General features: G+C 44.0%; 4 protein-coding genes, 2 long non-coding RNA genes and 1 pseudogene across 10 annotated transcripts in view; 4 read left to right on the forward strand and 3 right to left on the reverse strand.

Moving 5' to 3' along the window:
• Positions 1-6,727, forward strand: part of DCTN6 (dynactin subunit 6) — a 7,772-nt gene extending 1,045 nt beyond the window's left edge. Inside the window, exons 2-7 of the mRNA XM_081177053.1 lie at positions 131-195; positions 1,472-1,577; positions 3,109-3,197; positions 4,495-4,542; positions 5,329-5,471; positions 6,486-6,727. Coding sequence (XP_081033179.1) covers positions 131-195; positions 1,472-1,577; positions 3,109-3,197; positions 4,495-4,542; positions 5,329-5,471; positions 6,486-6,584 — 550 coding nt within the window. The 3' untranslated portion in view covers positions 6,585-6,727. The remainder of the gene's footprint in view (positions 1-130; positions 196-1,471; positions 1,578-3,108; positions 3,198-4,494; positions 4,543-5,328; positions 5,472-6,485) is intronic.
• A 6,653-nt stretch (positions 6,728-13,380) lies between these two features.
• Positions 13,381-14,900, reverse strand: LOC308577204 (STING ER exit protein pseudogene; annotated as a pseudogene). Its single transcript has one exon. The product of its transcript is annotated as an STING ER exit protein pseudogene (transcript).
• Positions 14,901-15,441: 541 nt separating this feature from the next.
• On the forward strand, positions 15,442-18,009 carry LOC308577066. Its single transcript, XR_014003405.1, has 2 exons — positions 15,442-16,335; positions 16,499-18,009. It is a non-coding gene; the product is annotated as an uncharacterized lncRNA (long non-coding RNA).
• Positions 18,010-25,038: 7,029 nt separating this feature from the next.
• LOC308577111 lies at positions 25,039-25,486 on the reverse strand. Its single transcript, XR_014003450.1, has 2 exons — positions 25,334-25,486; positions 25,039-25,105 (listed from the first exon to the last, which is right to left on the reverse strand). It is a non-coding gene; the product is annotated as an uncharacterized lncRNA (long non-coding RNA).
• Positions 25,487-30,012: 4,526 nt separating this feature from the next.
• RBPMS (RNA binding protein, mRNA processing factor) lies at positions 30,013-109,524 on the forward strand. The gene is given in 10 exon segments (XM_081176969.1): positions 30,013-30,415; positions 30,417-30,527; positions 65,911-65,988; positions 69,661-69,699; positions 70,257-70,319; positions 79,804-79,957; positions 85,920-86,050; positions 99,671-99,740; positions 105,039-105,145; positions 107,072-109,524. Coding segments are annotated over 8 exon segments (786 nt in total). The 5' UTR covers positions 30,013-30,268; the 3' UTR covers positions 99,734-99,740; positions 105,039-105,145; positions 107,072-109,524.
• A 4,619-nt stretch (positions 109,525-114,143) lies between these two features.
• GTF2E2 (general transcription factor IIE subunit 2) overlaps positions 114,144-144,179 on the reverse strand; it is a 31,114-nt gene continuing 1,078 nt past the window's right edge. For all 4 annotated transcript variants that reach the window (XM_081176869.1, XM_081176868.1, XM_081176870.1 and 1 more), the window contains 7 exons: positions 142,815-142,978; positions 126,349-126,440; positions 124,686-124,793; positions 122,932-123,114; positions 121,067-121,160; positions 115,740-115,855; positions 114,144-114,667 (listed from right to left, as the gene is read on the reverse strand). In XM_081176869.1, coding sequence (XP_081032995.1) covers positions 114,551-114,667; positions 115,740-115,855; positions 121,067-121,160; positions 122,932-123,114; positions 124,686-124,793; positions 126,349-126,440; positions 142,815-142,974 — 870 coding nt within the window. In that variant the 5' untranslated portion in view covers positions 142,975-142,978 and the 3' untranslated portion in view covers positions 114,144-114,550. The remainder of the gene's footprint in view (positions 114,668-115,739; positions 115,856-121,066; positions 121,161-122,931; positions 123,115-124,685; positions 124,794-126,348; positions 126,441-142,814; positions 142,979-144,179) is intronic.
• On the forward strand, positions 128,878-140,089 carry SMIM18 (small integral membrane protein 18). Its single transcript, XM_081177085.1, has 2 exons — positions 128,878-131,423; positions 139,467-140,089. The coding sequence occupies exons 1-2, from the start codon at positions 131,264-131,266 to the stop codon at positions 139,796-139,798; spliced, it is 492 nt and encodes a 163-aa protein (XP_081033211.1). The 5' UTR covers positions 128,878-131,263; the 3' UTR covers positions 139,799-140,089.

The raw sequence follows: 144,179 nt of genomic DNA on the forward strand, positions 1-144,179 counted from the left end.
ATCTGGAATTAAAAGCCACTGAGTGGGTCTCAGCTTGCTTGAAATATTCTGGATATATTTTCATATACATGTGCTTTCAAGGGAGATGCAAAACATTGTTGTTGTTTTTTGTTGATGTTCTCTTTTCCAGTGTAAAGATTGCTCCTGGAGCTGTTGTCTGTGTCGAGAGTGAAATCAAGGGTGATGTGACAATTGGTAAGAGAAAGTAATTTGTGTGGTTACTGTAGTTGTCAGAATCTCCAGAGTTAATTTGAATTATTGTCAGATTAAAGATACCAGTCTACAAATAGTCTCTTAATTCTCACATATTGCTTAATGTTGTGAAGCAGCATTGCCTTCAGTACGAGACAATCCCTTGACTGTGCAGGGGAAGATAATACAAACAAGATCAATGTTTGTTTACAGTGTGGGTGGGGAACCTGCTGTGGAAATTGTTGGACTCCCAACTACTATTAGCCCCAACCCAAATTTGAGGGATCCTGGGAGTTGTAGTCAAATAATATGTGGAGGGCCACAGGTTTTCCACTCATAGTTTGCAACGATGAACGGTGAGTACAACTAGTGAGCCGATCAGAAGTACAGGTGCTCATGAGGGCAAATAGTTTGTGATCTGAAATACCCCTTCCATATCTATGTGGTGTTCTTGCTGAGAATGTAAAAAGCTTGTGGGCGTGATGGCCTGCGATTCGGATTCGGATGCTGAACCTGAGGAATCCCAGCCTGCACAGGATTCCCCGCCTCCAGAACCAGCTGAGCTGGGGCTGGGGCTTGAGCCTGAAGGGTCCTCACCTGTGCTGGATCCTCAGGTGCAGACACCAGCTGAGTCTGCTCAAGCTCCTGAGGGGGTGGAGGACCCATTGCCTGCAGGTGCTCCACTCTCAGCCCCATCAGGGGAAGCTGAGGTTGCCTCTGGGTCCGGTAACCCTCCAGCTTCTCCTGAGCTGCAGGGGATCAGGGCAGAGAGGCGGAGGGAACTAAGTTCCCACAGGAGGAGTGCTTGCCTCCAGGCCAGGAGAGGCGAGTCACCTGAGGATCGGGGCCGCCCTGTGCCTCGGGGCAGATAAAAGCCAGTCAGCCCAGTCCCAGGTTGCAGGAGCAACTTTGTTGGTTGTCAGTTCCTGCCTGAACCCTGTCCTGCTATCCTGCCGAAGCTCCTGACCTCACCCGACTACCTGCCCTGCATCCAGCTTCAACGGACTGCCTCCATACTGCACCTTCGACCTCAGACTGGACTCGGACCTCACCTCTCGGTTAGCCCACGGGACCAGCACAGTGGTGTTCCAATAGTCCCTTCCACTGTTTGAGAATATAGTTGGTGGTTGAGATTTCTTATTGGTTCCATGTACATCCATGGTAACCATGTATTGAGACAAATTGATACTGCTGCCCCATACGCTCTGTTTTCTCATGAAGTAGTTGGAGAAATATCTAACCGCTATGCCAGGAGTAAACTTTTGAGTATTTCCTACAGGGCCTAGGACCGTGATTCACCCCAAAGCACGGATCATTGCAGAAGCTGGACCAATAGTAATTGGGGAAGGTAACCTCATAGAAGAGCAGGCAATTATCATAAATGGGTATGTATGATATGTTGAACTCTTCTTGGGCCAAAATGGTGTGCCTTGGGAAGGCCTTAGCGAATGCAGCCAAAAGCCAGCTTAATTTTAAAAATGTAAATGCAAGCATAATATTATGCAGTCTACCCTACACTAATAATAATAATAATAATAATAATAATAATAATAATAATAATAATAATAATTTTATTATTTATATGCTGCTCACCTAGCTGGGTTTTCCCAGCCGCTCTGGGCAGCTTACGAAGCATACATATCATAGCTTTCTGTCCCCTGCAGCTTCTTTCAGTGCTGGACTACATGTTATGTGTGCAGAAGATCCTACCCTTATCACCTTGGTTATGCCAGTGATAAAGGTCTTGGCAACTCCTTGCTTGAGTTCTTGGAAAGCTGCTGTCAGACTGAGCAGATAGTACTGAGCTAAATGGACCATTGGTCTTATTCAACATAGGAAGCTGCCTGGTACTACCCAAAGCCACTAAAACTTAAATTTCCCAGGCCACCTTCCTTGCTCTTGTTTTCTTGGCCTCTTCCTAAGCAGCCTCTTCTCATTGGCTCAGTTTTGCAGGGACAGTGCAAGGTCAGTGTTAAAATGGGAAGAAATGCAAAGCTGTTTCATGAATGCAGTGTTGCAGACAGGTAGTGAATCTCCATGTCGAATCCTTGTGCTTTCTTTTATGTTCCACTGTGGAGGGGATATGCCACTAAAGAAAGCATGTGTAAGAAATCTAAGATAAAGAACAAAGCTTCCTATAATCCTTGCATGCCTTCAGTAGTTCACTGTTATACACATTTAATTTGATCACACAGTATTTTTAAATTCCCCTTACCCCACTACTTTGATATGCATTTTGTGGTGTTCTCTTAGTGCAGAGAAATTAAATGGGAAATAGTTTGATCTCCTGAATTCTCCAGTTGCACAGCACTACTGGTGCCTTCTTTAGCCCGACAGAGCATATTGCTCTACTGTGCCAACAGTCATCTGTCCTCATTGGCTCTGCAGTCTGAACAATCAGCTTTCTAACTCCTAGAAAAAGGTGAATCCAAGGAACTTTCTATACTGAAGGACTTTTCCTCATCTGTATCCATTTTTCAAAGCTAAATGTTTTGGGAAGCTGCCCATAATTTAGTTTATAATAATAATAATAATTTATTATTTATACCCCGCCCATCTGGCTGGGCCTCCCCAGCCACTCTGGGCGGCTTCCATAAAAACCAAAAATACAGTAAAATATCACATGTTAAAAACTTCCCTGAACAGATATATTTAAATTGCTATGTAGATGCAAAGGTGGATGCCCAGCAACCTCCTTTCAAATTCACACCTGTTCTGGTATTCCAGAAGAAACAGACTTGCCTTTGGGACATAGGGTAGAGTGGGGAATCAAAGCAGCAGCCCAATGCCATTGCGAAAGTTTTAACTGTCCAAACCTTATAGCTACCAAAGATAAAGACAGTTCTCAATCTTTCAACAAAGACATGGTTTTTTTGTGATGTAGAAATGTTAGTGCATGTTTCAATCCTTTTACAGCTATCCTGAAAACATTACCCCTGATACAGAGGAGGTGGGAGCCAAACCAATGATCATTGGCACCAACAACGTCTTTGAAGTTGGCTGTTGTATCCTTCAAAAGATCAGTGTTTTTTAAAGTGAGATAGTGTATGTTTGCACAGGACAGTGCTACTTTAGCAATGAAAACACCAGTTCTGTGATGGAGTGATTTATTACTTACACACACACACACACACACACACACACACACACACACACACCCTTTTCACAAGGCAGAATTGTCTGAGTTTAATGACCTATCTCAGATTCCACAGGTGTTGTGGAAGTTCCCAGTAACTTACACCCATGGGCATTTTGTTCATGTTCAGGGCAAGAGCTTCCTGATAATGATGGGGTGTGGGTGTGTTTGTAGTAAACCTCAATGATATTTTAATACAAGAACTGCGTGCATTTATTTCACTACACAAATGTGCTGCATGGGCTCGCTGTGCCTTTCATTTCACAGGGAACGTGTGGCAAAATAGATGTGTCTGCTCAGCATGTTGCAGCATTCACAACAAACATGGTAAACACATGCTAGTTTCCCTAATGTGAAAAAAGCAACTCTGCATTGTGAGCAGTGACCTCTCTCTTGGGACAAAAGGCCTCAAAGTTCTGTTTTGTTTTGTCTAAAGGGATCAACCATTGCAGCTGGTGTTCCAAACTCAAATGCGCAATCTTAAATAAATGCAATCCAAAGGACCAGGTAACAAAAGCAACCCTCCTACAAGGCAAGCAAAGCAATGCAAAACATCACATTTAATATCATTACGATTTCCCTTGTTCTTTCCTTACCTGTAATATTCTCCGTGTTGGCTGTGTTTTAAACTTAGTTGACAGCCTTCTAGTACAACAAGCTGTGAGTTTCGTTTAATCTCCTGTCTATCTTCGCCTTCCTTTTCTGCCTAACACAGCTTATAACTGTTGAAGCCACAGAACAGTGGTAGGAGCACCTTTGCTGTAACAAGAGGGTCGTTCACAATCATAACAGCTAATTGGTTGCTCACAAAGAACTTCCCACTGATCTTTTGCTTGTTCAGCAGAGAGAATTCCACTCACTGTGCATTCCTTCTCTGTGGCAGTTTGTAAGAGCCTAGCAGAAGAACCTAGGACCACAGAGCTGGCTGCTCTGAGCATTGAGGAAAGCCTTTGAGCACACACTCAAAGGTCCATAGGCAGCTTTTGATTCAACTAAAGGCCACTGGTCCAGGAGCTTGCAAATCACACTTTACTGAAGCAGGCCACTTGTCCTGAACACCTTTTCAAAACATGGGGATTCTTCAAAGAGGACTGTGTTAGGAGGAATCCAGGATAAGGGAGCGTGCAAACTAAATATCTAAGTACTCTTCTTAACTGTGAACTTAGATTCCCAGGCAATGAAAATAGGAGACAACAATGTAATTGAGTCCAAAGGTATGTATGTTGATTAAGTGGGAAATCAATAACGGGGGGGGGGGGTATTTTTTTGTTTCCAGTTTTTGTGTTGTATTACTTTATTCTCTATGCTTCTGAGGACCACTCTGACATCTGAAAATACTGGAACGGTTTATGCGAAAAACCAATTTTGATAAATATATTGCAAGTCCGTAGTAACATGCTTAAAAAAAAAAAAGTTTGACTAAGACAGTAGTTTTGGAAACAGCACACAAACACACACACACACCATCCATTTGCAAACCTTCTTAATTTTGAGTTTCCCCATGTTCTCCTAGAGCAGTCATGGGTAACCAAAGGCCCTCTAGATGTTGCTGGATTAAAACTCCCATGAGCCCTAGCCGGCATGGTCAGGGATGATGGGAGATGTAGTCCAGCATCATCCGCAAGGTCACTGGTTCCTCATCCCTATGCTTGATGGTACAGACTGCGGCAATTTAAGACCAGAGTGTAGTTGCACATCCCTGGGTTGTGTACACTTGGAAATAAGCAGTGGAACTGGTGGTACTCAGAAGTGAGACTGCACATGATTGCAGCCGAAATCTGATATCAGCTGATATCTCAAACAAGTTGAGTTCTAGAAACAAGACAAAAAAATTGGGATGTTGCGGAGGAGTAGCAGAGGAGACTTATGTTGATGATACTCTCTGTTTCTAGCGGTGAGATGCTGGGCCAAAGAACAGACCACTGATTAGACTTCATGACATTGCTCATTCCAGGTGGGTTGTTTGCCATTTCATAATGTGAGATTTTTTGTCTCTGCAGCATTTGTGGGTAGGAACGTGATCTTGACGAGCGGCTGCATCATTGGAGCCTGCTGCAATGTCAACACCTACGAAGTCATCCCTGAAAACACGGTCATCTATGGAGCTGACTGTCTTCGGCGAGTGCAGACTGAGCGGCCCCAGGTAGGTGCACGACAGGAGGTCAACCTTTGCTAATGTGCCACCAGTTGTTCCTCCTTTTCCAACAGCATGACTTTTCCAACCCAGTCTGGTCTATCAGGACGGATAGCCACTTGCTTCCTTTTCTTTCCCATCAACTCAGCACTCCCGTGTCTATGGTGCAAAGGCCAGTGGCGGTGGAGCAACTGATTTGTCAATGAGAATGTCATACGAAACCTGGCACAAACCTAAACACACTTTTTAATCCTCTCTGAGTGGGCCACTTGTCCTTGATAAGCCACAGTTTGCACTCCATTTCTAATTCTGCTTTTCTAGCTGATTGCAAACTGGCTTATCAAGGTCCAGGCATCATGGACTCTTACAGGTGACCCACTCAGACAGGATTAAAAGCCTGTTGTCTTTCTCAGCTTGGCTGGGGGGTAGGAGAGACTCCCAGGATGGGGGCGGATAGGAAATAGAAATGAAGTTTCTGGTTAATTGATCATTTGCTTTCTCCTATGTTGTCTTTGAGGGATGCGGGTGGCACTGTGGGTTAAACCACAGAGCTTAGGACTTGCTGATCAGAAGGTCGGCGGTTCGAATCCCCACCACGGGGTGAGCTCCCGTTGCTCAGTCCCAGCTCCTGCCAACCTAGCAGTTCAAAAGCACATCAAAGTGCATGTAGATAAGTAGGTACCACTCTGGTGGGAAGGTAAACGGCGTTTCCGTGTGCTGCTCTGGTTCGCCAGAAGCGGCTTAGTCATGCTGGCCACATGACCCGGAAGCTGTACGCTGGCTCCCTCGGCCAATAAAGCGAGATGAGCATCGTAACCCCAGAGTCGGCCACGACTGGACCTAATGGTCAGGGGTCCCTTTACCTTTACCTTTATGTTGTCTTTAAGGATGCTTAGGTTCTTTATCCCATGAATTATTTTCCCTGGTAGAGCAGAACATAAGCAAATGAATTCAGACTGTCAGTATTATCACCTGTCTGGTGCTCCCCCCCCCCTAATTTTTTCACACTGCTGTTCTTTTTAGCCACAAACATTGCAGCTGGACTTCCTAATGAAAATCCTGCCAAATTATCACCATCTTAAAAAAGCCATGAAACCAACTTCTACACCTGTGAAGAGCTGAAGACACCCTTCTCCCAGCATGCTTACCAGAACTGCAGTGCTTTCAGGACTCTTGTGTCCGCAAGAGCTAACTCACTTAACTTACATGCTCGTTCATTCCATTGTGCATCATAATGTTATTTATTAAAATGTTGAAAAATGAAATGTGTGTGATGTATTCCCCTCAGTGGGTTGTCTTCTTCTTAGCTGATAAAAACTTGCGTTTCAGTGGAGGAGTGAAATGTTTTAGCATTACAGGAGGTATAATTTTCAGTGGAATTGGGGCACGTTAAATGCCATAGACACAATTCAGGCAAAGCAATGCACTTTTTTAAAGTCCCACTTTTTTAAAGCCCCACTGCAGTCAGTGGGAGATGCTTAATGCTCACACTGAAACTTACAAATTCATAACTACCTTCTCAGAGGTGGGGAACCTGTGGCCACTCTTCAGATGTTGCTGGATTTGAACTCCCAACATCCCTAACTATTGGCCAATCTGTGGCTGAAGTTCAACAATGTCTGGAGGGAAGCCACAGGTTCCTCACTCCTGGCCTGGATTGCACCTCAAGTGTATTAGAGCTCCTCATCATTTCTCTTAGATGTGTCTCTCTTCAGACAAAAATGGTGCAAGAGTGAGTCCCTAAGTGCTGTGCTGGCAGGAACTAATGGGAGTTGGGAATCCAGAACATCTGAAGGACACCGGATTGGCAAAGGCTGCCCTGAGTAATCCAGCTGTGACTGGTTATCGCCTCCCTTTGGCTTTATAATACACTCTCACACTCCATCCACAGAGCCATTTGTGTGCACTCTAGACAGTGTGAGAGAGTATCTGTACCTTACTGAGCAATCCTACACCTAAGTGTGAAATTCTAAACACCCTTAGGAGTAAGGCTCCTTGAAAAGAGTGGGATTTTCTTATGACTAACCTGTTCAGGTGTGCTCTGTGACCCTAATCAGCTTAAGTCATAGCCCCCAATAAATCTGTTATCTTTTCCCCCAGTTGCTCAAAACGTGCAATCCAGGGGAAGTTATGCATCCTTAAAACTTGTAAAGGAACTTGTAAAGGAACTAAGCCCTTAATTGTGTCTGGACAAGGCCCTCTGATTTCAACTGAACTTAAGTATTCTTACATTTATCTGGATTGTACCTTCCCTTTGGTTTTTTCCCTAGGGTGAGAGTTGTCTAATACAGCAATACCTAATTTCTGTATTCACTGGAGGTTTTTAAACAGATGTTGGATGGCCCCCTGTCAGGGATTATTTAGCTGTGATTCCTGCGTTGCAGGGAGTTGGACTAGATTACCCTCTGGGATCCCTTCCAACTTTACAATTCTCTGGCGCTACTCTATTAGTCCAGAGGCCATCAGCGTAACACAAACTAATAATCCCAGAAGTTGCCAGGTTCTGCCATAATTAGGGTGTCAGGAAGCAAGATGGGTTTTCCGATTATGGAAAACTTTCTCACAGGCATATATGAGGCATGGCAAAACAACAAAAACCCTGCGATATTCCTGAGCTGTTTCTCCCTCCGGAATGGAAGCTCCTCATGGAGAACCATTTGCTGAAGATCTCAGTAAGTAGATAGACTCTCAGATTGAAAATGCTTTGTAAACAAAAATATTCTGCGACTGATGGTAACTTCATTAGCATCCTCTAAACATAGCTGTCCCAATCTGTGCAAAGGCTTGCTTCCAGTGGTGGGTGCGAGTGCTTGTTCCGGCTCCTTGGACTTCCCTAGATGTCAGTGTGGTGTAGTGTAGAGCAGTAGACCCGTAATCTGGTGAACCGGGTTCGCGTCTCCGCTCCTCCACGTGCAGCTGCTGGGTGACTTTGGGCTAGTCACACTTCTTTGAAGTCTCTCAGCCTCACTCACCTCACAGAGTGTTTGTTGTGGTGGAGGAAGGGAAAGGAGAATGTTAGCCGCTTTGGGACTCCTTCGGGTAGTGATAAAGCGGGATATCAAATCCAAACTCTTCTGTGATACGATACACGACTGCATCTAGGGCTGCTAGCAGTCGCATGCACAGAGAGCTGAACTGGGAACCAAGATCTCAAGAACACCTCAAGTGTGTGAACTTCTGCCATCCTCATGCTGCCCCTAAGGCTCATTAAATAGAGTTGCAAATTGAGAACATGCTTCTCTGTATACACAAGGGGCTGAAGCCTTGACTTCCCTTACTATTTTCTAATCCAAATCTCTCTTGCCCCTGTGATTAATTCTCCCTTAGAAACAACCTTGACATGCCTCCACAAACGTTAGGACTTTTTAAACATACAAAATATGCACTCTGCCCTTGGGGAGTTCCAAAAGTACATATTATTCTTACGCAAGGGTGGTTGCTGGAGAGTGTGACCTAGTGGGTAGACTTGATGGATTTGGGATGAAGAGTTCCGTAACACACACTGGGTGACATTGAGCAAGTTTCTGTCTCGGCCTAGTGTTGCTGTGAGGATAACCGGGAGAACTGAAGGAGATGACCTTCAGTGAAGATGTGATCAATCATGCCATGTGTGCTGTAAGCTGAGTTCCATGAACAGAAAACAATGTTTCAGGATAAACGTCTGCCATGGAGCTGGTGGAAGAGGACATCATTTTGCTTCCCCAAAGAAACCATCCAGCGATCCAGCATAAAAAAGCAGCATATTGTACTAGCTCATGCTTCCTTTGACTTAAAGCTTCTAGTGCTTCCCAGATAGCTCAGTTCGTTAAAGCCTGGTGCTGATAATGCCAAGGTTGCAGGTTCAATCCTTGGTGGGATCAGCTGCCCTTATGATCTCTGCCCAAAGCAGGGCTTGCTGCCCCTAGGCAATGGTCTGAATGTGATTCAGCAGTCCTCTTCTGTGATGCAGAAGGCTGTTGGTGGAGCAATACAATCTGAAACACACATGCCCATTGTGTGCTTGTATGTACAGAACAAGTTGTGTGGTTCTTTGTGTCCTCGTCACTTTCTTTGAGGACATAGCCAAATATATCTACCAAAACAGCAATAGCCAGCCATTCCCTCCTCCGTGTTGTTTCCATATCTTTCTCATAACACACACGCCTGCTAATTGTGAGGATTTCTTAAGGAGATGTTAAAGCTCGATGCTTCAAAGATATCAGATGAATGCAGAGCAACATCTCCCTCCCCACATTCCAATGGTGAAAAGTCATTAGAGGAAAGGCTAATGAGTTAACATTGCTGTGATAAGGAAGCTGGAATAGCTTGACCTCCAAGAGGCCCCAGAGTTGAGGGAAAAATGGGTAAATACTCTAAACAATGCTGAGGAAAGCACAGGAAATTGGACTGCCAGGGAGTAGGCCCGTCAAACCAAACAGTACAAATGGTCCAGAGGAACTAAAAGTCTCTTAGGTTTTTCTAATTCTGCCTGACTCAGAATAAAATGCTTTTGTGTATCTGCATCAAACCCAGGGCATTTACATCAGTGGTGCAGTATATGGTGAAGAGAGAAGGGAACACTTTGTGTATGTGTGTGTGTGTGCGTGTGAGAGAAAATGTGTAGAAAATGGGCACAAAGTCGCTGAACTACAACTCCCATATTCCATGGCCATTGCCATGCTTTCTAGATCTGACAGGAGTTCAGCAAAATATGGAAGGCCAAAGGTTTTCATAAATGAGGCACACTGTGTATTCTACTCGTTTGTCCCCGGCATTGAGCAAACTTCCTCTATGCATGGAGGGTCCATTCAGCTCTCATGGCAAATACCCACTGAGATTTATTTGTCTATTCCAGTTTTGAAGCTCTCAAAGTATCTTATCACCAGCAGGCAGGAACATGGGATTGGCTCTCCAGGATCACTTGATTCAAGTTCAAAGCACACACTTTCCCTCAAAGAATTCTGGATATGATAGTTTAATTTCCAGCAAACCTAAACAGAATTCCTTTTGAGGGAAAGAAGGCGCATCGCGTGTGCTTTAAATCATCTATACCAGGGGTCGGCAAACTAAGGCCTGGGGGTTGGATGCGGCCCCCCAGGCTCGTAAATCTGGCCCACAGACCCTGCCGCCACTGGGTCAGCCCCCACCCGCTGCGGATGCCTTGCTGTGCGGGGACTGACTTCCACGATGCTGGCACGGCTTCTGGGCGGGCGGCGACACTGGCGCAGCTTCGGATTGGCTGCAGGAAGTTCCCGCAGCCAATCTGAAGCCTCGCCACCTGCGCGCTGAGGTAAACCCGGCACAGCCATGGACGGAGAGGCTGGCAGGCGGGTCTGGACTGTGATGGGCGCTCCGCATGCGTGGCCTGCCCGCCGACCTGGCCTCGGGCGACGACCCGCAGTGCATGTTGTGCACCGCCTGGGAGTTCTGTGAGGACAGGCCAATGGAGTGGCTGCTTCTTGTCAACAATGCCAGTGAGTGGACACCGCCTAGACACGCTCCTGAGCGCGTGCAGAGTGCGTTCCTCCTCCAGGTCTGGAAGCAGCTGCGGGACCGGCTTGCAGGGTATTTATATTTTTCAAAATATAGTCTGCCCCACCCCAAGGTCTGAGGGACAGTGGACCAGCCCCCTGATGAAAAAGTTTGCTGACCCCTGATCTATACACAGCTTAGTAGCCTGGCTTGGATGGCCGGCAGTTTTCTCTTCTGTCCAGCAGTTTAAGGAGAGATCGACAGTAGGCCTCATTTGACCCCAAAACACTCCCTGATTATTGCTCTGTAGCACCCGGCGCAGGAACGCCCAAAAGCTGCCCAGTTTTCTTTTGGTAGATAGGTAGCCGTGTTGGTCTGCCATAGTCAAAATAAAAAAATTCCTTCCAGTAGCACCTTAAAGACCAACTAAGTTAGTTCTTGGTATGAGCTTTCGTGTGCATGCACACTTCTTCAGATATCTGAAGAATATCTGGTATCTGAAGAAGTGTGCATGCACACGAAAGCTCATACCAAGAACTAACTTAGTTGGTCTTTAAGGTGCTACTGGAAGGAATTTTTTCAGTTTTCTTTTGTAAAGGAAAGCAATCCCATAAGTAGAACGCCTAGATGTCCTAAATCAAAGTGGGGGGAATTCACCAGACAGCACAGGGATCAAAAGCCTAATTGGCAGGCCGACAAGCCGTCCATGTGATGCGAAACACACCAGAGCTCTGGCAGCCGGCTGGTAAAAGTCAAGATAACTGATGGGGGAACAGCAAGTAATATCAGCAAATAGACAGCTGGACACAGCTACAGACCAGTGGCAACACCCCAGAGATGTTTCTTTGAAGGGGAACCAAAATATTTAGGCAGCCGCTGAGCTTGTGTATACACAATACTCTTTTAAGGTGGTACGGTGGTAGATCCAGGGTTCCCTGCCTTGCACACATTGTAGTCCCCACCCTCCATGGCTGCTGTTCAGACCTACAGAATCTGCTTGACCAGCTAGAATGTGGAAGAGAAAACTTGAGGCTGCAATCTCAGAGTTCAGGGATTGCTCACCTTTTAGGCCTGTGGACCCATCTGGGGTTTTTAAGAGAGTGCTGTGTGGATGCAACCACCTCTGGTCATTTATGGCTCCTTCCCCTCCCAATAGAGACAGAAAAAACTGCAGCACAGAGATTTCGCTTTTTCCAAAGGATCTGTATAAAATCCAGCTGTATTAATCTCAGCCTTGGAAAGCACACAGAAGTGAAAGGAGAAATGGGAAAGAACATCACTCTTCCAACTTCTTCCTTTAGCTCTATGTACTATTAATGGGGGGGGGGGGGAAAGGTAGCCACTCTCATCATTACATGGGGGTGGGGCGGGGAGGGGGCAAAACTCAGAAGCTTCATGGTGCATCCATAGGCTTGAGATGTCAATATGCATTGGCTCATACACAGATTTTACAGTGGGTTTACTTTATAACCTGTAAAGTTTTTTTAAAGAATGATTTTCTAAACCAGAAAATCCATCTTTCCATGCAGGAAATTATATGGAGGTGAATTACAGCAATCTTACGAATTTCCAACATTCATGTATTCAGTGTGGCAGCAACATACATGAACTTTTCGTAATGATCATGCACATCACTGGAAAAAATATAGGCAAATAATTACAGTGGTGCCTCGCAAGACGAAAAGAATCCGTTCTGTGATTCTCTTCGTCTAGCGGTTTTTTCGTCTTGCGAAGCAAGCCCATTGACGGATTAGCGGATTAGCGCTATTAGCGGCTTATCTGCTGATCAGATCAGCTGATAAGCAGCTTAGCGGCTTAGAAAAGGGGGGGGGACCAGCAGGAACTCGCAAGACATTGTCGTCTTGCGAAGCAAGCCCATAGGAAATTCGTTTTGCGAAGCACCTCCAAAACGGAAAACTCTTTCGCCTAGTGAGTTTTCCGTCTTGCGAGGCATTCATCTTGCGAGGCACCACTGTAGAATGATTAATGGCTATCTAAACCTTATAAACTAGTATCCACTTAAAAAATAAACTAGTATCCACATGTATAAGGGAATGCTCATTAAAAATTGCACCTATATAGCATTGCACAGCAGTGGAGAATTCTGGAACAACACCGATCTTATGGGGAAGATCCCCAACATATGTAAAAGTGATATTGTAGTGACCCACCCAAACTTACTTTGTTAAATCTCTGGGGTGGTTATGTGTGCAATTTGTGTACTTTTTGGACCTTTTGAACTGCTGTACAATATTCTCTACCATTGAGGAAAATCCAGTTGTCTTGATGGATCCTTTTTTCTGAATACTCTATGAATTAGATGCAACTTACTTTTATATACCACTCCTTCAATCACTTTTTATTTTATTTGGATGAAGAGGGGTTGCCCTGTCCCAGGGCCCATGAGCAAATATCACTTGAAGAAAAGGTGAGATCCCCTCACCATTAATTTTTTAAAACCTGTATGTAAGATGCTGAGTCACATTTAACGCCACCTGTAGTTAGGCTTTTAGTATCTCGATGGAATACTGCTTTGTAGCCCCACAATAACCCTCTCCCATCTTCCAAAGCAAATGTGGGGCGCACGTGTAACCAAGAAATTTAACTTCTTGCCAAAGGCGATGGGGATGGGCTGGAAACGACACACCACATAAAAATAACTTATTAAAGATCTATTTTTCTGTACATTTTGCTTCTAACTCCATCAATACAAACTTGACATATTGCCAGTAACGCGGTAATTTCTATATACACCTGAAGATACAAAAACGTAACTCAAGACAACAGAGGCAGACTAACACCTCTCTGCTCGCTCTTGGGAGAAGGTTGCTTTGCTTTTGCTAGGAAATTAAGGCTGCGGTGCTTCCTAGAAATGCAAATGCAAATAATAATAATAATAATAATTATAATAATAATAATAATTCTGGGAAATGTTTCAGAAGGCACATGGTGAACACAACCCTCCCCAGAGTGAAAGGCAACATCCCTAAGAGGATTTGAATAATAAGGACACAGGGGTGGGGTCCATGATTTTTGTGGGGGGGGGGGCAGAACCTCAGACTTGTATTGATTTACGGCCCCCCTCGGCTACGTCCATGGTGGTGTGTGCCCCCCACCCTTTCCCCCCTAAGAAACGACGCATCCCTCTCTCTGGACGTTTCTTATTTGAACTGCTTGTCGATCAGCGTGCCTTTCCCTTTGGCCTTCTTGCTTCCCAGCTCGGCCTCTTCCTGCAGCCGCCTCTTGCAAGCGCCCTCCCTGCGCAGCTGCTTCTGGATCACGCGCGCGTTCTGCGCGTACGACTCGGCCACTTCCTTGGCTTGGATCTCCTCCTCCTCCTCGTCGACGGTGGAGACGGTGACCGAGCCGCACTTGCCCATGTCCTTCGTCCGACGGGTCACCATCACTTTCTCGGGAGGAGGAGGAGGCGGCTGCTGTTGCAGCAGCTTCTGGGCCCAGCCCTGGCCGAACGGGACCAGGGCGCCGTCGACCACGAAGGTGGCGGGCGCGCCGTCGGGATGGTGGCGGTAGAAGAGGAGCAGCCCGCACCGCGCGCACTTCTTCCGGCACTGCCGCTCGACGCCGCCTCCGTCGCGGCGGAGATAGGCGCCCTCGGGCTCGTCCTCGGTGTTGCAGAGCTTGTGAACGTGCTTGGCGGCGTCTATCACGCGCGCGCGGTCCCGGGGCCTCAGGGGCAGCTTCTCCAGCGCGCAGTCCAGAACCAGCACCATCTGCCCGCACAGGCAGTAATAGACGTGCAGGGGCTTCTCGCCCTCGCCGTACTCCTCGCGGTCGCGCGTATCCGAGCAAGCCAAGGAGCGGGACACCACTTTGGGCATGGCGGGCGGAAAGAGGGGCAGGCCGGCCAGGAAGGAAGAAGCCCCTCCTTCTCGGATATATACGGAGAAATGCAAAATACCGCCGCGCTTTGCACTTCCGACGGAGCTGCGCGGATGCGCAGATGCGTCGCTTGCAGCAAGGCGCGCGCTGGCGCAGAGCTAGGAGGCGCTTCGCGCAGCGGTTTAGCAAACAGCTGGATGGAGCGCCTCCCTCTCCTTTAAAAGGGGTGGGGCCCAGTGGCGTAGCGTGGGGGTGCAGGGGGGGCCGGCCGCACCGGGCGCAACATCTGGGGGTTAGGGTTAGGGGGCGCAAATCCACGGGTTAGGGGGCGCAAATTACTTGCCTTGCCCCGGGTGCTGACAACCCACGCTACGCCACTGGTGGGGCCATGCTGTTTTCTGTTAATTTAACTTCACATATTTAACCAAGTAATCATTAAATTTAATCCAATCTTCCTGATACTCATTAAATATGTTATGTTAAATTACGGTAACTGAAAACAGCTTGCAGATACTTAATTGGTTTAGGATTTTATTTAAGTGATGAATTAATATGTTTAATTTCATAACGTGAAGATCTAAGGATGTTAATGTTTAAGTTAAATTTTATAAGAACTGTGGTTTGGAAAACCGTTAAAAGGATATGCGATGAAATTCAACCAAGGGGAAGCGAGGAAGTCACTTAATAATAATAATAATAATAATAATAATAATAATAATAAATTTTATTTATATCCTGCCTTCCCCAGCCGAAGCCGGGCTCAGAGCGGCTAACAACAGTAAAACGATAAAACATTCTAAAATCATTTCATTATAAAATTAATTCCAATCAAATTAATGGCAACCATTGGGCTAGAGTTCTATGAGGATTACCAAAGGAGGGGGTCAGACTGTGCTTTGGCCAAAGACCTGGTGGAACAGCTCTGTCTTGCAGGCCCTGCGGAAAGATGTCAAGTCCCGCAGGGCCCTAGTCTCTTGTGACAGAGCGGTCCACCAGATTGGAGCCACAGCCGAAAAAGCCCTGGCTCTGGTTGAGGCCACCCTAACCTCTCTGTGGCCTGGGACCTTCAGGATGTTTTTATTTGAAGACCTTAAGTTCCTCTGTGGGACATACCAGGAGAGGCGGTCCCGTAGGTACGAGGGTCCTAGGCCGTATAGGGCTTTGAAGGTTAAAACCAGCACCTTAAACCTGATCCTATACTCCACCGGGAGCCAGTGCAGCTGGTATAGCACCGGGTGAATGTGATCTCGCAGTGAAGACCCCATAAGGAGTCTCACCGCAGCATTCTGCACCTGCTGGAGTTTCTGGGTGGTTTTGTCAGTCCCCTGTTATGTTTATGGTGTATAACCTTTATGTAAAATAATAAAAATTTATAATAAAAAATAGATATTGGCAGAAAGTGATATTGTTAATGGCCATCTGATTGTGCCAAGCTCTGCCTCCATTTTATAACTGGCTCCACCATTTTGTAACGGATGAGCCTCAGTAATTTTCAGCCATCTCAAGGAAGCCCCTGTGCTAAAGGAATACACACTCTGCAAATATAACCAGGCTTAATAGGAGTTCCTATTAATATAACTAGGTTTAATAGGTAGCCGTGTTGGTCTGCCATAGTCAAAATAAAGTGTATCTTCAGATACACTTCTTCAGTGTATCTGAAGAAGTGTGCATGCACACGAAAGCTCATACCAAGAACTAACTTAGTTGGTCTTTAAGGTGCTACTGGAAGGAATTTCTTTATTTAGGTTTAATAGGAGTATTCTCAAATAGAGAATGCTCAGCTTCTCACTTATATATCATTCCCAGGATATATATAATGTTAGGTTGTAAATGGGCCTGAAAATCTAGAGGTTATGCTGAAACTGGTCCCCAAAGGCCTGTGGCGGAGTGGCTACTGTCTGCTGGATCAGAGGAAGCAAATGCTTCAGTCAACAGAAGTGAATATGCTTGCTTATGCCTGCCAATTTGTGAAATTGTGGATTAAGGCAACACTGGGCTTAAATCCAGGGAGCACGAGGACAGCCAATAGAGCAGGGCCATTCAAAAGGAGAAGGGTTGCTCTTGAACAAGATGCCTGTAGAGACAAAAGTCCCAGGGGCCAAAGTAAAATGACACCTCGAGCCTCAAGGCAGCTTCTGCTAGTTGGAGCACTTTTTAAGGGTGTCCCTTCGGCCTTAACCAGAGGAGTCCCCAGGGCCCCTCACTTTTGAGAAAGGAATTTGTTCAGCAGAAGCGTCAAAACTCCTCAGGAATCCTCAAACAATAGAGGGACTGTTCTCCAACCACAGAGGAAGAGAAACCTGTTTATCTATTTTCGTTAGAGAGCATCAGGGGATTTTTGAGGCACTGTTTCTGATGCGTCATATAAGATACAGGTTAATAACATTGGAAAAACCATCTTGATCTGGTGTTCTGTTGCAGAGCCCGTGCTCTTTCCCTGCCCACATAAAATTTAAAAAAACAAAGTGAAAAAAGGTAGTAAGTTATTTATTTAGTAACTGCAGTGTTTCACAGCATTGTTGATGAAAGCTTGCTCGCTATTTTGTCACATTTTGGTTTGTCTTAAAGCTGTTGATTTTGGCTTTTTCTCCTTATGTAATGGCATAACTTCCTCTGTGTGTGTTTGTGTGCACGCTTTATTAAGTGAAATATGGATTGTACAAAGACATATTTTCTCATGTCAAGTCCAAATGCACTGCTAATCTTCAGTTCTATATAAATGGGGAGACATTGTCTACATTCCCCATACTAGCCATAGTTTAATAAAGTTCTATCATGTCCACAAATTTTAGCATTTTTTCCTACTCCAAATGATTCCAAAGACTTTAACTAATTAACTAACTAACTAACTAACTAACTAACTAAAATCCCACCTTCTACGCTGATAGAACCCAAGGCGGCTTACAGATAAAAAGAAGAACCGCTAAAAACATAGAAAAAGCAACTATTAAAATACAATGAAACATTGACAGGGTGAATATTCTTTTGCGGGATGTCCCAACCATGTCATAATTTCAGATGATTGTTGCTAAACTTCTTCTAGCTACATGATTATTATTTTTTTAAAGATGTGGTGAGCTGAAACTGGATAATTCTATCATTATAATTGTTATTATCACTCTGGTCAGTGACCGAAAAAAATCGATTCATTCATTCATAATTATTATTATTTCATTGCAATACAGTAAGATCACAACTTGGGCTCATTTAACGTGTGTATTCAGCTTTTACATGCATGGCAAATAAATAAATAAATGGGCAGCCTTCTGGGAAAAATGACATTCACAACCCCAAGCACCATTGAACCCAATGTATTTAGCCTATAGGCGATATTTGCTTTAGGCGCGATCCTTGGAACATAACCCCACCCCCACGTAAGTTGCAAGCTTACTGTATATCAAGGCTCACTAGTTAACTGGACTTAAGCACTCAAGTCAGAAAATGGAGCTTTTGCTTGGCAATAGTAATAGGAAAACAACAACAGGGAAAAAGGACTTCATTTGCTTTTGCAGTGACAAAACAACATCAATCATATGGAAACCAGCGCAGTGAAGGGTTACAAAGATAACTGATAATTTTTCTTTATTTTATTATTGCATTTGTATTTATGCCTTGACGAGTACCATATGTAATTTGATAGTGTATTTATTTACCTGGTTTCATGCTTAGAGTCATTGTGGTGTACTGTTAAGAGTGGGTGGTGACTATAGCCAGAATGAAATGTGTGAGGAGTTTGCAGGATTGCATCTTTGCATGTTCAGACCCAGAAATCTCCCCACTAAATAAATTCACACTTGACTCAAATTTTAGTTTTGGTTTTTCACATAATTTAAACCACAACTTTATTGATTACAGGAAGTGAATGTTTGCATAGGCTCTGGTTTGACTAGCTCCCTGCCGTGCAGGTAGCGCTGACCCAGGGTTCCAGCATAGGTCAGCCAAGGGTTAACAGCTGGATAAGAGGAAAGCCGGAACGGGCTAACTCCGCCACCCAAATGTCCCCCTGGACTCAGGCACGGGCACAACCCCCTCTCAGGGGTTGACCAAACCATCAAGTCCCTGGATTCCTTTAACGGAATACCCTTCACATAGGGATGGCGAGAGCGTTCTCCCATCCCTATCACCTGAACCAGAGCCTATCCGCAACTTTACAAGTTGTGACAATTTGCTACGTGGCAGGTGAAACCCAAATGGCAACAGCCAATCAGCCAAGTGGGGAAAATTCCTGCCGTGCCCCTGTCCCAACGACAGATGACACACAACGGCATAGTAAGGTCAATCGCAAAATGCCCTAAAAGTAGGGAGAGGTGGGCGGGTGTTCCGAATGCACGCGCCGAAAAAGGAAGCTCTGAGTCACGTGCATGGGCATAAATAGGTCCCTTGAACCCTTTGGACTGCATCCCATTGGCCAGATTGTACCCAGCTACGAGGGACCTACCAATCTGGTATTGTGGCTGACCAATTGTACCCACCCACAACACAGGGTTTCGGTTTCCAGCTCTCACCACAATACTCTTTAAGGGAGGACCCGATTTATCACCCTCCCTCTCTCTCTCTCTCTGCTTCCCCCTCCCTCCAAATCTCTCTGCGTTTTTTTGGAAGTGTGTCCTCCCCACCCCTCAATTACTGAATTGCTTGCAGAGGACCCAAAGTGATTCCTTGTACAGTAAGCCAATATAGGTGTCTGAAAAGATAATAAACTTCAGATTCTGCCAGGCTCCATTGGGCATAGTAGCCAGGATTTATTGGGGGGGGGGGAGCAGGCTTTATGTTAGGGAGGGTCAGAACCGAGTTATTTGCGATGCAATTGGTCAGTTACTTAAGCCTTTTTATTTATTTACTTGATTTATGGGGGAGGGGAAACTGCACCCTCTGGCTATGCCCATCCATTATGACTGGCAAATTCTGCCAGATTCAGCCCATATCTGTCATGGTTCTGTTCTGGCACCGCCCCTAAACCAGCATTCGACCCCCAGGATTCAGAAACTGAGGAAACCCTCAAGTTTCCCCCCCCCCCTGTTCTTTGCAGCTTTGCTCTTCAGATTCCAATGCTCCCAAGTTCTCACCCCAAGGTCTCTGTGCCTCAGAACTGCTTTGATTAACTGCTCAATTTCTCAATTGTTTATCTTCTATACATACCAGCGGGAGGCCCATTCTCCACTGGAAAGAGAACAGTACTACAGTAGCTAGAATAACAAGGGGGGGGGGGGAATTGCTGTCGTTCTCTCAAGGAAATGGACCGTTCTGCCAAATTAATGTTTTTCTACACAGTGTTGCGGTGGGGTGCAATAGTTCAGGTTTCTGTATGTCACAATCCAAGTTCCTATGCATGCACGCGTGCACACACACACACAGTCACAATACAATGAAAAACAACTATCCAAGGTTGGGGGGGGTGAACAGCTTGACACACACAGGGAACAAGTAATCTGGCCATCTATTTGATTATACTTGCTTCCTGGCTTTTGTGTGGTTGGATTAGTGCAGGCTCTCAAGCGTTTAGAACAGGGGTCAGCAACCTTTTTCAGCCGTGGGCCGGTCCACCGTCCCTCAGACCATGTGGGGGCCCGGACTATATTTTGGAAAAAAATATGAACAAATTCCTATGCCCCACAAATAACCCAGAGATGCATTTTAAATAAAATGATGCATTCTACTCATGTAAAAACACCAGGCAGGCCCCACAAATAACCCAGAGATGCATTTTAAATAAAAGGACACATTCTACTCATGTAAAAACACGCTGACAGTGGCGTAGCGTGGGGGGTGCAGGGGGGGCCGGCCGCACCGGGCGCAACATCTGGGGTTAGGGGGCGCAAATCCACGGGTTAGGGGGCGCAAATCCACAGGTTAGGGGGCGCAAATTACTTGCCTTGCCCCGGGTGCTGACAACCCACGCTACGCCACTGCACACTGATTCCTGGACCATCCGTGGGCCAGATTTAGAAGGTGATTGGGCCGCATCCGGCCCCCGGGCTTTAGGTTGCCTACCCCTGGTTTAGAAGATGGAAGTAGAGACATTCTTGGGCACTTATGAAACCCCTATTTTCCCATGCAGGATCACAGCCTGGGGAAATGCGTGCATCCCTAACACAGACATGTTCATCTTGCTGGCCTTTTCCTTCCAAACACAGGTTGCTGCAAAACACGGGAGTTGGGAGAGTGCTTTTGTGCTCATGTTCTGCTTACTGGTTTCCCACAGTTATCTGGTTGGCTACTGTGAGAACAAGATGCTGGACCAAATGGGACGTTGGCCTGATCCTGCAGGCTATTATTATGTTCCTCTCCTATGCTGAATTAGTTTCCTCTTCAAACATCTGTACTGCCCTGATTTGGAATACAGTGGTACCTCGGGTCACATACGCTTCGGGTTACATACGCTTCAGGTTACAGACTCCGCCAACCCAGAAATAGTACCTCGGGTTAAGAACTTTACCTCAGGATGAGAACAGAAATCGTGCTCTGGCGGCGCGGCGGCAGGTGGAGGCCCCATTAGCTAAAGTGGTGCTTCAGGTTAAGAACAGACCTCCGGAACGAATTAGGTACTTAACCCGAGGTACCACTGTACATGTTATAGAAGTTATGTATTTCTATATACTCTATACCTTGGCTCCCGAACACCTCCGTTTTTTAATGTTTCGGTTCCTGAACACTGAAAACCCGGAACTAAATGCTCCGGTTTCTGAAAGTTTTTTGGAAGCTGAACATCAAACTGCTTGAGTGCAGGACCTCCTGCAACCAATCAGAAGCTGTGCCTCAGTTGTTTAACATTTCGGAAGCCGAACGGGCTTCTGGAACGGATTATGTTCGACAACCGAGGTTTGTCTGTACCACCTCTAAGTAAGTGTGTACTATCCCAGGCTAAGTTGGGAGTAAACCCTAGGGGAAAATCTGTAACCCTTGTGGGACATCTTCAGAAGAAGAAAAGGCTAAGGGGTAAAACCTACACAAATCTGGAGCCGAGTCCCTAAGACCAGAGGTTTTCAATATTTTTGAGTCCACGGCTCCCATAACCAACTACATTCTTTCTGCGGCACCCCTGTGGGGCTCAGGAGCCCAGTTATGTCACCCCTTGACTGCAGAGCAGGCAGCCTCTTACCCCTTTTTTGAAGACCCTTCCTTGTGGAGTGTTCCCTCAGCCTCCTCTCCCCTCTCCTTGGGAGTCCTTTGGTCAGCAGCTGCTGCCGTCCCTGGTCTCTGAGCTGCCCCCAAAAGAGGTGCTTCCCAGAGGCACCATTTGCCTGCGGAGCTTGTAGCCAGGGCTGCTGCAATGAACAGCTGTGCAAGCCTTTGGGAGGCAGAGACGTGAGAGGGCATCAGAGGAGGGAGGGAAGGAAAGAGGGACAGAGGCCAGTGTTGCCCACAGCCCGCGGCACTCCTGACTATCGACACCCCAGGGTCTTGACATCTGAGCAGTCCAGGACCTCCATACACACTGCCCAGACTTGCGCCCTGGAGAGGTCACTTTGTTCCTGCTAATGCAGCAAAAACAATGCAGGAGGCAGCGGTTACGAGTTACTGGTCTCTGCAGCCACAGCAGGCGCTGTGATTCTCTACTCTAGCAGTTTGACTTCACCTCCAGAGTCAAACTCTGTTTTCTTTTGAAATGGACAGATGACAACAGCAGCAATCCCAGAGCAACTGTTAGTTGGAGCAGGAATGGTTTCTAGCAAAGTGAGGGGAAGTGGCAGTTCTTTATCTGTCCAATAGCTAAGGCTAGGCTGTTCTGCTCTTTGTGGCCCTTGTTCCTGCCACTGATGAAGGGGGAAAGAGTTCCTGTCTCCTGTACTTCCAGGATAACTTGCTTATACTCTAAGGTGCTACTGGATGGAATTTTTTTAATTTGCTTATACAGTACAGTATTTTATCTTATTATTGAAACCTATATACCTCTTGATTGAAACAGTTTACAAGAACTATTAAAAAATGTAAGTAAAGAAATTTTAAAACAATTCAAAATATTCTAAAATAATTAAAATTAAGCATAAAAGAAGTCATCAACATCTACCTGTCTAGATAGGCTTGCCTTCACAGAAATGTGTTAAGCAGACGATGAGAAGAGTGCAGGGATGTCTGCATAATGTTAATAGGCAGGAAACTCCAAAGTATAGGTGCTGCCATACTAAAAGGTTGATTCCTCACAACTGTGGAACAAGTGTCTTGTGGCACCTGCTACACTGCCAGTTCTGCATATCAAAGCAGTTGAGTGGGCATGTATTGGGGAAGGCAATCACACAATTATATATTAATTCTCCCTTACTGAATTTAATAAAAGCAAAAAAATGCAAATAAAAGTGATGGGAACATCGCTAGCAGGCGATAGGTATATTTATAGTGACATGAGTGCTGGCCAATCTGTGCTGCTCAGAGCCACCATTAGTTACAAACTTGCAGAATTCATTTTGTGCAACCTGATCCTGGAGGGGGGAAACGCCTGTATGGACTCAACAAACTGAAATCCCATACAGACCAGTTCCACTGCTCTGCAAATGTTACATCTTATGTAGGATAGGCTCTCTGGAGCACTTCAACAGTATAATCATACTGAACAGAAGTTTGGCCTGCTTAAACACATCCCCTCCCTCCTTCATCTGAAGTCTGAATATTTATTAAAACCAACAAACCGTGGTGTCCAGTGGGGCAGATACGGCAGAAGGCAAGGAGACCAGAATAGGCAGAACCAGAGGCAGAATCATAGAATCATAGAGTTGGAAGAGACCACAAGGGCCATCGAGTCCAACCCCCTGCCAAGCAGGAAACACCATCAGAGCACTCCTGACATATGGTTGTCAAGCCTCTGCTTAAAGACCTCCAAAGAAGGAGACTCCACCACACTCCTTGGCAGCAAATTCCACTGTCGAACAGCTCTTACTGTAGAGCTTACTTTAGAATCATGTCCTAAGTGGCTGTAACTCATAAGGCCGGCAGGTAGGGGCTGTCTAGGGCAGGCTGAGGTTGGTGGGGCAGTGTCCCATTTGCACCAGCCCCCACTGCTAAAAAGAAAACCCTTGCAAACTTAGAAGCCTTTCTAGTTCTCCATCACAGCTTGTCTGAATGCACTTGCTAGACAGCTAAAGTAGCTAGAAACCTGAAATTAGACTGCTTGTTCAAGAGCCCATCCATCATCACCAACTCATAGACACATAAGAAGACTGAAGATCCCCTTTCAAGTGATAATCCTTCTCAAAAAACCACAAAAACCCACCTTACTGTAACACAGAGACATTGCCAGAAGAGGCTGACTCACAGAATTTGTTGTTGTTGTTGTTGCTGCTGCTGTTGTTATATTTTTAAATATCCCACCTTTTCCCCAGACTGGGACTCACAAGGCAGCTTACAGATAAAAATACAAAAACACAGATAAAAGTCGTGAAAGCTAAAAACATAGAAAAGATTATAATTTAAAAGGAATAATCTTTTTTATGTTTTTTACGTTTGCTAGTTTTAATTCTACAGTGGTACCTCAGGTTAAGTACTTAATTAGTTCCGGAGGTAAGCTCTTAACCTGAAACTGTTCTTAACCTGAAGCACCACTTTAGCTAATGGGGCCTCCTGCTGCCGTCGCCCCCCCCCCCGCCGGAGCACGATTTCTGTTCTCATCCTGAAGCAAAGTTCTTAACCTGAAGCATTATTTCTGGGTTAGCGGAGTCTGCAACCTGAAGCTTATGTAACCTGAAGTGTCTGTAACCTGAGGTACCACTGTATTAGCATTAAAACTATGTATCTTATAATTCTATTAAAAATACAGGCAGCAGCAACAACAAAAATATCACAGCGCCAGCCCTTTCCTTAAAAACAGTCAGTTCCTAAAGACCTGCTGGAATAAAAGGTCTTCCTTCACCTGCCAGTGGAAGGACAACAAGGAGGGAATCAGTCTAACTTTCCCAAGAAGAGAGTTGCAAAGTACATTTTCATATGTCTTGGGAGGCCAGCCACAGTTATACCAACCGAGTAGCATTAACACCCCAAAAGGCTCTTGTTTCTCCCACAGCCACATCCTTGGAGTCAAGGAGAGATCCTGGAAGGCTCACTTTCCGCTTGCTGTTTTGCTTCTGGCTGATATCACTGCATTTCAGCTCCCAACTCAAGTTCTTTCCTTCTGACAATCTCTGAGTTCAGGGAGGTGTCCCACCTATCTGGCACAGAGCTCCCTTTCCTTTGTTCTCTTAATGCCCCATCTCCCAGGCGATCACCTCATTGGGCTTATGTTTTAACATTTGCTGGAACCAGGGGTTAGAAGGAACTCCCTCCCCCCACAAACTCATAAATATATGAAGTCCCACCATGCTGTCAACTTTGATTGAATTTTATTTTAAAATATCTGTGGTTTCACATATTTTCTAAGTTTCAACCTTAATACAGTGGTACCTCGGGTTACATACGCTTCAGGTTACAGACTCCGCTAACCCAGAAATAGTGCTTCAGGTTAAGAACTTTGCTTCAGGATAAGAACAGAAATCGGGCTCCGGCGGCGCGGCAGCAGCAGGAGGCCCCATTAGCTAAAGTGGTGCTTCAGGTTAAGAACAGTTTCAGGTTAAGAACGGACCTCCGGAACGAATTAAGTACTTAACCCGAGGTACCACTGTAACAGTATGTTGCTCTATGTACAGCTGTGATTTTGGGGAGACCTGGATAGAGAACCTACTCCAGCAGCTATCTGGGAGAGAGAAGGAAAGTAGATTGCAAGGAGATCTGTTCTGACAGAGCCTGGGAAGGATCCCAGCTCTTTTAAGGTAAATACCATAACTTACTGGACAAGTGTTTGGCAATTATATAAATACTGGCAAAAGTCAAGCAAAGCTAAAAAGAGACGCTGCCTTACAGCTGCTAAGGAAAACTCCAGTCGTTTTCTTGTTCTTGACTGCCATATATGGGCTATTCCATGGCATTTCTGTAATGCTTTGCAGTGTGGCACATCTCATCCCTGAAGAGAAATTTGTGTGCAGGTTGACAGGGGTTTCTGTTTGTATTTTTGTATTGTACTGTTTTTTGTGATGTTGCATTTTCTTTGTCTTTTTATGCTTTTTTATTGTGAAAACTTAATAAAATATTTAAAAAATAAAAATAAAAAAGACAGGGGTTTCTCTTAAAGAAAGGTAGAATCAGATGCCTTTCCCCCCCCTTCATGCTGTCTGGCACATTGTCCTTTATGCACTGTGCTCCAAGGATAGCCAGAAAAATAGGAACAGCAGGCCCTAAAGCCACCAAGCACAAACTGATAGACAGATGACTCCTTCAATCTTAGTGTTTCAGGTGACAGGGAGGAAACAAACACCACCCACTTCCACCTTATTCTGGGAAAAAATCACTGTCCCTGTGTGTTGTGCACTGAGAGTGATCTTGAGGTAAAAGGCTCTTCCCAATCCGTAATCTCAATGTTCAAAGATTGCGGCCCTCTTCTAATTATGAACAAATTGGTTCTTTGTCTCTCTCTCTCTACATCTTCACTTGGTTTTGGGGGGTTTGATGAGTCACTGTTTTTGTTGATTTGGAAATATTTTGGTTTTTATGATGTTGGCATTTTTCGGCGGCTTAATGTATCTTTGTGGATTTGGTTCTCTTGCATGTACAAGTTCATTGATGTAAGCTGTTTTGAAATTTTCTTCTCCAGGGGGAAAAAGTGGGAGCTATGTTAAAAAAAGAAAAGAAAAAAGCATATTCAGGGAAAGATGGGTGGTGGCGGTGGGCAAACTGTCTTTCAGCAAAATTCATCTGCCAGAAGTGGCCTAGGCGACAAAGACAAAGTTCTCTAAAGAAACCCAGGGTTCACTGGAACACAGATTGGAAACCACACCGTGTAGGACAGAGGTGGATAACCTGTGGCACTAGGTTGCACGAAGCTTTCGGCCTAATGTCAAAAGCCTTTTTGCAGGCTGTTTAGTTAAGACCTCTGGCTATCTGTCCCACCCCTGGCTGTCTGATGGGTAAGGGCAGAGGAGGGGTTGCAGAAAGAGATAGAAAGGAGGGTGGCAGAAAGCAAGAATTATGCCCTCCTTTCACTGTGGCCATTGGCAGAGTAAAAGCTGCACATCCTGGGTCTAAGGTACCAAATATTCCTAACTGATAGTACAGTGGTACCTTGGGTTACATACGCTTCAGGTTACATACGCTTCAGGTTACATATGCTTTAGGTTACAGAGTCCGCTAACCCAGAAATATTGCCTCAGCTTAAGAACTTTGCTTCAAGATGAGAACAGAAATCGTGCTCCGGCGGCATGGCAGCAGCAGGAGGCCCCATTAGCTAAAGTGGTGCTTCAGGTTAAGAACAGTTTCAGGTTAAGGACGGACATCCGGAACGAATTAAGTACAGTGGTTACCTCAGGTTAAGAACTTAATTCATTCTGGAGGTCTGTTCTTAACCTGAAACTGTTCTTAACCTGAGGTACCGCTTTAGCTAATTGGGCCTCCTGCTGCAGCCACATGATTTCTGTTCTCATCCTGAAGCAAAGTTCTTAACCCAAGGTACTATTTCTGGGTAAGCAGAGTCTGGAGTGTAACCTGAAGTGTATGTAACCTGAAGCGTATGTAACCCGAGGTACCACTGTACTTAACCTGAGATACCACTTTACTAGAAAATGAAGCATAGGTGATAGGTACTTTGTTACCTCTAGTACCCAAGAGCCACTCATGTCAAAAAGACATGATGTTGTCTTCTTACTTGGTCGGCCTAGCAGAAACAGTCTGTGGTGTGTTATTTGCTTAGTGTGTCTCCCTGTTCCTGCTATCTTACATTACCACAACTAGGATCCCCCCCCCGCTCTGAAACAGAGTCTAAACACCAAGCTGGATGTGATGCAAAAGTTCCGTGACTGGAATGCCCACGTTGTTTTTCCTTTCTGAAAGTCTGCCATGAAGGACCCTTATCTGAAATATGTACAAAGCACAGGACGGCAGGCCTGTAAGATTCCCCTCCTCTGCATAATTTCCTCGCATCTCTCCCCACCCCCAAACCCTATGCAGTGCTATTTTGCCCTTACTGAGAAAACTTGTGTTGCCCATATTTATTTTTGAAATAAGGGGGGGAAAGAACAGCTTGGGGTTTCAGTGGGAAAACAGTATGGAAGGAAAGGTTAAGAACTCTCCTCATTGCATAAGCCCAGGTCTGGATTGTGCCCTTCCCCTTGGCCGCGTTTTGCAAAAGAAAAAAAAAACATTGGAAATTCCTTTTATATCACTTCTAGTTTGACCCTAAAATATATTATTTTAGCACTCTTTTGGGTCCATAATGTCAAAATATTGTGGGGCATGTATGTGTGTTTGAAATTAACATAGATATTCTAGTGATTTTCTGGGATGTGGTTCTTTCAACTACTGTCATAAAAATAAAAGTCAAAGTCAAAGAATATGAAGACGCACACACACTGAATCAACAGATTGAAACGGCTTCAAAGGAGCCACTTGTGTGCTGTGCTGTACTGTCAGCAGCGAGCTGTGCCTTTAGAAATGTTAGAACCATTATAAATCCTTTCTGATCTTCAGACTTATTTTTAGTGACATGAGGCAGGTATCATGTTGATCAGCCTCAGCGTGAAGCCTTCCTAGATCTAATGACTTTTGGATTTGATGCAAACTGGTGGGCTGATTTATTTATCTGTGCTTGTAATGATAATTAATAGGGAAAATCATCTGCGTAAGAAGAACCTGCTGGATCACGCCAGTGGCCCATAAAGTCCGGCATCCTGTTCTCACAGTGGCCTCCCAGGTACCTGTGGGAAATGTACAAGCAGGATCCATGCCCAAGAGCCCTCGCTCCTCCGGCAGTTTCCAGGGACTGATTGTTGTTGTTGTTTAGTCATGTCCGACTCTTCGTGACCCCATGGACCAGAGCACGCCAGGCACTCCTGTCTTCCACTGCCTCCCGCAGTTTGGTCAAACTCATGCTGGTAGCTTCAAGAACACTGTCCAACCATCTCGTCCTCTGTCGTCCCCTTCTCCTTGTGCCCTCCATCTTTCCCAACATCAGGATCTTTTCCAGGGAGTCTTCTCTTCTCATGAGCTGGCCAAAGTATTGGAGCCTCAGCTTCACGATCTGTCCTTCCAGTGAGCACTCAGGGCTGATTTCCTTAAGAATGGATAGGTTTGATCTTCTTGCAGTCCATGGGACTCTCAAGAGTATCCTCCAGCACCAGAATTCAAAAGCATCAATTCTTTGGAGATCAGCTTTCTTTATGGTCCAGCTCTCACTTCCATACATCACTACTGGGAAAACCATAGCTTTTACTATACGTGGCTGGTAGCCATCAATAGCTTTTTTCTCCATGAATTCGTGTAATACTCTTAAAAGTCATCCATCACTGCCTCCTGTGGGAGAAACTTCCATAGTTTTAACGATGTGCTGCATGAAGTACTTTATTTTATCTGTCCCAAATCTTCCAAAATTCACCTTCCACAAGTTTCAGTGTTTTGAGAGAGGGTTAAAACCATTTTCTATCCACTTTCTCTCTCACATGCATGATTTTATAAACTTCTATCATGTCACCTCTCACTTGCTTTTTTCTATAAACCAGGAAGTCCCAAAGGCTGCCACTTTTTCTCATAGGGAGGGGGTGGGTTGCTCCACCCCATCGATCATTTTGGCTGCCCTTTTCTGAACCTTTCCCAAGCATACAAATACCCTTTTGGAGGTTAGGCAACCAGGACTGTATTCAGTACAGTGGTACCTCGGGTTACAGATGCTTCAGGTTACGCGATTTCGGGTTGCGCACTGCGCCAAACCCGGAAGTACCGGAATGGGTTACTTCTGGGTTTCGGCGCTCACACATGCGCAGAAACACCAAATCACGCTTTGCGCATGCGCAGAAGTGCCAAACCGCGACCCGCACGTGCACAGACGCAGAGCTGCGGGTTGCGAATGTGCCTCTCGAACGGATCACAATTGCAACTTGAGGTTCCACTGTATCCCAACTGTGGCCCCCTCAAACATTTTAGGGGGGTGGTGGTTTGAAGAGGCCTTGGCTCCTTCCAACTGTCTGACTTCACCCCCAAAGGCGCACACTTTTCCATTGTCGCCAGAGACAGACGGACGCCAACAACCTGGGTGAGCCCCACGAGGGGCGAAAGATTCCTGCGTCGCAGGGGGCTGGACTAGATGCCCCTCGTGGGTCCCCCGGCAAAGCAAGTTCACCCCACGTCCACTTGTCATTTGCCATTGGGTTTGGGAGTCACCACCCCGCCAAGCTCCTCCTTCCTTCCCCAAGCCTCGACGCCTTGCTTTCTGACCCGCCTCTCTTCACGTGCCAGAGGGTTGCCGAGGGGGCTTCCTCTCCTCTCCCTCGCGATTAGTCGACACCCCCAACACCCCCCTCCTCCTCCTCCGCTCCCTCCCACGTCGTCCCAGGGAGTGGGCGCCAGGCGCGCGAGCCACCTTCCCCGCCAACCAGAGCCAGGCGCGCAGGCGAGGAGCTCGCGGCTCTTCCCCTCACGACTTCCTTCCACGGAAAAGAAGCAGCCGCCGCCTCTTTCCCGCCCCTCACGCGGCTCGCTCGGGGTCTCTCTCGCCGCCGGGGAAGCCCTGCATGCTGCTGAAGCAGCTGTCGCTGCTGGTGGCCAGGGCGAGAGCCCCGCTGCTTCTTCGCCTCGCCTCGGCGCGCTCGCCTGCCCGGCAGCAGCAGCAGCACCTCAGCCCAGACGCGCCGCGGACGGGAGAGGCGAGGCAAGGAGGAAGGAGGCGGCGGCGGCGGGCCAGGGCGCTCCGGACCGGCGGAGGGAACCATGAACAGCGCCAAAGGCGAGCAGGAGCACAGCCCCGCCGAGCCCAACCTGCAGGAGGAAGAGGTACCTGCCGGAGGGGAGGCGGGCGGGCCAAAGGCGCTGCCTCCCGGGCTTTCGCTTCGGAGCGCAGGGGCGGCGTGCGTCATGGGCTTGTCCGGGGAGCCCTGGAAAAAGTTTTGGGGGAAGGGGGGGAGCGCTTCCAAGCAGGGCAGCCGTAGAGCTTTTCGGACACCCCCCATCCCTGCCACCCAACCATCCCGTCCCTTAAAACGCATTGACACCGAAGCTGTTCGCTCCGTCCGCTTTGGGGGCTTGGAGAGGTTGCGCAACGCTTGGAAAACGAAAGGCGCGCCGAAGGTTTTCCGAAGCAACTAAGTTTGACCTTAGTTTGAACGGGGAAAGTGGGATGGTTGGTGGTGGGAAAACATGGGAGGCGAACACTGTGTTTTCTCCTTTTCCCTCTTGTGGTCGTGCGCTTTCTCCCTGTAACCTAGTTGCCCCCCGACTCCCCACATTAAAAGCAGAGTACTCCTTTAAAGAAAAAAAGCAAGCCAGGCGCTCTGATTAATAGATAACGTATCGAGCGCATTCTTTCCCGATGAGTTAAGATGCAGAGAACTTGCACTTGGGCAAATCTTAATTCAGAGCCACCTTGGGGAAAGGTCGTAGTCAAAAAAAGCAAAGCGTGGCAAAACACGCAAATTAAGTTGGCGATGCGCTTTGGCAATATCGGTAAATGGTTGAACTCAATAATAAAGCAGTGCGAGTGATTTCCATCGTTAGAGATTGTTGTACAGTACTGTATTGTGTTGCCCATTTATGGTTCAACCCTATATGCTTACTCAGAAGCAAGCCCATACTGTTCAGTGGAAAACACTCCTAGGTAGGGTTGTATATCTCATAGGATTGTATATCTCATAACATAAGTAATTTCCTTGAAATACTTATGAGCTCTTGTAAGTTTGAGGTACTAAGCCATGCTTTATGTCTTAACCACCACATTCCACTTATAGACTGTCTACTCACTTTAAACCTCCCTGTGTGTGATTTGAATATTACAACCTTATAATGGATAGGTAGCCTGTGAATTTATAACGCCTACAGCATTTCTGTTCACAGTCTTTTTTGCAGGGTGATAAACAGTCAAAACTCAGTGTAGTAGGACCTTAGGCATTTTGTTGGAGGAAAGTTTGCTTTTCCTTGAAGTAGACTAGTCCACAAAACCTTGGTGCCGGAATGATATTGTTAATCTTTAAGGTTCCATAAGACTCTTCGGAGCTGTTGTTGTTTTGTTATACTGCTCTGAAATAAAGAAAGATGGTTACTCTTGAGCAGGGGTCAGCAAACATTTTCATCAGGCGTCTACTCTCCTTCAAACCTTGTGGAGGGCCGGACTATTTTTTTTTCCGGGGGGGGGGGATGAATTCCTATGCCCCACAAATAACCCAGAGATGCATTTTAAATAAAAGGACACACTCTACTAATGTAAAAACACGCTGATTCCCGGACCGTCCGTGGGCCAGATTTAGAAAGCGATTGGGCCAGATCCGGCCCCTGGGCCTTAGCTTGCCTACCCATGCTCTTGAGGCTAGGAACCTGTTTGGGAAAGAATTAAGGCAGTAAACTACCCAGATTAACACTTCAAGCCTATTATGAAGTGCTGCCGATTCACAGATCCTAGAAGGATGAATGGTGGTTGCATGGAACAAAACACATTTTCTTAAAAGAAAAACATTTCCTTGTATCATGTATTCATTCTGCCTATCTGTGGGAATTACCGTATATTTATAGGAACACGAATATGTAGGTTTCTTCATCTATTACAATATATAGGCTTCTAAGCATCAGTTCAGTTTGTTATAACGCGATAACTTGCCCATACTGTATAGGCAAGAATGAAAATTCTAATGTTTGCATTGTTTTTCAGGTTGCCGCCAAGTACTAACCAGATAGTGCTTGTGATCTGCAACATAAACCACTATGAAATATGTATATGTATGAACATTAATTACTATACTGATTAATTAATTTTAGGCATGGTTTGGACAAACTTTGAAAAATTTATATTAGTAGAGGTTCTCTTTTGGGAACTCCTACAATGTGCTTAAACTCGGCATAAGCTTGCCTTGTATTGCAGCCGTGATGTTTGTTAATGGGGTTGGTTGCTGAGACTCTTCATTGCATATCCCCTTAGTTGAAGGAAGAATTTTTAATGATTTAATAATCTTGTTAGCAGCGAAATCTGGTGGTGGCTCGGAAAACATTTATGGTGCAACCTGTTGTCTTGTGATGATGTGCAACGAGGTATTGTAACAACACATTCATACACGGCTTTGATGCTGTGTGTGTCCTTTTTGCTTCTGGTGTCAGCCTTGGGACGTCCTTGGCTCCTGAAGTCCCAATGGAGAGCATTTTCAGCGGGTTTGGGGGGAAAGAAGTTATTGGTGCTGCACTACCTAAGTATTTTCCTGGTCCCTGTCATTTCACCATTGGCAGCAAATAAGTAATGAATGGGAAGCTAAGGATGGAAGGGACATGGGAGTCCACAGTCACCTGTGTTGCATTCACCTACAACCTGTTTTTCATTTGTTTGGTGGTATTAGTTTTCTAAGGACCTTTTAATAGTATTGGGCTTGGGCAGAGGATTACATTAACTTCTGACCCTATTCCAACCTTACAGTTTATCGTTCCAAATATAAACGTGACTTAAATCTTGGCAACCTCACATCTCTTAGAGATCTGTGCTCCCATAGATAAACCATTTGGAGGTAGTGCTGACATCAGTGCCTCTTTACAGCAGAAGCCTCAAACAAAGAACAAGTCCCTGTCTCAAAGAGCTTTCAGCCTAAAGTTTGATGGCAACTGTGCAGCAGGTTAGCAGTGCTTCTGAAACAGATAACTGTTCAGTGTACTGTATCAGTTGTGGATTTTATACTTCTGTGTTTTAAATTCACTTGTACTTAACTTTGTATGTAGAGAAATAGCATTCTGATTTCAGACTGTGGTAAATGGGCAGTGTGGGAAAAGGAAGTCGGTGAAAGCGAAAATTGGACGTAGCGCTGATGAAGGACATTTTTTCCATTATCTCATCCTTCACTTGTACACACCAGCTTGTTTCATTCATATGTTTGCATTCTTCCATTATCCCACTGTTTCTGCGCAATAAGGTGCACACATTTTATTGATACATATTTTATGCAGAGTTTAATTAGTTTATTTCCTTGGGCTAGGGAAATGTAAAAGTCTGTGAGGTGGATTGCTGCTTCCACTGAATACAGGGAATGGAAGTGGAGGACCAAAGTATATGTTACATGGGAGGTCTGTGATTGGATATCCCAATATATTTTTCTTTACAGTGGTATCTCGGGTTACATACGCTTCAGGTTACATACGCTTCAGGTTACAGACTCCGCTAACCCAGAAATAGTACCTCAGGTTAAGAACTTTGCTTCAGGATGAGAACAGAAATCGTGCTCCGGTGGTGCGGCGGCAACAGGCGGCCCCATTAGCTAAAGTGGTGCTTCAGGTTAAGAACAGACCTCTGGAACAAATTAAGTACTTAACCCGAGGTACCACTGTACTTTGAAACTTCCAGGGTTCGTGTGTTCCTAGTGTGATCTGGGTAATGGTACTGGTAGTATTTAACCCTTCCCTAGTACCATTTTGTCAATGTAAACCCCATCGCTCAAACTATTAGCCAAATTGTAGGGGAAGACCTCTTGTCACTGCCCCCCCATAGGGTAATAGCATCTCTGTGTGGTTAAATTGAAGGGTTAAACACACCTTCCCTAGTGGTTCCCAACCTTTTTTTTTTTGCTATGCCCCACCTAAGCATGGGACGCGGGTGGCGCTGTGGGTTAAACCACAGAGCATAGGACTTCCTGATTAGAAGGTCAGTGGTTCGAATCCCTGCGACGGGGTGAGCTCCTGTCGCTCGGTCCCAGCTCCTGCCCACCTAGCAGTTTGAAAGCACGTCAAAGTGCAAGTAGATAAATAGGTACCGCTCCGGTGGGAAGGTAAACGGCGTTTCCGTGCACTCTTCTGGTTCGCCAGAAGCGGCTTAGTCATGCTGGCCACATGACCTGGAAGCTGTACGCCGGCTCCCTTGTCCAATGAAGTGAGATGAGCGCCGCAACCCCAGAGTCGGTCACGACTGGACCAAATAGTCAGGGGTCCCTTTACCTTTACCTTTTACCTAAGCATCTCTAAAATCCTGATTCCCCCCCTCCCCCGTGACATATAATTCTTATTACTCAAAAAGTGAACTCCTATTCATGTGGAGGAAGCCTAAAAGGCTATTAATTTGGCCTACACAAGCTTCCAAATCCGCCCCCTAAAAATCAAATTGCACCCCTACATTGGGAACCATGGCCCTGGAGCTGTTGCCCTGATCAAATGAAGAACCCTCCTCAATAAGGAGCGGCTGCTTTGAAGTAAACGAAAAGTATAGCAAATCTTCCTCATCTCTTCTACTTTGGCTCTGAGGTACATTTTTTTTAAAAACAAGGACAGCTCAGTAAGTTCATGGCTAAGATGTGAGTCCAGGTTTTGAACTCCAGATCCTACCTCTCTTTGCTGAGCCAAATGTCCCTCATAACCTCCAGCATCACATAACACACTGAGGAACCTTCAGGGCTGTTGTTGGTGTTATGTACTGAAGTTCTCACCCTGGGCCAGCAGGGGCATACTGTAGATAGTTTTCACTCAGGTCTGCATATGCAAATAAGGAATTGAAAGTGACGTTCAGTGATTGGATAGTTACAGAAAGTTGTTACTGTTGCCATGTAGTTGAGCTCCATATAAGCAGGTTGGCTGAACCGTCCAGCCCTGTTCTGTGCTGGCCTGTGAATAAACAAGAGCTGTCTGAAGAATTGCTGTGTCGTCTGATATGTTCACCCACAACTTAACAGTTGGCACCTGTCTTGTTAATTTCTTGCAGTTAGGCTGATAAACTGTGTGTAGAGTTGCTAGAACAGACATGCAGTCATAACAGTGCATGTTGAGGGGAGAATAGGGGATTGGCGCCATAAGAACCTTTCATCAAACATTATGATTTAAAATAGAGCAGAAGGCCCAGACCTGTAGTTATTCTAGCAGCTGAAAAACAGACTAGTCATTTCTAATAACTGTTCTAAGAAAGGGAGACATTGCCTGAAATGATGTTTTCTAACCACTGTGTAGCATATACCGTATTTTTCGCTCTATAAGACACACCAGACCATAAGACGCACCTAGTTTTTGGAGGAGGAAAACAAGAGAGAAAAAATTCTGAATCCCAGAAGCCAGAACAGCAAGAGGGATCGCTGCACAGCGAAAGCAATGATCCCTCTTGCTGTTCTGGCTTCTGGGATAGCTGTGCAGCCTGCATTCGCTCCATAAGACGCACACACATTTCTCCTTACTTTTTAGGAGGGAAAAAGTGCGTCTTATAGAGCGAAAAATATGGTAGTTGGTGCCTGAAACATCACTGTTAAGGACTGTTTCTCATGTCAGTGCAAACGGAACGCCCTTCTGATGGAAGGACCAGGTCTTGTTGTGATGACAGCTAGGTATGCTGAGTCAATACAGTAGTAATTTACCACCTAGTATGGTCTTTTTGTTTATTAAAAACGAGTTACCATCTGAATTACTGGTATAAGTTTTTTGCTACTCTGCGGTTGTCTGCCAGATGGTAAGGCTCTCTGCATGGTGAGCTGGTTGTTGCTGGATGTAGAGCAAAAATGACAGTGGCGTTCCCCTGAGCTGGGTGGCCAACATTCAAGTATATTCTTCTTCAGGTATTGTTAATCTTCCGTATCTTTTCTTGGTGGCATATCAATTTTTGTTATTTCCAAGTTCTGTTGCCGTTTGAAGTGACTTTACCTTTCTGAGTTGCAATTTGGAAGATTTTTGTGTGTCAGTGCCTGTGCTTAATTCCCCCCTCCCCCCAGATATCACTCTCGGTGTGTCTGAAGTTGTAATTTTAGCAAGTGTAGATAGGAGTGTCATAGGACAGATCTTTACTATACATTGTAAGTGCATCCGGCACACATAGTGCTTAGAATTGTAGATCTGTAGGGGGGGGACTAGAGTTCCCAGGATTCTTGGGGAGGGGGGGAGTCATGTGCCTTAAATGTGCATTTGATGTGCTTTAAAAATATTGTCTGTTCATATTTCATCTTACTATTTATATTGTTTAATAAACAGTGGTAGTTTTCAGTATTTGATTTAGCTTTGAAAAACTCTGCTATGGAGCTAGTTTACACATAGGCGTTAGCAATCTAATTGAATCCAAATTGTGAATGCAGTGGTACCTTGGTACTCGAACAGCTTGGGTCCCGAACAAATCGGCTCCCGAACGCCACAAACCCGGAAGTGAGTGTTCCAGTTTGCGAACATTTTTCGGAAGCTGAATGTCCGACGCGGCTTCCACGGCTTATGGCTCCTGCAGCCAATCAGAAGCTGTGCCTTGGTTTCCGAATGGTTTGGGGAGTCGAAAGGACTCCCAGAATGGATTATCGTAAGTTCGAGAACCAAGGTACCACTGTAATGTATGATTACACAGTGCGGTAAGGAACCTAGCTATGGAGACCCATATGCATATCTTCTTGGCTGGATCAGAAAGCTTTGGCATGAAGTGGGTGCACATTTCAGACAGCTAGTCTAGGTCAATGTAGGATTTGCATTCAGGACCTTCACATTGTCTGTAGGTGTTGTTGACTTTTTTTTCCAAAGTAGGAAATCCACTTTTTAAAAAAAAAGTCAACAAGACCTACAGAGTTCCAGATGTGGATTTCATAGCAAGCTAAAATGGTGATGATAATGCAATCATCCTATCTCTGCTGTGTTAATTAACACCTGTGCATGGGACGTGAAACCGTTGTCTTGAATCAAGCTTAAACAAAAAGAATCAAATCTCTTGATAAGTTCTGGATGATTTGTGTTTATTACCAGTTAATGCTGTTGTGAAAGGTCACGGTATTTACCTTCTGTATTTACAGTATATTACGTAGAATTATTGCAAGCTGTACTATTCACATTTCATAGCCATTTGACCTCCCTGTTTTTCTGTTTCTACCTCTGTAATGTATGCATGTATGTATACGCTCTCTCCCCTGGGTCATGGGAGGATTATCTTTCATGAATGGGATGAAATGAACTCTGTTCATGAGAGCTTGTTCTCAGACTCTTCCTCCCCTTTTAGATGCCTTTTTCTTCTTTTCAGCTCATTGCTCAACAACAGTATCTTCGTGAACATACATTTTCATATTTATTTAACTGCTGTAGTTATTAAAAAATATTTACAGTCTTCCATTCATCTATTCACATACCAGATGGGATACAAAACATAAAAAACACACAACAATAAAAACCCACCATTCAAAATACACAAAAGCAGTTAAAAGCAACAGATCAGGCTAAACAGCCATTAAAATGCCTGGGCAAATAATTGAGTTTAAAACTGGTGCTAGAATGATGTCAGCACTAATTGCACCTGTGAGTGAAAGGCATTCCACATTCCCGGTGCCACCACCAAAAAGGCTGTATTCCTCACCATGGGCTCACCCGCAGCAGTCAAATGCAGAGAAAAGCCTTTTAAGACATCATAGTTACAGGCAGCTTAGCATAAGGGAAAGGTGTTCCTTTGGGTATTTTCATCCCAAGCCTTTTCAGGCTTCAGATGCATGTTCCAGCACTTTAAATTAGATTTGGAAGAGAATAGAATCAGTGGGATAAGATTCCACCCAGCTACACCATTTGAACAGTTCCAGGTGGTCTTCAGTGGCAGCCCCATGTACCCTGCATTGCAGCAATTCTCTTGGGAGGTTACTAGAATGTGGGTCACTGTGAACAAACTGTTCACTGTCAAGGAGCAACTGCAGCTGGCAAAGCAGCCAACTCTGGGGAAAAGCACTCTGTGCCACTGAGGCCACCTGTGTTAATGGTGACAATGCTGGATCCAGGAATACCTGCACACGGTGTACCTTTTTCTTTAAGGTGAGTACAACCCTATCTGGAAAAAGCTGCCTGCCTGATTCCACAGACATGAGAACCACTTATTCCTTCTCATGATTCATCGTCAGTTTATTGGCTTTCATCCAGCCCATCACCAAATACAAGCCCTAGTTCAGAAACCACATAGCTTCACTTGACTGAGCTGACAGATGAAAATAGAGTTAGGTTCCATCTGCATCATTAGTGGTCTTGTTCAAGGCTCCAGAAGCCTTGCTTCTGGCAAGGGACACCTTGCCCCCCCTTTCCTGCTCTCCTGAAATCTTCCACAACTGTGCTGCTTGGTGCTAAACAGCTCAGGATTGGTGCTGGCTCACAGCCCCTGAATCCAAATGCTTTATTTTTGTTTTGTTTTTTTATAAAATATTTATTAGGATTTTACAATAAACATAGGTTTAAAGAATTAAGAAAATTAAACCGAAGATTAAACATAAACAGTAAAAGAAAAAAGATAACAAGAAAAATACCAAAAAAAGGACCAAAAAGAGAAAAAAGAAAATACAAAATACAAAAAACAGATGGCTAAAAAAAAGAGAGAGAAAAAGAATTAAAAAAAGAAAAAATCCATTTTCAATATCTTTAGGCTCATTTACTTATTTCCTTGACCTCCTCACACCTCCCCTTTTTGTATTCCCGTTTACAAAATCCTTTCAGCAAATCCTTACCCTCTTTCATTTATCTTTACTCTGTATCTTAACCTATTATAACTATATATTTTCATCCATATAACAATCTATATTTGCATATTCTTATTAACCTTATTACCAAAACCACTTATTTCCATTCCAACATCATTTTAACATTCATTAATTTTACAGTATTTCTGCAAATAGTCTTTAAATTTCTTTCAATCTTCTTCCACCGACTCTTCTCCCTGGTCACGGATTCTGCCAGTCATTTCCGCCAATTCCATATAGTCCATCACCTTCATCTGCCACTCTTCCAGGGTGGGTAAATCTTGTGTCTTCCAATACTTTGCAATAAGTATTCTTGCTGCTGTTGTTGCACAAATGCTTTATTTTTTAACAGTAGGGCAGGACTTCCCAAACTGTGGTCTTAAGGATCATAGCTTCACACAGGTGGCTTGCAGCATGTCTGTGAAGAACACTTACCATTTGACTTCTGTGGATTTCAAACTTCAGTACAATAAAATACATACAATGTAAGAAATCAAGGAAGCAATAAAAATGCGATTGAAAGTCACACAGCTTCTAGCACAGTACATTACAATCGCTGCAGCAGGCTCAAGAATCATTAAGAGGTCTGCTAAGACCATCAGCAATTTTCAGTAGCAGGAGAAGTATAGTATGGGGAAGAGAGGAGGTTTTTTTTTATTTTGGTACACACCATTCCCCTGACTCTTAATGCTCAACTTCTAGGATACTGTTATAGCAGGGGCAGGGGGCCTTTTTGACTCCATAGGACAAATTCTTATCAGGGTCTCCTTGTGGGCCAAATTTGACAGGTGTGTGTTTCCTGCTTGGCAGGGGGTTGGACTCGATGGCCCTTGTGGTCTCTTCCAACTCTATGATTCTATGAGAAGGACGATTCTGCTTAGTGTTGGGTTTGGTTGTGTGAGAGAACTCTCACATTCACCTGGATCAAGCAAATTCACTTTCTCTTCACATCAGCTGAGGCCCTGTGTACCTGAAGGAGTGTCTCCACCCACATTGTTCAGCCCAGACACGGAGGTCCAGTTCCGAGGGCCTTCTGGCAGTTTGCTCACTGTGAGAAATAAAGTTACAGAGAACCAGGAAAAGGGCCTTCTTGGTAGTTGTGCCCGCCCTGCGGAACACATTCCCGTCAGATGCCACCATTCCCTATAACAGTGCCTATCAACTTGGAAACAAAATGGAACATCTCCGAAACCAGGTAATGGTTTCTACTCCATTGATATTTTAAATACAAATCCCCAGTCATCTCAGAATCTTACCTGCTCTGGCTTTGGGACATTGAAATGAGATGTTAAAATTCATCAGAATGGCTGCTGGGTTTGAGAGTTAAGAGTCTAAGAATTTATAAAATAATAATATTAATAATAATATTAATAATAATAGTATGCAAAGCAGGGGGTGGGTTGAGTTATGTTCTGTTGCAGGGGCTGTTACAAAGATGAAGGGAGCAGGCAACATTATATCAACGTACTGGTCATCTGTTTAACTGAGGTATGTGTTTGTGTTTGTTGCCTGTACAATTTTGAAACTATTTATGTATATAAATCAGTTCATTTCTTCAATGGTGGTTATGCGTAAACATGACCTGCATGATTCCTGTATTCTTGAAGCTGAGAAATTATGTATGGAAATTCATCCATCTGAGTTTGAACTCTAAAAACAACAACAACCTCTTATAACTTCAGCACAGGCCTGTAAAATTGCTGCAGGCCTCTGGCAAGCTACAAGCCTCTCTGAATGGGAGAAAGTTTGATAAGTCAGACAAGTATCAGTCCTCCCTACCCCATCAATTAACATGCCCAAAATTGCCAACATAGATGGGGCGTGGGCAATTTGGGGAAGTGTTTTCTTTTTTTCAAAGCCTGGAAATATTGTATGCTGCTTCTTTTTTTGCCGTGTTGCACCAATCTGAAATATGTTCCAGATATGGATTATAGGGCACAAGGATATTAAAAGGAAGGAAAATTGCATTCCTACTCCACCAGACTTAATTGTTCATTTAAAGCATGGTTGTTGGCATTGTGGATTTTAGTGCCCCCCCCCCCCCGCAGTAGCACGTCTGGAGGTCAGTAGTGTTATTATTTTTTGTAAGACCTTTGGCTGTGATAAATATTGGTTGTGCCCACTTTTTGGTAAGGAAAATAGCATGGAGATCTTTTGAGTTAAGACTTTCAGACCCAAAATACTTCACTTTAGTGATGTTTTCATGATTCTGTATGTGTCTGTTGGGAAGCAAGCCCCACCGAGTTCAGCGGACTTTTACAGTGGTACCTCAGGTTACATACGCTTCAGGTTACACACTCCTCTAACCCAGAAATAGTGCTTCAGGTTAAGAACTTTGCTTCAGGATAAGAACAGAAATCGTGCTCCGGCGGCGGCAGGAGGCCCCATTAGCTAAAGTGGTGCTTCAGGTTAAGAACAGTTTCAGGTTAAGAACGGACCTCCGGAACGAATTAAGTACTTAACCCGAGGTACCACTGTACTCCCGAGGAAGTGACAATATGACAAACTACAGAACGGCTTGTCTGAGCTGTTCAGGGAGCAGGAGAGAGGCATTTTCATGATGGCACCATGGTTAAGATAGGCTGCTGTGACATGTGAATTAGGCAGCTTAATATGTACATTTGAATTGACTATGAGGGGTGTCATTGTACCTCCACATAAAGTGAAGTAACTGCCTTGGGTTTCAGGTCTTGGATACTTTTACAGAAGACAGGGTGGAAAATTGACGCAGCTGTCTAGTGAGATATGCTCCTCAAGGCGCATTGAAATGAATGGGAGCAGCTCAAAATCTAGCAAGAATGCTATTAGCTGCAAGATATAGCTTGGTGTGTATGTGCAGTGCTGAAAGCTCCAACTTAAAAGACCCAAGAGACTGCTTTATTTTTTATTACATAATAGAGCTATAATTTTAAAATATGGTTCTTAATGACTTTTTGGTTTTGGCAGAGCTACAGATCTGAATGTTCAAAGCTAGGAAGTAATAGAAGCATGTCAGTGACTTAAAACTCCGTAAGAATCTTCCGCTTGTCGAACCAATAAATCATAAAGAAACGTGTGTTTTATTGCAATGGTAATGTGTTAATCTTGTGACTGGATTTTTAATGACAGATCTAGGGTTGCCATGCGCCCAGAATTTCCTGGACATAGCTGGGATTTGACCATAAGAAACAATGTCTGGATTTTCACTTTTTGAAATATGGCAACCCTAGAGAAATTGGTGAATTCTAGGTCTTTAAGAGATAATTTCTGTGTAGTTGGGAAACTGTACGCTTTCATTTTTGTGGAACTCTATACCCAGCTAACTATTGGGAAAAACATATTTATTATGTTTGTAATTATTTTAATGCCTTAAAATTACCTTGATGGGCCATGCATTTTACATTTAAACCTTATGGGGTGCTATGGAAACACGATTCCACATGTGTGCTTTTCTTCTGCATCCATGTTCCAAAGAGTTGATGCTTTTCTTGGTCAAACCTGTAGATGGAAGGAGTTCATTTAATGGAAGGCCCATATAAGATCAGCGTACACAGTTGGGTCTGATGAGCATTTACTGTTCCCAACCCAAATCCTGCAGAAAGCCATCTAATTCAGATTTTATTTTTATCCTGACTTGTTTTTAAGAGGTGATTTAATTACTGTCTGATTTTATATCAATTTTTTTTTATGTTAGCCGCCCTGAGCCAGGTCTCGGCCGGGGAGGGTGGGATACAAATAAAAATTTAAAATAAAAAAAGTTCATTATTCAGTTCATTAAAAAAATGAACTGGCTTGGTTGGTAGTAATCTGGGCTCTAGATGGCATTAGATTACTTCTGTAGTTGGTATGTATTGCTGTTGAATGATAGGCTAATGCTGCAGGTTAACAAAATTCCAGAGATAAGACGTAAGCTTCCCCTCTGAACCCAAAGAAATCTGAAAGTTTGCTTTGCACTTGCCATGTGTATTGAAGCTTTCATTTACTTTGGATGGTTGTAGAGGAAACAGCCATTGACCAGGAATTCCAAATCAGAAGCATTTAATGGTTTACACAGGGTGACATTTTCAAGCTGCAGAACAGCAGATAGGAAGAAGAAGAAGAAGATGAAGAAGAAGAAGAAGTTGTTATTTATACCCCACCCATCTGGCTGGGTTTCCCCAGCCACTCTGGGTGGCTTCCAACAAAATATTAAAATACAATAGTCTATTAAACATTAAAAGCTTCCCTAAACAGGGCTGCCTTCAGATGTCTTCAGATAGTACTTTAGTAAGGACTTGTATCTTTTTTTGCCACGCAATAGTATTCAGAGTTACAAAACAAGAGTAAAAGAAAACTTCATTGTTGAAGTAATCTAATCTAAATCAGTTTCATTCTACCCAGTCTCTTTGGTAGACAAAAACCAGTTAAAAGATCCAAAACTACTTCAGTGGTAGTGCTGTATATGAAGTAGACTCCAACAGGATGTTCCTAACGGAAGGTGACCAGTAGGAGATCTGTCAGACCTCCTCATCCTTTTTCTGCTCTAAAACGAGGCTGTTTCGCCATTGAGCATTTAACTTTTGGGTTAGTGATAGATATAAATATGTTATGATGCTGTAGAAAATGAGTATAATCTCTGTATTGGAGAAGGAGGAGCTGAGCCTAAATGAACTGTAGCTTGCCTCTTAAGAGTGCCTAGTGAGATATGACTGAGGTGAGATTTGAACTGGAGGATTTCTGGCTCACACCCTTTGGCTGCAATCCTACACTTTCCTGTGAGTAAGTCCCATATACATCAGCGGGGCAATGAACTCAACGGAGTTTACTTATGAACAGATATGTATAGGATTTTATCCCACGTCGCTCCACCACCATGAATAAAATACAGGTGGCTGTGTGTTCTCTAAGCGGAAGTTCATTCGCTCCGTCTATTTTAATTTTTAAAATAAAAGCGGCTAGGAAAAGTATTTGTAACATAAGTTTATCTCTTGTTTATAAAAGTAAATTTATCACTTGAAACAGCTCCAAGTTTCCAAAGGCTTGTCGTACATTCTAAGAAGGTATGCTAATCCACAGCAAAAACAAGAGGGAAAACATGAAGGGGGAAGTTCAGAAGATGGGAGATTAACCCCCCCCCCAATGTCTCGAAGCTGTTTAGAGTGAACAGAAAAACAGACAGTGAACAGAAATAATTCCTGGAAATTCTGAAAATAATCTGGAGAAGCAACTGCAAAACTCAAGAGTGCAGCAGGCAAAAACCCTTGTCTCCTTCATTGCTTTTTGGATATTTCCTCTCTTGATTTGTTCTTAATACAGCCCCTGTGCAATCCTGTGTACACTTGAGCACAGAGGTGCTTATTTCTGGATAGACATGTGTCTTGGTTTCTGGCTGTTGTTAATGCAGCCACTCAAGACTTCACTGCTAGACCAGAACTGGAAAAACCCAAGATTATCATCCTGGGATTTAGCTCCTGACGTGCAATGCCCTTCCAGTTTCTTTCTTTTGGCTTAAATGATCATAGATAAATAGAATGGCAGGTGGGGAAGGCTATAAACCCATACCACATTGCAGAGTGGCCCCACTGAACTCCTTGGGACTGACTGACTGTTAAGTAGACATGCATAAAGGTAAAGGGACCCCCAACCATTAGGTCCAGTCATGACCGGCTCTGGGGTTGCGGCGCTCATCTCGCTTTATTGGCCGAGGGAGCCGGCGTACAGCTTCCGGGTCATGTGGCCAGCATGACTAAGCGCTTGTGGCGAACCAGAGCCGCGCACGGAAACGCCGTTTACCTTCCTGCCGGAACGGTACCTATTTATCTACTTGCACTTTGACGTGCTTTCAAACTGCTAGGTTGGCAGGAGCAGGGACCGAGCAACGGGAGCTCACCCTGTCATGGGGATTTGAACCGCCGACCTGTCCCTTTCCCGGTCCTTGAATAAGCTAAGAATACATTTCCCCGCTCACCCACCCCCTTTAAATTTTTCCAAACCCTACAAAGGCAGGAACTGGGAATAATTGTTTTTAAAACTTGGATGATTGTTTGGGTACCAGACATCTGTAGCCTTGGTGACTATATGGTAGAGACCCAGAAACGAGGCTTGTGATGATGACATTATGTTGGAGGGCCTGTTAAGGTCCTTGGCTGAAAGTTCTTGTTTGCTTCAAGTGGGCTTGTGGGATTCCAGCAACCATAAACAGAGCCTGATAATCTAAACCAAGAAGGGGGGGGGGGGAAGGTACAAGTCCTCCATTAATGGAGTTCGTTTTTATGTGGACTTGTTCCAAGAGAGACGGAATGTACCCTACTTGAAAAAAGCAGTGACACACAGAGAGCTATTTGCCTCTGCTGTTTTGGTAAGTTGTATGTTGTTTAGCTGTTGTGGTAAAATTGCATTTTCCTCAAGGAGAAGGAAGACTGCAGTCTTAAATTATTGTAAACCCATGTTGCTTGCCAACATTTCCTTTTAACATTTTGGAGACTTTTATCTTTCACTCCCTTCAACCCCAATCATACATTTTTTGTCATGTTCTAGACATAATACTTCCTCCTACTTGTGTTTATAAGTTTGTTTTAGTGGCGTGTCTACAGGCCCGCTGTTTGTGCGTCCCAGGTGGTTACTGCCTTTGCAATGCTTGCTTGGAAAGTTCTGGTGCTAGGTAAGGAAGAAGAAGAAGAGTTTGGATTTGATATCCCGCTTTATCACTACCCGAAGGAGTCTCAAAGTGGCTAACAGACTCCTTTCCCTTCCTCCCCCACAACAAACACTCTGTGAGGTGAGTGAGACTGAGAGACTTCAGAGAAGTGTGACTAGCCCAAGGTCTCCCAGCAGCTGCATGTGGAGGAGCGGAGACGCGAACCCGGTTCACCAGATTACGAGTCTACCGCTCTTAACCACTGCACCACACTGGCTGAAAGAATGGGAGAGAAGAGGTAAAGGTGATGTAGGATGTGTGAAAGAAAACATAGTTAGGCGTGGTTTCATTTGAAGATAAGAACTTGTCTCATTCACTTTAGAGGAAATAAACCAGGTACAGTTAATATTGATGAAGTGACAAGCCAAGTAAATTCTGTTTCTAAAGTTCTGTGTTCTGCAAACGCTATTCCAATGTGACATGGTGACTATTTTTAGGCTGTAGCCATGGAAGTCCCCAGAGATCCACAAATACTTTCACTAGAGTGCTTGCGTTTAATTCTGGCATCCAGAACCCAAATCCTCTAGTGTACTGTGGCACAGAAGCAGAAACACATTAAGAGAGCCCCTCTTTCAAAATGGCGCCAGGCTTGTTTCTTCTACAGGAACATGGTGTCACTGCCATAGGTTGGAGGGGAGTGGTAGCTGCCCCCACACCAGCTATCTGCCTCTTCTCCCATATTAAACCTCCTTGCTGGGCAGTAGATACAAAAAAAGGAGCATGTTTCCTTCTATGGATCAGGAAGCAAGAGCCCAAATTAGTGGCACCTTGCAGTCACCCTTTTAACCTACTAATAGAAAATTAAGAAAACTCTGTTGAGCATGTGTGTGAGGAAGAGTTCTGTTTATGTGTGGGCCCTGAGTTATTTTTCAATAAAAAGCACTTGGTGAATTGCAATCTCTCACACAATGCGTCTGAATGTTTTAAGTTTAGTAGTTTTGTTGGGGAATGTTGAGTAAGTGAGGCCTCTTAACCATATCTTCCTCCTTGTGTTGCAAGTCTTCTAAAAGTGATGAACTCGCAAATCCTTGACAAGAATGTGTACAGCAAACTGAAAACAGGTATTCTCTTGGGTTTCTGAAAACTGCAGAGTAGCTAGGGAGAAGGGAGTTTTCGTTGGGTCAATCAGGTGTCAAATGTTTGCCAAGGACACTAGTGTGGTTGCTTATTTTTGACTTGGAATGTGCTGAGGAAAGCTCTGATAGCAAGGAGACTGGGTGCTTGCAGCCGCAGAACCTTCCTGAAGCCTGAGGTGTACATCTGACTATGTTCCAATGCAACTATGATTAATGCTTGCACATTCATCGTGTGGTGATAGCAATATCAAGTGATAAGTTTCATGTGTAAATCAGCTATTGCAGAACTTTCGTATTGCCTCAGACCAGAATGCTCTTCTGTGGAGTCAGTTCACACATAGGACTAATCAGTGAGGGAACTTGTATGTTTTATTTTGGATTGTTTTATTTGATGATTTAATGTGTTGCAAACCACTCTGAGGCTTTTTCCTTTTCTTTACCTTATATACAGTGGTACCTCGGGTTAATACTTAATTCATTCCGGAGGTCCGTTCTTAACCTGAAACTGTTCTTAACCTGAAGCACCACTTTAGCTAATGGGGCCTCCTGCTGCTGCTGCCGCCGTGCTGTTGCTGCACGATTTAGGTTGCGCGTCAAGGTCCCCCAGGCCACCCCAATAACTCACACTTCACACATCAATTTTTGTTTAAGGTTTTTGGCATGAATTTGGCCACAGCTTTATTTAAATGCACACACGTGAGTGGTTGCTTAGGCATTGGTTACGACTATCTGTCCTTGCCCCAGGGACAGCACGGACTGCCGGATTCCAGCGGAAGCCAGTCAGGGAAACAATTTTTGGGGAGAAAATGAAGCTGGGCCTCAGTCCCTCACTTCTCACCCTCATGCTGCCGGTGGGGCTTGCACGGCCCAAGTCCGATGCCAGGGACAAGGACAAAAAGAATGGCAAGCCCCCGGATTCCTTTAACGGAATTCCCTTTCAGCACCACCATTGGAGGGGTAGGCACTTACCCCTCCACCAACCAATTTGAAGCAATGCCTAACCGCCAACCTTACAAGTTGTGACGAGTTGCTACGCAGTAGGCAAAAACCAAATGGCAACAGCCAATCAGCCAAATGGACAAAATTCCTACCAGGCCCCTGCCTCTAAGCAGATGACCCCATGACAGGCATAGCATGGTCAGAGGACAACGAACCCCCCCCCCCTTTTTCAGGGAGGGTGGGCGGGTGATCCGGTGCACGCAGCCCAAGAGAAAGCCCCAGGCTGGGAGCCCTGTATTTAAGACCTCTGACCCCTCTCACACTTTAGCAACATAACACTCTCCCCAGCAACACTCCTTGCCCAATCACAGCATGTGGCCAATTTGCCCAACAACAGTGGGATGGCCTTTTTGGCCCCAACCGCAACACGTGCTCTCTGTTATGGAGAACACGCTTTCTCATCTTGAAGCAAAGTTCTTAACCTGAGGTAATATTTCTGGGTTAGCAGAGTCTGTAACCTGAAGCGTATGTAACCCGAGGTACCACTGTACCTGAGTTTCTAACACCGGCCACAGGGACCTCAGCTTCTAGGAACTGGCTCCAATGATTCACGTTGATCTAGCGCCCTTGAGAAAACGATATTTCCCAGCAGCTCTTTGTAGCCTAGTGAATTGGTGACCAGAAGCAGAGGAAGGAGAAGAGAGAGAAAGCGATTGACCTTTCCTTCCTCCTTTATGCCCATGCTAGTGGAACACCAACCGGGTCAGTGGAGGGGATTGAGGGGTGGGTGTGAGGTATGGTTTTATGGGCTGCCTGGGTGAGAGAAGGCTTGGAAGATAACTTCTGTTGCTTGGATTAAAATCTGAACCAGGGAAGTACAGTGGTACCTCTTGTTGCAAACGGGATCCGTTCCGGGGCCCCGTTCACAACCTGAGCAGAACGCAACCCGCGTCTGCGGGTCACAATTCACCACTTCTGTGCATGCGCGTGACGTCATTTTGGGCGTCTGCGCATGCGCGAGTGGCAAAACCCGGAAGTAACCTGTTCCTTTTCTTCCGGGTCGCCACGGGACACAACCTGATAAGATTTAACCTGAAGCAAACATAACAAGAGGTATGACTGTACAGTGGTACCTCGGGTTACGTACTTAATTCTTTCCAGAGGTCCGTTCTTAACCTGAAACTGTTCTTAATCTGAAGCACCACTTTAGCTAATGGGGCCTCCTGCTGCCACCGCGCTGCCAGAGCACGATTTCTGTTCTCATCCTGAAGCAAAGTTCTTAACCCGAGGTACTATTTCTGGGTTAACGGAGTCTGTAACCTGAAGTGTCTGTAACCTGAAGCTTATGTAACCCGAGGTACCACTGTATTTTGAGGGCTGTATTTCGAGGTGAGCATTACGAGCCTCAGGAGACTCATGTTTCTGAGCCTAGAAATACAAGTCTCAGATATATCACTGATGACATTCTGTCCTGATTTGCAAATAAATGACAGGTTATTAGCAGAAGCTTCAGTGTGTGTTTAGCAAAAAATATTGCCTTTATCTACCTGACATAAGCTGCTGCCCATAGTAGGACTGGGCAAATATTTCAAGGAAAACGGAATAGCCAAGAACTGTTTTCTACTCCTCACATCAGTGGGTTTCTTGCTAACCTTGAGTCGTATGCATCTGTGACCCAGTTAGTGCTGCCCCATTTTGCTTACAAATGTTCTTGTCTCTAGGGCCACCTCCCTCTGACCCTACGTAGAGTTCCTTTCCATCATGAAAATGTTGCTTCCTTTTCTGTTGAGTGACTGGAATCTGGGGTCCTGTGTTTCTTCTGTCTCCTTCCTGCCTTGACCCCATAGATGTTGCACTTCTTGTGAGATGTCAAGGGGAGATTTGGGCTCAGGCTGCATTAAAAAAAGAAAAGAGCAAAAAAACCCTGACTGTATGTAAACAAAATGGGTGGGATTCAACAGGAGAATTTCCCCTTGTGTGATGGAACCTGTTCTCCACCTGCTCCTTTTCCTGCCCCCCCCCAAAAAAAATTGGATTGGGGATCAGGAGAACCCTTTCTGGCGAGCTGAAATGTTTGTGCTGACATAACATGAGGTTGAATTCTTCCCAGTGTTTTCAAAACAAGATGCCAACTCATTTCAAACTAGAATTCTTTTTTTAGAAAGATGGAAAGTTCTTCGTTTAGTTTAAAATAAGCTTTGAATTTCGCTGTTCAAGAAGCTATCCATATATTTCTTGCACTTTCAATAATCCTTTTACACGAAGGGAGTTCTTTTTAAGAGTTTGAAGCACGTTGTTTTGAAAAAAATGCATATGCACTTTTTTCTTCGCTGTTTTCGCATTTGGCGTAATGCCCTCCTGCTACGAGACATTGGTTTTGTTATGTACTGAAGTTCTCACCCTGGGCCAGCAGGGGGATACTGTAGATAGTTCAGGTCCACATATGCAAATAAGGGATTGAAAGTGACCTTCAGTGATTGGATAGTTATAGAAAGTTGTTACTGTTGCTTTGTGGTTGAGCTCTATATAAGCAGGCTGGCTGAACCCTTCAGTTCAGTTCTGTTCTGGCCTGTGAATAAACAAGAGCTGTTTGAAGAATTGCTGTGTCGTCTGATATGTTCACCCACAACTTAACAAGTTTATCTGCCTGGCATGTGGGAGAGCAAAATAAAGTTAGCACTGAGGCTGAATATACCCTGCAGAGTATATCCTTGTGACTGATTATGGAGTAGGACGGTGTATGTTTTTTGTGGTTGTAAGTTGTTTATGTTTTTAACATTGTGTTTTAAGTGCTGCAACCTGCCCTGGGATCTTAGGGTGAAGGATGGCAAATTATTATTATTATTACTAATGTATTTGCATTCTCAGTGCACATATGCGCATCCTACATATGGAGTCGCATATGTGTCCCACTTTCCAAACACAATATGATCCCAGGAAACTGTTCATTAGGCAAACAAGTTGATGATTTCCATTATTTCCTATGGGAACATTGCTATTCTGTGATCTCCTCCCCTCCCTCCATGGTTTCTTCCTAAAATGGCTGCAGCATCTCTTTGGAAAAAGCAGAAGCATAGGTATAGACTTGTGGAGCTTTGGTCCACGTTCTCTCTGCTGCTGAATCCTTGCAAAGGTCTGCATCAGTGTGGGAAAGCAGAAACTGGCTTCCAGGCTAGAGCCTGTGGTTTTTGTGTTTACTTCTGGTTTGCTAGAATCTGAGTTGGAGAAAAAGTTATCCTTACAATGCTTATTTATCTCTTTATTATCTTTTAAAATAGGGACGTGGGTGGCGCTGTGGGTTAAACCACAGAGCCTAGGACTTGCCGATCAGAAGGTCGGCGGTTTGAATCCCCGCGGCGGGGTGAGCTCCCGTTGCTCGGTCCCTGCTCCTGCCAACCTAGCAGTTTGAAAGCACGTCAAAGTGCAAGTAGATAAATAGGTACTGCTCCGGTGGGAAGGTAAACGGTGTTTCCGTGCACTGCTCTGGTTCACCAGAAGCAGCTTAGTCATGCTGGCCACATGAACCGGAAGCTGCATGCTGGCTCCCTCGGCCAATAAAGTGAGATGAGCGCCGCAACCCCAGAGTCAGCCATGACTGGACCTAATGGTCAGGGGTCCCTTTACCTTTACCTATCTTTTAAAATGCTTATTGGTTCACGATCACTGTGCTGAATTTCCTCATTTTAATATATAGAACAATACTCCTTGGCCACCGTTCATCTGTTCACGGCTAGCAAGAACTCTTGCACGTCTCTGATTCCCATTGTTGTGTTTCTGTATCTTGAGGGCCTCAGAAAATACAGACAGGCTCGCTTCAGCCTGTGGCTCCGCCAGAATAAGCATTGAGACCTTTATTAAACGAGGAGTTATATAGTTCATTCGTATCCCCTTTTGTGCAATACTCCTGATCTCAGGAACTAAAAATAGAACTTTTCTTTCAATATAGAAGCCAAATAAGAAGATCCTTGGGGGAAGAAAAGAGTAGAATGCCCTCTCCCATCTCATGCCCCAGCTCACCATTGACTTGACGAAAAGAGCAATAATGTTTTATGGTTTGAAAGTTGGCTGACCTGAGATTCAACTTTTAAGAAAACAAGAATAATTGCTAAGGAGATGACAGTTCTCTTTGAGGCTTGTTTTCAGCTCACTTCTCAGAGCACTTACGTTTGGTACCTGTGATCTCACGGTCAAACATTCCCATCTCTCTCTCTCTCCCCATTATTAATTGTTATTATTTAAATTTGGTTATTGAGTTTCATAATAAAGTATACTCTTGTAGGGCTTTTCGTCTTGACACTTGGAAATTTTAATCGAAAACCATGACAGTGTTTTGCAGTTTGGAAATAGGGTACAGATGTTCTAGAGCCGAGCTGCGTGGTCAGCAGAGTCATGTGGTTCATCGCTTTAGTCTGCAGGCAGCACACAGTTTGTATGTCTGAGCGACTTCTGCCTCTAAACACATCTTCCTCCTCATGGAGAACTAGTATATCAGGCAGAAGGCTAAGCTTAAGAGCCCTCCTGTTATATTCACTCTATATTTATCCATCACCCCTCACCCAGATGCTTCTCAGAGCAGCGATAGATATTTCAAAATATACTAGGCGGAGATATTGCTACAAGGTCTCAGAGCCCCTTTTCATCACTGGACCCTTCCGCTGGGCTTCCATTTGTTGTTGTTTAGTCATTTAGTCGTGTCCGACTCTTTGTGACCCCATGGACCAGAGCACGCCAGGCACTCCTGTCTTCCACTGCCTCCCGCAGTTTGGTCAAACTCATGCTGGTAGCTTCGAGAACACTATCCAATCATCTTGTTCTCCGTTGTCCCCTTCTCCTTGTGCCCTCCATCTTTCCCAACATCAGGGTCTTTTCCAGGGAGTCTTTTCTTCTCATGAGGTGGCCAAAGTATTGGAGCCTCAGCTTCACGATCTGTCCTTCCAGTGAGCACTCAGGGCTGATTTCCTTAAGAATGGATAGGTTTGATCTTCTTACAGTCCATGGGACTCTCAAGAGTCTTCCATTAGGGCTGTGCAATAAATTGCCATATCGTTGAATACCAGTATTGAAATAACATCATGGTAAGTGTTTCAACAAGGCAATATACCTGTGAACAAAAGGTGGAGACTTGACACCTTCCCAGGAGTTAGCTCAGCTGAACCCATACTTTACAAATACTTTGCAGATAATTTGTTTGCTCTCTCCCTCCTTCCTCCTAAGTAAGAAATGAGGATAAGCCCTCACACAAACCAGCAAACTCACCTCCCCCAGTGAAAAAAAGAGTGGGGAAGAATTTTCGTTTTATTTTCTGATGGTGTTTATGTTGTTGGTTCCCCCTAAATAGCTTTCCTCCATATTAAAAAGGAAGGAAGGATTTATCTATTTATTTAAAGGAGACTTATCTTTTTGCTTGCTTCCCCCCCCCCATTTGATAAAAAGGGAGAGATTGGTGGGATGAGGGCTTTTAGGGGGGCCCTTCTGGGGGGAGTGATGGAGGGGAGAAGATTTAGCTTGCCTTATTCTGAAATGGGAGGTTGGGTACTATGTGAGAATGATGGGGAGGGTGTTTGTTGGTAAGCAGTGCAAGCAAATGTGTGTCTACTCACAAGCAAGCCCTACTGAGATCAATGAGGCTTACTCCCAGGAAAGTAGAAGTAAGTTTAGTTGAACTCAGTGGGGTTTGTGCATGCATAGATTCCAATTAGACCCTCTGCCACGGGTGTGTGTGTGTGTGTGTGTTTGTGTGTGTGTGTGTGCATCAAGACCCTCTGCTCCTGTGGGGAAGCACGGTGCACCCTTTGCTGCTGCAAGGAGGTATGGAGGAATCCTCTGCCACTGCAGGGGAGGCCCAGCAAGGCCCTCCACCACCGCATATATAGTTCATCATATAACAAAATTCCATGATATTTAGCTGGTGATATATCGTGTTGTTGAAAACCAGGTATCGTCCAGTCCTAAGGTAAAGGGACCCCTGACCATTAGGCCCAGTCGTGGCCGACTCTGGGGTTGTGGTGCTCATCTCACTTTATTGGCCTAGGGAGACGGCGTACAGATTCCGGGTCATGGGGCCAGCATGGCTAAGCCGCTTCTGACAAACCAGAGCAGCGCACGGAAATGCCGTTTACCTTCCCACTGGAGCGGTACCTATTTATTGCACTTTGACGTGCTTTCGAACTGCTAGGTTGGCAGGAGCAGGGACCAAGCAACGGGAGCTCACCCCCTCGTGGGGATTCGAACCGCCGACCTTCTGATCGGCAAGTCCTAGGCTCTGTGGTTTAACCCACAGCGCCACCTGCGTCCCTACAGTCCTAGCTTACACCAATTTCTTCTTACAGACTTGCCATTAGGACTCTGACTCAAATACCTGTGTTTCTTGTTGCCTTCTTATGTGCTCAGAGTGTTAAGGCTCCATCTGCATTCTTTTTCACCTCTGACCTTTCTTTGGACACTGTTTTAGCAGGCTCTAGCCTCTTGCCTCTGTTCCCTTGAACTCCTCACTCTGAGCATGGGATGGAATGCATATTGATGATTCCCCTCCTGCTTCTCTCAGCTTTCCTCTTTCTGATTCCTCCTCAAGCCCTTTCCTCAGCGGTTCTGTTTTATCCTCACCCTGTGAGGAGAGGCGTGACTTCCACCCTGACCTGATTTATTGCTCGCATGGCTTCCTGCAAAGACTTAACACATTCACAGCAGCAGCAGTGCTGCTTCCTCCTAACACCTTCCTGCCAACAGTCTAGGGGCCAAACTGCATATGACATTAAATGGGTCAGTTGTGTGACTCTATTTTAAAAACTATAAATAGCAGCCACTGGAGGGCCTAACCAAGACCGTGAGTGTAGGGGAGAAACCTGTCAGGAAAGTTCCCAATCATCCCAGTGGCACTTTTCCTCTCAGGGCTAATAGCAACTTGGGTGTGTATTTGATATTCCTTCTCCTGGCACTATGGCCTGGGAATAAAGACTTAATCCCACTCTCGTCACACCCTCGGTTCCGATCAGGCTCTCCATAGTCTGCTCATGGTTTTTAAAAGATTTGTCAGGCAATTGCAACTGATGTAGTTTAGCTGCAGGTCTCTCTGCGCATAGTTCTTACAATATAAAGGAGAGCATTTGAGCATGTCTAAAGGGGTGCAGTGGGACGTGGGTGGCGCTGTGGGTTAAACCACAGAGCCTAGGACTTGCCGATCAGAAGGTTGGCAGTTCGAATCCCCGCGACGGGGTGAGCTCCCGTTGCTCAGTCCCTGCTCCTGCCAACCTAGCAAAAGCACGTCAAAGCGCAAGTAGATAAATAGGTAGCACTCTGGCGGGAAGGTAAACGGCGTTTCCGTGCGCTGTTCTGGTTCGCCAGAAGCAGCTTAGTCATGCTGGCCACATGACCCGGAGGCTGTACGCTAACTCCCTCGGCCAATAAAGTGAGATGTGTGCCGCAGCCCCAGAGTCGGTCACGACTGGACCTAATGGTCAGGGGTCCCTTTCCCTTTACCTAAAGGGGTGCAGGGAAGAGCTGCAAGAAAAGAGAACACAGTTGTAAAAAGAGGACATGTTATAGTAGTCCAGTTTGGATTTTTCCAGAGCATAAATAATGCTGGGGAGGTCAGGAGTAGCTGGGTCCTCCAGGTGTTCCTGGATCCGCAACAGCATGATCAATGGCCAAAGGTGGTGGATATTGTAGTCCAACACTCATCTGTAGGGCACCTCACTTGGTGGAAGGATCTTTGTGCCATTGATGCCCATTTGGTATCCAAGTTGCGAACCTGATTCTTTGAGGGGGAGTGTAAGCCCTTTCAGAACAGGTTGAACACCACCTTTCCAGTCCACTAAATCACCTACCAGCACTTTATCTGCCTTGTCTGGACTTGCTTTTCCATTCCATTCCTTATTGGGTCCATTTCTGATTCAGATACCAGTTTGCCGCATTCACAGCCTCACTTGGCTCAATGAACACTTTTCTTTCTTATACCTACATGCCACCCTTTCGTCAAAGGCGCTCAAGGTGGTGTATATGCCTCTTCTCTTCTGCCTTTTATTCCCGCAGGAGATAACTAGAACATGTACCACTCTGGTGAGACAGGGCGCAGGCAGGTAAGGTCTCAGCTGATGAACCAGATGGAGCTGGTTGACAGCCACCCTGGACACAGAGTTGACCTGTGCCTCCACGGACAGCTGTGAGTCCAAAATGACTCCAAGGCTGTTCAGCTGGTCACAGTGTTGCACTTTCGTATGATAGTCCTGGCTCACTTTATAGGGTTGTTGTAAGTTGTCTACTCTGCCCCATCCCACCCAAACACATTCTGTAGAGCTTTAAATGGGCAGAGTGAGACCTCTGGCATAACCTCCATTCCCTTTCTTCTGCAGATGTTTTTGCCCGTGTTTCAAGCACCTGGTCAGAGCAACCATTGGAGTTGATGTGTTCTTGAGGTACCCAACACAGTGTCCCTGGGATGTTGTTGGAACATAGCTCCCATCAGCCCCTGCCTTCATGGCTGGTGGTCAAGAATGATGGAAGTTATATGTCACTTGCCCCTGCCATATGGCTTGAGCATGTTTGCAGAGTGGCAAACAATCTCTTAAAAATGGCTTGTGAATAGTCACTTGTGCAGTTTATCTGTGATGTGCATGTTAGCACATTTCCTGCAGGCAACTGGGAAAAGATAACTTTGGAGTCACAAATGGTTATGTATAGGCAGCCAGGCTACGAAATATTTTTGTGGTCTTTTCTTTATAAGACAGTCCTGCAAGCATTCATTAAACAGAAGGGAGGGTTAATGTTTTGCTTGCACACTGATTTCAGGTGTGTCAAAACTGTGTCTGGTATGCCGAGTCTATAGTAGGCTTTTTCTCTATTTTTATATAGAAAGTTGGCTGCTTTTCAGTTTGGGAAGTTCGCAAGGCAAAGCTTTCTGTCAAATACTGTGCAGAGGCCATTAAGGGAATTGTTTGCAAACAAAACTTTTCATGTCCATAGAGCACCAGTGGAAATAGAAGCCACATCTAAATATTGCAAATAAACAGAGGCCCCAGGCATTGCATGTCACAGTGTCGGGTATCTGATGTGGATTTGGAATGCAGGTTAAAATGACTTGGCCCTGTGCTCATAACCCTTGGAAACTCAACATCTCAGATTAGTGCTGATATACAGATGTGCTGGCATCGGCTCCTTTCTCCATTTATGGGGATTTTGACATCTTGTCCTAAAGTTCTGGTCCCTGGCCAAAGAAATTATAAGAGATTACATGGCTCCAGCTTCTCTTAGTCCCAGGAATCTCTAGGCTAGGGGTTTGTTTCCACTGTCCCCTGGTGAACTTTAATGGAGATCTTTGCAAGCAGCTCATTCCGGCAGTGTGCGGTACAGATTCTGCCATGTGCTAGTGCAACTTTTCTTGTGCCCTTTTCCCTTTTTTGGCTCGTAAGTTTATTGTTCTAGCCAAAGGCCATGACAAACTTAGTACCTGCTTGCTTCTGTGAACAAAGATTTCAGAAAGCAATCTCTTGAGTCTCTATATAAGGGGCAGACTAATGAGTGATGTCTTCACCTGAGCTTGACCACAAATACAAAGTCTTCTGTGTACGGGACTCTGTTGTAGTGGCCATCCAAGATTGCACTGGAGCTAGTTCAAGCAGTTTTGTAGCTTACTGTTATACTCATGTAATGCCTTTGACTAGACTTTACGAAGAGAACAGTACCCAGTAATTCTGGAGAAGCAAAAAAATGCAATGCATATCTAGACTACAAATACGTTGGTTCTATATACAGTGGTGCTTCGCAAGACGAAATTAATTCGTTCCACGAATTTTTTCGTCTAGCGAATTTTTCGTCTTGCGAAGCACGGTGTCGGAAAAGTTTTGGAAAAGCTTCAAAAATCACCCCCCCCCAAAAAAAGGCTACCACACCGCGTTCTATGAGTTGCTCCTCGAAGTCAAGTCGCAACTGTATTAGCGGTGTTAAGAAAAAGGAAACAAACTTGCAAGACGTTTTCGTCTTGCGAAGCAAGCCCATAGGGAAATTCGTCTTGCGAAGCAGCTCAAAAACCGCAAAACCCTTTCGTCTAGCGAGTTTTTCATCTTGCGAGGCATTCGTCTTGCGGGGCACCACTGTAATAATATTTTGTACCTACATAGCACTTCAGAACATTCAGAGCACACACTTTTATAGCTGTTTGCAGCGCAGATGGTCAGTGTTAGAAACTGGGATAGAAAAGCTAGGAACCAAATGGCTCCTGGGACTTGGGTTTGGGCGCCAAAACAGAATGTCTAGTCGCCATGTTGGGGGGAAGGAGTGTTGGCCAGCAACACTTTTTATTTATGATTTTGATAAGCATGAACTAATACGCAATTCACATAAGCGACACATTGTTAATATCACATTTTTAACCGAAATAGTTAATATATGTTTAATTTGGTGTTGACAATAAAAATATTGGCACCATACTTCAGTTTTCAAAACACTCTACTCTTTACTATATTGTTAAACTTCTTAACTTATTGTCTATCCTTATCATATACTTTGAGGCTTCAAAGCACACACATTTCAGTAATCCTTGAGTGTCAGCCAGGCACGAAAAACGGCACCCAGACTTTTTGAGGTGCTCGCAAATGGAGAATCTTTAGGTGCAAAATGTGCCTGGCAACCTGCTAATTTTGAACCCTGAATATGGTATGGTCCCCGCTCCAGCTTTTAAGGCAGTTACAAAGAAGGATAGTTGCTTGTGATGTTTATTCTTACCCCATGTTTCACAATGGTACATGGAGTTGGGGACACAAAGTGTGTTGGGATGCAACTGCTCTCAAGCCACTTTGAGCTCCCTTTTTAGGCAGTCATACATGACCTTGGTATCATTACAACCGGGATCTTGCAGATAGCTATCATTATTCTCTTTTGCCCTGTCGAAAGGATTCTAGGAGCCCCTGCGAGGAGAGATGCCTGTTGAATCAGGCATCGGTTGCAGAATGAAATGTGACCTTTTCATGTTGGGCTCAGTTGCAACAAATGTGCACAAAGGAGAATTTCCATTCTTGCTCAAAGAGCTTGGTGGAGATAGAATCCAGTTGCTTAGATATGTGCAATACATTGTAATAATAATAATAACAATAGTAGTAGTAGTAGATTGAAAGTTCACGGTCTGGAGCCCTTGCCTGGAGGTGCCATGGGATCTGCAGACACTAGATTGGTGACCCTACCTTACTGCATGACATATATGGCTGCCTCAGTTACATATCCCTGACTTAAGGGTGAAAATGTCTGTTGGTGATGAGAGAGCCCATTTACTAGTACAGTGGTACCTTGGCTGTCGAACTTAATCCGTTCCAGGAGTCTGTTCAACTCGTGGAACCGTTCAAAAACAAAGGTGAGGCTTCCGATTGGCTGCACGAGCTTTCTGTACTCAATCGGAAGCCGCGTCGGACATTCGGCTTCTGAAAAATGTTCGCAAACCGGAACACTTACTTCTGGGGTTGTGGCATTCAGGAGCCGATTGTTCAGGAGCCAAGCCGTTTGACAACCAAGGTGCCACTGTACCGGGGCTTGTGCATGTGGAAAGTTATCATATAATTGGAACTAGCTACTTGCTGGCTTTCATTTGGCTCTTGTGTGGACTTCAGCAGAACACAACCTCTTAAGATGTTTGACTCCATTGCGATAAGGGTATATCAGATACCTCTGAAGAGGACCAAACTAAGAGGAAGCCATTGAGCCTTTTGCTCATGTAGGGTTATTTAGACTTTCTCACAGCTGTTAATTATTGACAAGGGTTTAGAGATTAGCTGCCTTGTTTTGAATTGGAGTAAATCATTGAACTGAAGAGAATCTCTTAATAAACCTCCAAAACCAATGTTATTTACTAACATTAACTTACTCTGCCAAGTTGTATGTGTTCTTCATTTTAATTTTATTATTCGGTATAATACATTACATTTGGTGGAGTCAAAAAAGTTGAATAAGTGGAATATGAGGCCGCTTGATGCTGTAGTGAACAAGATCCTAGGCAACATCTGAACTCATACTTTATACAAAATAGGCCAGACAAAAGGCAAATTCTTGGTTTCTCAGTGAAAATCTATTGGAAAACAAGAACTCGTCTTTTTATTTAAAAATAATAATAACAAAAAAGTCATTGCAAACAGCCAAAGGCATTTGAAGTCTTTGTTTCTGTCTCTGTTGTACTTCTGGCAGATGTCTAAGGACAATGGAACATTATACTTTGCTTTCTAGAAAATAACACATGTCTGGAAAAGCTAGATTTAGGGGGCAGCTTTGCCCTTGGCCAGAATACCTCATTAATACCAGAAAGAATAATAAGAGATGAGGGAGGGTAGAGGGTGAAGAACAAAAAAATGCACTTGTAGGGAAAAAATGTATTATTTTTAGAAGGCTTTGAAATTCCTTGTGTACGCCTTCACAAAATTGAGGAATCCTGATAGGCTCAGGCACTGGAACGCTGCTGTGTTTAACACTCAGGAATGAGTTGGGGAAAGGGGGGAAACAGTTCATGTGGTGGGTTTCAGTTGCTGGACTGCCTCTGGCTGCAGTTGGAAATGTGTGTTTTTGGGATAGCAAAGATAGGCTAATTCAAGTGAGGGACACTTTAGGATGTAGAAGGAGACTTCTGAACCACGTGTCTTGATTCAGTCTGTAGTGTGGGAGAAATGGATCTTGCAGAACCATACCTGTGGCTGGGCGATATCTGGTTTTCAACATCATGATATATCGCCAGCTAAACATTACGGTATACAGCTATATAAAGGTGGAGCTATATAGAGGCATTGGCTGGCTTCGTGGTTTTTACCGCATTGTGATTTTTGAATAGCACACACCTAGGCATCACGATTCACAGTATATCGCCAGGTCAGAAATTATGAAACTGATAGATATCATGATATGGACTTCGAACTGGTTTTGGATGATATATCACATAGCCCTATCTGTGATGTGCTCCTTCACATGATGGGTAATTAACTTACGGGCACGAGAACCACAGTCTGAGATGGACTTAAAAAGTTAAAGGTAAAGGTACCCCTGGGGTTGCGCGCACATCTCACTCTATAGGCTGAGGGAGCTGGCGTTTGTCCGCAGACAACTTCTGGGTCATGTGGCCAGCATAACTAAGCCGCTTCTGGCGAACCAGAGCAGCACATGGAAACGGCATTTACCTTCCCGCCGGAGTGGTACCTATTTATCTACTTGCACTTTGATGTGCTTTCAAACTGCTAGGTGGGCAGGAGCAGGGACTGAGCAAAGGGAGCTCACCCCGTCGCGGGGATTCGAACTGCCGGCCTTCTGATCGGCAAGCACTATGCTCTGTGGTTTAGACCACAGTGCCACCCGTGTCCCTTGAGATGGGCTTAGTGGTGGGTAATTTTAAGGCAAATTCGTGGGGGAAAGGTCTGTCAATGAAAATTATCCTTCATGATAACTAATGGAGCATCAGTGTAGAGAGATAGCATAGTCCTGAAGACCAGGTTCTGGGAGCCAATAATGGAGGGCCCTAATTTTAAACTTTGTGAAAACACGTGGGTGGCTCTTGTTGGCGATGGAATGCCCGATGACATGGTTCCTTGACTTGAGCCAGCAGAGCTGGATCCTTACTGCATATAAGAATGCTTACACAAGTATAGCTGTGTGGGAGTCTATCCCTACCCCCTTGACTAAAAGGCTATTAATTGCTGATCTCATCTCTCTTTGGTGTTCTTCCATTGAACACGCCGCTAGACTTTTGCTTCTAAAGAGCAATGGAGCTTGAATTTCACCTTTGCACTGTATAATTTATTTACAGAGAAGAGAACTTGGGTCACTTAGTATTTGGACCATGATTACATCAAGGCAGAAGAGACCCTTTGTTGCTCAGTTTTAAGTGCTCTCTGACTGAAACTGTAGGCTCAAGTTAAATGTAAATACCCTGCTTAACTAGCACAGAAAAGAGAGAAGACAAAGGCACCCAACTGAAAACAAAAGTCCTCACCTTCTGTCGGGAGCCTCCCCTCTTTTGAGCAAACCTGTTTTGGTCTGTTGTTTGCATATTGCCCTGATGAAGGAATTGCATAAGGCAGGAGATGGGGGACAGTCTTCTCTTGCTGATGGTCAAATAAGGTGTTAAAGGGGGGAGGACTGAATGTACAAATACTTACCAAACCCATCTTCACAGAGGCAAACGTGGAAACAGTATTGTTATAGATTGGGGGGACCCCCTAAGTCATATAAATTAGGCAGCATTTTGATTATTTGGGATGTGAAGGGAGAAATAAAAGCTGCAGAGGAATTCCTGAGCTAGCCAAAAACACCTGGCCAAGCTAGGGCCATTAAGAAACAATACAGGGCCATTGGCATTGCAAGAGAACTGTCCTCCTCCTTTGCCCTGAGGTGTAAACAGAGGCTGGGGTTTGGGAAGGTTGCCAGGGTAACTGGATGTGAGGTGACAGGAAAAGAGAAGTTTTTTTAGCAAGGTGTTCTGGGAAGAAGATGGGGGGGAGAAGAAGGACTGGGATTCATCTTGGGCAGGCTGGCTGAAAGCTGACTGGGAGAGATGCCATGGACTCTGTGACTGCAGTGCTGTGGGGTACAGTCGCCTCTTGAAACTCTGTAAGATCTGGACTCCCTTCATGCCGACTGAAGGTGTAAATAGGCAAACAAACCATATTTCTTAAAGCTACAACAGTCTCTGCCATGTCTCAATTCTGCAAAGGAACCCAGACCCTGGGTGAGTGCCTGGAACCCCCTGGACACTTGCCACCGCTCGTCGGAGAGAGGGGGAGGCACCCAACTTTTGTACCAGTATACACACCACAAGCAGCATTCTTTCTATCGAACTGCCTTCAGACGTCTGGGATGACAAAATCCTTTGCCTCTAGCCATCAAAGTGCCTTTCTGTGAGGTCTCTTTTATGTCCTACTGAATCCTCAATGATTATCTTTATAGTTGGCAAAAGGCAGAGTCTCAGGACAGCTGGTGATGTCTGTTTAGAGAGGTATGTGTATGTTGGAGAGAGAGAGGGGGGGATGTTGGGGTCAGAGTCTATATTATCCTGGTCAGAGGGACAAGGGTGGTGCTGTGGTCTAAACCACTGAGCCTCTTGGGCTTGCCGATTGGAAGGTTGGCAGTTCGAATCAGCGCGATGGGATGAGTTCCCATTGCTCTATCTCAGTTTATGCCAACCTAGCAGTTCGAAAGCATACCAGTGCAAGTAGATAAATAGGTACCGCTGTGGTGGGAAGATAAACTGTTCCATGTGCTCTGGCACTCATCATGGTGTCTCATTGCGCCAGAAGTGGTTTAGTTATGCTGGCCACATGACCTGGAAAGCTGTCTGTGGACAAACGCTGGCTCCCTTGGCCTGAAAAGCGAGATCAGCTCCGCACCCTATAATCACCTTTGACTGGACTTAACTGTCAGGGGTCCTTTACCTTTACGTTATCCTGGGCAGGAAACTTTCTTTGGCCAACTTTTGATTGGTTGGGGTAGACGGTAGAGTCTCTTTCTGCCCCGGAACATATTAGAAAAAGAGTAGCTATTAACCTCTCCTCCTCTTCCTACTATGAGATGTGAAAAAAATAGAGTGGAAGGCTATGGAGTGGGCACTCATTTCATATTTGCTGAATCAAAAGCAGCACATTGCTTTGGGGCAAACTGGTACTGATTTCCTCACGAAGCTGAAGCAAGCACATATCTCTTAATGGGAAACAGTACCAGCCAGGCTGAAATATTCTGCCTAATGTGCCGATCAGTGCCTTCCTAATCCTTCAGGACCTCTGGCATGCTTCAGAAAATTAATGTTTGGTTTGGTGAAGCATAGGGGTGGACAAACAACAGTTGGGCACTTTTATCTTGCATAGTCAGATATGAGCAGCTCTTTATGAGTCTGGAATAAACTTGCATTTCTAGCTTAAGGGAGATTGTACAGTAGATTCAAAGCATTGGTTGCAACCCGTGGAAATTATGACACCAGGAAACAGGCTGGGAGTGCTTTCTGATGACAGAGCCCTAAACAGAGGACTTGTTTGACAGCCGGCTTCTTTCTTAAATAACAGCAGGTCCTTTGTGCGAGTGATAGGGTAGAAACATTGCGAAACGCTGTGACTTGGCATAGGAAGTTTTCATTATTTATCTATAAAACGTATGAGTCCCTTGTAATGAAAAGTAGGGCTCAAGGTGATTTGCAGCCGCTGCTATTTTTCTAGGAGGTGCTGGAGCTCACCACGAACTTCTCCCTTGTTCTCTTAGACCCAATGGTAAAGAAATTAAAAAAGAAGATAAGATCTTGTTTCTATATGCCACGACAGCTGCAAGAACTATGTTAGCACAAAATTGGAAATTAGAAGTAATACCCAACATAAGTGAGTGGCAGGTTAAAATGATAAACTATGCTGAGCTTGATAGAATATCAGGAAGATTAAGGGACCAAGACGAACAGAAATTTCATGACAATTGGAAGAAATATTTATTGTATATGGAATCTAAAGTTCAGGTGACACTGGCGGGGTTGAAATAACTCTAACAGCGGGAAAGGCCTATGTAAAAGAGTTAAAAAGTACGCGACTATATAATTTATTCGATACTTACCAAAGGAGTGGAGGGAAGTCCAAGGCTCAGTTGAGACTAACTCAGTTATGTGTTTTATTTATGATTTGTGAAGTGGATATAATTTGTATAAGGTATGTGGTGGATTTTTTGTTTATGTTTTTCCTGTATATATGTGCAAATATGAATAAAAAATTTTGGAGAAAAAAAATAGAATGGCACCCACTTGAGAGGTGAGCTAAGCTCTGGTGAGGTCCAGCTGAAAAAAAGCCCTGTGTGTAGCCAAAAAAGGAACAGCCTATTAAATTCTAGTTTAAAATGCTTTCTTGATATTTCCAAAGTCAGAGGAAATGTAGTAACTCCAATGCAAGTAAGTCCAAAAGAACTTAACAAGGTTAGATGAGGTAGGGGGAGAGAGAACGAAAAGAAAATGCAAGACCACAGGGGTGCCTGGGAATCTGTTCATTAGGGCCTGGCATGAATGAAGAGATACTGGCTCAGTTGTGCCTGAAAAACGTATTTTGAAAGGAGCAGCTTATGCATTATTTAACAAGCTTATGGACCTGAAGTTACTTAGTTGTTTGAAGCCTGATAGAATAGGTAGATTTTCACCAGGCCTCTGAGTGCTAAGAAGGATAACCTGGCAAGCCTTCCTGGAGAGGACATGAAGCAGTTCTTGGCACCACAATTAAAGAGTCCTATCTCAGGAGCCCATAAACTGACATCATAAAGAGCTGTATGCAGAACAGGGTCTCCCAGATGTTCTTTGGCTAGAGAGAGGTTTCTGTGGGAGATGTTTTCAAAGATACTCTTGAGCTAAGGCCGTTTCTGAAGCAGAGTACATGATTGCAGCATACATTTTCTTCTTGCATAGCATTATTAAGTAACTTTGCATGCGGATATAGACATTGGTAGAGCATTTTACATTGCTACGGGTATAAATTTTCCGGATTTGCAGAACTCTGCGTTACTTCATATGCAAGGAAGCCAACACTTGGCGATAGTTTTTAAGTCATCTGCTTAAAGCTGGGGGGGGGGTTAATGCTGCTTTAATGGGTAAACATTTATTTATTTCTGGCTAAATAATTGTTGAGAGAAGCTTGAAGTGATGACTGCAGCGAAATATGGCTGTGATCCACCAGCACTCACTTTCCAGTGCAGAAGAAACTGCTTTAGTATCAGTGTAATTCTGTTGGGTTTTTTTTTAATGTTGCAGGATGTGCAGGAGTTATTATTTGAAATTAACAAACAGGGCTGGGGAAATGAAACATTGCCATTGGATGACTTTGAAGCCATTTTCATATTTGTGTTTATAAGGAAGGTTTAGACCTTCCAGGTTACCTGCAGTAAGTAAGAATCCCTTGTGCTCAGAGATGGGAAGCTTTTATAAATTAAGAGTTCAGGTCACTCTCCACAGACTTCCTCTTGATTTGTCATATACAGCTAACAAGATATGTTTGGGCAGGTAGGCTAGTCATTTTTGTGAACAGACTTTAAAGGTTGAAGAAACTACTATTTGGAACTTCATTATTATTATTTTTTAAAAGAAGGTTAAGTTGCCTTAATATTCTTGACGTGTGCCCTTTTCGCTTTTGTTTTTGTTAAAGGTACGAACGCTATTTGTCAGCGGCCTGCCTCTGGACATCAAGCCCCGGGAACTCTATTTGTTGTTCAGACCATTCAAGGTACCCTGCTATTGAACTTGGAACTGAAGTGCCAGTGTCCTTGTTTGCGTAAATACTTGTGGTTCGTTTCCTGTTTGTCATAAATGGTAAATCGGCACAATAATATGTAATTGCCTCTTCTGGAGTAGCAGACAGAAATTCAGACGATGCTCCTCAGTATCTGGATTTTGAAAAAGGTTGGGATGCAGTCTATCATGATATCTTATTTCAAATAAAAACTTGGCTACAATGACTTTCCCATGAAGTGAAAGTTGGCCAAGAGCCCATGAATAGAATGATTATAAATAGCATACTGGTGTGATCAGGGTTTAAAGTTGTGAATGCTAACCTCTAATGATGGTAGGGATTTGGAGTAAGGATTCATAAGCATGCGTATTCCTGGTTGCTTCTTGGAAGTCCTCCAGCTCCCAGTCCAGGCAACAGAATTCCCGCAGCCCAGCCTGGTTTATTTTCTGTTGCAGTGCTGGTTTCTCTTAGGAAATAAACCCCATCTTCCAAGTTTTAACTACTGGATGTAAAAATGTCCCAACTCCAGACTTCCTTAGTACACATTAGTGTCTTGGCATTATGTATGTTGCAAACTGAATCTGGCTAGCTAATGCTGAAGTACCTCCTGCTTCCCAGCAGGTGGCATGTCTTGGGGTACAACTACTTTTATGTTTCCCTCTGTATCAAAGTCAAAATGTGCACGTGTCCCATTTTCAGACAGAAAATGAATTGGACTATAGATTCACTAGAAGGGACGCGGGTGGCGCTGTGGGTTAAACCACAGAGCCTAGGACTTGCCGATCAGAAGGTCGGCGGTTCGAATCCCTGCGACGGGGTGAGCTCCCATTGCTCGGTCCCTGCTCCTGCCAACCTAGCAGTTTGAAAGCACGTCAAAGTGCAAGTAGATAAATAGGTACCACTCCAGAGGGAAGGTAAACGGCGTTTCCGTGCGCTGCTCTGGTTTGCCAGAAGCGGCTTAGTCATGCTGGCCACATGACCCGGAAGCTGTACGCCGGCTCCCTTGGCCAATAAAGCGAGATGAGCACCGCAACCTCAGAGTTGTCTGCGACTGGACCTAACGGTTGGGGGTCCCTTTACCTTTGTTGATCTACTAAATTTGAGTTTCTGGGTCTTACAGACATAATCTGTAATGATTTTAACATCCCATAAGTATTATTTTTGCTTCCAGGGAACACCGCAAATGTCCCATCACTGCAGAATTTGCATGCAAGGATAGCCCTGATTCCCGCTGCTTTAAGAAAACCACCAGTGGCTTTGTGACCTGTTACTCTTATCCCCACCTGTCAGGGAACTGACATCGGAGCCAGAGGCGGAGGGAAGGCTCTCAAGTGATGCTGGAGAAGGACCCAGCAGGGAGAGAGGCAGCTCCGCAGATGGGGAAGGAAATCAGCGCAACACCAGGGATATAGAGGGGCTGATGGGGGAATCGGCGAGAGGGCTCCAGGACTCTTCGCTGGACACCAGCGGGGAGAGCACGGGTCCTCCGCTACCCACACCCTCCCTGCGCAGAAGACTTCCGCGCAGGGAGAGTAGGAGGAGACTTGGCGTCAAACAACTTTTATGCTGGAAAAGGTTTAAGAAACGCCCACTGACGGATTCTGCTAGCGACTGAGGCAGCCACGAAGTGAAGGGCTGTCCAGACAGGAAAGGTTTAACAAGCCAACTTAGCCAGGAGAGGTGGCAACTTACGCACCAGCAACCCATATTCATTACACCACCCTTCCGTCAGACCTGTTTGCATGCCTAAGAAGCATACCTCACATTTAGAAAGGGGGGAAAGCCTGAAGCCTGCCATGCTCAACAGGCCTGGAAGCGAACAGGTCAAGAACGAATTTGAGCAGGACCTACCATAACTAGTGTCTGAAATTGAAAATGGAGAGGCAGCATGGGATTTTTGGGAGCAGAGACAGAGGGAAAGGCATCCCAAGGGCAAGAGAAGATGTAGAGCCCCATGAGAAGAACAAAGCCACCTGGATAGGGAATCTGGGACAGGAACTTGCCCCACCTTTCTCAGCTTCTGCCTATCCTCATGGTTACTTCACACACACACACACACACACACACACACACACACACTTTGGTGTGCATCTCACTAGCTGCTTAAGATTTGCATCATTAGCTTTCCTAGTAAAGCTATTTGAAGATTCCCTTCCACAAGCATTCCCTTTAACCTGCTTTTGCAAATTATCCGCTATGTTCGTTTTATTGCTAGCAGAGCAGGGATATAAATTTTCCTCATCTTTTACATGAAATCCTCAAACACCCATATTTACTTGGGCAGAGTGGACACCTCTTAGACCTGGGGTAGCTAACCTTTTTTGGCCTTCTCTCTGTCTCTTACACCCACGACGCACAAACTCCTATTTGATCACCCCTATTTTATACCATCCCAGAATCTGTATCACCCTTTATTTACATCTGCAAGTAGACACTAGACTTGAATGTTGATGATCTTTTAAGGAGTTTTAAAAAAAAAACCCAAAGAACTTCTCTAAACATCCAGTGTAGTCATATAGTAAGCCTGGATTTAAGAATGCAGATATGTTACGTTTGAATGTTCCACCAACTGTGTATGTGTATATATTTTTAAACCACCCTCCTTGCACATGTGATGTCGGGGCAAAGAGTTCTAGGTTCTCGTCTTCTGCCTTGTGTGCAAATTTGCCATACTCATTTGTTCCCTGAGGCTTCTGATTGGTCACTGTGTTTATATGAGAAGGGGGGCATTCAGATGTGTGGTGATCCCAGTTGCAGTGGAAAAGCTTGTACCCAAGCAACAAAACCACAGCCATACTGAAGTACTAATGTAAAATTCTGGATATTCTAATAATTCACAGTTTGGATGGGTTTTACAATGCAAAGCTTCGCATGTTTACTCAGAAGGAAGCCCTACTGTGCTTAGAATCAGTCAATCATTTTATTTGCATGCTCCCTTTCCAAAGTTAAAACCATGTTTAAGGCAGCTTACAACATAAAAAGTTACATAACTACAAACATAACCAAAGTAGTCATAAACAATAAAACATCAAAAGGTACACAACCAAATTCAACAATTTCCACATAACCTGTAACAAGATCTTTAAAAAAAGATACAAAAATTAATATCAATAACAGCAAAAAACTCCAAATAGACTCCAAAGAGTCTGTTCAGCAGCCTCAGCTTTTGTAGCTGGAGTCAGTCCGGGCCCTGCCCTCCCAGACCAGTTGGAAAAATAACTGCAAGGCAAGGAGCAGGTCTTCCAGGACTTACGGCCAAGGTGGTCTCTCAAAAGGGCTTATTTCTAAGTAAATGTGCAAAGGTTTTCAGGCTTGCTATTTTTGTTTAATGCTTCTTTCTCAAACAAGAACAGTAGGCAACATGTATTTCCAGCAAGAATAAGCACCCTTAAACCATGCTGCTAAGCCCACCTGTAGGAGTTGGGATAGAGAAGGAGAGTTCAGCTCCTACTGTTAATAAGACTTCTGCCTTGGAGCCAAATGAAATATCTTGCATCTTTCCCACAAACCTTCCTCTTAAAGTTTGCTGTTTCTAAGTATAGCCAAATAACAAGTCACTCAGGGGAAAATGTACTGTATCCTGTTTTTATATATTCACATTTATTTATCTAGCATTGATCTTAAATTTTATCTTGGCCAGGCTGTAATTTTTATTTCTTCCTGCAGGGTTATGAAGGCTCTCTTATTAAACTCACATCTAAGCAGGTAAGCCTAATACACAGTGAAATCGTTAACATAAATGTCAGCGGTGTATGGTTAACGTGAGAAATTCTAAACTAAGGAGATGGTATGAATTTTTGGCACAGAGTTTCAAGCACCATAAATCTCCTGATTGTATTCAGTCTAGATTCACCTTGGCTGTCTTGTGGGCTATTAAACATTATTTGGGTTTATGTGGAGTTCAGCAAAGATTTTCAAAAGCATCATACAGTAACGTTATAGAACTGCCAACAGGTTGAAGATAATAAAGTGTGTGCCTTTTAACCGAAGGAAAACTAAACCTTAATGTGTTCATTTCCTTTTAACACAAAATAGCCATAAAAACGAGGCAATTATACCTTGTACTTCCAAGCTCACCACTTAAAACTGATAATCACCAATGTTCTGTTTGATTAATCTTTTAATTCAGTGGATTACAGTAGCTGCAGCAGTATGTAACTTTTTAATCACTGAAGTGTGAATATTCCTATCCCTGGGTTCTTTATTCATCCTTCAACAATAATTCCCCACCCCTAACCTCTGATTTTCTCTTTTTCTTTCAGCCGGTGGGCTTCGTTAGTTTCGACAGTCGCTCAGAAGCAGAAGCTGCTAAGAATGCTTTGAATGTGAGTATTGGTGCCATATGAAAAGCTTCTGGGTTGTGTTATAGCAGAGCTGCAGTAGCAGCAGAACAGTGTGGTGGAAGGCCTCCTGGCCGTGTGGCACTTGAGACTGCGGATGGGGATCCTTAAATACTCACTGATGTGAAGAACAGAGCATAGGAATTTAAGAGAGTGGTGGGGACGACGACAAACAAAACACGAGGCAAAGCTGTGCAGAGTATTGTTACGAAGCAGTTCCCGACATAATAAAATTGCACCACGTTTTAAAACTGGAATCGTCCAAAATTAACAGCAGCAGCAGCAACTATAGTGCAGGCAATCCTTAAACCCAGAGCAAGCTTAACCCAAGACCTCCAAATACATGTGTTTTAGTTAGGTGATGGAAGCCCATCAAGGATGTGGACATCTGTACCACGGTTGTTAGAATGATTGGACTTAGCTGAGATGGCAGAGTTGGCTGTAGCTGGTAAATTGTCTGTAGCTGGAAATAGACAATCCTTGCCATTGATGCCACCAGGGTTTTCAGTGGTACCCTGACTGCATACCTGCTCTTTCAGGGAGAGTGCTGCTCCACCCAGGACAGGCTGAATGCCTGGTTCCCATAACTGAGATCCACCCACCAACAAGACCAGATCTGTCTTAGTGCTGAAACCAGGCCTTAACCAGAAAGGGTCAAGAGAATGAGGAAGTGCTGTACAGTGGTGCCTCGCAAGACGAAATTAATCCGTTCCGCGAGTCTCTTCGTCTAGCGGTTTTTTCGTCTTGCGAAGCAACCCTATTAGCGGCTTAGCGGATTAGCGCTATTAGCGGTTTAGCGGCTATTAAAGGCTTAGTGACTATTAAAGGATTAGCGGCTAAAAGGCTATTAGCGGCTTAGCGGCTTAGAAAAAGGGGGGGAGCGGAAAAAAATCAGAACACTTGCAAGACGTTTTCGTCTTGCAAAGCAAGCCCATAGGGAAAATCGTCTTGCGAAGCAGCTCAAAAACGGAAAACCCTTTCGTCTAGCGGGTTTTCCGTCTTGCGAGGCATTCGTCTTGCGGGGCACCACTGTACATACAGGGGCCACCTCAGTTTTCAGAGGCCTCATTGCGTTGTGTGGAATGAAGCAAACAGGCTGCAAGTGTGAGCCACAGTTGAGAAGGGATGAAACATCACCTCAGACACTGCTTTGCCAAAAACAGGAGGGAGCAGTATCCCTGAGTGTTTGTGTTTTAATTTCACCTGTGTAGATGGGGAGAAATACCGGTAGAATATTGCATTAGTATTTTGACTTAATAGCTTAATCCCCAGTGAGAGGGATTTTGCAAGAAAGTAAAAACTTTCCTGCATTTTGTGCTACCATCCTCTATCCATCATAGTAAAGGGGAATTTTCTTATTATTAGTCATGGATTATACAGGGCAGAAAATAGCCCTTCTATGCGAGGGTTGAGGAGCAGGAATATTACGCTATTGTGTGATTTTTCTGAATGCCTTCGTCTTCCTTCAGGTGGCATTAGGTGGAGCAGATGTTCCCTTTTGTGTTCTGCCAGTGAGATTGCTCAGATATTGTTGAGTGCAAACAAAGTTCAGCCAAGTTTAATGTACCTTTAAAATGTGTTGGAAAGAGACAGGGCTTTTTAAAGTTCTCAGTACAGGAGGATGGAAATTAGTTCAGAAGAGGACTAACATAGCTTAAGAACCCAATTTGTTATATCTGTAGTGAGGAGTTATCTCTCTTTATAGGAGATTTGACTGGGTATCTTACACTCACACCTTAGGTACAGAATCCTAATAAACAATTTTGGGGTTCTGTTTGCCAGTCCATATGCAAAATGCTAAAGCATATCTCTGATCCCTGGTGGCAGTGCTTTCCCCCCTAGAAAAGTAGGTGCCGGTATTCACCATGAAGTTATCACACTTTTTAACAACAACAACAACAACAAAAAGGTGTACCCTTGAGTACCCCCTGAAAAAAAACACACTGCCTTGAGGTATTTTGCCTGAAATTTACAGTCTTTTGACTGAACTTGCAGTCCTGTAGAATGAATTCTCCACCTGAGTAAGCAGGCAGGGATATGTCGATCTTGATTTCAGATGGCTCTGAATTAGTCTGTCTGCAGGTTTGCATAACTAAAGGTGCATGCCTTGTACATTGAACAGAAACAAATACAGTGGTACCTCGGGTTACATATGCTTCAGGTTACATACGCTTTGGGTTACAGACTCCGCTAATCCAGAAATAGTGCTTCAGGTTAAGAACTTTGCTTCAGGATGAGAACAGAAATCGTGCTCTGGCAGCGCGGCGGCAGCGGGAGGCCCCATTAGCTAAAGTGGTGCTTCAGGTTAAGAACAGTTTCAGGTTAAGAACGGACCTCCGGAACGAATTAAATACTTAACCCGAGGTACCACTGTAGCGTGCAAAAGTAATACAAACTTTTCAGTCTGCATACGGCTTGCAAACTAAGTAAGCTTCCATGCATTTCCTTTTATTTTATTACGTACCTCTGCTACTCGTGAAATAGTTGCAAACCATTCTGCAAGGCAGAAGAAGCCCCAGCCCATCTCCATTGCAGGTCTGCTATAGTGGTTAAGAGTGTTGGAGTAGGACCCAGTGGCGTAGCGTGGGTTGTCAGCACCCGGGGCAAGGCAAGTAATTTGCGCCCCCTAGCCCGTGGATTTGTGCCCCCTAACCCTAAACCCCAGATGTTGCGCCCTGTGCGGCCGGCCCCCCCTGCACCTCCCACGCTACGCCACTGGTAGGACCTGGGTCCTAGACATGGGTTCAGTTTCCTGCTCAGCCATGGAGCTCACTAGGTGACCTTGGGCTGTCACCTTCTCTTAGCCTAACCTACCTCACAGGGTTTTGTGAGGATAAAATGTGACAGGAGAGAGCCTTGTTTTCTTTAGTACAACCAACTCCCTCTGATGCCGGTTCTCCGTGTCTGTCTCTCTGCAGCCTCTCTGGCCCTTCGTCCAATGCACTCTTTCCTGTCTCTCTCTTTTCTACCTCACCTCCTCCCAGGCTGACAGGCTATTCATGGTGACGACCAGGACTTTTTTTCCAGCTGGAACTCACAGGAACTCTGTTCTGGCACCTCTCAGGTGGCGCCATTGCCATTATAAGAGAACAAGGGAGGCGTTCTGGCACCTCTTTTTCTGGAAAAATAGCACCGGTGAGGACTCCCCAACACAAGTATACTACTAGCTTGCCCATGCTCTTGAGTTTGATAGAGGAGCCCTTCTCTGCGTCCCAACTCAGTTGATGGATACTAGAGAAAGCTGTGCTTTTGTTCTAGAAAAGAAGGTGCTGGTACTGTGTATCCTTGAGTACCCCCAGAAAAAAAAGCATCGAGAGAAAGGAACTTGCTCTGTGTCCACACCTAAATTGTGGAACTCTGCTTGGTGAGGGTTGTCAGCCCCTCTGTTATTTTTGTGCTAGCTTTTTTTCTGAAAGGTCAGATTTTTATTTCTTGGTTTTGTTTAACTGATGTGCCTGTCTCTGTCTTAAGCATATTATATTTTTTTATAGCTGAATTTAATAGTTGTTAGTTGCCTTGAGTAGTGCCGTGAGCGCTGAGATTATAAGGAAAGGCTGCTGGATCCGGCCAGTCTGCCCATCTAGTCCAGCAACCAGGGGCCGCCACTGGCCAGATGTCCATGGGGAACTGCAGGCAGGACCCAAACGTAGCAGCACTCTCCCCTCCTGCAGTCTCTTGCAACTGGTGGACTAGATATATACAGCCATTGGGGTTTGTAGCCATTATTGGCCCTATCCTTCATGAACTTGTATAATCCTCCTTTGGGCCGGCCCCCCGGGCCTTAGTTTGCCTACCCATGGACTAGGACAGGAGTCTGCAACCTTTAAGACAAAAAGAGCCACTTGGACCCGTTTCCGAAGAAAAAAAAACCTGGGAGCCGCAAAACCATTGCGACATTTAAAACAAATATAACACTGCATATATTGTTTCTTACCTTAATGCTATATATACAGGATCGTAACGCATGCACCGTCCCCATGCGACGTCACAGCCAGTACAGCGCCCACCACAGTGGGGAGTGTCGGGGCGCACAATGCGCCTCCTCCCCTCGCTAGTATCTGCCCCGGAGCCGCGGCAAAGGTGTAAAAGAGCCACATGCGGCTCCGGAGCCGCGGGTTGCAGACCCCTGGACTAGGAGGACGGGATGCCAATGCTAGTATAAATAAATACATTCAGTAGAAGATGGGGGATGTCTTTGCTACGTGACTGACTTCAGACCCATTGATTTTAGTAAATCTTATACATGACTAAGCTTTCTGCGGCTCTGGGTCACTGAATGAGAAGCGCAGATGGCTTTAGGTTTGTGAAACTGCTCCAAGTTATTCTTTTAAATGTTCCTGCGTAGGCTACCTCATAGGAATTTTGCCTGATAATGGAGTTGAAAACAATGCAGCTCATTGATCTTGTCAACATCAGGTTATGGATGAATACAGACAGATATCTAAAATGTAGCTGCCCTGTGCTGGGGGGGGGGGGGAACCCATCCATTCCGGATGTGACAGATGTGAAGATAATCTCTTGCTGTCGTTGCTGTCAAGTGATGACAACTCATATGTGAGTTCTCTCTACACATTGGCAATCCTTAAGTTGTACCCAGTACTCAGGAAAGCAGTATTATAAAGAAGTGTGTCTCCAAGCATATGAGGAATGAGTTTCCCTCAAAACTGATCTCCCCCAGCAACACCTTGTTACTGGGGAGAAGCATTCCTGAAGAGTACAATGTCTTCGCTTTGACACTGATTTTTGTTCGTTTTAAAGTACTGTTTCTTTGTCTTGTGTGGGGTGGGAGGGGAGTTAGCTGCCGCGAAATATAGTTATGTTCTGTGTGTACAGAGTTAACCTCATTATTGATGACCCTCAAGAGCAAAAATATCTTGAGTGCAGGGAACAATTTTTCAGACTAGGATAAAAAGCATGCAGCAAGTACTCTGGTTCCCTAGTCTGTTTTCCTGTCTTCATTTTTTATGTACAATGTCTTCTTGGCCCTGCTAATCTCCGGGGATAAGAGTGAAGCAGAGCAGGATACAGACTGCCTTATATGGTGCTGATACTAAAGATGTTTTAGGAATGTGACTTGCTCTAAAGCCTATGGCCCCAGTTTTTGCTGCCAAACAAATTAGGTCATTTAAACTTCTGAGGTTTTAAAAGGACGTTGGAACTTTAATTTGGAACAAGAAACTGATGTTTTTTTGTTGAATAGCTCAGACTCCCAGGGAGTCTAGGTTTGTAATTTTTTGTCAAGCTTCTTGACTCTTACTTGCTGGTGCAAGGTTTTTCCCCCTGGTTTAAAGTGAACAGGGAAACTTTTAAGGCAGGGGTCAGGAAACTTTTTCAGCAGGGGGCCGGTCCATTGTCCCTCAGACCTTGTGGGGGGCTGGACTGTATTTTTTTTGGGGGGGGGAATGAACGAATTCCTATGCCCCACAAATAACCCAGAGATGCATTTTAAATAAAAGGACACATTCTACGCATGTAAAAACACACTGATTCCCAGACTGTCTGCGGGCTGGATTTAGGAGGCGATTGGGCCGGATCCAGCCTCCGGGCCTTAGTTTGCCCACCCATGTTTTAAGGCCTGCTAAAAAACATATACGTACTTCAGTTTGCATTAAAATAATATTGGTCCTAGAATACAACACATGTGAGCCTCACTGCTTCACTGGGCATGAACAATGCATCTTGAGGCAAGGTGAAGTTGTACTGTGAAAAGTTAATGTTCTATCACAGTTGGCTCAGGCCTCTTTTCTATGACGGAAGGGTTGCCACATTCAGCCAAATCAAGAAGCAACCACGCTTTTCCTTGGACTGTATCATTTCACGCTGTTATGTATGAATGCTTCCTTGTGGTGGTGGTGGTGAGCTCTCTAGAAAATCAGCACATCTCTCTGGGCTGATAGCCACTGGATTGAGAGGTGAGGCAGTGACGCCCACTTCACCAGCCTGGTTTGGGATCTATTGCCCCTGGACTCCTCCCTCCCAGATCTCCATTGGTGACCATTCCATGTGTTAATGTGTGTAATTTGATTGTACTTGTTGCCATCTTCTTTCTGTGACATCTGTCACCTTGAATCTTTGCAGAAGCAGGACCCAAGATCCTCCTTAAACAGAGCACAGTAGGACCACCTTTTAATCCCAAACTGCCACATGGGACACATTTCAAGCCCACGTTTCTCTTGTAAATGTTGTCTGTCTTCAGGAGAGGAAGAGAGAGTTTGGATTTGAATTTAATATCCCGCTTTATCACTACCCTAAGGAGTCTCAAAGCGGCTTCCAAATCTCCTTCCCCTTCCTCCCCCCCCCCCCAAACAAACACTCTGTGAGGTGAGTGAGGCTGAGAGACTTCAGAGAAGTGTGACTAGCCCAAGGTCACCCAGCAGCTGCATGCGGGGGAGCGGAGAATCGAACCCGGTTCCCCAGATTACGAGTCCACCGCTCTTAACCACTACACCACACTGGCTCTCGGAAGGAAGCAGCTGTGGGGAGACAGTTCCAGGGGGAAAGTGGTGTCGCCTTCTCTCATTCGCAATTTCTGCCCTCCTGATGTTGCTTTTCAATACTTTTAAAGGCTGAAGCTGATGTTAATCTGTATTGTAGAATTAATTAGCTAGTGCCCCGGGTGAAGTCTCCAGAGGGGCGCCATTGAGGTTCCCAGCCTATGTGTGTTTGTACTCAAATGCACATGAGTGTGTGTGCGCCAAACTGGGTCTTTGACCCAGGTGAAATAAAGCTTAGTGTCCCTTGGTGAATGCCAAGAGAGAGTTGAGCAACATGTTGCTAGATGTTGCCTCATTATAGCTAATTAGAGGGTACCAACAGGGTAGTCTTTTTAATGGGTGATGGGTTATTGGGTTTTAGACCCAACATGAAATCTCATTTAGCAGTACACATTCAAGGAGGAGCTCTGTCCTTGGACTTACACATCCTATGGTCCTCACATGCACTGTCTGCTAGTAGGCAGCCATAATCCCAGAAATGAGTCACTGTTTGTCCATACAGCCCCAGCATTGCTTCTCCTGACTGGGAGCATCTATCTGTGGTAGAGGTCTTGGAGATGCCCAGGAATGGACCTGCAAACTTGGCATGCAAAGCATTGCTTTACCATGGAGATATGGCCCCTCCCTATGTTGCCCTCCCTGGCACAATACTTTGGAAGCATCTCTTGCTGGGGCAGTCAGCTCTGCAAATCGATTGTTGTGGGGCTAGTTCTCTTTCAGGCGGGTAAACCTGTATCTGACCTGTATGCCTGCAAGTGGGGAAATCACATGATTGAATTCTGTACGCTATAAAAAAATGCCTTTGGTGTGAGTTGGGTGTGGGTTGTATTTTAAATCACACTAAGTGTCTGCCTCACTGTTGTAGTTATGATTTATTCATCAGGGACCCTTTGCTATCTATTACTACAATGGGCAGATTGGGTTCAGAGGTTTCCAGATTTCCAGGTTTCCAGAGGTTTCTGGGGTACAGATACATGGGATTTCCATACTGAGCTTTGGTGGCGCAACTGTTCCTGCCTCTTTTCCTCCGTTCAGCGTAATGGAACACCAAAGCTTACAGCTGCTTGTTTTCCCCCACAACCTTAATGGACTCTTTATTTTTGTCTGTAGCTTATTTCAAGAATTTGCAAGCCCAGCTAACATAATTGTGTGTGCCTTTAATTAAAAATGAGAGTGAAGATGTCAAGCTTTATTTATTGCCTCATCCCACAAGTTTTCTCTCAATATTTAATTTCCCAGAGTCCGTCTCCCTAAAGATTCACATTTTCATAGGCCTTGTTTATCTTCTCCCACTTCTCTTGTTGTTAATTGAATTCATGACATCAGTCTTATCCACCCACGTCAAGTTGCAGCGTTCTGTTGGCAATGTTGTAGTGATGCATAGAAAAATTAGGTTCAAACAGTAGTGTCCTGTTTCTAAGACCAACAAAAATAAAATTTGGAAAGTATAGGGTGTGTCATTTCCTTCTGAGTCTTATGTTTGGGGCAGTCATACAGAGAACAGCTTGCAGCTCTGATTCTATCCTGGACAGCACACCATATGGAGGTGCACTTAATTTTTTTTGGTCAATGCACTAAACAAACAATTAGTTCGTCTCCAGTTTTAATAAACATTCAGAATGTTTGGAGTTGCCTGTATAGGATAGCAATGCTTATAGGATATTGGACAGACTTATGAAATTATTATTAAATTATTGTTGTCATCCCCCACTCAGAGTGGCTGGAGAAACTCAGCCAGATGAATGGGGTGTAAATATTATCATTAGCATTATCCTGTTGAAACCTACTTCCTCAAAAGACTAGAAGTGTCTTTCCCCAATATTTTATTGAAAGTCTCCAAAGGAAAATATTGTACACCTTCATTATGGATCTTTATATATTTTCCCGATGGGTAACATAAGTGAATGTCTCTCTGCATTTGTATACCCTTTTAGACAGGGAGAAAAGTTGGTCTTGATCTCTGATAGGCTAACATGTCTTAATTTCTTCAGCCTTTTAGTAATGGATTTGTTTCCTAGGCCATATACGCCCGTAAATTTCTCGTGAATCAGTTTGTCACAATCCTTCTTGAAATTGTGGCGGGTTAAACTGAAGAAATGCTACTTCTTAACCGAATCATTTTCTCTTACGGAGCCTTTTGAATGCCTCCTCCCACCCCATTCTGTCGTATGCCTATTTAAGGCAGCGGCTTTGGGTTTGCATTTCTCAGGAGGATGTTATGCAGACTTGGCACCATGTTTGAGGGTGCCCTGGGCAAAGTGCCCTGGTACGCACACACACCCCAGTAAAACTTATCAGGTGGTGGGCCAGGAACATTTTGTTCTTTTTTTTATATAAAAAGCTTCTTTTACCAGGGCAGACTGTGAAATGACGTGCTGGCTGAAGCTGCCCACCGCTTCCACTTTCCCGGAATACTTCTGGGTCCTGCTATGTCGTGCCTGGTGCTGATTTCAGACCTGATGCCACGCTCCTCTTTCTGGATTTATTTGCTTTGTATGATGCTGCTTCTATTGTATTCTCATGCTGTATGCAGTCTTGTTTGTTACTTAAAAAAAAAATTGCATATAATATTTTATTCAAACATTTTCACAATAACCTTCAAATCAAATACCGTATTTTTCCATGTATAAGACTAGGTTTCCCCCCTAAAAAATAATGTCCAAAATTTGGGGGCGTCTTATACATGGGGGCCATCTCTCCCCATTTTCTTAAATTGGAGGCCCCCAAAATAGGGGGCATCTTATACGTGGGGGCATCTTATAGATGGAAAAATACAGAAATTACATTGTTTCATAAGCTGACTTACTTCCCTCCACTCTACATTGTTTTTACTCACACCTTTCCCCCCGCATTATGTCTTTTATCTATTACAAAAGGTTTCTCTATTACAGTTAAGTGTTGTCCGTTACTTTCAGTGCAACCGTGATATCGCTGCAGGAAGAACTAACTCTCGTTCTTTCTCTTTCCGCAAAAAGGGAATCCGCTTTGACCCAGAAATTCCCCAGACGCTCCGGCTAGAGTTCGCCAAGGCCAACACGAAGATGGCCAAGAGCAAATTAGTGGGGACACCAAATCCAAGCACTCCTGCCACCCCCAACACTTTACCTCAGTTCATTACCAGGGAGCCATGTAAGTATGTGAGTGTGTGTGTGTGTCTGTGCTTCACCATAAAAGAGCAAGCAGTGGTATGTGCCTTAGATAGGAATGCTTGACTTGTCTGCAAATTCCTATATGATCTGTCCTGATCTCCACCTCCTGGACTAATGTGTGGATTGGAGCGTAGTAGTTCTTTGGATTTTGCAGTTTTCACCTGTGGCAAAACAGGAAGTGCCTGTGCTGCCCACCTCTGGTATTGGAATCAACTTTGAGTGAGATCTTGCCCAAAATTGGTGCCAATTCTGGCAGCAGGGCAGGCAGGGTACTCTTGGGGACTTCCGCCGCCCGAGGCAGCGGCCTCACCCTGCCTACTGGCTGTGCTGGCCCTGCACTTCTCTGAATTTTTGGCAAGTTTATCTACAATATTTAGGGAGCATTTTTTAGGGTGCTGTGGCAACAGTCTCTGTCTTAGAACATTGGTTGCACCAAGCAGATATAAAGTGGAGACAGGGGAAATTTCAAGCAAAGCAAAAGGGGTGTGCAGGTGTGTGAGTTTTGAGCCCCTTCTCCCCAAAGAATGCTCCCTCTCCCCTTCTCCCAAGTTGCTTTCCCCCTAGCCAGACCCGAAGGCTGTAAATCAGGACTCCATAGGGATATCTGGAAGGTGGAACGTATTTGAACTTCCAAAACGCTTTTGATAAAAGTGCCTTGCCATGGGCTCCTGAAGACATCTGGCAGTCATGGAATAAGAGAGCAGGTCCACATAAGGCAAAGTCACTGATAATAGGAAGCAGAGGGCAGAATTTTATGTACAGTTGTCTTAGCGTGTGTGTGTGTGTGGGGGGGATAAGCAGTGAGATCCCTGCCAAGCATGTGAACTGGCACTATTTAACTTGTTCATGAACAATCTGGAGTTGGGGCAGCAGTGAAGTTGGCAGATGGACACCAAATTATTGAACATCTGGCAAAGCCTAAGTGTGTCTTAAAATTAGGCGAATGGGTAACCAAATGGCAAATGAGAATTTAGTGAAAGTAATAAGTGCAAAAAACAAACAAACACAAAGCAACTTTTCTGTCTGAAACCTATTATTTCTACTTTTCCACTTCAACCGGCAACAGAGTTGCACTCAGTGCAGGTCAGTGTCATTCCCGTTTTCCACAAAATGGCCCCAGGAGAATGGAATGCTGTTGTTCCCATTGAGGCATTTTGCGTCAAAAGGTTTGGGCTATTCTGCTGTTTCTCCTTATTTACACATGAGTCATTTCCTGAATATCTTGGGAGCACTCCATCTATTCAGAAACATCTGAGGTGGCTCTGATTTGCTGCTGCTCAGCTAGGTAGGGGTTGCCAAATTTGCTATTAGATAAACTCACGGTGCGTCTCACGTGTGTCATCCCATTTGTGCCTCGGCTTGCTCTTTGCTGGAATACGACTGTCACGACTACGTGACAGATCTGATGTCCTCATTTTCGAGAGCGCAAGGTAAAACTGCCTGAGAGAGAAAAGCAACATAAATGTGTAACATAATTTTGTATTTTATTTTCTCTATACGTTTGCTAGAATCATGAAAAAGTAGCTTGAATAAGCATAGGAAATGGAACACATTTGGGATTCCCAATTTTGGTAAAGACTGGTCCAGTTCATATGTCACATTAAACTGTAATTTACAGCAAACCATAGTTTAATGTGACTGAGCATTATGTGAACAACCCAAAGCAAACTGGTTACTGCTTGTGGTATGTTTCAAGGAAGCAAACTGTGAGCCCAGGCTTGGACAACATGTCTTCCAGACGGGCTTGTTTCGCGCACTGTGTGGAGCGTGCACCGGGAAGCTGCTTAGTTACAGGGGTCAGCAGGCTTTTTCAGCAGGGGGCCGGTCCACAATCCCTCAGACCTTGTGGGGGCCGGACTATATTTTGAAAAAATAATAATGAACGAATTCCTATGCCCCACAAATAACCCAGAGATGCATTTTAAATAAAAGCACACATTCTACTCACGTAAAAACACGCTGATTCCCAAACTGTCCGCGGGCCGGATTTAGAAGGCGATTGGGCCGAATCCAGCCTCCGGGCCTTAGTTTGCCTACCCATGCATTACACTTTGGTTTGTTTTAGGCTATGGTTTGATGTGATATGCAGATCACTCCTGTATACAGTGGTACCTCGGGTTACATATACGCTTCAGGTTACATACGCTTCAGGTTACAGACACCCCTAACCCAGAAATAGTACCTCGGGTTAAGAACTTTGCTTCAGGATGAAAGCAGAAATCACGCAGCAGCGGCGCGGCAGCAGCAGGAGGCCCCATTAGCTAAAGTGGTGCTTCAGGTTAAGAACAGTTTCAGGTTAAGAACGGACCTCCAGAACAAATGTAAGTACTTAACCCGAGGTACCACTGTATCTCAAAGACTGAGCAAATGGTCATAACTGTAACACTTTGGCTCATGTTGTGTATGCTTGGAGGCTTGTTCATTTTTGGCTCCAGTATTGTTCCTGGTTCAACAGAGGTTTGCAGTACATTTTAATACTTGAAGAACCTGCAAAAACCAGTCTTACTGGAGACAGTGGTAGGATGAAGAAAACAACAAAAACACACGTGTAGACACCACTACCAATAACGATTGTCTTCAACTCTCTTTGAAATAGTTGTCAGTCTCCCAGAGTATTCATGTGGTGTGACATTATTACACCCGATGTGTCATATTGCTCATAGAAGGGTAGTTTTGTAACTGAGCCAATGCGACTTTTTGTTGTTTTGCCTGGCTCGACCCTTTGTTTCCCATTATACATTTCACATGTTGGGAAATGGCCCCTGGGACGCCCAACGATGATAGCATTCCATCTGAACACGTGACACTTCATAGTCCCTGACCCCAAGGAGCTTGCAACCGAAATGTCAACAGAGAGAAGAGAACAGGGAGAGGATGAAATGCCAGAGGCGCAAAGGGAGCAGAAGGGTATGTGTGGCTGCAAGTGCCCTTTCTGCAATTTCCAGCAGAGCAACTTCCGAAAAGAGGGGCCCAGGTTACATGGCAGCGTCCCTTAGTGTTGCATTCTTGCTAAACTCCTCCTGGCTCACATATTTCGGGGAAGGTTCGGGAGCTCTTGCGTGTATTTATAGGCTTGTTGCTCTCTGCTCGAGAATGACCACAAAGCTTAGGAATGAATGGCGGAAGGGAACGTTGTTAACATTAGCCCTTGCCAACTTTTCACTGTTTATCTTGCTTTTAAAACCAACAGGACAAACACTTAATCTCTGCTGTAATTAAAGTACTTCCCTGTCAGCTCCCACTGGGGCTTTGCTTGGATGTTCTCTGCCATGGCGTCTTGCGGGTGGAAGAAGAGGATTTCTTTAAAGCTGAGGGTAGTGCGGATGGCTCAAGACGCCTTCAGTGAGATTCCAACCTTCCCTGATGCTTTGCCCACCTCCTCTCATACCTGGAAGGAAGCTCAGGGGCACTTGGGCAAAGCAAATCGTGATAGGAGGAGAAGTACTGTATTTTTTGCTCCATAAGGCGCACCTAATTTTTTTTTGGGGGGGGAGAGAGAATTCAAGGGGGAAAAAATATGCGGCTCTTGGGGGCCTTTGCGGGAGGTGGGGGAAGGGACAGAGCCAGGAATAGCCACGCGAAGCCCCCCAGGGCAGCGGGATGAAGGCTCCAGAGCTGCCTTCCCGCTGATCCCCGGCGCTGGCGGTGGGGGAAGCGCAGCTTTCCCCCAACGCCAGCCCCACAAGCTCGGGGAACAGCCTTTCTGCTGCTCCCTGACCTGCTCTTTGGGGAAAGCCACCGCCAGCCCCAAAGAGCAGGTCGGGGAGCAGCGGAAAGGCTGCGCGCAGCCTTCCCGCTGCTCCCAGAGCTTGTCGGGGCTGGCGAGGGAAGCCCGGGTCCCCCCCAGTCCCAGGGACCACACATTCGCTCCATAAGATGCACAGACATTTCCCCTTAGATTTTAAGAGGGAAAAGTGCATCTTATGGAGCGAAAAACACGGTAATAGGTTGATAGTTGCCAGCTCTACCCTCGGGTTGCTGCTGTCAAAACAGCTGGGGAGGGGAGCAGTCCTAGCAGAGGATCACATCCTGTCACTGAGTGGGAGTGAGGGGACAATAAGCCACCCACTTCTCCCTGACCGGTGTGGCACCAGCAGTTGGTTTTAGGGGGCTTTTTTGTTGGTGGGAAGGGGGCAAAAAGAGAGAGGTTGAGTTGATGCTGGGCTTGTAACGAAGACGCAGTTCAACTGTTTCGGAAGAAATGGATCAAGCCTCTTCTAACCTCAGAAATAATAATTATTATTTATTAAATTTCCATGCCACCCATCATCCAAAGATCGCAGGGTGGTTTACAGTATAAAAACACAAAAACACATACCACAATAACAAATGGAAACAATAACATGCACACACCCCAGGCCATAGATTGTTTAATTACACAAAGGTCTGGGAGAAGAGAAATGTATTTGCCTGGTGCCTAAAGGTGTATAATGAAGGCGCCAGGCGAGCTTCCCTGGCGAGAGCATTCCACAGATGGGGAGCCACTGCAGAAAAGGCCCTTCCTCGTGTTGCCGCCCTCCAGACCTCTCATGGAGGAAACACACATAAATCGTTTTGAAATGAAGCCAATTAAGATTGAGATGCATCTTTCATCACTACCCACTAGATTAAGAAAAGTGGTAGCTTGTTCACAAGCTCTCAGAGAAGACAGGGAGCTGCACTCATGCAGCCCAGCATGGCATGCGGATTCTGCTGTTATGGAAACGTTTGGTTCTTGGATGTGTCATATGCAGAATGGTGAAGTCTAAGCTGGCTCAATGGATATTTCAGCTCTGGCATGGTGGTGCTTATGAAAAATTCAAGTTCGGTGCAAGGCATTGTTAGGGAAAAGACTGAAAATAAAAAACTGCCTGTATGATAATTGGCATTTTGGTAGGATCGCATTTGAAGTGTGTACTTTTCAGGTGACCTGTCTCAAAAGGTGATCTGGAAAAGGCACAGGAAACGGCAACCAAAACTGTCAATGGATAATTGCACCTTTCTTTTTGCCAAGCAAGGATGGAGCTGAAATTATGAGTAGTTATCCTGGCTGCCCTAGATACGTCTAAACTCTTCAGGGACGGGTGACTAGTGGAGGTAGGGAGAAGCACTAGGTAGGAGGCCTTCATGAGGGGTGCCAAAGGAAAGAGGAGGAATATGCTGGTATTGTAACTTAAATAAGGTACCTGAACCACTGATATGTTGTTGTACTGCTGTGAAAGGGTAGAAGATAACCTTCATTATCATATAGACTCTTTATTTTGATCTGTGCAGAATGGCATTCTGTGTGCCCCCTCTCCCTCCCATTCTTAAGATGACTGGATTGTTTTTCATTGGGGAGACAAATGTAGTGGGGTAGCTGAGACTAATCTCTGAGTTAGGAAGTCCTGAGTTCAAATCTTGACTGTGATTGGCATGCCAAGAACAACCTTGGCTTCACATTGTGGTTTGAAGCAAGCTATGGTCCCTGGTTTAGATGTAACAGGGTACTGTGGTTTGTTGCCTATGCTCACACCAGGGGAAGAGCGAAGCGGGAGCCACTAGGGCATCCACGGTAAACAGTTAACTATGGCTTACTATGATGTGTATCTAGATCAGGATGCAAAGTGCCACAGCCATAAGAGTTCATTCGCCCAGAATCTGTATTCTTTCATCAGAATACTTTTGAGTGGCTCACTTGCCGCCTCTTAACAACAGCTGTAGACTGCCTTGCGTTTCTTTCTCCAGCCGACAAAACACCCAGTTTCCTTTCGGACAATAGCCCTGTTCCTTAACGTAAGTTGCAGGCTTTGGCGCCCTAACTCAGAGCAGAATTTTTGTACCTGCTCTTCGGATTCCGTTTCCTAAGGAGAAGGCAGAGGGAGTTGGCGGGACCTCCTTGAGCTCCACTCTTGTGTTTGCCGTTTTGTTTCCTGCATTTGCTGTTTTTATAACCATGAACTCTCCTTATTCTTCTCTTGCAGATGAGCTCACAGTGCCTGCACTTTACCCCAGTAGCCCTGAAGTGTGGGCGCCGTACCCTCTCTACCCAGCGGAGTTAGCACCTGCTCTACCCCCGCCTGCTTTCACCTACCCTGCTTCACTGCATGCCCAGGTAATTTATACCAATCAGTCACACCTTCACCCACGTTATACCACCTGATCCTCTCCAGTGCACCCCGAACGACTAACACCTGTCTAGCTAACAGGCACCCCAGAGAGATATTAATGATCACATCTCGATCAAGCTGACGCATTCTCCTTGGGACTACTGGGGAACGGACTTAGGAAAAATTGACGGCACCCCACTGCCTGATAGAACCGTGAACACCTTTCTCTCCTCGAGTAATTTCACTTCTGTTCACACGAGGCAGCGAGAAATACCTGCCAGGTCTTTGCACACATATATACCCCCTTGTATATATGGACTCTGCTTCCCAGGCTTGCCTTTGCCACAGTTTTGCTTCAAAGTTCCAAGGCTAAATTGTCTTTACAACGGATAAGGGGAAGGTGTGCAAGAGCGTGTTTATGTACACGTGTGTTTCTAAAGCCAGAGAGAAGGGAGGTAGATGGAGCAAAAATCTGGCCTCTTAAGTCACATGGGGGAATTTGCATTGTGAGCAGCTACCGTATTTTTTGCTCTATAAGACGCAGCAGACCACAAGGCGCACCTAGTTTTTGGAGGAGGAAAACAAGAAAAATATTCTGAATCTCAGAAGCCAGAACATCAAGAGGGATTGCTGTGCAGTGAAAGCAGCAATCCTTCTTGCTGTTCTGGCTTCTGGGATAGCTGTGCAGCCTGCATTCGCTCCATAAGACGCACACACATTTCCCCTTACTTTTTAGGAGGGAAAAAGTGAGTCTTATAGAGCAAAAAATACGGTACTTCATACACGTTCTGAACTGTAGCAAAACAAAGTTACCGAGTGAAAACTTAACTGCGATGTGCATATGACCGCTTGTAATCCAGTTGCCTGAATTGTTCTCCGTTCCCAGCGAGTCAGAGAAAATCCTGAATTGTTGCTTGGACATGATGTTGGCCTACAGAAGGTCTAATGAACCAGCACTTAACCCAGATAATACGAGATGCTGACAATAGGCCTGTTGAGCTGGGAAGGAGCGTTCAGGCTGTTTTTCGATGCGGGTCACACTCCGGCAGGAAAAGCGGGTTTATAGCTTATTCCCTTTGATCCTGCTTTTGTTACTTGATACTCAGAGGTCATTGGCAGCAAGGAGTGCCTTTTTTCCAGCTCCATGTTGGCTAGCTGTTCTCTTTTCTAGTGGCTAAAGAAATAAGTCATGGGGCGTTCTTGCAGGCTTGGATATTGCAGTGTGCTCTATGCTCTTTTGATAAATGTCTGAAAGTTTCAGCTGCAGAAAATAGGCTCTTGTCCAGGAGTGGAGATTATTACACCTATTAAAGAGCCACATTGGTTCTCGGTATGTGGCCCATTTCAGAGTGCCGGTACTGACCTTCCGAAGCCTTAAAGAGCCTGGATATTCAGAGGTTTGCACAGCCTGCATATCTTAAGACATGATGGGGAAACATACAGATGTACAACTGAGATACTGCTTTGTGAACCTAGTTAGTGGAGGCGTGGGCGATGGCAGTGAGATTTAGAGTCTGCCTTGGGAGGCCTGCGCGGCTGACACTGCCCTTTCCCAGCTTTTAGGAAACATGTTAAGGTCTTCCTGTTTGGGTGGCCCTTTTTGGTTCTCTGGAGTTGGAGGAAGAAGTTGCTTTTGTTTCTTTGCAGTTCTGCTTGGTTGGTTTCAGGCTCTGTTGTTGCTATGGGGTGTTCTGTGTTCACTGAAGTGATGATTTCATTGCCACTTCAAGAGGCCGACAGGGCTGATTAAGCAGAGTATACATTTTTAAATATATCTCTGTGCCAAGAGCTTTGAATTTTATTGCATGGTTTCACCCAGTCAGAAATCTAGGAAGGAAAACCCCCTTGCCTCTTGGCAAGCTAGTCTTTGTAACATTCTTTTGAGGGATCTTATGTACACGTTGTTAAATTCCCACCTGGCGAATGGCTTTCCAGCTATTGGGGGGCAGCTCATAACCTCCCTCTCCCCCTTTTGGCAAATGCTGAAATAAACATGTTCAGAAGTAAACTGAAAATTCTGAAGAAGTGTGCATGCACACGAAAGCTTATACCCAGAACAAACTTAGTTGGTCTCTAACGCGCTACTGGACAATTTTTTAATTTATTTTGACTGCACCAGACCAGCACGGCTACCTACCTGACTGTGGGATAATGTAACACATGATGCATTAACACAAGGATCAGACATATTTTAGAGTTGGTATATGGGTCAATTGAACATTTGATGGTAAGGAGATCCATTTTCCTGCCTGTAACTCAGTACCACCTTGGTTCTTGTTCCTGAAGTCCATTCAAGTTCTGTAAACGTTTGCAAACCAAGGCTTCCTGCACTCAATTGGAAGCTGCAGAAGCAGCGTCGAACGTTTGGGTTCCAAAGAACGTTTGCAAACCGGAACACTCACTTCCGGGTTTGCGGCATTTGGGAACCAAAACGTTCGAGTCGCAAGACGGTCAACAACCAAGGTACGACTGTAGTTTTAAATTCTAATAGGAGGATGTTAGGACAGTTTAGTGAGGACTGAACACAACATAACCACTAGGTTAGGTTTGAGGGGTGGGGTGGGCAGGGAGCAGGTTTTTACATAGAGATGAAATACGGTTCTAAAACAGAGAACTTTAGGAAACCTCAAGTAAATATCTCATCCTCCAAGTTCAGGCTAGGTGTTGTGTTTATTCCAGCCTCAGGAATAATGATCAAGTCCTAGTGTTTACAGCTTGATGAGACCTCTTATCTTCTTTAGTGCCTAGATTCATAGACCTTGGTAAATTCTGTGGCTACATGGACCATAGTTAAGATAGCCTGACCTCATTCTGTATGGTGAAGCATGATAATATCATCTGATGCTTCTTTAATCCAGGCCATATCTCTTCTTAAAGTCCATCACTGGTAATCAGCCTGAATGCACCCAGTGCTATATAGCATTGTTGAAACTTAAGTGACCTGACTTGGGAGGCCAGTGCAAGCTGCTCAGCGCTCTTGTAAAGAAGTATGCAGTGTGCATTATTAAAAGACAGGAATAAAGGTTTGGCCAGGCTAGCTTATGCCATGATTGATTGACTGATGTTGCAATGTGCATAATTTCTGGCCTTACCTGTAAAGATTACAAGGAGATAATACAACTTTAAATCTTTCGAATGGAATGCCTTCTGGCAGTTTTTTTTGTCTCCCATGAATATTGTCTGTGGCTAAACCAGTTCATCCTACACGAGTGCAAAAGTGCAGGTCCCTACCCAGATAGTTTACAATCTGTAATTTGTCATGAGGAAACCACAGAGGAAGGGGGGGAAGTGGAGGCAGGAGTTAACAAGGGGAAGAATGTGTCTTATTCCAATGGCGAAGCCTTGGGCTTAGTTACAGTGGCATGTGAGGACCAGGGGTTTTCTGAAGCTTTCTCTGGAACACAAGTTCTGAACTAGGGCATTTAGGCAAGGGCTTAGCTTTGAAGGCACATGAAGCGATTGCTAATCAGTTGTGTGTGCGTGGTTAAAAAAAGAATCTTACAGCAGTAGTCAAACCTATTTGAAGTTAGGCACCATCATTCTGCTTTGCTTGTTTCTCCTAGAACAGGGGTGGCCAACTCCCAAGAGACTGCGATCTACTCACAGAATTGAAAACTGGCAGTGATCTACCCCCTTTTGGGGGGTTCAGGTCAAAGTTGTTGAGCCTTTTTTACCAGTAGATCACGATCGACCTATTGGACATCCCTGTCATAGAACACTACATTTTCTTACCTTAATTGAAAATCTAGTGGAAGACAAGATGCTTGAAAATATCCCTTTCCTAAAATTTCCCCACTCTGAGGCCTGAGTCTCTCTCTTCTTGGTTAAAAGTAGCAAGTACCCTTTTTATTTTTTGAGAGGCACTTTCGTTGCTGGAGGCAGCCACCTAGGAGGCCATTAGGGTTCTCTGAGTGGTCCTTGGCCCATGGTTTATAGCTAAACCAGCTCATCCTACAAAAGGGCAGGTCCCGAACCTGCAATATACACACCAAGAAGCAGATATCTTATTCTTTTCTGGCACATTAGATAGGTCAGGTTCTTGTGTCAGCTGCCTGGGCTGGAAGTCACAGGGCAAGTCTCGCAACCCTCATTTTCAGGGATGGCCCCAGCTTTGCGGAGGCGGGGATGGTGTGTATTCTCCTCTGCAATTTTCCAGCCAGGTTGTGCTAACGTAATACACAAAACTGAACATGAAAACGGGAGTATGATGGCATTCTGGAGCAAATGAGACCTTTGCCCAAGCCACAGCCTTCCTCCTCTTAAAAGGGAATAAAAGTTACAGCCTGAAAACTTGGGGAAAGAATAAATGAGAACGTAGCCAGAGCTTGAGGAAAACAGTTTCTGACATGGAGGGAAAGGGGAAATAAGCTTCAAATGGAACACTATCTTTTATTCACGACCTGCAGTGGGGCGGACTGCGAGCGCACGACTGAAAATAACCCCCCCAAGCTCCACACCTCTCTGGCAAAGTGGGAGGCAAGAATGCCAAGTAATGTATGTTCTGTCACAAGGACTTTTTCTGCTCGCTGAACCTTGCTGCCTGGGACTCCTAATGGCCCCTGAGAGCCGGCGCACTCTAGTTAAAAATTAACAAACAAAGGGAGGGAAAAGTAATTAAATATGGATGGCGGTAATCGCTGAGGAGCATGTCTGGCCCGAACGGCTGCACGCTTGAGCGCTCCCGTGCAGCTCGGCACATCCTGCAAGTTTAGAAGAACCCTGCGGTGAGCTTCCCGGGAAGATTTGCCCATTAAATCTCCGGGGAGGGGCGGCTGCGCTAGGAGGGGATGGGCGAGAGCGCAAGACTTTCAGGCAGACACAATGGGAGACCTGTGGCACAAGCTTGAGGAGTGATGGAATGGCGGCCAGGGAGGAATTTAAAAGGGCAGGTCCTTCTTGGCATCATCTTTCCTCAAAATAAAAGGCTTTCCGTAAGGTGTTGCAGATCCATTGCATTGTAAGGGCTGCAGAGTCAACATGCATTGCAAAGCTGGGTGTGTGAGTGTTTGTTGTGGATCGCCTTGCTGCAAACTTCTTGTCTTTATCAGGTTTGGTTTCTTCTTCCTCCTCCTGGAAGTATTCCATTACTGAAGGATTTGTCTCTTCTCAAGCCCACCACTTTCCAATCTCTCTTTTTACTCTTTCCCTTCTGCCTTCTCCATTCCACACTTTATTTTTTTACATGCGTGAACTTCCTCTACCCCACGCCATCCCTTAATGCACAACTTTTGAGCTGCTCTAGGCAGCAAAACAAACTAATCCATAACTTGCACATTCTAAGAGCTCTGACAAGGCATGCAGTTTGTAGTGCTTCTGATTTCCACACACCAGGCCATATTAGGGTACTTTGAACTGTGATCTCCCTCCACCACAGGCCCCACTGAGGACAAAGATTCTAGCTGGGTGGTTTCCTGCCTGTGCTGAGAATGGGAGCTTGGGATTGCTTGGGAAGAGAACACTTTTGACTTCCTGGGTAGACAGCAGTTTTAGCACCTAATGCACTTTCCCCAACACTTGAGATTTTTGCAGGTAGCTGCGTGTCATTTGCATTTTACCTTTACCCTGTAGCAATGGTGAGGCTTAGCATCACAGCTGTCAGTCTTCCACCCAAGGTGGGCTGTTAATGCATCAAGTACAAGATGTATTGACAGCCTGTGCTGGATATGAAATTGAATCCACAGTGAAGTCCAAATCAGAAATATGTAATCGTGTCATTTGCATGTTGCTGGTAGATCTAAATGTACATATTGTAGAGTTGCTGAGATTTCTTCATAGATTTAAAACTGGAATAGTACTATCCAAATTACTGTACATTGCACACTGGATATGTTCCTGCTTTGTTTTCTTTCTGTTTTAAGCCGTACCGACACGGGTGGTGCTGTGGGTTAAACCACAGAGCCTAGGACTTGCCAATCAGAAGGTCGGCGCTTCAAATCCCCGCGACGGGGTGAGCTCCCGTTGCTCGGTCCCTGCTCCTGCCAACCTAGCAGTTCGAAAGCACGTCAAAGTGCAAGTAGATAAATAGGTACCACTCTGGCGGGAAGGTAAACAGCGTTTCCGTGCGCTGCTCTGGTTCGCCAAAAGCGGCTTAGTCATGCTGGCCACATGACCCGGAAGCTGTATGCTGGCTCCCTCGGCCAATAAAGCGAGATGAGCGCCGCAACCCCAGAGTCGGTCACGACTGGACCTAATGGTCAGGGGTCCCTTTTCCTTTACCTCATTTCCCATGTTGTCATTTCAGTTGCTGTTTCATACATTGTCATCACATGTGGATATTTGCTGTTCTGTCCAAAATGACTCCCTGGGCGTCATGCAATTCATAAATTGTAGTCTTGGAAGGGATCCCAAGGATCATCAAAGAGCAATTGGGCTGCGATAGATGGCTTGTAGGTGTTAGATTGGGCAGGCCATGTGCTGTTGTTAGTCCAAGTGCCAGAAAGGTATTTTGTGCTTGCTTCCTGGCACTGCAAGCCACTATGTCTTAATCTGCTTTAGCACTTTGAAAGCACATCTGGCGTAAGATGGAAGCAACAAACTCAAAGAAGAGGTGCTTTCTGTTGAGAAATTTGGGCACAGCAATGGCTGCGTTGGTTGTGCCGATCCTTCCAATGTGCCTGGATTAGCAGTGGTTGGTATCCTGAATGTTGCAGGCACTGGCAGCCCACAACCAGAGCACCAGGTAACCCCCCAAACCCATGTAGTCCTCTGCCGTAGAATCTGTTGACAAACCAAGTGATGCCGCAGCTAGTTATGACTGTGGTGAGTGGTGGGATATGAACAAGAATAGTTTACTACAAACCAGGCTGTACCATCGATGGGTGGGTGGAATCGAGAGGGGAGTAAGGGCAAGCTTGCACAACGCCATGTGGGTCTTTCTTGCAAGACAGGCCTTTTGCGCCATAATAGTTGAGCAAATCTCTAGGCAGCTCGCCATTTGTGCAGGGGTTGCGTTTGAGATCATCCCATGCATTGGCGGACTCTGCCCACCCACCCCTTCCTGCCCCATTTTTGGGCCGCTTCCAGGTCCACAGTGATGACCATGCGTCAATCAGATGCGTGTAAAAAGGTTGCTGCCTGTTTCCTTCTTGTCTGGGCAGCCCAGGACCTCCATAAACTCTGCCCAGGCTTGTGCCCTGGGGAAGGGTACTTTGGGGCTGCTAACACAACAAAAGCAATGTGGGAGGCAGCAGTTACAAGTTCCCGGTCTTTGCAGCCACAGCAGGCTCTCGGATTCTCCAGCCGTTTAACTTCCTTCCTGGAGGCGCCCCCCGTTATGTTCCATTACAGAAGGATGCGAACAGTTAACGTTGGAGAGGTGGACGTCAGAAAATCAAATTAAAATTCAAAATGGCCTTGATAGAATGGTAAACTGCCATTTTTTATGTGTGGGGAGTTCAATCCTTCTCAAAATGATTAAGGTTTTAAATGACAATTTTAGGTTATATTTTAGTGATCAAGATTTAATATATATTTTTAACTGCTGCTATATCTCTATCGTCTCTGTTATACCCAATTGCAATTCAACGTATTCCTGTTGTGTTTTATGATTTTCCTGATATTCTAAGTAAGCCGGAACTGGTCTGTGACCGTAATAATAAAATTCATTCAATCCTCCTCAGTTTGCACACGCAAGAGGTTTCCCCGAGTACCCAAATGCTGCAAGAAGCAGGATTGAACTCCCTGCAAATCAGCCAGTGTGTGAGGAGTTGAATCCTGCTTGGTTGCTGTTTGCCATTATCCCACTCCTGTGGGCCAACGCTGGCAGATGGATGGTACCACTCACACACCACACCCATCCCCTGATGTCATTATGATGTCAGATGATTGACTGGTGAGTGGGTCTGCCCTCTTGTCAAAGTTTGCCCAAGGGGAAAGGGAGGGAGAGAGAAAGCCGAAAGCTTCCCTACTCCTGCGATGAGAGGTAATAGTTCAATTTGACTGTGCGCTCGTCAAATCTTATCTGGACTGCTGCATCCAGTTCTGGGCACCAAACTTGGAGACAAACTGGAATTACTTCAAAGGGGGCAGTGAAGATGGCTGGTGGGAAAGCAATCCTGTGCAGAAAGATTGAAGGAGAGAAGCCTTGAGGAGAGATATCATGTTGCTGTTTAGTCGTTTAGTCGTGTCCGCCTCTTCGTGACCCCATGGACCAGAGCACACCAGGCACTCCTGTCTTCCACTGCCTCCTGCAGTTTGGTCAGACTCATGCTGGTAGCTTTGAGAACACTATCCAGCCATCTCGTCCTCTGTCGTCCCCTTCTCCTTGTGCCCTCCATCTTTCCCAACATCAGGGTCTTTTCCAGGGAGTCTTCTCTTCTCATGAGGTGGCCAAAGTATTGGAGCCTCAGCTTCAGGATCTGTCCTTCCAGTGAGCACTCAGGGCTGATTTCCTTAAGAATGGATAGGTTTGGTCCTTAAGAATGGATAGGTTTGATGTCATAGCACTCTTCAAAATACTTGAATGGCTCTTACATATAGAAGAAAGACTCATTCAAGACTAGATTTAATGTTGCTTAACTTACAAGGGATGGGACGCGGGTGGCGCTGTGGGTTAAACCACAGAGCCTAGGACTTGCCGACCAGAAGGTCGGCGGTTCGAATCCCCGCAATAGAGTGAGCTCCCGTTGCTCGGTCCCTGCTCCTGCCAACCTAGCAGTTCGAAAGCACCTCAAAGTGCAAGTAGATAAATAGGTACCACTCTGGCGGGAAGGTAAACAGCGTTTCCATGCGCTGCTCTGGTTTGCCAAAAGCGGCTTAGTCATGCTGGCCACATGACCCGGAAGCTGTACGCCGGCTCCCTCGGCCAATAAAGCGAGATGAGCGCTGCAACCCCAGAGTCGGCCACGACTGGACCTAGTGGTCAGGGGTCCCCTTTACCTAACTTACAAGGATGTAAATTTGGCTTGAATATTAGGAGAAACTTGCTGATGGTAAGAGCAGCTAAAAATCGAAACTTCTTAGAAGTCAGGGGGCAGTGCTTTTCCTTGCTTGAGGTTGTAAAACAAGCTGGATGGTCATTGGCTGGGGATGCCCCCCCCCAGTTGCACTGCAGGGTTGGAGTGGGATTCAAATGGTGCTGTTTAAGGACAGATGAGCATTCAAATTCACACTTGTTCCATATCTTCTGTCTCCTTTCCTCCCCATTCTCCCTGCCTCTCAAGTACTGGGTTTGTAATATTGTTAATCAGGCAGATTAATCTATTTTTAAAACTTTTGATCAAGTAACAAGGTTCCCTGATTAACTAGGCAAATGTAAGTGTATTTAAATTTTTTTTTTAAAGCCACACACACCATTTTAGGAAAGTTGTTCACCGTTTTCTTGAACACACGAGGAGGTGCCTCTTTGATTAATTAAGGATGGTGCTTGCTGCTTCATCTAAAAGCATAAAAATAACTATTTTTATCCCTTTCTTCATGTGAGCACCTTTAATTCTCATTGGATTCCTTTAAGTTGGTGACAAGCCCTGTCAGATGTACAGATTGTACAGTATTGACTGGCCCAACAGACCTAGAGGCAGAAAACTCTGTAAGTAAAGGCCTCCGCATAATGTTTTTTCTCCTCCCTTTGCATTTCTTCAGTGAAACTGAGTTGGGAAAGGGTCGGCTGGTGGTTCAGGACACTGTAGCAGTTTGTGCCAGGACTGTTTTGCACGCCGCACCATTAAGCATAGCCTTTAAGACTTCTGAAGCATGAACGAGACAAGCAAATGTTTTGAAAAGACTTGTGTGTCACGCAGGACTAGCTCGCTTCCCTGTCAAATGTACATGTGGGTCTGTTCCTGGGTGTGGTGGGGAATTGCCCCAAGGAATTATGGGAGTTACTTGGGTTCTGTACAACCTCTTGGTCAGAGACTTCAGGGATACGGCTTGCGTCAAGGTGTAAAGAAGCCCCCTTTTCCCCGCCATTTCACTTGCGTACACGACCTCCCACACCAACACCACTGTTCAGTTAAATAGGTGGCTGTTCTTCTAAACTAGCCTGCCGCTTGCCTTGTCATATTAAGCAGAAAAATCATGGAACTTACTCATGGTAGTTACAAAGGTGTGAGAGAGGGGGGTGTAGGTGCTGGTGGAGGAACTACATTGTGTTCTTTCTCTGAGGTGTAGCTGCCAGAGAAAGACGCATGTTGGGTGGGAGCAGAACAGAAGGGGTACCATGTTCAGAACTCTTTCCCTAGGCATGTTTGCATGGCACAGTCATAACAATTTTTAGGGCCCAGGTGAATGCCTCTTTGCCATGTGAATTTTTGACAGCATTTAAGATCCTTGTGGACTTTCGCTATTTTTGTGTTGCAGCGGCAACTAGGACTGCTCCATTTGCTTGTTACATTGCATTGCTGTTGCAGTGAAGTAATGCTTTTGTCCCAGAAGTCTTTTTGTGTTTGTTTGTTTGTTTGCTTGTTTGAAACGAGAGACAGGGATAGTTTAAAGGTTCACTTGTCTTTCACCACTGCATTTGTACATGACCCATATCTTTGAGAAAAGAATCATCTGCACAAGTCTTAGGTTGCAATCCTACACACTCCTGAGATTGAATTCCAGTGTTGAAGCCAGTGGGACATGCATCTGAATAGAAGGCGCACCTAAGATTTCACCGTGGGTGGGTTTGGAATTAGGCACCCAAACCATAGTATGGCTTTGAATTCATTAATAATAATACTTTAATTTTATTTTATTTTTATTTATACCCTGCCCATCTGGCTGGGTTGCCTCAGCCACTCTGGGTGGATTCCAACACATATAAAAACTTGCTGTATGTTCCCCCCACACTTCTAATTGCTACGTGATAAAAGATAATCTTAGCAGCAGTCTCTGGCTTTGCTTTGCCCCTGCCCTCTTGCCCGACTTACTCATTTGCGCTCATTTGAACTCAGAAGAGGCCAGCTGCTCTAAATGGGAGGGCAGGCTTTGTGCAGCTTGGAAAAAGATGGTGCAAGGAAGTAATTGGACTTGTCATCTAGGCATAGACTTGTAGGGCAGGAGCTCTTTCTTGGTCCTGTTTAGGGGTCTTGTAGGGTTTGCTTAAGGGACGCGGGTGGCGCTGTGGGTTAAAGCACAGAGCCTAGGACTTGCTGATCAGAAGGTTGGCGGTTCGAATCCCCGCGATGGGGTGAGCTCCCGTTGCTCAGTCCTTGCTCCTGCCAACCTAGCAGTTTGAAATCACGTCAAAGTGCAAGTAGATAAATAGGTACCACTCTGGTGGGAAGGTAAACAGTGTTTCCGTGTGCTGCTCTGGTTTGCCAGAAGCGGCTTAGTCATGCTGGCCACATGACTGTACGCCGGCTCCCTCGGCCAATAAAGCGAGATGAGCGCCGCAACCCCAGAGTCGTCCACAACTGGACCTAATGGTCAGGGGTCCCTTTACCTTTACTAGGGTTTGCTTCCGGTAAGGCACCCCCTTTCCCAGAGTCCTTATGAGTCTTCTTCCCCCACCAACCTTCTTGTCTGGTAGTTGAGAATCTTCAGAGTATACTATTGAAAAGTTAGTGGTAGTCAGACTGGATGTTTAAGTATATGTAACTGCTTTCATTCCCCCCCCCCAAAAAAAAAATATCACACATGAGAATTGCTAAGGGTCTTGCTAGACCACTTCCTTTTGTAGCAATTCCAATACACTGTGCTAGATGCTGTTTGGTTTTAATTTTATTTCTATTGCTTCTTATATTTTGTATCTTGCTGCATTACCATTTGAATTCCATAGCTTCCCAAGTGTAATAAAATAAGAGATAAGTGGTAAAATACAACGTAAAACCAGTGCAAATTAATGTGATAGTTGATGTGCCATCTCCTGCCTTCAGCCACAAATCCACAGACTTGTCGTGGACCACCTGAACGATGCTTGTGGACAACTGGTGGTCCGTGGGCCAGTTTTGCAGCCCTTCCACTTTCAGTAGATGGACTCATACAAATAAAAATGAATGTGCCTGTTCTGTTTAAAATAAGGAGGCAAGGCATATTGCATGCCCACAAATTTTATAATGAACATTTGTTTTCTTAAAAATCCTTGCTTCTGGAAATGTTTGTGTGTACACATGCGGTAGAGAATATATATATATCACACTCTGAAATTAGCATAGCTCTACTGACACCACCAGCACAACTTGAAGGCTTTGATTCATTTTAGCTGCTTTCTCACTTAATGCAACACTTGCATCTGTTTTGATGGGATGGCTGGTGTCAATTGCCAGGAAATGTCTAAATTTATAAGTATTGTTGGGGTCTGGATGGGCCGGGTATAGCATCCAAAGAATGCTTGGTCTAGTTCAGCTCTCAAATCCACTCTGATTTCCTGATAGTGACCCAGGGACTAGAGGTGTTTTGCTGCAAAACCTGACAACTTTCCACGGGTTGTGTGGCTCGGGAATAGAGTTGGTGTTGTCTTTAATTGAAAACTTAATTAGGAACTCTCCTGTGGCACTTGGGGACCTGTGATCTTTGCCTCCATTCTAGAAAATATTGAGAGGGGCATGTTCTTGCATGTGCCCAGTGATATTCCATCTGGTCCCACTAGAACAGACTTCCTCAACCTGGTGTCTTCCAGTTGTTGCTGGACTCCAACTCCCACCAGCCTCAGCCAGCATGGCCAATGGTCAGGAATGATGGGAGCTGTTGCCCAACAACATTGGAGGGCCCCAGGTTGTGGGGAAGCTGCTTAAGGTAAGAGGCACAGTACGAAAATGGGTCATGTCAGGACAGACACATGCCATTTCCCTTGAGTTTCTAATGGTATTGGGTTGCTCTTGATTGCATCTGTTCAGTTTTAAAGCTACAATAGTGTGTGTGTGTGTGTGTGTGTGTGTGTGTGTGTGTGTGTGTATTTTTATTATAAGAGATAAAAAGGAAACACACACACACACACACACACACACACACACACAGTAACAGTGCCAAAAGCAAACAGTGGAGACATCAAAATGAACTTTTAGGTAGCTGGGGAAACAAAGCCAGATGGGCGGGGTATTAATATGATATGATGATATGATATAATATAATATGATATGATATAATAATAATAATGATGATGTCGTCGTCCTCAGGACACTGGGACATGATCGAATATCACCAAAAATTGCAGACAAAATAAATGCTTAGAAAAGCATAAATGATAAAAAAGACTTTACATAATTACAAGGGTGAAAAAAATAATAATTACAGAACACCCGTGTACAAGGCTTCTTCCGTCTCCGGATTTACGATGTCCCCTGATGCTCTAGAGACATGTATAAAACTTACAGAATCCATGTATTCTGTATGAACAGGTGCCTTTCTAATCTCGCATTATCATAGTGGAAAGTCCAGTAGTTAATAAAACAAATAGCTCAAGTCTGCTCCTTCGTCCTTCCCTCCTCCTTACTAGGTCTGTCAGTTTATTCATAAGGTCAGTGTGATACATTTTGTTAATGTTCTGTTGTTGTTATGGTATTCTGGAGTTAATCTTCCTGCTTTGGTTAGCTGCATTGGGGCATCTGCAAAAAGGTGGGATGTAAATTTCAAATTAATTTAGATGCAAGAACGCGTTGCTTGAGATTCAAAGGTGAGTCCTGCATCTGAGGAGGCTGAGGGCAGCTCTTATAAATGCCTTCCAAGTCTTGTCTCTCACCTTTGTTTTGATTTTTTCTCTCCAGATGCGCTGGCTCCCTCCCTCAGAGGCTACTTCTCAGGGCTGGAAGTCCCGTCAGTTCTGCTGAATACTGTGTAAGTGGATGAGAAAGACCTTGTGAAAATGCTCCAGATTAGCACAAGAGGGAGCACGAGCGCTGTGTTGTTTTTGTTTTCTTCACTTCCTCTGCCTCATATGGATTGGTGGGGGGCTTGTGGCTACTTTCATTCTCTGCTTGTCATGCAGTCTTGGGTCTGAAATTAGTCCTTCTGTACTGGTTGCAGGTAGTCTCCCTCCATGCCGCCACCCCCCTACTCCCTGCAATCTCCTTTCTGAGAAAAAATATTCAACTTTTTTAGAATGAAAGGGAGCTGGTTCATGCTGTTGACCAAACTCTTTTATCGTTTTCTGTACCCCTTTCTCCCACAAACACTTTTAAAAGAGTATAGGATGTCAGTCAGCCCAAGGCCTGGTTGAAGACGAACATTTTTGCCTGGCTCCTAAAGGTGTATAATGAAGGTGCCAGCCGAACCTCCCTGGGGAGAGCATTCCACAAACAGGGAGCCACTGCAGAGAAGGCCCCGTTTTCGTGTTGCCACCCTCCAGACCACTCAAGGAGGAGGCACATGAAGAAGGGCCTCAGAAGATGATATCAGGGGCTGGATAGGTTCACATGGAGAGAGGCAGTCCTTGACGTATTGTAGTCCTGAGCCATTTAAGGTGTTCTATGTCAAATCCAGCGCTTTGAATCGATGTTCCCCTTGCTTTGGGTGGCAGCGATTAGTGTCTGCATAGTCACACATCACCCACCTCTACCATTTCTTTCAGGGGCATAAATAATACCTTAAGTGTAGATGAAGAAGAGTTTGGATTTGATATCCCGCTTTATCACTACCCTAAGGAGTCTCAAAGCGGCTAACATTCTCCTTTCCCTTCCTCCCTTACAACAAGCACTCTGTGAGGTGAGTGGGGCTGAGAGACTTCAGAGAAGTGTGACTGGCCCAAGGTCACCCAGCAGCTGCATGTGGAGGAGTGGGGAAGCGAACCTGGTTCACCAGATTACGAGACTACCGCTCTTAACCACTACACCACTCTGGCTGCATTTATTTGTTACTTTCCTCCTGTGATACGTGGGAGGGGTCCTCAAGAGTCTGGGACTAACCCATAGTCTGATTGGATAGCTGCGTGAGCGGTAAAAATACACTGCATGGGGTTTGTGTCCAAAACACAAAAAACTCCTTTGACCCTCTGAAGATAAAAGCAACCAACATGCAGTCTGTCTCCTCCTGCTTTTCTGTAAAGCAGCAGAGAGCAATAGACCAATAATCGTCCCTCCCTGTTTTTTGTCCCATTTCGGCCAAAGAAAACAAATCTGCTGTTCTTAAAAATTAAGGAAAACTTCACTGGCTGCACATCAAAGTTGGAAAGCTGTAAATCAGTGGGGTTATTAAAGGACGTGAGTTTTGAGGGTGAAAGATGCATGCGGAGCTGCATGTTGCAAATGAGTTGGGATGACTTGAAAACTGAACCAGCAAGGACAGAAAGTAGTGAGGCCGAACTGATGGGAGAGAACTGCAAAATTTGTTCCATTACAGAATGCTGGTCCCAGAACCTCAGAAAGCACTTCATACCCCAAAGTTCTGGTTGCTCTAGAACAGTGTTCTTCAAACCTATTGGCAGAGAACACTTTCCACATCAGCTGGGTCTCGCTGTGTGTTGCAGAGGACTCTGGGCCATGTCCTAAGTATACCGTCCATTCAGCCAGAGTACTGGCTATATACCTATTGGGCTTCATTGTCACACATTCTCAGCAGAACATACATGAGATCTCTCCCAACACACTCGTTAATCTGTTCATTCAAGGGAATATGAGCAGCGAAGGGCAAGCAGTATGTGATGCCAATAAAGGTTTGATGATGATGTCAAGCAGTGTTCAGTGAAACTTCTCATCTTATATTCTGATTTATTAGCTCAAGAAATACATACCCAACTGCCACCCCAGAAAGTTTTGAAATTGTTCAGCATCACAGGACAATAGGTGCCTGCTTTAACATAGATACCAACTATTGTACTATGATGCTGAATAATTTCAAAATTCCGTCTCACAAATCCATTTAATCTTCTGACATCTGAAAACCCAAACCTCATTGTGTGTGGTTAGCAGTACAATGTGCTGCTGTTTTCCTTTAAGAATAAACTCAGCAAATGGCCTTTCCCTAATATAGTGATTTTATCTTCCAAAGCCCAAATTTATCTAGGATTATTGGATTGTGGCGGTTGTTTTTTTCCCCCCTAGAGAGAGGGAGCCAATGAGTTGTTTTCATACCAGCGTATCATAGTGAGCAAGAGATGCATGCAAAAAATGAGGCTTGAGTTTTTGTGGATTGTTCTCCCCCTTCCAGATGCACGCACAGCCATATTTGGGAACAGTTCCCTCAGCTGCAAATTGGCTGCTGCAATAGGAAAGCCTCAGTGAAGAAAGAGTTCACCTCCAATGATTTTGCATGTTATGTGAACAATAAGAGAAGACAAAAGGGTTCTATTTTAAGAAGTGCTGAGACTGATGTAACAAGTCAAGCACCTGCCTCTCTAAGCATTATTAACATGTTTCAACATGTATACATGATGCACTGGCCATAAGAATTTGCTCCCTTGCATGTAGCATTAGTAAACTAGAGACGCAGGTATCCTCAGCGGCTACGAGTGTCTTTTACCAGCTTCACCTGGTAAGGCAGATGCAGCCATTCCTGGAGGACAGCAGGACCACAGTTGTCTGTTATTGGAAACCTCAAAGTTGGATTACTGCAGTGCTGTATGTTTATATGTAAATAAAGTAGATTAGCCAAAATGCTGAGTTGCTGAGGTCTGTCACGCATGATGTGCAAACTCTGTGGATCCCGAAGTGTGCCGGTGTCGGTTGGCATTGGTCACTGTGATGTTTGGGCCGAAGAAAGCTTATGAAGCTACTGAACGATCAGGCAGGAGGGAGGGAACATGCCAGTCGGGCATGTGTCTCTGCCAGAGTCCTGCTCAAGTGTAGGCTGAACTCCTGTGCTTTGCAAATAGCTTCGTGAAATTTGCCTTCATATAGCAGTGAGTTCGGACAACCGTCAGTGATTGGAAATGATTTGTTGGCGCCCGTCTCGAGAGACAATGGAGTGCGCCTCCGGGGGTGAAGTCAAACCACTGTGATACCAGCACTGTAGTGACCTCCCCAGGGCACAAGCCTGGGCAATGTGCTTGGAGATCTTGGGCTGCCCAGTTGCCAAGACCACCCTTTGTGCCTAGAGGCTGCAGTTTCAGTTAGGCTGCTTACGGGAGCAAACCTACTGCCAGCAGCCAATCCTGCTACTGAACCAAGTTCAAGATCGAGGCTACCTTTTCTCTTTTATACCAAGTAGGACACTGTGTTCTGCACGGGAGTTTTTCTTCAAAGTCCCCCAAATATCAGAAACTTTCTGCACAGTAACTGAAAGGAAGGCTTTCAGTGGGGCTGCCCTTGTTTTGTGACAGGAGCACACTTAACCTGTACTTTACAGAAACAGTAGAAGACCTTGTTTTGTTTTGACAAGCTTATCCATTCGGATGAAAAGGTCTCTGCTTTAGATTTAAAAACCATACAAAATGGACACCTGCCTTTAGCTGTTGCTTTTGTACTGTTGTTAAAACGATTTTTAGTTGTGCTTTACGGCATGTTCGTAAATTGTCTTTAAAAAGGTAAAGGTACCCCTGACCATCAGGTCCAGTCGCGGACGACTCTGGGGTTGTGCGCTCATCTCACTCTATAGGCCAAGGGAGCTGGCGTTTTCTCTGCAGGCAGCTTCCAGTTCATGTGGCCAGCATGACTAAGCCGCTTCTGGCGAACCAGAGCAGCGCACCGAAGCGCCATTTAGACAAATGCAAAAGGTGACTGGCAAATAAATAAATCACCATAACCTCACCCAAAAGGCATTCAGTGGAAAGAGTAGCCATTGAGTGGCCTATCCTTTGTTTAATTTATTGGCTATACTAGCCAAATATAATGACCGTCCCTTGATGTGCAGAGGTAGACTTCCAAAATCCAGATACTGAGGGAAGAAAGGAGGAATAGCCACGGTGTGTTGCTTGTGACCTTCTCAGAAGTGTCGAGCTACCCTTTTTATTTAAAACAATGTTTTGGGTGTTGGAGCTGGGGTGCTGGTCAGATTGGGTGAAGGGAGGCTTCTCATGGCCTTTGAAAAACAGGTCAAGCTTCAGCAAAAAAGGGGCACCTTAAGAAAACATAGTTAATAAAGCTACTGTGCAACTGGGAACACCGGATGGAGGAAGGATTCGATGGGAGTCCAGCTTAGTTGTGGCTTTGGCTGCATAGGAGCATTCTAACCCTGTCCCTAAGCTGGACTCTTGTTATTGTGTCATTTGCAAAAGTGGGGCTTTTCAAGCTAGAAAAAAATTGAATACTGCTGAGGTTGTCATAGAAAAGAAAAAAACAAGGGAGGGAAAAGAAGCAAAGGGCCAAATGTGGTGTTGTTAGTGTACAGTCAGCATTGTTTGAAAGTCGTTGTCAAGAGTAAAGGCTCAGTAGGTTTTCACCCTGAAATTATAATTCCTCATGCTCATAGCACAGTGGATCCAGGGCAAACCGCTGCTTATATTCTTGATGTCTAATTAGTTCGGCTACAGCTGTTGTGGTTTAGCAGATTTGTATGTTGCGGTTGTGCTGAGAACTCTCTCCAATCTCCTGCACTATTATAAATGGATTTTCCTAGATAGAGGCAATCTTCAGATTTCACTATTAAACACAGAAGCTAAGGTGTCCAGTCTCTGTCATTTGTCCAGTCAGTGTACTCACTGGGAAAGAAGGCCCTATGTATTTTATATAATTATATCTAAGGGCCTATGCAGTGCTATTTTTCTAGAAAAAGAGGTGTTGGAACTCACTCATTCTCTTAGAATGGCAATGGTGCCCATCTGAGAGGTGCCAGAACTGATTTCTGGTGAGTTCCCCCTGAAAAAAAAAGCCCTGGCTATGTATTGTGTATTTTCCTTTATTGTAAATCGCTTGGAGAGCTTTGGGTGACAAGCAGCTATTAAGTTTAAACAATCAAGTTTAAACAAATAATCAATCCTATAATGCAGCAACTTTTTTCAATAAGGAGATATTCATATTAAGAATCCATTATGGCGAATAATACCAACTGTCCCACAGATGAATATAATGCTAAAGTTTTAAGATAATGATTGTGGCAGTATTGCTGGTAACGTAGCTCTTTGTGTGTTGTGCATCTACTCTCTTGCAATTTGAAGACATGATTTCATATCTCCTTTTAACAGATGGTCCTTGTCATATTACCCATTTCATTCTAAAGAAGCATTAATGTTTCTGACAGTGCATGTACCTTTCTGTTGTGCAGGTACCAGGTGTGTGATGGCGGCTACAATCTGTCTTGTGGGTATTAATGCGTTCTTCCTAAGTCGCTACTGGTATCTTACCTCCATCTTCAAATTTGCGGTGTGGTGGGTAAGTGAAGACCTGGTTGTGAAAATATGCTTTAATTTGATGGGCCAAACAGTTTAAGCAGTGCAGCCAAAAGCCTTAGACCCTCCATTTTCATCTTGGATCATCTTGACTTTGAGCCAAGAGACTCTGCTGAATAAATGCTGTTTATATGCATCTTCCCTGGCGTATAACCAAGCTGGCAGTGCTAGCTGGAAATAACCTTGCACTGAAAAACCACCAGTTGGCTGCTGCTGGGTGATCAGTATATAGCAGGGGTTGGCAACCTAAGGCGCATGGGGCCCCGCTGCCTGCTTGGTCGGCTCCCATGCGCTGCATTAAACCAGCACGGAGCAGAGTGGGGACTGCCTTCTGCAACGCTGGCCCGCTTCCCATTGGCTGCAGGAAGCTCCTGCAGCCAATGGGAAGCTGCGCACGCCTCCTCTGCGACAGAAGGAACGCTGGAAATAGCGTTTGCGCATGCGTGCGTGCACACTCCGGCCCACCATAGCACATAGCTGTCAACTTACAGATTTGAAAATAAGGGACCAGCAGCCTCAAAAAATAAGGGATCAGCAGCCAAAATAAGGGATTTTCAAAGCACGGGTATGTTCAACTTCTGAGCCCCTCCAAGCGAAGGGCAGAAAGCCCAGCCAGCAGCCAAACGAAGCCTCAAGCGGTGGTTCCCACAGCGCAGCAACCCGGCAAAGGGGATGCAGCAAGGAAAACCACCGTCACCTCTCCGCTGGGAAGCGCTGAGCAAAGATGGGTCCCCAAGCAATGTGGCCGATTTGATCGGCACAAGGCATGCAAGCTCCACCCCCCAGTCATTCTTAGACTCCTTATTGGGTGACCAATGCAACCAAGCAACACCGTTGGAGCCTCCCTCCTCCCTGGCTGGCAGGGAGGGAGGGAGAGGAGCTGCTTCCTTTGAAACTCGGGAAATTTAAGGGACATCATCAATAAGGGACAGCAGCGGGACATGGCGCTGGGATAAGGGACTTTCCCGCCAAATAGGGGATGGTTGACAGCTATGCCGTAGCGTCTGCGGGACCGTGAACCAGCCCAAGCCACAAAAACTTTGCCGATCCCTTATATATAGCATAGCTTCAGAAGGCAAAGCTTTTGTTCATACAAGAGCTCTGTTTTGCGTTTGGCTGCACTGAAGCTTTCTTTGAGATAGCAGTTTGCTAATTCAATTGGCTTGAGCTCAGAAGTAACACTTGGTGTTGCTTTCCCTTTTGGAATCGGTTAGAAGCATGCCTCTCTCACTGCCAAGGAGTGAGAAATGCATTCACAGGAAGAGGCACCCTCAGAGCCCATGCATACAGTGGTTGTTCTGACAGTGAAATCAGTGTGCAAATCCAAACAGAGGGTCTTACGACACAAGAAAGTTTTAAGAATTCCTGTACATAATTTAATCCACCCTCACCTTCTTTTTCCTTTCTCCTCCTGTGATGAGGCTGCATTTTAGTATTTTAATGTTTCAATATTTTAATGTTGTATTTTAATCTTGTTTTTAAGTTGTATCATTCAGCTTGTTTTTATTATTGCTTGTTAGCCGCCCTGAGCCCGGCCTTGGCTAGGGAGGGCGGGGTATAAATAAAAATGATTATTATTATTCTGTTGTGCCCTGTGCTCAGACATTATTCTTTGAGTGCTAAAGGTTCTGTTCTGCTCTTAAGAGGAGGTCTTGAGCAGAACTGTCAATTTCTCCACTAGCAGATTCCATAGAGGGGAGGGGGTATCCTACTTTTCAGCCCTGCATCTGTTTCAGCAAGGTGCTCCCTATGTTCTTATTGAGAGGCCTTGTGCCTTGTGCCTGAAACCCCCTGGCCTAGAGGTCTAAGTGTCTATATATACGTGAACACCCACAGACTCTTCCACTTTCTCATCGTTCCAAGACTGTGATTGCCTTTTTCTAACGGATGCATCTTCCCTTTCTTACAGGCTTGAAAAAACCTCACACAAGGTTGGATTCCTTCAAGACTTTGCCACAGCCTCTATCACACATCTGCTCTTTTAGAAGTAAAGTAAAAATACTGAGTAATAATAATGTTTTCCTCTTCTATGCTGTATAAAATTGTAAGGAAGAGTGCGAATTCTAAAAAGCATGGCTGAACATCTGGTTTGAAAAAGTTATTTTCAAACAAAGCAACAAAGAGAACCAAGTATTTTTATACTAAGCATTTTAAGTAGAAAGATCTTACGCTGGGTTGGATCACTGATTACGTTCTTGACTTTTTGAATGCGTGTAATTGAAATTTCTCTTTCCTTGTCCTTTTAAGCTGCATGTTCAAGGCATGTTTTTAAATCTTGTTCAAATTTTTAAAAAGTGTATTGTTAAATTGTATAGACTCTTTGGCTATCCTGACGGGGAGCCTGAGAGGATGTGTGTTGAACATATGAAGTATTCCTGTGGTACGTGCTTCTCCCAGTTGTGCCAAATTATATCAAGCAAGACAATCAGATATGCAAATGTCTTTGTAACTTTGGGATATATTACCGTGTGCTGAACAGTATACTGGCAGTTCTGACAGCTGGTTTATGCTGTATTTTATCTGTGGTCACATATTTTGATATAAAACTATATGGGGGAGGTGTGCTTTTTTTCTATGGCTTTCTACTGTGCACTAAGACCATTTTCATAATTATGACAGCTAGAAAAAGTGCAGTCATCACAGTAAAATGACTGCAGCTACCTCTGCATACTGTATTCATTCAGACACATAGTTCCCAACATGCCGTTGTGTAACCAGTAGGACTCCTTGGTAAAAGAGAAAAGGAAAAGCATCTAGCTGGGCTATGGGAACCAGTCTTGAATGGCAGAGCCACGGAGGAAATGTCTTCTGTAAAGTAGGTTCATAGCATTCCTAGTCTACTTGTTTTAAAAGAAATAAGGGTACATTTGCATGCCTTTGCTCCATGTACAGGAAGGATTGGTTCTGCTAAGGCGGTGGTGGTTGTTAGCCGGTAATGCTGCTGTCTGTGAAGCTGACTGAAACATTGAGCAGTACAGCTTAAGTTCATTTCATGCCATTATCCCATATGCATACAGAAAACCAAAGGCCTTCTCTTTCACTGGATCCGGATCTAAGGCTCTTCTTCTGTACAGATTTTCTAGGCAGTGCCAAACTTGGATACAACAGTTGACCTTCCAATGTCTCCACTAATATCCTCCATTGTGTGCAAGGCTGCCAGTTTGTGTGAAACTCACATAAAAAGAGCCAACTCGGTGCCATTGTTCTCTTAGTTTGATGTCTGCCCTCTGTCTATACACAGACATTTCTGGGATAGAGGAATTCAGCAGCCCCTGTGTACCTACATTTGTATAAAGTGTTGCTCCACCAGTGCCAAGATGAATGCCAGGATCCCTTGAGGTATTGGGAGAGAGTACCAGCTTGATTTTGCACGTGATCGTCTCTCTCTTACTGAACAGCTACTTGGATTGCTTGTGCCGTCAACTGGGGCGTGGACACAATGGATTCGATTAGTCATCTGCCTTCTCAAGCCTGATTCATGCCACCATTTTCAGGTGTGAAATGTGGGTTGAGTGAATGCAGCTTGTATGCTGTGTCCTCTGACCTGCTAATGAAGTTGGTTACATGATTTAGGCACCATTGGACAACCTGCCTGTAAATCAGTCAATCGGGATATCTGTCTATAGTGATGTAACAAAAACAGTCGCTTCACAAAAGGCAGAGAAGTAAAATAGAAAATTAGAATTGACCTTGTCGTCAAAAGATGCTTATGTGAACCAGTCCCTCTGAGGACCATGATGATGTGGAGAGAAGGCCAGGGCTCCTGGGTCATTTATTGGTGTAGAAGACAAAACTTTCAACAGATGAGTCTCCTTCTTTCCTGAATGATACGCTCCACATGCCAGATTCTTGCTTCCTATCCTCCTTTGCAATCTAGTCATGATACAGCTATACAGTTACTTCCATAACAATACTGGTAGTTCTGACTAAACAAAGAAACTGTTTTAATATGGTTAAATCTTTCCAAATGGGCTTCCCCAAGTATTGTTAATTCTCCTGAGAACAAATGACTTCATTGTCTTAAAGAGAATGCAGTATTTTGCAGGGAATACAAGTGACAAATGTCAAGCAGTCGGAGGCTTTAAAATTGCAGGGGAAAGGGGGGGGTAGGTAAAAACCTATTCTTAAAACTAAACGGAAGACTTGAGAACAGAATTAAAATGTGACAGCGGGTGGCTGAATAACAGAATTGTGTCGGACTTTGTCAGCAAAAAACTTGATTTTTCCATATCTCCTCCTATTGGCAATAGCAGAAACAGAAGATGCTTCCAATTTATGGTTTTGTTTTTTTAAAAAAAATGTTGTTAAAGGTACTTTTCTATTGTAATTTTCTAAAAATAAAGAAACAATGATTATAACTTATGCCTAAATAACAGTGGCCTTTGTTACCGTGTCTCCTTATCTGATTACCTGTTTGAGGAAATACAAGTTGCCTATGAGAATAAATTGCTTTCTAGGTGTGTTGATCCTGCTAGTGATCTCTGTGTGTGGTCAGGGTGTGTAACCTCTCATAGTATCAAGGAAACAGGATTTAAAACATCTCTGGCCTGGATCATGCAGGTATGTGCAATACATTGCCATCCTTTCACTTGGTAGTTCCCACATTCTGCAGTGTTGAGTAAACTGTTTTAAAAACTAATTATTTGAGCAGACACCAGGTAAGAATAAACCTAATTCTCAGGTCTGTGGTGGCTCATTTACACTTGCAAGTTATCATGCAAAGCATGGCACGTGCCAAAGGGAGAGATGTCCCTTTGTCAAGAATAATTCCAGTTCAGTTGTATTATTATTATTAAAATTATCATCTATACTTCACCCATCTGGCTGGGTTGCCCGGGCCACTCTGGGGGGCTTCCAAGCCACATAAATACATAACTTCCTGACACATGGCTGCCTTCTAAAAGTTGTCTTCAGCCCTCTGCCTGAAATAATCTGTCCAGCTTCAAAGCATGAGGAATCCTGGATAATAAACAATTCTTGTCTCTCATCTCAGGTTTTTCTTGGAGTAACTGCTTATGTTAAACATGGTCCATCTTAGGCATGCAAAAGTAGCTGGAAATCCAGTTAGCATGAGCACAGATTGGGGAATGGTGCAAGATACTGAGAACAGGGTAACTACTTTTCAGACTCCTGCCATGAAAAAACAGTATGTTTATTATTCATTCAGATAGGTCTGATTAAGTCACTAAGGCTTGTATTGTTAAGATCTTTTATAAAGGAGCTCTTTAAATCAATGGAACTGAAGACACAACTATAGGTTATTGGATGGTCTTACCACTATTCTAAACTCTTTATCCAGATTTATATACATTGATGGCCAGTGGTTTTTTTTTTTGTTGCGTAAGAATTAATCATCTGCTTCAATATTTCTTGGCAATAAGGCTTGTGTGCTACAGAAACCAGGGCTATACAACCTATGAGAGCTCAACCCAAGCAAATATTCAGCTGTTTTATCTCCCCATCCCCATATGCTCCCTGGTCACACATGTTGTAAACGAAGACTGCAATCCTGTGTTTACTTACCTAGGAGTACCTATGTCTAGTCAGAGGTATTGGGTGATCCTTTTAAGGCTTCTGGTCATGGCAAGGGCTATTTGGTGAAGCCAAGTAAAGGCAAGTAGAACTCAGGCCCACTTAAAGTTCCCACTAAGAATGAAGGAGCCAAGATCATGAGAACAGCATCCTTAGAATGCCATGCTGTTCAAACACCTGGCCATCCACAAATGGAGAAATCATTATTTCCAGCAAAAATGTCAGGACTGCATTGCATGTTAATAAATTGGTGACATGTTCACCACAGTCAAGGGGGAAGTGAGCATGGCTCATAGTACAGGGGGAAATGAATAACTTAAATGGAAAAGCCTACTGATAAGTGGAGCTCATGGAAACAAATGAGTGCAGAATAGGCATCTAATAGATATGTGAAGCCACACAAAACCTGCTAAATAAGCAGGAATCGTCACAGGGCAGTATCCTAAGATCTGAAAACACCCAAACAGGGCTCTATGAACCACCACTTTGGATGAAATGAGCTGCAATGCACATGTGCAATGCTTGAGTCTCCATTATTAATCTCCATGTACAGTTAGTGTTCTGTGCCATGAGATATCAAAACTGGCATCACAGTTGTCACCAGCACTTCATCTTAGCCAGTGATACTTGTCTGTTGTCATAAATTTCTCTCAATAAGCAGTTAAGTGCCTGTTTCATTTTTACTTCATATTTTACTTTTATGCTTTTTTATTGCCTTTTTAAACTGAATAATGCCCTCGATAGTGGAGTTCTCCATCCTGTGTCGGAGTCAATATGCCTCTTGGATACCAATTACTGGGAATTGCAGGTGAGGAGGGTGTTGTTGCACTCAGGCCCTGTTTACGGGTTTCCTATAGTCACCTGGCAACTGAGAACAGAATGCTAAACTCTTATTTCCTTTAATATATATATATAATAGTAAGTTATCTCCCCTATGCAGAAAAATCGCTCACCTCTACAATTTCCTTTCACCCCCTTTCATTCATGGTGGGCACCAGCATGATCTTATCAACTCAACACTCTCAACAGCTTTCTGCCTAGGTATCATTGTCAAACTATACTGCAGAATCATCACTAGGAAGCAGTGCCTGAATCTCTCATGAACTAGTCTGATTTTGCATCTCTCAACCGTGAGACTTAATGGAGGCCACATTTAGTTTGGTGGGTCACAAATACAGGAAGCCAGCCTAATGGAACTTGGAACAAGTCAATAGTGGTGCTGTGCTGGCATAGCTGAAGTCAACCACCTCATCTCCCACCTTCCAACACACCTATTTCACTCCCTTGATGTGTTGCAGGTGTTACATAAGCTCCCTTCCTAAAGCAGTTTAGAGGCTGGGAGCTAGCTGAGGAATGAGCATTCCTTACACATACGCCACTTCCTTCTCTCAGGAGTGAATTTTCTCTTCCCATCTTAATAATAGTTACTGTTAATAAAACTTCCAATTTCTCGCTTCTGAAACCAAGAGGTAACCTGTTGTACCAGGCACTGCTAATAGTAGAAAGAAGAATTCTAACTTGACTGAAGGCATCCGTTGGTGGAAAACACCTATTTTTAATCAAGCCAAGGATATGCCTGCTGCTAGTCTCTAGGCAACAGCACACCAAGGAATCTGATCCAGCATATTAGCAGCTACCTCCGTGTGAGCCATGCAGCTGTAAGTAATTGGATGTCACTGCCAGCACTATCTCCATGGTTATCCCTAACCTCGAATCCCTTTCCATCAGCAAGCAGCAAGAGCTTGCCACTCCCCTGTGTCATACCACCATCTGCCTGCACTTATAGAAAGTGACAGGGAAAGCCAAATGGGCATTCTTTACACAATTTGTCTAAGCTCACTTGCCTTTTTCTCCTCCGTTCTCTAAAAGCCTGGAAGGATTGTGATGAATTATAGATCAAATGCATTACAAACTACTTCATGTCAGTTCTCTCAGGCAACCATGCAAAATCCTGCTGCTACTTCCTTTTTATTCTGTTTTTCCTCCCCCCCCCCTTCCCTTGCCTATAGTTATAAATATCAGGGGAGGAAATAAAATTACCCTTCTGTTACACCAATTTGTAGAGCAGCATCAAGCAGATCTGTATTTGTATTGCCAACCCAATAAACTTCCAAAATCACACTCTCAATTTGGGATGCCCAAGCTTTTAAGGGTGGCTAGGGACAGACAGCAAGTTGAATCTATGTTTGGTTGTAGACCTCTAGGCCCAGTTCCTAACATTCAAAGCTAAGTGGATTGGGCCCTTTGTACCTCGAAGAATATATGCCGGATACAAGCCTCTCCTTTACCGTAAGTTCATTTGAAGAGGCATTACTGCACGTGACAATTCCTTATCTAAGGTCAGAACTGGCAGTGGCACTATCCTCAATCTCAACTGCAGACACCATTGCAAGAACAGAGTCTTTGCCTCACTGTCTTGCAGGTTTTCTAGATTGGGACACACACACTTTATTCATTTTAATTATGTAAATTAGGGCGGAGGATTAAGCAAAATGCTCTTACCTTCATTTATTTCTGTTTCACACACAGGCAACAAGGGTTCCTGATCACTCCATAACTGCTGTAGGTCAGATGATTAGGTAGAGAAGAGACCAAGCTCTTCTGAGAAATAATTCAGTTTTAAACTGCAAATAATACAGAGCTAAGGAACAGGCTTTCATTAAATTAGTATATTGGTTGTCAAAACAGGAGGATGCCTGCTCTCTGAAGAGTGTAAAAAATAGCTAGAGAAGGCAAGAATACCTGATTCCTCACCTTCCGTACACACAGTTTTTATTTGAGTCCTGAGGTAGATCAATGATTTTTTTAGAAAAAGAAAAAGAATGCCACCATGTCCCATTCTTTTTGCAGTACAGTTAAGATGGAGGGAGGAGGCTGGAGCTTGAGCCATGAAGCTCTCCAGGTGATTTTGGCCCAGTCAGTCTCTTAGCCTAACCTACCTCGCAGGTTTGTTATGTGGACAAAATGAGGATAAGAAGAACCATAATTCATCACACTGAGCTCCTTGGAGGAAATGTAAGATATAAATGTAGGAAACAAATAAAAAGACGTAAAAACCTATTATTAGCATGGATATAGCATGCTAGACAAAATGATTTTGGGGACTGGTTTTGCCTGGCATATGAGATGCAGCTTTCCAACACAGGCTGAACTGTATAAATGACTCAACCCAGTAAACTGCTTACCCTCCATAATCTGAGTGGAGCTGCTGGCACAGGTGACCAATTGAAACTCTGTACTAAAAATTAATGGAGGTTTCCAGGGTCTTTGTGAAATAATAAATAAGGAGAATGACCCATGAAAACAATACGTTGTGAACATGGAGGACCATTTTAAATTGTATCCTAACACTTCCACCCCCACTCATTTTTATTTCCGCAAAATAGAAAGCATCAGCTTTTATTGTAGTTCAGTTAACAGGCAAGAAAATTTACCCCAAAAGAAATGCCTTGTCTTTCTAGTATTTTATTATAAACATGTTTCCTTGAGAGATAAAACAAACACTCCATTTTATCTCTAAGTCAACCCCGATGAATAAAAGAAAATACCCACGGAACCTCCAAAAAATTATTCAAAGACTTAAATGGTGAATACGAACCTTGGCACTACATGCTGAATATATTTAACTCCAATACCAGAGGTCTATTGACAGTGAACAGCTCTGATCCAAGTTCATATTAGCCAATAAGATAAATATAGATGAACAGTTCATCCTTTATCTCAAGAGCTGGTTCTTCTCGGCTGCTGCAGGGCTGGGAGGGGGTAGAACCACTTAACATTATACACAGGACACTCGTCCCTCAGAGCTACTGAGCATCTGCATCAAAGCTCACAACTGTTCCTTCCAGAAGGTCCTCTACTTGCCCGGAACCACATCAGAGTAATCCTTCAAAACTCCAGCCAAATGGTCATTGTGAGTCTTGAACCTCCGTTTCTTCTGAGAAGCAGGCTTCTTTCTCCTTTGAATTGGAGCCTAAAAGGAAAAATAAGGAATAATCATAATCCTGTTAAAACATTTTCTGCAAACAGCCTTGCAGGATCAGACCAAAAGCCTATCTAACCCAGCATCCTCTCTTGCCAGCAGTGGCCAGATGGCAACCTCTAAGAAGCTCACAAACAGGGCATGACAGTAATACTTATCTCTGATGGATGCCCTGGCTCCTGATAACCAGAAACATAATCACTGAACATGACATTTTCTTTTTACCTATCATGGCTAACGGAAGTTGAAATATCAGTTCTCCATGAATTTGATTGCCTGAGAAACACACCAACACTAAACCATGACTTAGTGCAGGAGTGGGGAACTTCTGGACTGCAGACCAATCGTGGCTCTCCAGGCTACCCCCCTATTTGGCTGTGGAGGCCATTTTGGGGGAGTCGCACCCACACCACCCCTGATGTCATACATCAGCTAGTGGGCGGGTGGGACCGCGTCTTCAAATTCCCTGCACTTCTTCAGACCTCCATGATTTGAAGGAAAAGTGCAAAGGGGAGGGGAAGCATGAAGGTGTGCTGATCGGTGGTACAAGTGTGTGCTTTGCTCCAAGTTTATGAACACACTCCCTTCATTATTTCTCCTTTAAACCTCCATGTATGTACATGGTAACATAGTCATAATAAATGATTTTGAACAAAATGACTGCTCTGTACATGGATGAAAGAAATGCTACATTTTGACCCGGGTATAGTGAAATAGGGAACAGCCTTGAAAAGTTCCCAGCACTAATCTTATAATCCAGCCTAACCCTAATGTCATGGCACCATGCAAAAAGAATGAAGTTTACTGAGTCCATAAAGGGATCAAATTGCTGTAACCATTTGCCAGATCTCAGGCAAGCATTCCTGGTAGGAGAAGGGCAAAGAGGCCTAGGGAGAAGAAGAGGAAGACAACTACCTCATTTATTAGTTGCAAGACAAATACTGATCGTTGTCCTGTAACCTGATTATTTTAAGGGTAATAAAGCATTAATTCTGTCCAGATTAAGTTCCCCTTAACTGACTCAACACTAGAGCAAAGCATGGAAAAATGGCAATATTCTTACTATTTTCTTTGGTCCAGCCTCCTGCATGGAAGAAATTCCCTGGCGTTTCAGATACTCTTCTATCTTCTCTTCATCCATGGAATCCACAGGAACACTCCTCCACAGTTTCTGAAATTCTAAAATGCCAAAATAAGAATACTTAATTTGACACAGAACTGGATAAACAAACAGGAAATGTTTCTCATTGCATTCACAATTCAAAAGTTGCAGAGTTTTAAGCAGTGTGAAAAACTGCTTTGCCAGATTGTCAATGACACGGCAGACAAACCATAAGGTTTTAAATTACAGTAGTGAATTGAAAGGTCAATGATGAACACTCCTGGAAGCTGGTTAGAGGGTCACTTCAGCACAACTGCTTTTAGAAAAGTCTCCCAACCTTTTCGGGATTTCTTTTTCCTTATAAGAAATGCATATGCACTTAGGCTTAGTGAGTATCAGTTCAGTACATTCTAATGATTGGTACCATACGTTTTTCTTTAATGTACGTGTCCTTAAAACTAGACAGCTGCTGCACCAGCATTTCCTCCCACTGACTTCCCAGTAACTTCAAGTGAAAGGTAAATGATGTGAAGCCATTGCATTTGGTGCCTCCACATCTCCCACAATGAGGTGGAGTGGAGGCAGAGCGCACTGCTCTCATGTGTTTTCCTTCCGTAGGTACAGCAGGGGAGAGATGGGTTGGCAGCAGACACACGTTTCCTATAACAACTAGTTTGAGCCTAAAGGAACTGATTAACAAATCAAAAGATACATCATGCTTCTATCCAAGTCTCATTGGTGTTGTTTTTTTAACACACTTTTAAAACCAAAAAGCTATCTTGGCCTATGGGTCACAGAAAATGAAGAAGAGACCCAAAGCTTCAAAGAGCAGCAACGGTCTGATAACCTGCATGCAACCTGCCTCTATATATCGTTTTAAGTGCTTTCCTGGAATGCCTTTATCAAGGCTGTGACTGGTACAATTCCACTTCCCTTCATTCCATGGTAATTAACTTCGATAGTGCCTGTCAACAGACCCAGTGCACAACCCATCAATAAAACCCTAAAACATGAGTCAGAAACCATTTCAGGTATTCCCACATATACCAAGCATTCATGTTTTTGATGTGATGCTAACCAAGGAAATCCTTTGTGACTTTTCCTCCTTTAGATTTAATATGAAAGAAATGGAACTGGTTGGAGATTAACAAACTGAGGCTTAATCGAGAAAAGGCAGCAGTACTCAGCAGTGTAGCGGGGGGGGGTGTCTTCCGGGGCAATTACCCTGGGCGCATTGAGGGGTGCTGCTGACACTGCCCTCCTTGAGCGAGCCCTGCGCCCGTGTCACTTTGGTGGCTGGTGTCAGCAGGCTCCTTTGCCTTCCGTGCCCGGCCCCTGGTGAGGGCACATGTGTCTGACCCAGAGTACTGTTGCTTAAGGTTTCTGTTGATCTTGGATCAGCTGCACAACCTGTACTTGATGGGGCTACACTCCCCCTTAGTGATCAAGTTAGTAGCTAAGGGGAGCAGCCGTAAGCTCAGCAGCTCTGCCTGGTGAATCAGCCAATCAGTATGTGAATGTTTGTGTAACTGAGGTGAACGCGAGACATGTGAACGGAGTGTGCAAGTAGTTTACAGAGTGTATTAAACTGAGTAAGGAAAAGGTAGAAGAGAAAGTATTTGAAATGAATACATTTTCAAGTTTTTGCATTTCTTCACTTGTTTTATATTATTTTGATCAGCAATCTTGGGCTGAGAGGAGTGTGGCAGGTTTTGCACACCCAAACAGTTGCAGAGATTTTCTAAACACAAAGACGGGCATTATGTGGGATGAGATGGATAACCTCATGAGCTGGCATAATAAAAATGAAATTCAACAATGCACTGTATAAGGTCTCACAGCTGCTAAGACAGTAAATGCAATTCTTGTGTTTGCTGAGACATTTGTAATATAGGAAATGAAATACTGGTGTTCTGGGCATTGAAAAAGAAACAGGGAACAAGCCTACCAGAAGACAGAACTCTTACAACTCAAAAATACAGCATTGTTGAAAACACTTGAATAACTTTGCCTAAAAAAAAGAAGCACTTTCATAAAACATATGAACATGATCTGGGAGAGGACAGATCACAGATCATAACATGGAATAATGAATTAAAAACCTTTGGGACACTTATGCAAAAATCTAACCTTCCTCCTGTAGCCGCCTAACAATTCTGAGAATTCAAGCAAAATCTTGGCCAGAAGCACTGAGTGCAACCATATCATCTGCAAACAGCATACCTTCACATTTGAGAAAACTCAATTAAGTGCTTATACACATTAATATGTAACACATTAAGCCTCAATCTAAACCCAATTAGACACAAGCGGAACAAAGAAATAGAAGCCCACCTAACACCTGCACAGTGGGGAAAAGTCCTATGTACAGTGGCATTAACCTATTCACCATGACATTGGACTGAGATTACACCCATGGATGACTGCTGGAGAAGTAAGCAGCCCGCCTAACCCACCAACTATGGAGCTACCCAATAATCAAACCCTCCTGGGAATGGAATTAATTTGGTCCTGGCCAAATTCCTGATAATAGGAGGTACCAACATCCTAATCAGCTACATACCTGGGGATTATTGAAAATACAGAAAAGATGGTTCCACTAAGTCACACAGGCAGCAAAATGCATAACCCTCCAACACTGAAAAGGCTGGATCACACCAAATATGGAAAACTGAATACAAGACCTCCTCTCCTACAGCTAGCTTGCCTGTGAGAAAATGCTGCTCTATAAACTACATAAAAAGTCTAGTTTCTAAGAGAATTGGGAGCACAGCTTTGGAACCTTTCACAGAAAAATACTCACAACCTGAAGAAGTGGGAGCACAACATAGGGATGGAAACTTCTCTAACTGAACAACTGTTAATCTGGGGCCCCAAACATCACTGACATTTATTGGCCTATATCCTTATCTGAACCTGTAAACCTGAACATTGTGTGTAACACACCAAACAACTGAATGTCAGAAATGGAAATGCTGTAACTGAAAAAGCACAAGAGCAAAGGGAGGAACAGTGGAGAACTGGGGGTAGAGGGGGCAGGGATAAGGGACTGTCTTGCTTTATTGTATTAACACGAAAACCCTAATAATAACAGAAATAATAAAAAATGAATTCTGAGAAAGCCCTGCCTTCCCTAAAAAAGGCAGGAAGATGCATGCAGATCTAGAGAAAAGTCCCAGCTGTTCAGAAAATGCTTATTAGCCCTGATTTTCTGATTCCCAGAACCATACGCCCTCCTATCCATAAGGAGAAAATAGCTCACTACAAAGTTATCATTCACATGTGGCATTATATCAAGTAAGCTCTAGTATTTAAGAATTGGGTATGCCAACTTGATATATATTTTGTAATGGTCTAAAACAGTGGTTCCCAATTGGTGGTCCATGAACCCCAAGGAGTCTGTGTAACCCACCCAGCAGGTTCGCAACACCACTCACATAACAAAAACTACTATACAGATATAAATATTTTCAAAAGTAGGGGGTTCATGGCCTGGCTTTTGAAAAACAGAGGGTCCACAGTACTGAGCTAATTGGGAACCACTGTTCTAAAATAAAGCCTGTAGTAGGTTATCCTATGATAGCCGTTGCTGACTATTCATATCTGAAAGAAAGAAGTAAGTATTGTATCTTTTTAGCAGAGTTTAAGCTTTAAAAAATCAGATAAATGATAAAATCACAGGTCACAAAAACACACTGTTAATGTACCATGACAGATTCCAAAACAAAATTTATACACAATTATTTCCATAACAGAGCAAGCAAACTACAAATGTGAGATTATGCTGCCATCTACAGATCAAATTATGAAGACTCTAACCTTTCACAAACATTTTACACAGCTATGCATTCATCCTATCATGTGATATTAAATTTAAAAATTAAGCTAATAATTACAATTTTGTTATCTGAAAATAAACATAAAGCCTTAAAAATCAACCATGTTTCAAATTACTGACACCCCAAATTGCAAAGGAATTGGGATTAAATAGACTGAACATCAGGTAGAAGTGCAACACTGACTATATTTAGATAATTCATAAATAAAATATGATAATGATGATGACAATGCAGCACATAATGGACAAAAATGACATCATCATCAAACAGTACATAAAAATAGTACATTACTACATATGCCGGATGGCTTCTATGCTTTCTCTAAAGCATTCAGAAAACAGAACAATCCCACTTTATTCATAGCTTAGCTATATCTACAATTATTTTCTCTCATATTCTTCTAAAATAAATTTTTGAAGGAGAGAAAAAGGCTTTATGAAAAGCCTACCAACCACTCCTATCTTTAGGGAACAGTCTTATCATCTGCGTATTCCCAGCAGTTATCTGAAAACCTGCCCCTCTCCCAGGAGGTCCAATTTGGCCTGCAAGGCCATTTCCCCCAATCCACACACACACACCAGGTGGCATCACTGGTGATGTCCGCTGATGGACAGGAGGACAGGGTTTAATTCTACACTGGCTGCACAATCCTGTTCCCGTATTCCTCCCTTAAGATTGCCTTAACAAAAAATCCCAACCACTTTTAACTTGCCTCATAGAAGGTGCTCGAATCTCTTGATTATTGTTGTTTTTTTCTGGAATATAGAGTTTTTAAGTAATGGCTCATACTTGCCTCCTCTCAATTCGTTATTTCCTATGAATAAACTAACAAGTTTACATGTACCAGATTAATCTCTGCCTGCATGTTTCCCTTTCATAAGAGGACAGGGGGACTATGTGGCTGTATGCGAGGGAGGCTAAAAGGCCCTAGAGCAGTGTTTCCAAACCTTGGCTCACCAGCTGTTTTTGGACTACAACTCCCATCATCCCTAACTAGCAGGATCAGTGGTCAGGGATGATGGGAATTGTAGTCCAGAAACAGCTGGAGACCCAAGGTTGGGAAACCCTGCCCTTGACCATGATGCCTGCTTTCAAGGGTCTCCAACATCCAGCACACTGCTAAGATGAGTGTGTTCAGTATTTTAGGCTCTGGAATTTAAATATTAGATGTATTAGAATTCAGGTTCAAGCTGTACAACATCAGATGAAGTAAGACACGCGAGTGACATTTTAACATGTGACACCACAAGTGTGGCCTCAGGTTTGGTGAACTCCAGCTCTCATCAGCCCCAGACAACGGCCACTTGTCTGTGATAATGAAAGTTGTAGTCTAGCAACATCTGCTTGACCAAATGTTTCACAGCCCAGTAATAAACTATTCTAAACCCATATCTAGAATATGCTTTCCCTAGACATACATATTTTTAAAGATGTAATTAGAAAACCAACCTTCATCCACTGTAAACTGACAGCTCTTATCATTGTAGAAAAGAATTTTCTTCTTATCAGGACGTGTAACAAAGATGATCTGGTCCCCTAAAGCCTCAAATGTAAACACAGAAACATAAGTGTACTTAAGCACTGATAATTCCAGTACTTTTGAGATCCTCAACAACTGAATCTGTTAAGAGATATGGGTGGATGCTCAACACTGGAACGCATTTAGAATAAATATGAGACGGATCCTTGCATTAATTTCACCTATGACATAAACAATTACCAAAATTTGCAAGCATTTTGTGAATGGGCAAAACATCTTGTAACTCACATAACATCAGATTTTTGAAAGATACAAATTATTTATCCCCACAGTGTTCACTTTTATAAACAAGGGAAAGGTGAATAATCCTAAATTCTAATGAGTCTTATGGTTTGTTGACTTATGGTTGTAGAAGCAAGAGGAAGAACATTCTAATTCTAGTCACTAATTCAATGAATTATGAGGGGGAGTTAGCCCATCTCTATCATATATATTAATAAACAAAGCCTACATATACATATATTCTGGAAAGCTGCTGGAAGCCAGCTTTTCACTGAGAATGTTACTGCTAGGTAAAAATCTAGCCGCGATGATCACATGAGCACACATAACTGCAGGCAGCTGTCAAAACACCTGTCATTAGGGTAAGAGCTGTTTGAAAGTATGCTCCCTCCATGAGAGATCCAGAGGGTGGAAACAAAAGAACGGGTCTTTTCTACAGTGGCTCCCCATTTGTGGAACGCTCTCCCCAAGGCTCATTTGGCACCTTCATTGCATATCTTCAGGAGCCAGGCGAAAATATTTCTCAATGAACAGGCCTCTGGCAGATCTATGGCCTTTTAAATGTGTTGGGGGAGACAGTTATTGGTTTGTTTGTTTTTTATGTATTTTGTGTTCTCATGTATTTTTATGCTGCAAAACACCCTGTGATCTTTGGAGAAAGGGTGGTATACAAATTTATTAATAATTAAATGTGTTCATGTTAATGGAATTTTCAGAAAAAGTGATTTATTAGGTGGTCCTCTAGGTGTTGTGTCGTAAGATGTTCGGAGTCTTTAAGATGGCAGGTGGTCTAAAATCAGTGATCTAAACAAATACCAAAATCTTTTGCCATGATTCAGTTACTTAATGTAGTTTTGTGAATAAAAGAGTGTGTATTAAGCTTTTGACTTAGCATTAAAAGCACTAACATGGTTCTTAAAAAGGAAGTCCAGAATTCAAAAGCATTCTCAACCACAAGTTGAACTGATGAGGACCCTAAGGAACTCACTCTCTGTCAGCATCAGTTCCTCATTTGTAAAACTGGTATATTTAGGGTGGAATCCTATACAGACTTACCTGGGAGTAAGTCTCATTGAACTCCCCCCCCATCAATACTGCAAAGGCCCTTTTATACTGATTTGTAGCCTGAGTAAGACAACGGCTATGATTCAGAGGGTTGACCTCTGATTTTTATTTTAAATTCTACCAGAAGCTGTCCACAATGAATTTCCAAACTGTTCTTTGAACTCTGCAGTTCAAAAAGAAGGGTGGATGTTTTCCACCAGTTCGTTTAAAAAGAAAAAATGGTGCTGTGTACACTACTTTCTTCCATCTTCTCCTTTAAGCAGCGTTTGTAAGAACTCAGAGGAGCTGAAAGAACTTGGGGGAGGGGAGGGATTGTCGAGGCAGCTTCTGAGCATCTCTCAGAAAAAAAATAGATCCTTGCCCAGATAGTGCACACAAGTTGTTCTGAACTGCAGCGTATTATTGAAAAGTAAAAGCAATTAACAAGTTTGCTTTTGCAGAATAACAAAAACAAATTCCTAACATGAAACTAGGGAGTGTTGCTTACCTTTATGGCTTTCTGTGCATTAGGCAGTCCTTCTTCAATATCTTCTAGAAGTATTCCTCCTAGCCCTCGCTGGTCATGTTTATCCAAGAGCCGAAGCAGGGCCTTTTTATCTTTCAAATTGTACTTAGGTTTGAAAGCATATTTTCCATCTATAACATCTATTTTGGGATTGTTGACAAGGGCCTGTAACATAAATACATGTTTTCAGCTTTTTACAGAAGATGCCATGTATTTGCTTTGTATACATTTTGTTAAAACAGTAATTCCTAAATACTGCCTACCACAATAAAACTGCATATTGAAGAGCCACAATAAATTAAAGGCCCAAAGTAGGAACTTCATGTTGCATGCCTATATTACTCACCTGATCTGCCTCTTTCCACCCAATGATTATGTAAATTGCATGATGTCTTGGCATCACGAGCAACTGGAATATTCAGTCACTGTCGGTGCAGAGATCAAGCAGAATTATGTGCCTGTCCAGGAGGCTGCCTGGTGTGTCTCTGAATGAGCCATCACTCTGGCCTTGCCTCTTTCCAGGACTTCTTGAAGGAAAGTTATTCTGCAGTATCTCTGCTTCTCAGTATGGGTTTTGTCCAATATGAATTTGAGGTGGGTAGGACTGTGTCTGCTTGTAAACTCTAAAATATACTAGGAAAACACTCTCACCACTACCCCAATGAAATTGGCTCTGGGGGGGTTGGGAGAACCCCCAGAACAGCTCTTGGGGGGGACGGGACACACACACGTTGTTTCATATGTCAAGCTGAAATGGTTGAGTCTCTCAGAAAACTGTATCTTGGTAACTCACTCACGGGTAGGGATGGCTGAAGTGCTCATAAGCCTGGGGATGAAGGTGCTTGGCGATTGTCCCAGGAGACATTGACCTCTTTTGCCCGACTGTGGGAGCTCCCCTCCAAGCACCAGCTATTTTCCCTGCCCAAAGCAAGGCCCACTCTGGCCAAGTCAAGTTGCTACTGAATAGTACTGATGGTGACCTGCAGACCCTGGTTCACTCAGAATGTCCCTGCTGGAAGAAGAGCATGAAGCTGAACAGCTTGCAAACTCTGTTGGAACCAATAGGGCAAGGCAGGTGTTTCAGAATAGGTGGGTGGAGGTGTGTTATATGGCAACAAGCCACAGTTTTATTTTGCTAGCACATGTCTAGTCATGGATTCTATGAACACTGGGGGCTTCAGGGTGCTCTTTTCCCCAAGAACAGATTATGTTTAGACTTTGCTAAACATTTAATTACTGTTTAAAAGTGATGGCATCTTGTACAGCCAAAGGGAAATATTATTAGAGTATGTGAAAGTAAAATATGCCTGCAATTGTAACATTTGAGAATCCACATTTAAATAAATGCAGAGCTTTTAAGCTTTTATTACTATAAAGCACTCAACATTAAAACTATTCCACAATTAGCATACACACAATATGAACTGGACATTTATGTTAACGAATGTATATGCTTTGAAGAGTGCCACACCTTTTTTAACGTGATGCATTCACATTAGATAGCATTTAGATATCAGGTTTTTAGGGGAAATGTAATATTAAACATTACAGAAAATATATTCACAATAACTTGAACCAGTATTTACCAAATAGTAATTTAACAACTTGCTAAGTTTGTCTCTTTTGATAGCTCATTAAAGCTCTGTATGACAGCTGAACAATATGAGTTAACATTTGATAAAAATGCTTATTTGAACTGGCCTTATCTCAGAAGTCTGAATAGTTGCTTTCGTTACCTCACTCATTAACCATTGTTTCTGCTTCAGTCCAATATCTAGGTGCTGTGTTTCATCCAATATTTCTTCCAAAGTTAATGGGTGTGTATCACCACGCTGGTGCCGCGTCTAGGGAAAGAAATCATAACTACTTTGAGTTGCTATTATTATTTTTAAGTAAAACATTAAAAGTACATAAACTATGTGCTGAAGTTGGGTAGCAACGAAATGCAATTTCTTTTAGTTAAAGAACTGAGACACTATTCACAGATTCAGCTCCAGTAATTTACCTCTATTTATTCTTATCCTGCATGTGTTACAATCAAATCCATTAATTTTTTTAAATATCGAAATATAAATGCTCAGAATGCTGTGTACCAACAAATAGGTCAGTGTTGTATCACAAATGTGTTACAACAGCGTTTCAGCAACACTGCATTGCTATTACAGGAATTCAGCTGCTAGGTTTTGGATCTTTATTGGTAGCCCTTCTAAAATTTGAAATGGTATCTATGCTCATAGGAAAGGAAACCAGCATCTAGGTAACAGGTGGGTGAAATCTCAAGATCAAGGGCACATTGATCTACAGCTTGGCTCTTACCCCAACCAGCCTGTACCAAGTAGCTCTCCTGCTTTGCAACATGGGCAGGGTTGTCAAAACTGTGTTTGGTTAACTCTTATCAAAATGCACATTGGGAAAGAAGCTCCAATCAATGTAAGTTGTAATAATATCATACTGCACAATGTAGTTAGACCTTCTACCAAATGAGAACAGAACTGCAGTGTTTGACATAGCTCTATTCACTTTCACCAGCAGATCCAAATGCAATAAATGTAATCTTACTCTGTCCACAAAATTACAACTGGACCAGCAGGTCTAATACACCATTGGACTACAGCCGCTCACCCATTTTTTTATTGTATGAACTAAGGTATATATATATTAATTCAGATGAATAATGTCCTTACTGTAACTACAGTGAAAATTAACTTGTACAAAATTATTATTCCAAGCCAGGTGTTAGCCACAATAATACTTTTTATACTTTTTAGCTCATTGCTGCAAACAATGAAATCACAAGAGTTTATATTTTAATGTCTGTGGTTACATAAAAATATAGTTACTTCTTGGTTAGTCACAGATATGTCGTGTATTGCTATGCAAATGAGGAAAAGACTAAACCCTTACTTCAGTGTCTCACATTTCCCTTATGCCTACTTATTCCCTATTAAAACTAGCACTTTTAACCCGGGGTTTAAATAGTCTGTGAGAGGCCTATAAACAAAATTGCACCTCTTAATTTCTATAGTCATTTCCGCACAGGAAACAAGGTTTCCAGGATACCAACTGTCAGAGGAAATCAATCAGCTTGTGGTTGTTGTGTGCTGCTAGGTATGGTCATATTTGTGCTTAAATCAGAAGCCTTCAAGGCAGAGCTTAGCTGATACCCTACTCCCATTTCCCACTCTTAAGGATTAAGCAGGAAATGATAGACCTCAGTTGGCAGGCAGAATAGTATCCTCCCCAAAAGCAGCAGAGTTATGCCTGAAAGATATATGCCATTTTTTTGCATCTAGCCATTTTCCTTGTCACATACATTTAATATTGCTGCTGAGATTAAGGAAATTATACTAGAAGGTGCACACTTTATTGTTCTAAATATCTGGAAACAAATGATTATACCTTCATATAATTCACTATTTTTGCAAGGACTCCAAACTTGTAGCCAGATCCACCAGAAAGGGCTTTCAAGTTAAAAGATCCATTGCTGTGATCTGCAAAGGAAAAACATGTTCTCATTTAGGCTAAATATACCCTTCTGTTACCATAACCACAAAGAAAAAGCTACGAGCAAGACCTAGCAGTTCTCATATGCATTACAGTATTTTCAGAAACAGCACTTATTACATGTTTGGAGAAACAAAGATTTTCAAAGCACAGTTCATTATCATAGGAGTAATCTTTATCAATAAACTGTTTGTGACATTTTTAAAGCGGAGTATCTCTTTAAAAATTGTGTTACACTGGGAGTTTTGCAAAACTTGGCAGCCTTGGTGTTAACGATATTTACAGATTACCAGCAATGAGCCTCAAGCCTTCCACACAGCATGAATGAAGTTCCCTGCACATGAAGCTCTGCAGAAGACATATTCCCATGGAGTGATCCCACAATGAAAAAAGCACGTAAAGTAAAGCAGTAACACAGGTAGGGCCAAATGGTTATTTATCAGACACTTCAGTGGCATGGTGACTGCATGTGAAGGGGACTGGAGACAATAAATGCTTCAACCAACTAGTAAATTATTACAGTGGTACCTCGGATTAAATGGGACGCGGGTGGCGCTGTGGGTAAAACCTCAGTGCCTAGGACTTGCTGATCGTAAGGTCGGCGGTTCAAATCCCCGCGGCGGGGTGAGCTCCCGTCGTTCGGTCCCAGCTCCTGCCCACCTAGCAGTTCGAAAGCACTCCTAAGTGCAAGTAGATAAATAGGTACCGCTTTATAGCGGGAAGGTAAACGGCGTTTCTGTGTGCGGCACTGGTTCTGGCTCGCCAGTTGCAGCTTCATCACACTGGCCACGTGACCCGGAAGTGTCTTCGGACGGCGCCGGCTCCCGGCCTCTTGAGCGAGATGAGCGCGCAACCCTAGAGTCGGACACGACTGGCCCGTATGGGCAGGGGTACTTTTTACCTCGGATTAAGTACTTAATTCGTTCTGGAGGTCCGTTCTTAACCTGAAACTGTTCTTAACCTGAAGCACCACTTTAGCTAATGGGGCCTCCTGCTGCTGCTGCACGATTTCTGTTCTTATCCTGAAGCAAAGTTCTTAACCCGAGGTACTATTTCTGGGTTAGCAGAGTCTATAAGCTGAAGCGAATGTAACCCGAGGTACCACTGTATTACCATATTTTATTGATTGCCTTCTAAACAACCATCTCTAGGTGAAGCACATGAAAGATAATTAAAAACAGTTAAAAGCAGTGGCGTAGCGTGGGTTGTCAGCACCCGGGGCAAGGCAAGTAATTTGCGCCCCCTAACCCGTGGATTTGCGCCCCCTAACCCTAACCCCCAGATGTTGCGCCCAGTACAGCCGCCCCCCCCTGCACCCCCCACGCTATGCCACTGCTAAGGGGACAAGGAACACGCGTGGGGTGGGTGGAGAAGGATGTGGCTAATAATGCAGGAGGGGGGGGTCTAAGGGGAAAAGGAGCTCGCATGGGGTGGGTGGAGAAGGAGCTTTTCGGAGAGCTGAGCGGGGAGGGGGGAGGGAAAGAGCACTGTTGCTTTAAAGGAGCCAACCGGACAGCAGCCACTTACAGCAGTGTAAGCAGCTCCTTTCCACTCCCGCTTTGCTCCTTCTCTCCCTCTTTGCTGCTTTACACAGCTAATGGTGAATCCCCTGCAACCCAAGTCCTGCTCAGCGGATCAGCTGAGACGCTGGGAGAATTGTAATTTCCCCCTCTCCCTCATCCCGTGCCCTCCTGTCCCCAGCAGCCTTTTAAAAAACCTTTTTACTGGTTTTCACTGCGCTCGTGGCTCAGAGCCCTCCTGTGCCCTGCCGTCCCTCTGCAGCCTCATTGCTCCGTTTAGAGAGCGCACGGACCTTTGCTAGCTGAGGCTGCAGCAGCTGTTGCTGGCTACGCAGCGCTTTTTCCGGCTCGCTATGGCTCCCGTCTGTCCCTCCTCGCGTGTAAGCGGCTGCTGCCCGCTTTGCTGGCATGGCTCTCCTTCCCTCCCTCCTCCTCAGCTCCACCCCCTCCTCCTGGCTGTAAAGCAAGCATGAGTGCATTCGCTCTGTAACACGCACAGGCATTTTCCCTTCCTTTCTAGGAGCAAAAAAGTGTGTGTTTTGGAGTGAAAATTACGGTAATTCCCAGCAAGCAATTAGCAGGCTCGCTCCACCTCCTCCTCCTCCCGGCTTTGCTGCTGCTGCGCGGCTCTTTTCCTCCACCGACGGCGCGCTGCGCCTTGGAGAGGTTCCCGCTTCCTCGAGGGGGGCCGGCCAAACGCGCCCCCCAAAATGTTGCGCCCGGTGCGGCCGGCACCCCTGGCACCCCCCACGCTACGCCACTGGTTAAAAGCACAAGAACTGAAACTGTATTATCCGATTGTGTTCATTAGCATTGGCAATTCCTCTTCTGAGTCCTCATGCCTTCAGAAATGAAGCACAACAGCACACTTAAGGAATTGTCTTCCAATGTATAGCCTCCACAAGCAATGAAAACCTATTCTGGATAGCTTTTGAATACTGATGCTTTTATTCTGATACTGCTTTTTAATGTATTATTCTGCCACTTTTTTACCTTATGTGATTGGATTCATATATTGTTTATTGCATCTTTTTGGAGGGGAAATTCATTTCCCCAACCCCCTGGGATCAGATGGTGGGAGAGACAGGAGGACGAAAGAAGAAGTCCTGTTGCGCAAGCAGAATTCCTTACACTAACTAAACAACTTTATTAGGTACAACCATCTGTCTATAAGGCAGCTGAGGGTCCACCAGACCCAGAAATAGCAGGATATGAGATGACATACAGTAATAAATAAAATCTCCCTAATTGTCCCATGTCTTACAGACTGTAAATAGAAATTAAACTGCCTCCCAATTTCTCTAGCACTAACCAAGTCAAATAAGCATATATTTTAGATCCCACATGCAAGAAAAGGCCACTGAATTCTTTAGGCTCTGAAAAGTTGCCAGCTCTCTCAAATCCTTCCCAGTAACATTCATTCTAGTACCACAAGTCCATTGGCCCTGGGTTTCCAACAGCAAAACCATTTGTTGAACTAGAGTTGCCATATTTCAAAAAGTGAAAATCCGGACACAAAAATAAAATAAAACAAAAATTTAGTTTTGGAATTATTTTAAAGGAAATTTGCAAAAAAAAAAAAAACCCCAACACTTCCGACATAGGTTGGCATACGTCCAGATTTTCCTGGACACTCAAGAGATTTCTGCCCGAGTGCTGTTACAGATGGCAAAATCCCAGCTGTGTCTGGGAAATTTCGAACATGTGGCAATCTTATCTGGATTCATGTGCCAGAAAAGACCATTAACTAAAAATAATTTTACCACATCTGACCCAGTGGAAAGTCTCTGCAATTACTGTATCAAACAAAGTGGTCGAGTGAACTGGATAAATGTATTTTAGACTGACTTAGGGTAAAAATCAGACTCCTGGCAATGAATGAAAATTTGAGATTTATCTCATTTATTATGCAGTATAACAATTCACAGGCTGATTTTCTCTACAAACTGTACCCAAGGAATCTCATAATAGAAAAATACAATAAAAACAAAACTACAAGCAAAACCATCAGTAAATTATTAAAATAATGTGAACAGACTATAACAAAGGCAGTAGTTAATTAAAAGAATGCTACAGTGAAACAGTCTTCTGTTCTTATGGAAAGGCAACCAGTGATTGGGTCAGGAATACCTCCATAAGGAGACGGTTCCATAATCCCTTCCCACAGCCAAGAAGATTATATTTTCTCATGCCCCCTCACCATACTTCTGATGGTACAGAGTTCTTGAATGTATTTGTATAGTTGAAAGCAAATTTAGTAACCCCATTCCCAAGCCATTAAGCTGTTGTTGTTGTTTTGCTTTATTTCAGATTGGCCTAGCTTTGCTCTTTTTTTAATTTAATAAATGGATTTATTAAAGGATTTTCATAGTTAACAATGTCTCTGTTTTCAATTCATAGAGTCAGTTATATTAAAATGAAATATTGTTTTAACTGGAATTGATAGTTTCTCTTCCTTGGTGTATTCCTACTGAAAAAGTAAAGGAAAATGTACACCCAAAACTACTTAGCATGATGGTTTTTTAATCACTTTTATACAAATAGTCAAAGTGATAACAAATTCAGTTTTCTTTCCTAAATGGTAATACGAATCCACTGAAACAGAACACTGGCATTATTTTCAGATATATTTTGTGGAAAACAAAAACCTAAATTTCTAATTTTCCAGAGGTTATTCTGTTTTTGGCTTATTTCTTTTTTGTTGTTAATAATAATCTCTGGTATTTTGCTAGCTGCCTTAAGATGCTAGAAAAACAGCCTACAATATTTTAAAGAAAGACAGAATAACAAATTTGGACACATTTTGAAGAATTCAAAACACATTGTAATTCTCATAACTATCACCTGGTCTTCCCTGTCTATTTCAGCTATAGAAACGGGTCAGAAAGCAACAAAAGAAAAAAGGTAAATATTACGGATACAATTCACAAACTACTGCTGTAGTTTCAAATATTTCAATGCCTTTTACCATAAATGGTTGAGAAAGCAGAAAAGACAAAATGTGTCTGTGTGAGTGTACATAATAACATAGGAAAATTTAGATCAGGCAGTAATTCTCTTCTATTAAGATTCTGACTAGTTATGGATGGTTCGCACCAGCTTGGTATGACATTAAAAGAGCAAAGAAACCTGAAGGCATTAACACAATAAGTGCCTTGCTCGGATCAAAGCAAAAGCACAAAAGGCCACATTATTTATAAATATATTTAATGGTTAAAGGAGCTTCTGGGGGAATGGCAAGGCAGGGGAAGAAGATCTAGACAGATACCCTCTACATTTCAGATTTATGAATGATTTCCTCCTCGAGTAGGGGTCTGATGCAAATGAGCATAAAGGAAGTTGTCAGCTGCATTCTGCTTCAGCCAATAGCAGCAGAGCTCCATTTTAGCTGTACCCGAGGCTGTATTAAACAGCAGATCAGCACTGTTCCAGCATCCTTTCTAAAAAGAGGTAGGTTTATACCTTTTTTAAACTGTTGTACAATTATTATATGAAGGCAAAACAGATTTTTTAAAATAAATCAAAGCATGCAAGACCCCTATCTACAATTTTTTTTAAAAAAATACAAACTGTTTACTTTCTCTTGCATCTAAAGCTGGATTATGTGCTGCTTAAATGCAGAGACGCTTCTCTTGTGCTAATAGAGAATCTTACCATCTGTGCATTCATGAAGAATTGATGATCATCCATCTTACAGAGAGAGCCCAACACACCCAGTAATATTCTGTGATCAAAATCCCTTTGAGGCGACGTGTGACCTACTAATTAATCTAATTTTGCCTGGTAAAAGCTACTGTTAAATAAATATGAAATAAGGCTGTGCTAGTAAGATTCTTTTGTCCTCAAATTTAAACTATCGCTAAACTGCACACAAAAAATGCTATTAACCAAACCCACTAAGCTGGAATCTTAGACTAGCCTTAACCCTTAGCACTTAGCTATTGTACCTCTTCCAAGATGGATCACTGACATATTCAGTGGGATTCTGCCAGTTCAAGTGTGAAGTGATTATTGTTTTGGGCTGAAATCCTATATCCTCTAATTTGGGAGTAAGCCCCACTGAAACCAGAGGGGCTTCAGAGTAAACATGAGCTGTTAAGTTTTGTGTTGTACTGGTTCATTTAACATTACAATTCCATGCGTGTCTATTCAGATGTAAGCCCCACTGAGTTCAATGGGTCTTACTCTCAGATAAGTGGGTATAAGACTGCAGAGAAGATCGTCCTTAAAAACATCTTCTCGTATGTTTCCATACGGAACTTCTTTAACATGACCTAGAGAACCTACTTTGCAAGTCATGTGCTTTTACTGCTTTCCATATGGCTAAGTAAAAATAAGTCAAGCAGAAAGTACATACAAATAATCATGAAATATTTAACTGTCATTTGATTGTGTGGGCACACAATGAAGTGCATACATATATATATATATATATATTTACCTTACTGTAAAACCAAACATTTTGTTTCAAAATTTTAATCTCAAGGTAGTAAAAGAAAGAACCCTTCCAAAGCATAATTGTCAGCATGTAAATACAAATGCCCATTCTTAAAACAATCAGTATTGGACAGTAATACATTTACTGATTTACTAAGCACCATCATATCTTTATACCACATTCTATCAGGGCCAATCCTCCTGGCACAAGTACTATTTAAAAATAAAAGGCAGTCACTCCCTTGATAGCCATGTCTGAAGCTCTCTTAAATAGTTACATTTATATTTCACCCTTCCCCTAAATATTATTGAAATGTGTTGTTTTTAAATCTTTGTACAAACTTATAACAACATAATACCACCAGTAGCAATCATTAATCGGATTACAATCAGTTTTTTAAACCACTGTACTCTGCTTTTTCAACTAAAATGAAACACAGCCTCATACATTAATCACACACCCCAAAAATACGTCAGGTTGTTGATATTTAGGCCAAATAGATATATAGGATTCCTTTCATAGAAAAGCAATCAGTAGGCAACAATACCTTTATGACCTATGGACTCATCAGGCTTTTCTAATAATTTAGGCCATGCACTTTGCTCATAATTTTATATACTTCCCAAGCTCTGTTGCCTCTATTTACAGCAGTAAAATGTTGGATCCTATGTAGCTATGTGTCAGTTGTGGCTAAACAGGAACCTTCAAAACATGGCCCAATCTCTTATCACTGCACTACCACCATTGGGCACAAGCACCTGCTAGAGGCACTGTGGGCAATTAGGTGTTTTGTTTTCTTTCCTGTATCTTGCGTTATTTGGCAGGATCAAAGTACAATAGGAATCCAAATGCTCTTTTTATTGTGGGTGTTTTGCTTCCTCTTCTCCCCTGCTCTTGATAATTTGGAGCACATTGTAGGTCCTGCTTCAAAATTAAACTGATCAAATTAAGCTCATGGCAGTTCTTTCCAGGAAATTCAATAAATCCCAACACTCTTAGCTTTTCATGTTCATATTTTCAACACACAGCTGGGCAGTCTATATACCAGTGGAGAGCTGGAAAGGAAAGCTGTTCTCACTAGTTAAGACTCTTGCCTATGTCTATGTAGTGTGTTACCAAAAGGGCTTTGTCTTTTTGTCTCCACTAAAACTGCCTTTGGAAGAAATGACAGAAGCTCTCCATAGCCAAGTCCAGCCATCTTTCTGTGACAAGTTTTACCAGCTGCCAGGGTTCGAAATTAGCAGGGTGCCAGGCGCATTTTGTGCCTAAAGATTCTCTATTTGTGAGCACTTCAAAAAGTCTGGGTGCCGTTTTTCGTGCCTGGCTGACACTCAAGGATCACTGAAATGTATGTGCTTTGAAACCTCAAAGTATTTGATAAGGATAGACAATAAGTTAAGGAGTTTAACAATAAAGAGTAGAATATTTTGAAAACTGAAGTATGGTACCAATATTTTTATTCTAAACACCAATCTAAGCATGTATTAACAGTTTATTGCTAAAAATGTGATCTTAACAATGTGTCACTTGTGTGAATTGCGTATTAGTTCATGCTTATCAAAATAATAAATAAAAAGTGTTGCCACCCCACCCCCTCAGTGACAGCTAGACGTTCTGTGTTGGAGCCCACAACCCATGTCCCAGAAGCCTTTTGGCTCCTAGCTTTTCTATCCAAGTTTGTATCACTGCCTGCTGCTCAATGATGCCATGTGAGGTCTAGCTACCTCTAAAACAGAAGAGCCTAGCTGTGGCTCTTACTTCCAAGACTGTTCTTCCATCATACACTAACAAGCAGGCTCTTTTCTCTATGTTGATTTTTCTGATGGGGCAATTTCCCCAAATCCCCCCCCCCTGGAAGGCAGAAAAATCCAGGAGATGGATGACTAGACTGGTGGGTGAACTGTAGTATAGAACTGCTTACATCGAAGACACAAAGGCAGTATCGGTGCTCTCCCATTCTACAACAGGGATGGGGAATGGAGAACATTAGGTTCCCCCCCCCCAACAAGATGATCAAGCTCCTCAAGCTTTGGGTGTGTAGCTCAAAGCTGTAGTCCAAAGCTCTCTTGCATTTACTACTGAGGCTTCATGTGAGTGGGGAGTGGGGCTGTCATGCAGCTGAAGAGACCATGTTGGCCAATACATTTCAATATTACTTTTCTGATCAATGTTGAGCAGAAGGAGCCCAGAGGCTTGGGATCCATGGCATTCCCTGCCTGTTGGGTGCACAGATAATAAAGCAGAGCTAGAACAGTTCTGGGAGTAGTCCTAATATTGAGATGGCGACCCCAATGGCCTCTAGTAGGTCTTCTCTTTTGGCGATAGTAGCTGTGGGTTGTGTGTGGAGGATGTCTCACAGCCAAAGGGGTGTGAGTGGGGGTTTGCCAGCTCCATCCAATTCCCCACCCCCATTTTGAGCTCTCTCACTGGGTTGTGGTGGTGTATGCTTGCAGGTGAGGAGTCCAATGGGAGCTTGCTTTCCACAAGCAGACAGGATTTCTCTCTCTCTCTCTCGATTTGACTGGGGAAGCCTCTCCTCAACCAAGTCAATCCAGAATTCTGTCTTCCAAGGCCCAGAGATGGAGACTTTCCCTGTGCCAATTACTATCTTTCTCTAGAGATCTCAAGAAAAAACTAAGATCTCATTTTTTAAAAGTTGTACTTCACATTGAGAGCCACTGGTTTAACTCTTATCTCATTAGCTCCTACAATTAGACCATAAAGAGTTCAACAATCTAAGCAAATAAAGAGAGAGGCACCATTATAAATGTGAGAGTACCAAACAAATACAGTGGTACCCCGCAAGACGAATGCCTCGCAAGACGGAAAACCCGCAAGACGAAAGGGTTTTCTGTTTTGGAGGCGCTTCGCAAGACGAATTTCCCTATGGGCTTGCATCGCAAGACGAAAGCCCATAGGGAAATGCTGGCGGTCGGGAGCAAAGACTTTCGCCCACAGCCGGCCTTCAGAAGAGGACCTCTTCTGAAGGCCGGCGGGGGGCAAAAGTCTTTGCTCCCCCCGCCTGCCTTCCCCCCCGCCTGCCCCGGGCAATCTTAAAATGCTGGCGGGCGGGAGCAAAGCGTTCGCTGCCGACCCCCAGCATTTTAAAATCTCCAAGGGACAGCAGAGAAGTCTCTGTCCCGGGGAGATTTTAAAATGCTGGGGGTCGGGAGTGTTCGCTGCCGACCCCCAGCATTTTAAAACGCTGTTCCGAAGCGGGGGGCGGGAACATCTGCCCCAGCCGCCCCACTTCGGAACGATGTTCCGAAGGGGGGGGGGCGGGAACAGCTGCCCCAGCCGCGCCACTTCGGAACGATGTTCCGAAGGGGGGAGGGGGGGCGGGAACAGCTGCCCCAGCCGCCCCACTTCGGAACGATGTTCCGAAGGGGGGAGGGGGGGCGGGAACAGCTGCCCAATCCGCCCCACTTCGGAACGCTGTTCCGAAGTGGGGAGGTGGGGCGGGAACAGCTGCCCCAGCCGCCCCACTTCGGAACGATGTTCCGAAGGGGGGGGCGGGAACAGCTGCCCCATCCGCCCCACTTCGGAACGATGTTCCGAAGGGGGGAGGTGGGGCGGGAACAGCTGCCCCATCCGCCCCACTTCGGAACGATGTTCCGAAGGGGGGAGGGGGCGGGAACAGCTGCCCCATCCGCCCCACTTCGGAACGATGTTCCGAAGTGGGGAGGTGGGGCGGGAACAGCTGCCCCAGCCGCGCCACTTCGGAACGATGTTCCGAAGGGGGGAGGGGGGGCGGGAACAGCTGCCCAATCCGCCCCACTTCGGAACGATGTTCCGAAGTGGGGAGGTGGGGCGGGAACAGCTGCCCCATCCGCCCCACTTCGGAACGATGTTCCGAAGGGGGGAGGGGGGCGGGAACAGCTGCCCCAGCCGCCCCACTTCGGAACGATGTTCCGAAGTGGGGAGGTGGGGCGGGAACAGCTGCCCCAGCCGCCCCACTTCGGAACGATGTTCCGAAGGGGGGAGGGGGGCGGGAACAGCTGCCCCAGCTGCCGGGCTTCGTAGCGCTGCTGCGAAGCCGGGCGGGGGGGTGGGAACACCTTCTGAAGGCGGGCAGGGGGCAAAAGTCTTTGCTCCCCCCTGCCTGCCTTCCCAGGGGCTTTTAAATCGCCCCGGACAGCGGAGAAGTCCTCCGCTGTCCGGGGCGATTTTAAAATGCCGCCCGCCAGCATTTTAAGATCGCCCGGACAGCGGAGAAGTCCTCCGCTGTCCCAAGGTTTTTTAAAATGCTGGGGGTGGTAAGAAAAGCCCTTGTCCCCCCCCCCAGCCTTCAGAAGAGGTCCGGGGACAGACTGTCCCCGGACCTGGTCTGAAGGTGGTTTCCCTAGGAACGCATTAATTGATTTTCAATGCATTCCTATGGGAAACCGTGCATCGCAAGACGAAAAACCCGCAAGACGAAGAGAATTGCGGAACGAATTAATTTCGTCTTGCGAGGCACCACTGTAGCACACAATGCAAAGTTATTTGGACCTTATTGTGTTAATCAAACTCATTTAAAAATAGAACTGTGATTAATAGCAGTAGCCTACATTTTACTCTTTAGGTAAAAACATGGGCTAGAAAAGGATTCTAGCATTTGTTTTGACCTCGAGAGTATGACTGTCATGGCAATTACAATTTTTGTTAAACTTCCAATAAATGCTATACATTCACAAAAGCAAGGTCTTCATTGATGCTCAGAGCCCTTTAAACAGCAATATATCCTTCTGATTTTGATGTCTGGCTGTTATTTGTACCAAAAGCTGCCATTTCAGAGAATTATATGAAGTGACCAACATTAATCTGTACTACTTGGATTACTATGACCCAGAAGACATATGGGCCTTGTTCAAATGATCAGATCTTAGCTTGGCTGAAAGATGTGCTAGCCTTTTGCCTGCACATGCTGCTCCTTCCTTTTCCTCTGTGCAGGGCACTGTAATTAAACCCAGAAGTCTCTCATTGACCATAGTTCTAAACCAAGAAACTGTTGTTTTGGAGTTTTTGAACAAGGCATGGTAAGAAATTGATTTAACACCTTACTTTGTTCTGAACCTGGGATTCAGAGAGCTAAAATCAACAATGCCAAATGCAACCAGAATGGACATCTTGTGTACAATACAGCCCCAAATCTTCTCCAAAGGTCTGAGATACTATTCGTGCAGATTTGGAAGGGTATGCGGGAAGCAGAGGGGAGTAAAGGGCATTTCCATTGTATGAGTAGACATTAATCTAGACACAAATCTTGGTGACCTTTAAAAAGTTCTCTAAAGCTGCAAACCTATGCTAATTTACTTGGGATGAAGCCCCATTGAACTTAGTGGGACTTACTTCTGCATAGAAATACACTGTGATGTGAATTATGACCAAAGAATTATATTCTAAACACTAGAACTTAATTCAAACAAAATGACTAAGTTTGGCATGCCAGTCAGCCAAGCAGTCAAATATGGCCAAATATTCCATGAAGTCAAGATTGTCATTGGCTGTGTTAGCATGTAATGCTAACTCATGATTTGTTTAAGCCACTATATGTCCAACAAACCACAAACTGTCTCACAGATGGGCAAACATGGCTTGTTTCTCCAATGATTGGTTTGTTTTCCAACTGTTTTTGTCTCATGCCTCTATAGCTTACAGGGGTCAGCAAACTTTTTCAGCAGGGGGCCGGTCCACTGTCCATCAGACCTGGGGGGGGGGGGGCAGACTGTATTTTGAAAAAAATAATGTATTCCTATGCCCCACAAATAACCCAGAGAAGCATTTTAAATAAAAGCACACATTCTACTCATGTAAAAACGCCAGGCAGGCCCCACAAATAACCCAGAGATGCATTTTAAATAAAAGGATACATTCTACTCATGTAAAAACACGCTGATTCCCAGACCGTCTGCGGGCTGGATTTAGAAGGCGATTGGGCCAGAACTGGCCCCTGGGCCTTAGTTTGCCAACCCATGGCTTAGTGAGAGGGGTGGTCATACAAACTATGGCTAAGCAAGAATGCAGACATATCCAAGCAAAGGTAGTAAGCCAGCTTGTTAGCCAACAATAAACCGTGATTTTACATCACACTTTGTTGTGAGAAAACAAACCATAGTCAGTCTGCTGATCTAGGTTTGGACATTCAAACAAACCACACTTTGGCTAAATGAACCACGGTTTAGCATCGTGTATAAACTAGCCATTGTACAGCTGGCAATTTACCAATTTATTTCATCATGGTGTCATTCATTAGCAAGATCAAGAGTGAAGTCTGCTTGCTCCCTAGTCCTATAGCAGTCACAGAGAAAGCTTCTACTGCTGCTTATCCACAGGCAACTACAATAGTAGCAAAGGTCCTAGGACTGCCTAGGACTTCATCTTGTTTACTGAAGGAACCAAAGAATTTATGGCCTGCACAAGTGATTTTAAAAACTATTTTTTTGTTTTTCAATAGTTGCTGTTACTTGGCTTATCTTTCTGTTTTACTTTACTTTTTTTAAAACAACAACAACAACAACAACAACTGTAGGCTGACCATGTTTCAGGATGAAACTGAGAGAACTGATCAGTAAATTGTTCACATTTATACAAACTTTACCCAACATTAAAAATCATAGCAATTACCATTTTGTAAGTTAATTGGGTTTGGGGTGGGTGGGAGAGGTTAACTTGTTTTTACAATTTGCAAAATGTCAAACCTGTTTTTTGTTCTAATAAAGTTGATTTCAAAATACATGACCATTATTTGACAGTATCTGTCCAGTCAAATGTCTAGTCCTACGCATGACTGATGCAGTCTTGCAATACAGTAAGAAACATAAAGTAAGCACTATGATCCAAAACTTTGCTTTATTTGAAATAAAACTGAATTAATGTACCTGCAGGTCAACACCGTTATATAAAACTGTAGCAAGAAACATGAACAAACAATTAGCCAATTAAACAACACAACCTAGCTCAAACTATTTACATAGGAAGAAACAGTTCTATTTTGTTGGTGACAGGAAAAAGCATAAAAATTTAACAACAAAGGAAAATCACCAACTTTCCTGTTTGTATATTTCAACACACAGAGCTGGTGCAGAGACGGAAGTTGGAAGACTCTCTCAACATGGCAACATTCAACAATAGCCGTTGGAATGAAACTACATCCCTCTACCAATATCTTGGTTTTCAAGTGCAGAAGATTTATCCTTTCCATGACAACTGGAACACTGCCTGCTTTGTCATTTTGGTCATATTTATATTTACTGTAATATGTTTGGTGGTGCTAGCTTTCTTATATGAGCTGCTTGACTGCTGCTGCTGTGTGAAAAACAAAACTATGAAAGACTTGGAGAATGAACCAAACCCTGTTAGATCTATGATGGACAGCTTCAGGAAACGTGAAACAGAAGTGGTGTAGCAATGGACTGTTTTGCTAGCACCTGCAGCAAAACCTATGTTCAATATTATAATAAAGCTGCTTGCAACTTTTGACCAAGCAAGTCAGATTCTGCTTAGCCTTAAATATCATTAGCACCATTTTTTGTTTACTGGTGGATAGAAACTTGAAGAGTTCACAAAATGCTTAATACTGGGATGATCAATCACAGTGTTATGTGAAAATGGATTTTATGTAAAAGTGGTTTCTTTGTTGGTTTTACAATGAAAACCTGTTGACTAGATTGGAGTAAAATTTTGTTCATCTGACCAATTATGTCTACTGCTTAATTTATTTATTTTAAAAATAAATATTATTGTCATTCAATATTTCTTTCCCAAGGCAGGCAACAAGTAATAACATATAAAAAGACAAAGTAAAGTGTATAAAAACAGCAAAGTAAAAAATAGCACTAAGACTGATTCTATTTTTAAAGTATTTGTCATAGTCTGAAAGCTTATCAAACCCAAACAAGTATAGCAACACAGAACCATTTTAGAATTCTGCACATCTGAAGGTATTAGATGAGCAAACAACATTTTTTTAATCATTTATGTAGAACATTTCAAATATTTAAAGTTATTCACATATTCATTATGGTATAAGCATTCCATCAGAGAATGAGTATAGGAGTGGCTAACATTTGGGAGTCCAGATGGTGCTGTCCTACAACTCCTGTCATCCCTGACCATTGGCCTTGTTGGCTGGGGCTGATGGGAGTTGAGAGCACAACAACAACAACCGGAGAACCGCTGGTTAGCTGTCCCTGGTGCAGAGAGAGAAAATTATGTCAGCAGGGAGGTCAAAAGAAAATGAAATGCATGAAGTACTGACAGTAAAATTTTTTAGCTGTATGTAAAATAATTGTAGAGACCATTCAACAAGTTGTTCTTACATTGGTAAATTAATTACGATCTGTAACTTACCAACTCAATGACATTTATCAACATTACTGCAGTTAATTACTGCTGTTGGCATTTTTTGTATTCCATCTCCTCTGACCTTACTGCTAACATGTTTTTCTTTAGACACCACAATATATATAAAATATTCTGGCAATCCAGGGTAACATTCCATGCATCTGATGAAAGCATTATGCCATGAAAGCTAGCCTTATGCCAATACATGAGTTTGAAAGCATACCAGCGCGACTACTGACCGTATTGCATATTTGTCAACCCTGCATCTACACAGTAGGGCTGACAACTTGGTTAAAAAACATGAAAAACCCAACAGTATGTGCTGTGTTTTCTTTTATATTTGGAACAGTCAGGCAAGGAAGGAACTCTGTTAATATGAAAACAGCATTGTTTCCTGCTCTTGACTTTGAGAGGATTTAAGCCTTACAAGAAAAGCAAGGCTGGCACCAAATCTAAGTAGCCCTATGTTGGGTTCCCACTTCCACCAAAATCTGTACAACACACAGTACAACTTGATGCCATGATATCATTACACTATGAGGTCTCATTGCTGCCATCAAATTATGCAGAGCACGGGAACACAGCATGGTGATGACAGGACAAGCAATTCTTGGCAGCAGGCTCATGTAACATTTAGTTCTGCAATCTGGTTTAATGAGGTGAGGGGAGGAAACGACTGAACTGATTCTGCCATGGGGTGAGTGGTACAGCAGTCTTTTTCTAACCACAAGCAAGTCTCAGTGAATTCTAAGCAATACTCAACACTGCAAGTTACAACTGCTTAGCTGGCTGATAGGACTCTACATCAACAGCAGCACCAACTTTGCAATTCTTAGTATTGGCCCTGAAAGTGTATGATCATTGACTTGAGGAAGGAAGTCTGGAGGAAAGAAAGAATGGCAATCATGCAACAGGAGCTGGCTGAATGATGAGGCTTGCTTTATTAGAGCATAGTGTTACTCTATTCCTTTGTCCAGCTGCTAGTGCCCAGCAAGTCTCCTTACCTTACTGCTCCTAACTTACCTGCATGGGCTCCTATCACCAGCTGCAAAAAAAACCTGCCACTCAAACAGAAATCTCAATATAAGCCAGGGTTAATTCCATCTCTCACATTTCTAGGCTATGATATAACATAAAGGCCAGAAATGGGATACTGGAATCTTAACTGATGATTTAATTTTTTCTTTTAAGAGTAGAAATACACAGTAGCCTCACTCATGTAACTGGAAACTGTATTAAAAAAACTATAAACACTAACAAAATACTATCATGAGAGCTAGAATCACTTTAGCAACACAGCTCTGCTGCATGAAAGTTCAGATAATATTACTTCTCTCTTGAAGGAGCACCACAAACCGAGAAAAACAGTCCCTCAGCTCCATTTCTGTTATGTCAATTATTATTAGTAGTAGTATTTTTTGAGAAAAGGTTTATAGTCCAACTTCTCCATCCCCAAGTCATTAACTGATCTAAATTGTTCCCGACCCTCCACCACAAACCATACAAGGTGCCCTGGTTTGCACATTATCTATCTATCTATTTATTTATTTATTTATTAAATTTATATCCTGTTCTTTCTTCCAAAGAAGCCCAGAGCAGCAAAAAACAAGTGATAAAACATCTTAAAAACATTAAGCCACAATTAAACTATGGTTTAATGTAAAAGAACAGTGAGCTTGTGAATGCTACTAAAACTGCAGGCATTTCACTCCTCCCCTACTCCTGCCAGGAAACAAACCATAGTCTGGCTTGTCCAAACCTAGGCTTATGGTTTGTTTTTCTCCATGAATTAAGAAACCAATGGAGACCAAAGTTTATTCCTGGCTTGTCACTTGTGGTTTGCTTGGAGAGAAATCAGCCACAAATCTGGGTGTGGCAGTGCGGCAGTAGTGAGGGAGGCATAAAACATGCAAGATTTCAGTAGCATATACCAGCACAATGCACATTCACATTTATTTCAGCTGTGGTTCATTGTGACACGTTAATCAGATCGTTATGTATACATAAAGCTCAATGTGCTGGAAGGATAGGACATAAGAATAGTTTCTGCTTAAACTCCAAAAGCAGAACCCACGAACCTGCATTCTGTTTTGAGCTTGATGATCCACCCTGCTCTACCTTTTTCTTCTTCTTAGAAGATGAGGAATCAGAAGAGGGTGCTGGACGTTTTTCTACAGCCGGAGTACAGAGTGCTCGCTTTTTGAAAAGTTCTCGTTCTCTTAGCAAGCTTGGATCCATAATTCTGTCAAAAAAGTGAAATACTAGTGAGAATGTGTTGTATTTATACAGAACTTTACATCATACATAATAGTTGCGTTCAGACATTGTCAGCCACTAACATGGGAAGAGTTGTCTTCACCATGGGTTGAACAAGATCTAGCTAGTCAGTCCCACTCTATTTCCCTCAGAGGACATCAGTGGGAACTGTAGTAGGCAGAGGCTGAAGGGCAACACCATGGAAGACTAAGAATGAGAGCAGAAAATGCCCCCTGAATAATCATAGTACCATGGGATAGCCACATTATTTCTGTTCCTAATACACTTGAATTTGATTTTTATTGTTGGAATATTTTGTATGCCACTTTGAAAGTTTCTATGAGTTATAAAACAGGATAGAAGTACTGTAAATAAAGAAAACTAAATTATAGTTTAACACTACAGGGGAGCGTCTGGGTGAACTTCCAGCCTGTGTGCTCACTCCTCCCTCCAAAAGCATTAGCTCCTATTTTCAACTAATCATGGTTACTTATTATGTGTGAACACAGATAAATTGTGGTTGTGTTAAGCATGTTTTAGGAACCAAGCTTTATGATCCTGGCTCAGTCTCCTAAACCATATGAAACCCTAACAATAGTTCTTGGTTCAGATATAGCATGTAATCACAGTTACTTGAAAATGGAAGCCAAATCTTCTTATGTTTTCCTCACGAACCACAGGAAGGTGAATACTCAGCTCAAAGCAGCTGCTCAAAGCACTATTTCACTACTTCTTGGCTTAAATCCATGCCGTAAAGCTCATAAGCGTTATCTTCAAACAGCAGATGTAAGGCTGAAGAAAGCATCTTGCCCAAGACCATCTAGTAGGTTTTCAGCAGAGGCAGTATGTGAATTGTGGATTTCCTGTATCACATATTTAGCCACTATAATACACTAACTTTCCTGGTCACGAGGGTTCCACAGTTTTAGGTAACTGGCAAGTGTGTGCTCATAAGTACAAAACTTTGTATTGACTATGTCTTGCTCAGCCCTGAAGGAGCACTTCAAGACTAGGAGCCTCCCAAGACTGCTAATTCCAAGGCAACATCCTGTTTTTATTCTATGTTCAAAAGGGAAATGGGCAGCTGAAGAGTTGTGAGTCGGCTTTCCCCTCATGGCCTTGCAGACAATTATTCTCTCAGCCTGAGACCTCTCGCAATGTGAAGCAATAGCACCGCCCCCGTTACA

The sequence above is a fragment of the Podarcis bocagei genome (assembly GCF_964188305.1).
Source record: "Podarcis bocagei genome assembly, chromosome: 17".
NCBI classification, from domain to species: Eukaryota; Metazoa; Chordata; class Lepidosauria; order Squamata; family Lacertidae; genus Podarcis; species Podarcis bocagei.

Bases quoted from the DNA above. Each gene is read 5' to 3' on its own strand.
- SMIM18 (XM_081177085.1), top strand. From the start codon at position 131,264: ATGATTTCCTCCTCGAGTAGGGGTCTGATGCAAATGAGCATAAAGGAA. The intron at 131,424-139,466 runs GTAGGTTTATAC...TTCAACACACAG, and splicing joins AGCATCCTTTCTAAAAAGAG to AGCTGGTGCAGAGACGGAAG.